The sequence below is a fragment of the Condylostylus longicornis genome, unplaced genomic scaffold, assembly GCF_029603195.1.
Source record: "Condylostylus longicornis isolate FDR11 unplaced genomic scaffold, ASM2960319v2 ptg000291l, whole genome shotgun sequence".
NCBI lineage: Eukaryota > Metazoa > Arthropoda > Insecta > Diptera > Dolichopodidae > Condylostylus > Condylostylus longicornis.
In genome coordinates this window covers 226,743-370,921 of record NW_026578255.1, presented here as the reverse complement: position 1 = coordinate 370,921, position 144,179 = coordinate 226,743, and the positions used below count along the sequence as shown (strand labels likewise).

Here is a 144,179-nt window from a genome sequence, read left to right as displayed (position 1 = left end):
TGATAATGATAATGATAATGATAATGATAATGATAATGATAATGATAATGATAATGATAATGATAATGATAATGATAATGATAATGATAATGATAATGATAATGATAATGATAATGATAATGATAATGATAATGATAATGATAATGATAATGATAATGATAATGATAATGATAATGATAATGATAATGATAATGATAATGATAATGATAATGATAATGATAATGATAATGATAATGATAATGATAATGATAATGATAATGATAATGATAATGATAATGATAATGATAATGATAATGATAATGATAATGATAATGATAATGATAATGATAATGATAATGATAATGATAATGATAATGATAATGATAATGATAATGAAAATGATAATGATAATGATAATGATAATGATAATGATAATGATAATGATAATGATAATGATAATGATAATGATAATGATAATGATAATGATAATGATAATGATAATGATAATGATAATGATAATGATAATGATAATGATAATGATAATGATAATGATAATGATAATGATAATGATAATGATAATGATAATGATAATGATAATGATAATGATAATGATAATGATAATGATAATGATAATGATAATGATAATGATAATAATGATAATGATAATGATAATGATAATGATAATGATAATGATAATGATAATGATAATGATAATGATAATGATAATGATAATGATAATGATAATGATAATGATAATGATAATGATAATGATAATGATAATGATAATGATAATGATAATGATAATGATAATGATAATGATAATGATAATGATAATGATAATGATAATGATAATGATAATGATAATGATAATGATAATGATAATGATAATGATAATGATAATGATAATGATAATGATAATGATAATGATAATGATAATGATAATGATAATGATAATGATAATGATAATGATAATGATAATGATAATGATAATGATAATGATAATGATAATGATAATGATAATGATAATGATAATGATAATGTTAATGATAATGATAATGATAATGATAATGATTAAAATACAATCAAATATTATTTTTTAAACACAAATTTTATATACATTTCTAAATTTTACCTCTATTTGTGAGAAAAATTTTTAAAACTTAATATATTACCTAAGTAAAAAAATATTTAAAAGGTTTTGGAAAAGACAATAATATATTTTTATGACCGGATTTGAATATCTTTTTTATTTCGAAATTTTACCTGCCTTATAATAAGTGTGAATTTATTTTAATATTTCTTCTCAAAAAATAGCCACTTTGATTTAAAAAAAACCCATATAAAATAAGGTTGTGCTTTCGAGTTTCTCTCTGAGAATTGGGACTTGTTAGATATAAAGACATTAATTCAACTCTTTTTTATGTAAAAAAAAAGAAAAAAATAATAAGAAATATGACACGATCAGTAGCATTTAATTCGTAATATTTCGTAAAACAAATTGAGTATTGGGACTTGTTAGATGTAAAGACATTAGATACATTATTGATTTTAAAAGTTTTTACCTGATACTAATAACAATAAAATAATCAATTATTACAAAACTACAAATGTAGTAAATATGAAAGAGGGACGAAACATAGCATAAGAATTCAAGTACTGAAAGAAATTGACGACTTCGTGTGTCCATACGGAATGAGGAAGGTCTGTATCGATTGAATTTTTATAAATTTTAGGAATTATATTTTTAATAAAATTTATTTTAAATGAAAATTTTCCTCCTTTGGCTATTTTTTCTTGCAAATAACAAAATAAAATTTTATATAAGTGTATAAAAAAATTTATTTATATTTATTTCTAAATCTTCAGATGACTTAAAGCACAAAAGGACGGTGAAAATTTTTGTTTTCTTCGTATGAACTATATACATTTTTTTAAAAATCATAAAAAAAAAATGAAAGTTATTCTTTACACAGTGGCCTTATACTTACCAGCGCAGTGCCAAAACTATAATATTTTAAACCAAAAAGAGACAAATCATTTCTGGAATTAGTAAGTTAAATATATTCAGAAGTTTTTTATAGGGTTATTATTGTTCGCGAAACGAATTTTATTGTTCCCGAATTCGTTTAAATGATGTTGTGTTTCGCGAAGCAAATAAAATTGTTTGGAGTAATATCAAAACTAGGCAAATGGAAATTGTATGCGACTAAAAGTAATTTTGGAACTATATTATAAGTTGATAGCTTATAATATTTTAAGGTTTAATGTAAAAGTAAGCGTTTATATAAATTTTTAGTTAAAAAAACAAAACTGTTCGCAAAATTAGTAGAGCTAATGGAAAGCAACCCGGATGTTGTTCATAGTGGAATAAAATTCGACCTCAATGAAAATGTATTAAAGAAAACAGTGGGTAAACTTTGCTGTGGAGTTAAACGCTCTCCTATAAATCTTTGTATCTTTCCCATGTTTCCATTTTCGTCGTTTTCACTGCTACTGATATACTTAACACAATAAAATAAATCGGCACTGAGAAAATATATTTTCATTTATTTCATAAATTAAAAATGTTTAAATAACAAAATCTTTTTGTATGAATGTATTTGTAAAGTTACATGTATTTTTGGCGAAATGACGTTTCTGAAGAATCTTTTTTTTGTAGTTTTTTGTTTCTGGGAAAATTTTGATTTTTGCCTATATTCATTTCGAGTTTTCTACACAAAAATTGACTAAAACCTAAAAATTTTATACTAAAATATCTATACAAAAATTGACTAAAACCTAAACATTTTATACTAAAATGAAATTTGGAGTTTTTTGAACAACATATCAAAAATTCAAATTTCAACTGAAAATTTTAGCTATAATTTTCATTAAATATATTTTCGAGTTTTTTGTACCGCCATGTCAGACAACATATCTGAAAAATTTAGAGTAAAAAATGATAATACAATGAATAAAAAAAAATTGGCGCTATATTTTTTTGTTTAGATACACGACTTAAAATAAAGTTTATAAAAATTTTATTAGATTTTAATTTAAGTTTGTAATTATTTAATTTTAAGTTTTATAATTATGAAAATGCTTTTAGAATTTTACAATCATTATAAAAGATGCGTCGCTTCAAGTGGTCCCCTATATAAAAACAAACATATTACAAATATTATAAAAAAAACTTGTATAAGATTCAAAGTTTCTGATGTGGTAGTTTAGGTAAATCAGTGAATTAGCCCTACTAACAATGTGAAAATATTTCCCAATAAAACTAAAATCCTTTACATACCTAAAAAGAATTACATGTTTTTTCCTTCTTTACTCCTAGGAGGAGTATAGGGCTAGTGCATGATATCTATCATGCCCTAGTTTCTTATAGTCATAGAGAGTTAGCTAGGTAGGTGACTAGCCTGCCGTAGTTTTATTTATATTAATTATTTGAGGTTATTAATATTTACTGTTTATTTTTCTTAGTTTTTAGTATCGAATATTATGAATATTTGAAAATTACTTGTTTTTTAATATTTATTAGTATTGCATATTAAGTTATATAATATTGAATATAATTTTTTATAGTGACCTGACCGGGGTTTGAACCCGAGACCCTTCGGTTAAAGGGCCGGTGCCATAACCACTGCACCAATGATCAGATAAAAAGAATTACATAGACTTTTAATATAAAAACAATTCACATATGCAATAATTTTTTATGAATTACGAAACATGTAAATTTAATTAACATAGTATAGACATTAAAAATGTATAGATATATATTTGATTATATCGGACGTATGCATTTTGAGAGACATATCTTACATAACTAGCAAACTTGTTAATACTAAACATACATTTTCTCAAATTTGAAAAAAAAAATCCAAAATCAACTAAATACTTTTAAAAAGAAAAATTGCACTATTTTTTTTCTTGTAGTGTAGCATTTATAGAAATCTAAAAAAAATGAACGCAACCTAGAGTATTTTTTTTAATTTGTTAATGTCAATTTTCTAATGTTTGTAAAACTTAAAACTCTAAGAATGTAAGCACTAGAAAAGTAATGAATTTTAACTTTTTCTTATTAAAAATTTGAAAAAATTTTATCTTGTAGACGATTTGTGATGTTAAAAAGGACCCTCTATAGATACCCATACGAATACGTGTAAATTCGTCTGTGAACTGTCTCTTAGAGTCCAGGCCCGTATTTCTACCAGCCGTGATTAAACCGTAAATTTTTAAAAGATCTTTTTTTGAAAATCTCGATAGCAACAGGTTTTTCTTAGCGTATTTTATTGTTCGCGAATCATAATATAATCTAAGTCTAAGTTATACGCTTCGAGTACTTATTTGCTTAGCGAATCATAATATGTACCATAAATTGTTCTACATTTTGTACAAAATTTTACTGCTTTTGCGTTTGACGGGTTTTCCATCTGTTCGATACTAAACATTTTTGTAGACACTTTGACTTTTTGTTTTTTCCATCAATGACACATTATCAACTTTCACAAGGGTCCAGCTTTAAAAGGTTTTACTGTACATGTATATATATAAAAGTGTATATAAAATTTCAATGAAAAAATCATGCACTAGCCCTATGCTCCTTCTAGGAGTGAACAAAGGAAAAAAAAAAAAAAAAAAAAAAAAAAAAATTTCATGAACTATACAAAAAAAAGGGCAAAGGCATTTAACACGTTTCACTTTCAAAACTATTAAAGATAGAGAAAAATGTTGTATGGGTTAACTCTTAGATTTCACTGTAGCGTATCGAAAAAGCCACAAAAAAATAACAACGCAAATTTTCAAGAAATTTTGAGTTTTATTAAACAAAAATTAAAAAAAAAATTGACGAGCTTTATCTCGAAAATTATGTCTCAAATCAAACTGATTGAAAAACCGAAAATAAAGAACAGTCAAGGGAGTTATAAGCATTTATTTATATACAGGAATAATCTGGTACTTTTTTTTTCAACAGACTGTAACTCGAAAACGAGTATATCTGCTCCCTTCCCCCCTTCTGCCACCCTTACAATTTTTTGCTGAAAATTAGTCAACGAATTGTCCCCGAAATTATTGCCACCTTTTGCGAAGCACCTTGTGGTGCTTCACATAAATTGGTGAAATTTTTGTTAACAGGATGTAAGCCACTTTATCAATATTTATAAATAGAGGGCACCCTATTTCTTTCATTCATAAATTTATTGTTGTATTTCAATAAAAGTCCTAAAATTCAGTTTTTATCAAAATAGCGGTTCCTCTTATTTTGCTACCCTTTTAAGAACTTATTGTATATACTTTCTATCTTTTTGTGAAGGGAAGCTATTAGCAAAAAAAACCTGTGCAAGTAGAAATTTCATGAAACTTTGTTAAAAGCCGTGTATCCCGGAAACCGTTGATTTGACGACTAGTTGCATGCAAGAGTTTGCGCATATAATGCAACGAAATTGAAATTTAAATTGTCAAAGTTCCATGTTTTGACATTTGCATAAGATTTTAACTTTTCACGACTTATCTTCAAACTTACCAACCTAATTACAGTTTGTGGATAAAATAATAAAAAAAAAAGTCAAAAATACTTTAATACGAGTATATAATTTTTTTTTACAAAATACTTTATGGTTGAAAAATATGAAATGAGTCAAATGCTCAATATCGAATATTATGTATACAATACAATATCGAATATTATGTATACATATAAACAATTATTTTTATATCAATATTTTATTTTATAATATTATATTTTATGTTAAACTTTATAATATTAGGTATAGTTATTATAGTGACACGCTTATTTGGGTGCCTGGCCACAGTGGACATGCGGGCAACAAAGTTGCCGATGGGTTGGCGCGAACGGTATGTGGATCCGGATTTGTACAACCGTTGCCCTTCTGTGGTCTGCCTTCTCTCGCCGTAGGTGCCAGGCTCGCCTGCCTGCTCGCGGTGGAATGGACAATGATGATTCGCGAACTCCTGTTCAACTCCCTTAGGGATGTCTTCGGTTTCATACTTGGAACGGGGCATTGTAGGTGGGGGTGTGGAGAGGCTACTACAAGTTGCTAATAGCTACGGTGGCATGGGGGATACTCCGGCCCTTTTGAAATCTACAAATTTTCAAATCTATTATAGTGACCTGACGAACATTTGAACCCGGGGCTCTTCGGTTAATCGTGCCATTCCATTGCAATAATATACATTGCATTTATTAACACTACCTGTGACCGCTTTTGCATCAACGGTTGACTTATGTTTCATTTCCGCTTGTGAAGGAATTTTTTTAAGTATAAACATTTTCAATAAAAAATATTTTTTGGCGAAACTGATTCTTTTTTCATTTTAATTTATCAAAAAATTTTTTTTAGCTTATTTTTTCTATACAAACGAAATATTATCCACGACAGGGCTTTTATTTGATTTTTCGAATGTCAAAAAAGTGGAGCCAATTTCCATATTCCAAAAACAATTTATTAACATAAAAATATAAAAAAAAAATTAGAAAACAAAACCAAAATTTTAAACAAAAATTATAAAAACAAAATAAATTTACATTAAAAAAATTACAATAAAAACTCAAACTTAAAATAATATTTTCTATATGAAACTTCACATTTTACAGTTTAGATTCTAGTTATAGTGATAAGAAAAAAAACCGTTAGAAAAATTTGCAAATAATTCTAATATAATATAAAATTTCTAAAAAACTAAATTTTTCAGAATCAGAACTTTTTTCTGAATCAGAAACTTTGAACTGTGCTTTCTTTAGAAAAGTGTTTTAAATATAGTATTATTATATATATATAGCTACTTCTCAGGTGGTAAAAAGTACGGGTACTTCTAGAAGGGCTAGCGACATGGGACAAAAGGCATTAGATAGAGTTTTGCCTCTAGGATCCCAGAAAAATCTGATATTGGAATTTTTTAGCCCCGAAATAGCTCTATTTTAAGATTTTCTAAAAAAATTTTTGTATAACAAAAGCACGTTTTTCTTTTGCACTTTTTACGTTATTTTTATTATTACGAAACATATCTATATGTATACGTTTTACGTTATTTTTATTATTAGAAACACAAACCGAGAAATAAATAATATTTGAAAATATAATGATCTCACATATTTTTGGTTCGGATAATCGAATTAATCTTAACGTAAATAAATGTCAGCTTTTATCAGACATCAGATGTTTTGTGACATCTGAATATTAATACTTCATTTGTTATTGTTTTGAACATTACGTTTCGTCAGCAAGCTTTAAAAAAATATACATACAGAATATATGTACGTATGTAGTTAGAATTTTATTTTTATTGTTCCAAACGAAAAACTGTAAGATGCTAAATTTTAATACATTCATATGTACATATATATATTTGAATAAAATTATTATTTTGTTTTTGCCTAAACATTTTCTTTATTTGAAAAATTACATTCATATGTACATATATATATTTGAATACAATTATTATTTTATTTTAACCTAAAGGTCCTAAACCTTTTCTTTATTTGAGAAATTTATTTCTATATGTTCACCCGCAGTTTTAAAAAAATAGGTATGCATTCATAATTACGTATGTTTGTATTAATAATTTTATTTCTAATTGTCCCAACAGCAAAATTTCAAAATTTTCCATTCTAATACATTCATATGTACATACGTTCATACGTTGGAACGAAAAATATTAAAATCTTCAATTCAATAACATATATATATATATACATACATATATTCATATATACATACATATGTACATATTTGAATAAAATTATTATTTTGTTTTTGACTAAACCTTTTCTTTATTTGAGAAATTAATTTTTGTATGTTTACCCCCATGATATAATAATTATGCGTTTAAAATTTATTTCTATATATTCTACAGTTTTCAATATTATTAAATTCATATAGAAAGCTTAAAAAAATTACTCAGAAAGCTTTAAAAAAAATATACAGTAAAACACGGTTAAGTGGATCACGCTTAAGTGGATTTCACGCTTAATTGCATCAAATTTTCGTGGCTTGTACTTTTTTCGATTTTTTCATATAAAAAAATTCGTTTAAGTGGAATTCGGATAAGTGCACAACACGCTGTTCTGCACACATATTTTTTCCCTCATGTAATACTCGTACTTAATATGTAAATTTATTCGGTTAACTGCACATCTCTGTTTTTATTTAACATAAATGTCAAAAATGAAAAACTACACTCTCAACTACAAAATAAGAAAAGCAACACTATGTAGCTACACAAAATATTTTAGTTTCTGTCATTGTCAAATTTTGAGTGTTGAAAAATTAAAGTTTAAAACCAGTTTTTAATAAATTCAATTCTTTGACATCGGAGGTAATTTTTTAAGTCGATTGAGTTACAAAATTTTCTTGGCTGATCGATTTCCACTTAACCGTGTTTTACTGTACATACATACATATTTATGTACTTAAAATTTTTGCGAATTTTTCCAAACTATTATAAGAATATTTTTTTGGAAATTTTCTTTAAACTTTTATAATAACATTTACATGTTATATATTAAAAAAAAATAAAACACAAAATTTAAACAAAAAAAAAAAAAATTTTTTTAAAATAATCTAAAAAAAGAAAAATACGACAACATCCAGGCAAGCATTGATCTAATAACCTTCTGGCTACCAGACTACCACGCTACCTACTAGGCTACACAGTACCTTGAATTTCCCTTAATAATTCTATATTTTATTCATATTTCGTATAACTCATCAAAAACCATCATATTTTACATTATATATATATAGCTACTTCTCAGGTGGTAAAAAGTACGGGTACTTCTAGAAGGGCTAGAGACATGGGACAAAAGGCATTAGATAGAGATTTGCCTCTAGGGTCCCAGTAAAAGCAAGAATTCCACCCGCCCTCCCCCTTCAACCCCTCCCAAGATGTTTTGTAACCGTTTTTTACAAACTGGTACTACATCCTGTAGAGGTAATTTTTTACTTACTTTTGGAAGTATTAATATTGTATATAAATTCATTTTTGGAAGTGTGAGTTATAACAAAAAGTGAAAACTTTCTTAAGAAAATTGTAATATTTTAATAAAATCTACATTGTTTTATAATAAGTGCGTACATATGCATTTAGTTATGCATTCTTTTCGCGATCTGTTGCAATATGTATTAGAAAGCAAAACATAAGTTTACATTAAACTCCTTGACAATATATTTTTAGGGTAAAATTTTATAAGAGAATGTTATTCTATTGCATTAAACTTTTTCAGGGTTCGAACCTGAGACTTTTCGCATAGAAATTGTATGCAATACGTATTACCCTATATACGTTAGTATTGGTATTAACTCATTCTACAGTCACGCGTTTTATTCGCATGTATTATAAACTCCAAATACATACGTGAATGAATTGTAGTAGCAAGTTAATTCATGCGTATACAATAATTTATGGCTTAAAGTGTTTATTGTAAAAGGTATTTTACGATTTTATTAGACATAACTCAAAGTGAAGTTTTAAAATAAATTACTCAAAAGGTATTAGATTTCAAAGGAACTAATTATTTGTTTAATTCTGTATTTTTGGGTAATTATTTTTCAGAACTTTTTTATTTTAAGTTTTATCTTATTATTTATCAGGAAAAAACATATCTATATGTATATTACGGGTGTGTTTTTGAAGAAATAAATTAAACTTAAAATATCTCAGCCACAGAATGGAACACAATTTCAAAACTACAGGCATAATACTTGCAAAGCTTGCAATGCAAGCACACACGACTAGTTAAATTAAAAATGGAATTTACTTCTATATTATATAAGTTGCTAGTTATGAAAGAATACTCGTACCTAAAAATATTAAATAAAACTCATAAAAAATTTTTATATGTCGTCGGTCTGTCGGTCTGTGTGTGCACGCGTATATCTCAAGTTCGGCTAAACCGATTTTGATGAAATTTTATATGTTAGTTTATTTCCACCATGGCACGGATTGATCAACTTTTGGTATATATCAGGCCTCGGGAACTGCACTTTTTAGCGGGCCTGTTTTACATTTTTGAACATTTTTAAGAAAATATACAACCGATTTACTTGAAATTTTATATATGTATAAGCTCAGGTCGACCGTCCGCGAAAATTCCTATGTTTTGGAAGAAATCAGGAATCGGCAACTAGACGTTTACTACGGGCCAAACATACACTTTTTTGTACATAAAGAGAAATAATCAACCAATTTCATTGAAATTTAATATATGAATTCCTCATGTTAAAGCAATGAACATATAAATTTTTTGGAAAGATCAGGGCTCGGAAACTGATCTGCGGCCCGATTTTACATTGTTCACCATATCTACGGAGCGAATTGATAGAATTTCTCGAAATTTGATATTTGAGTTCTCGGCATTTCAGGGAATTCAAGTAGCACAAAGCGAAATTCTACTAAGAGCCAAATTTACATTTTTCTAGGCATGTTAACTATAAGCTTACTAATGTCCTAAAAATTAGAAATAAGTATTCAACAGACATTTTTATAATATTCTGTAACACTTTCATTTAACAAGACAATACACAATGCGGTCGGTTATGTTTTTTTTCTTGTAGTATGAATAGCATTAATTAAAATCATAAAAAAAAAATCTGATGTGGTCAGCACATAACCGACCGCAATGTGTATTGTCTAGTTAAGTGAAAGTGTTACAGAATATTATAAAAATGTCCGTTAAATACTTCTTTCCAATTTTTAGGACATTAGTAAGCTTATAGTTAACATACCTAGAAAAATGTAAATTTGGCTCTTAGTAGAGTTTCGCTTTGTGCTACCCGAATTCCCTGAAATGCTCGCCAGTTAGTTTCGGTAACAACCAGAACTCAAATATCAAATTTCAAGAAACTCCATCAATTCGTTCCGTAGATATGGTGAAAAACGTAAAATCGGCCCGCAAATCAGTTCTCGAGCCCTGATCTTTCCAAAAAATTTATATGTTTATAGTTTTCATACGAGGAATTTATATATTAAATTTCAATGAAATCGGTTGATTATTTCTCTTTATATACACAAAAATGTATATTTGGCCCGTAGTAAACGTCCAGTTGCTGACGCCTGATTTCTTCCAAAAGTTAGGAGGTTTCATCGCCGGTAGAGCAAAACTTATATATGAAATTTCAAGTAAATCGGTTGAATATGTTCTTCAATATGCTCAAAAATGTAAAACAGGCCCGCTAAAAAGTGCAGTTCCCGAGGCCTGATATATACCAAAAGTTGATCGATCCGTGCCATGGTGGAAATAAACTTACATATAAAATTTCATCAAAATCGGTTCAGCCGAACTTGAGATACACGCGTGCACACACAGACCGACAGACGGACAGACCGACAGACCGACAGACCGACAGACCGACAGACCGACAGACCGACAGGTTGCTAAAAATAGTTTATTTACACTTCCCTACTATGGAGAAGTACGTTCCCACCGAAAACTCGATATGCAAAATTTGTTGCCATCACATAACCTACCTATTGTTTACACAATACGGTCGGTAATGAACAAAGCCTGGAAGATTCTTTTAAATCAACCTTTTAATGTTTTAATGACACAAAACTTTAGAAATGAAAGCAGTAGTAAAGTAGAAAAAAAATTAATTTTAGCTTCTAATTAAAAATTTGAAAAAAATTGATCTTGTGGGCGACTTTTGATATCAAAAAGGTCATAGAGTCCAGGTCTGTATTTCTGCCAGTCGTAAGCTTGACATAACAAAAATATCAAGCATGGACAATTCTTTTTTTTGTGAATGCAAATGTTAAAATTGCAAATGTACAATATTTTGAAGCACAATGACATTTTTGAATTATTTTTATACCCTGCACTTCATGAAGGGTATATTAACTTTAGTATGGAGTTTGTAACTACTTGAAGGAGTCATCTGCGGTATGGACATATATATATATTCTTGCTCAGCGTAAAATTCTGCGTCAATTTAGACATGTCCGTCCGTCCGTCCGTCCGATCGCACGATAACTCAAAAACGAATAATGCAATCGACACCAAACTTTCACAAGTTTTTTCTTTTGTGCCAAGGACGAACCCTACTGTTATTGGACTAATTCGGACAACGGGTTCGGGTAGCTGCCATACAACTCAAAGAGTTTATTTTAAATATTTCATAAACTAATAAAGCTATAAATATATAATTTTGTATACATGTGTCCAATTATATTCTACACATGCTCTAAAAATTATAATGGAATAGTGCAGCGGTTCGGGTGGCTGCAATACAACTCCAGAAGCTAATTTTAAATATTTGGAAAAATAATTCAGATTCATGAAACTTGGCAGTTGAGTGTCGAGTTATAGGTCAAATATATTTCTTAAGTTTTGTTGGATTTGCTTGACAGTTTCGAGTAGCTCCCATACAAGTCTTATTTTAAATATTTGGAAAAATAATAAAGTCAAATTCGTGAGACTTGGCAGTCGGGTGTCCAATTATAGGTCAGAGAATTATAGGTTTGTGCTTAAAATTTTATTTCTAATTTTTTGAACAAAAAAATTTAAAATGTTCAATTCTAATGCATTCATGTACATACATATATTTGAATAAAATAATTATTTTATTTATGCCTAAACCTTTTCTTTATTTGAAAATTTTATTTCTGTATGTTACCCCCATGATTTAATAAATATGTGTTTCTATTTGACAAGCCACAGTTTGGAATATTATTCAATTTATATAGAAAGCTTAAAAAAATTAATTAGGAAGCTTTAAAAAAAATATACATACATATTTATGCACTTAACGATTATAACAATATTTTTTTTGAAAATTTTCTTTAAACTTGTTTAATAATACTTATCTGCTATATATTAAAAACAAATAAAGCAAAAAATTTAAACAAAATAAAAAAAAAATTTTTAAAATAATCCAAAAAAAGAAAAATACGACAACATCCAGGCAAGCATTGATCCAATAACCTTCTGTCTATCAGACTACCACACTACCCACTACGCTACGCAGTACCTTGAATTTCCCTTTACAGTTCCATATTTTATTCATATTTCGTATAACTCTTCAAAAACCATCATATTTTACATTATATATATACAGCTACTTCTCAGGTGCCAAAAAGTACGGGTACTTCCAGAAGGGCTAGAGACATGGGACAAAAGGCATTTGATAGGATTTTGCCTCTAGGGTCCCAGAAAAAGCAAGAATTCCATCCACCCTCCCCCTTCACCCCTTCCCAAGATGCTTTGTAACCGTTTTTTACAAAATGGTACTACATCCTGTACGGGTAATTTTATATTTACTTTTGGTGGTATAAATATTGTATGTAAATTCATATTTGGAAGTGTGAGTTATAACAAAAAGTAATCACTTTTTTAAGAAAATTGTTATGTTTTAATAAAATCTACATTGTTTTATAACAGATATGTACGTACGCATTTAGTTATGTATTCTTTTTGCGATCTGTTGCAAAATGTATTAGTAAGCAAAACATAAGTGTACATTAAACTTCTTGACAATATATTTTTAGGGCAAAATTTTATAAGAAAATGTTATTCTATTGCATTAAATTTTCTACAAGTAGGGTATTTTTTTAAAAAAAATATTTAGAACGGAAACTCGCTGATATTAATTTGTAAGGGTGAAGCTTTTTTAATTTCATTTTAAAAAAAATCTGATGTGTATTGTCTAGTTAAGTGAAAGAGCTACAGAATATTAAAACAAGTAAAAACGTTTCAGTCGGTATGAACCGATTGAATTATACCCTGCACCTTTCATTGTTGTATAGCAATTACTCAAACCTGTGAAACCATTCTATAGAAACTTTACGGATATGTCTGACCTATAATTGAACACACAACTACCAAGTTTCATGAATCTGACTTTATTATTTTTCCAAATATTTTAAATTAGCTTTTGGAGTTGTATGGCAGGTACCCGAACCTGCCAAGCAATTCCACTAAAACTTCAGAAATATATCTGATCTATAATTGGACACACAACTGCCAAGTTGCATGAATTTGACTTTATTATTTTTCCAAATATTTAAAATTAGCTTTTGGAGTTGTATGGCAGGTCCCCGAACCTGCCAAAAAATTTCACTAAAACTTCGCTAATATATCTGATCTATAATTGGATACATAACTGCCAAGTTTCATGAATTTAACTTTATTACTTTTCCAAATATTTAAAATAAGCTTTTGGACTTGTATGGGAGCCACTCGAACCTGTCAAGTAATTCCAACAAAACTTCAGAAATATCTTTGACCTATAATTGGACACACAACTGCCAAGTTTCATGAATTTGACTTTATTATTTTTCCAAATATTTAAAATTAGCTTTTGGAGTTGTATGGCAGGTACCCGAACCTGTCAAGCAATTCCACTAAAACTTCAGAAATATATCTGATCTATAATTGGACACACAACTGCCAAGTTGCATGAATTTGACTTTATTATTTTTCCAAATATTTAAAATTAGCTTTTGGAGTTGTATGGCAGGTACCCGAACCTGTCAAACAATTTCACTAAAACTTCGCAAATATATCGGATCTATAATTGGACACCCAACTGCCAAGTTTCATGAATCTAACTTTTTTATTTTTTCAAATATTTAAAGTAAGCTTTTGGATTTGTATGGGAGCTACTCGAACCTGTCAAGCAATTCTACCAAAACTTCAGAAATATCTTTGGCCTATAATTGGACACACGACTGCCAAGTTTCATGAATCTGACTTTATTATTTTGCCTAATATAAAAAATTTGCTTTTGGAGTTGTATGGCAGCCACCCGAACCGGTGCAGCTATCTCATTAAAATTTTTAGAGCATATGTAGAATATAATTGGACACATGTATACAAAATTTTATATTTGTACCTTTATTAGTTTTTGAAATAATTAAAATAAACTCTTTGAGTTGTATGGCAGCTACCCGAACCCGTTGTCCGAATTGGTTCAATAACAATTGGGTTCGTCCTTGGCACAAAAGAAGCAACTTGTGAAAGTTTGGTGTCGATTGCATTATTCGTTTTTGAGTTATCGTGCGATCGGACGGACGGACGGACGGACGGACGGACAGACGGACGGACGGACGGACGGACGGACGGACGGACGGACATGTCTAAATCAACGCAGAATTTTACGCTGAGCAAGAATATATATATATGTCTATACCGCAGATGACTCCTTCAAGTAGTTACAAACTCCATACCAAAGTTAATATACCCTTCACGAAGTGCAGGGTATAAAAATGTCTGTTAAATACTTCTTTCCAATTTTTAGAACATTAGTAAACTAATAGTTAACATACCTAGAAAAATGTAAATTTGGCTCTTAGTACAGTTTCGTTTTGTGCTACCTGAATTCCCTGAAATGCCCACCAGTTAGTTTCGGTAATAACCAGAACTCAGATTTCTAGAAATTATATCAATTCGTTCCGTAGATATGGTGAAAAATGTAAAATCGGCCCGCAAATCAGTTTTCGAGCCCTGATCTTTCCAAAAAATTTATATGTTCATTGTTTTAATACGAGGAATTCATGTATTAAATTTCAATGAAATCGGTTGATTATTTCTCTTTTTATACACAAAAATGTATATTTGGCCCATAGTAAACGTCTAGTTGCCGATGCCTGATTTCTTCCAAAACATAGGAATTTTCGCGGACGATCGAGCAAAGCTTATATGTAAAATTTCAAGTAAATCGGTTAAATATTTTCTTCAAAATGGTCAAAACTGTAAAACAGGCCCACTAAAAAGTGCAGTTCCCGAGGCCTGATATACCCCAAAAGTTGATCAATCCGTGCCATGGTGGAAACAAACTTGCATATAAAATTTCATTAAAATCGGTTCAGCCGAACTTGAGATACACGCGTGGACATACAGACCGACAGACCGACAGACCGACAGACCGACGGACCGACAAGTTGCTAAAAATAGTTTACTTACACTTTGCATAGAAATCGTCTGTTATACGTAGTACCCTATATACGTTAGTATTAGTGTTCACTGATTACACATTCATGAGTTTTATTTGCATGTATTATAAACTCCAAATTCATACATGCATGCATTTTAGTAGCCAATTATTTTATGCGTATACAGTAATTTATCGCTTAAAGTGCAGGCCTTTTACAATTAGTAAAAGGTATTTTACGATTTTATGTGACATAACTCAAAGCGAGGTTCTAAAATAAATTACTCAAAAGGTATTAGATCTAAAAGGAACTAATTATTTGTTTAATTATACATTTTTTCATAATTATTCTTCAGAACTTTTCTTATTTTAAGTTTTATCCTATTATTTATTGAGAAAAAACATATCTATGTGCATATTACGGGTATGTTTTTGAAGAAATAAAGTAAACTTAAAATATCTCAGCCACAGAATGGAACACAATTTCAAAACTACAGGCATAATACGTGCAAGTACACATGATTAGTTTTACTAGGTTAAATATATTTTCGAGTTTTTTTCCGCATCCTTTTAAATCGTCATGTCAGGCTCTGAATGAAAAAAAATTGGTGCTGTACTTTTTAGTCCAGAATACACGAAATAAAATAAAATTAATTAAAAATGGTTTAAATTAATAACAAGTAAAAACGTTTCAGTCGGTATAAACCGATTGAATTATACCCTGCATCTTTCGTTATTGTGTAGCAATTACTCGAACCTGTGAAATCATTCTATAGAAACTTCACGGACATGTCTGACCTATAATTGGTCACATGACTGCCAAGTTTCATAAATCTGACTTTATTATTTTGCCGAATATAAACAATTTGCTGTTGGAGTTGTATGGCAGCCACCCGAACCGGTGCAGCTATTCCATTATAATTTTTAGAGCATGTGTAGAATATAATTGGACACATGTATACAAAATTTTATATTTATAGCTTTATTAGTTTTTGAAATATTTAAAATAAACTCTTTAAGTTGTATGGCAGCTACCCGAACCCGTTATCCGACTTAGTCCAATAACAATAGGGTTCGTCCTTGGCACAAAAGAAAAAACTTGTGAAAGTTTGGTGTCGATTGCATTATTCGTTTTTGAGTTATCGTGCGATCGGACGGACGGCCGGACGGACGGACATGTCTAAATCGACGCAGAATTTTACGCTGAGCAAGAATATATATATATATGTCCATACCGCAGATGACTCCTTCAAGTAGTTACAAACTCCATACCAAAGTTAATATACCCTTCACGAAGTGCAGGGTATAAAAATGGGTAGGGGAGGAATAGGTAGTATAAGGGTGTGTACTAGTTGCATCCTATAGCCTCTACTGCCTAATGCCTAAACTTACCTACACGAGGTTTCCCATGTTATGCTGAGTAACCCCTTCGAAAGATCTAGTACCAATCCAGATGGTGTAGATTGGGTTCGCAAATTAACGAATGAACCGGTTAAGTACTCTATCAGATACTTAGCTTCAGGAGCGTTTGCTTAAGAATTGATGGTTGCGGGCGAGCGACTGGCTTGGAGAAAGCGGTTTGCGATATAAATGTGCAACTACTAATCGACAGCGAACCATATGCAATGAAAAAAACAGTTGAATTTATTATCCCAGGTGGTACGCTGATAACGGAGAAAAGAAAATGAGTGATTAAAAGTAGGTCTTATATTAAGCAATGACATAGCACAAAGAAATAAGAAATATTGGACTTCTGAGTATAAAATTAGCGAACTTACGGGCCTCGAAACGGAGGGTAGCTCAAAACTTTAACACCTAAAATAACTGTGAACAACAGGAAAGCTAAAAGCTCACCTTACAGGTGTCAGCAAAGAAATCCAGAATAAAACCAAGACTCAAGCATATATTATAGAGCGAAAACCCCATAAATGTTGTTGAAATCGATAACTACAACAGAGTTAAGAGTTCTTGGAAACATAACAACAAAATACAAATTAACTCTTCTATTTTTTTTTTCTTTTTCCTTTTTCACTCCTAGGAGCATAGGGCTAGTGCATGACATCATATATAGTTATGCCCCAGTTTCATTGCGTCACTGAGTAACTAGTTAATAGTAGGTAAATGGTAGGTAATAATAAAATAAGTTCAATAATATCGAAAAAATATTAGCTAGAATTATTAAAAAACTGAACGACCAAAAAACTGCTGAAAACCACTATTATGATAAAATACACAAGATTGAAAACATTGTGATAGAATACACAAGATTGAAATCAGAGAAAAAAAAATTATAAATATAATTAGAATTCTTAATTTGAAGGTTAATGGGTTAAAGAGATTGATATTGGATAATATTACACATCTAAAACACATTTTACTAACGAGAGATAGTAAAATGTGCTTTATAAATATAAAAGGTTGCATATGTACACAATACAATTCAACCATTCTGAAGACTAGACGAAGGATGGATCCTCAATCATAGTCAAACGGAAAATTACACATTACGTGGAACAGAAAATACAAAAAGATATTATACAAATCGCATCTGTCACAGTTAAACTGAATGACAAGGAATTCAAATTATCAGCAGTTTACTACCTGTCTAAACATAATCTAAAAGAAATTGAATATAAAGTATTGCTCGAAAGTTTGAACAAAAATTATATAATAGGCGGTGATTTCAACGACAAGAACACTTTCTGGGGCTAAACTTAGTACAACAAAAGGTAGAGCTCTATTTGAAGCTGCAATAAAACTGAAGCGTAATTATTTATCAAGTGGAAAACCAAAATACTGGCCATCAGATCTGAATCGCACGAAAACTTCGACTTCTAACTCCTGACCATTCTCTAATTATTCTAACTGTAAGTGATTCAATTATTTTAAAAAATGAGCCGGTAGAACTGGCAAATAAATCAACAAACTAGGGTAATTTCGGGGAAGAATTATGTCATAGTATCAATTTAAATACGCCACTAAAATCGAACTAACTGGAGGATGAAGCTGACAACTTTATTATAAATATACATTATACAGTATAGAACAATGAAGCTCCTACTAAAGCATACAGTCAAACTGAATTGAAGGGGTTAGAAGAATAAGGAGTTAAGTGACATTTTTCTCCAAAATCGTTTTTTGGCAGCTTTAGTCTTTTCAAAACATTACGCGTCTTTTACAAAAACCCGTTTTTCGAAATATCAAGTTTTACGGTATTTAGACAATAAAAAAAAAGAGTTAAGTACACATTTTAATCTTTTGTTTATTAAATGAAGGCGTTAAGGTCACTTAACCTACTCGTACAATATAAAGTTTTCAAATAAAATGAGAAAAAAGTTTATTTCATAAAAGGGTTAAGTGCGCATTTGACACTTTCATCCACAAACAATTCAATAAAAAAAACAAAATATTAGCAAAACCGTTACCATACTCGTATGTGAGAAGTTTAAAGTGTTACTAGTGTTTGTTAAGTGTTATGAAGGCTAAAATTTTGCTATTATTGTTAAACTTTTACTATTATTGTTTAATTAAGAAAGCGTAAGTCAAATATATAATATGGGAATATGGGAACAATAGAATCAAGAGGAAAGCAAATGGTAAAACCGGTTTTGGACCAAGAAAAAGAAAAGAAGAAATCTATGGACAACGTTCATACTGAAGAAGCTCAATTTAGTATGTACATTTCACTAATCTATTAGTGAAGAAAAAAGTAAAAATTTAAAAGTATAGTTCATTTTCATTCCAAATGAACATAAATAATATCTATCAAAATATAATCGGAAGGAAACCTGAACTATAAATACTAGTGGGATATTTGATGATATTAACAAATTAACAGAAAATTATTTCACATTTTTGTTTTTGTTTATTAATTTGAGTACCTACATGCACTGGTAGATATTATATCTGAATTGAAAAAGTGCTTTATTTAGTAATTTAACAAATATTATGTATTGATATTATACATATTTAATATTTTAATACATTATTTTTTTTTTTTTTTCCTTTGTTCACTTGTAGAAGGAGCATAGGGGTAGTGCATGATTTCTCATGCACTAATTTCATAACGTCATAGGGTTTGAAACTAGGTAGGTGACTAGCCTGCCGTAGTTTTTATTTATATATTACTTATTTGAGGTTATTAATATTTACTATTTATTTTTCTTAGTTTTTTTTTTTTAATATCGAATATTAGGAATATTTGAAAATTACTTGTAATTTAATATTTTTATTTGTATTGTATATTAAGTTATAATAATATTGAATATAATTTTTATAGTGAGGTCACTATAAAAATTATATTAGACCGGGGTTTGAACCCGAGACCCTTCGGTTAAAGGACCGGTGCCATAACCACTGCACCAATGGTCAGATTTTAATACCTAATATAAATATATTACGAAACCTATATTACTTTTTTCTTTTTCAATTAATTTAAAAGAAAATTACAAGAATTTAGAAGTTATTTTCTAAATTAAATTTTGTTTTTTATTTTTTTAATATTTGAAAAAATAATACAAAAAAATAAAATAAAAATGCTGTTAAAAATAAAACAAAAATTCAATTAACGCTTTTTTAATTCTTCAACAGTTTGTTTTTTGTAAATTTTATTGGTGTAAAAAGGGGTTAATTGCATATTTTTCTAAATTCCACTTTTGACGTAACATTCACAAAAATTTGAAATACCCTATTTGAAAGTACTTTAAGAACAATATAAGATTTAAAAAATAAAAATTCTATTTTTCAAATAGGTAAAAATAGGCGTTTTTCTCGAAATATTGAAAATGTTACTTAACTCCTTCTTCTTCTAACCCCTTCAATTATATCCTATAGAAATTAGAAACATAATAAAAGAAAATATCTCGTTGGCTTTCAGACAAAACTGAGTTAAACCAACAAAGTAATAAACTTAAAAAATTATTGCGTGAAACAGAAAACGAAACTGTTAAAAATAAATTAAATAATCTGACAGCTGAAAAGAGTTCCAATTATTCTTTGTGGAAAATCACAAAAAAAAAACTAAATAATAATTCGAAAATTACAAATTCCGCCTTTACTTAAAGGAGACAATACATGAGCGTTAACCAATTTAGAAAAGGCAAACTGTTTTGCGAATCATTTAGAAAATATTTTTTAAACCTCTTCCTCAATGAACGACTAATTCGGATATTTCTAGTCAAACTATCCATATAACTCACCTGTAAGAAAAGAGCTAACAAATGAAATTGCAAAAATAAACTATAAAAAAAATTCCAGAGTTTGATTTAATAACTGGTACTGCAATAAAAGAATAACCACTAATTGCCATAAAAAAACTGCTCTTGTTTTTGTAGCAGTAACAAGATTATAATATTTTTAATTGAAATATGGGAAATGCTGATGGTACAAAAATCAGAAAAACCAGCAACACCAGCAACTGCAAGGAAATCATATAGATCGATATCACTACTACCTATAATATCTAAGGTATTAATTAGATTGACTTTAATAACCGACCATCAGTTTAGATTTAGAAGCAGCAGTCACTCAAAGCAATTCCTTAGAAAACAAGGAAATCTGTTCAACTGTATTTCTAGACGTTGCATAGGCATTTGATAAGGTCTGGTATGAAGGACAAATTTTTAAATTACAAGTTCTACCGAAGAGAATTTTTGGAATTTTAAATTTAAGTTTAAGAATTCAGAACATTCAGGGCGAAACAAAATCATGAATTTTCAAATCGAAAGGATATTAGGATAGGTGTGCTTCAAGATAGTGTTTTAAGGCCAGCCCTATTGGTGTTATACACTCAAAACATTCCACTGTCAAATTAATCTACCATTGCAACATTTGCAGACGACACAGCAATTTTAGCGCGAGGTAAAACAGTTAAAGAAAATACTGAAAAAGGTCAAAAATTTCTGAATGGATAAAAAAAATGGAGAGTATTAGTGAACGAGGAAAAATCTACCCAAGTTAACTTGACTAGTAGAAAAATAAATAATATCTCGATAACTTTAGACATGGATAAAAAATATGAATGGATAAAAAAAATGGAGAGTATTAGTGAACGAGGAAAAATCTACCCAAGTTAACTTGACTAGTAGAAAAATAAATAATATCTCGATAACTTTAGACAATCAAATAATACCTTGGACCAATAAGGAAAAATATTTGGGAATGCTATTAGATACGAAACTTCCGGTGGACGGAACAAAAGAACAGCTGAATATCAGAATTAGAAAACTGCTTGTATACAAACAAATTATAAAACCAATTTAGTCCTATGGAACCCAGCTCTGGGGATGTACGAAAAAACGAATTATCTAATTATTCAAACAATTCAGAAAAGGGTGATACGTAACATAGAAAAAGCTCCCTGGTACGTGAGAAATAGTACCATCCATAGAGACCTAAATATCAGCACAAGACAAGAGCAAATTAAAAAATACTCGTTAAAGCACGAGGAAAGGAGAAATAAGAAATATTCGACTTCTGAGTATGAAAGTGGAAGTTCAACTGCATCCAAATAATGAAATGGCTGACATGTTAAATAATGAAGTAACTCGTCGTTTGCAAAGAAGAAGACCTGCACATCACATCGCAAATCTCCCACAAGATAAACTTTTTAAAATGTTTAAATAGAAAAAGTTAAAATTCAATCGTTTTCTAATTTACTAGCATTGACATTTTTAAAATGTAGTGTAAATAAACCATTAAAAAATTGATTTAAAAAAAACCTTCCAGACCGCGTTCTTTTTTTAAGATTTAAATATACGGTACATTACAAGAAAAAGAATTGTTTTGTAAATATTTTTTTCTCAAAATAAAGTGGATTTTTATGCATTTTTTCACATTTAAGAAAATGTGCATTTAATATTAACAAGTTTGCTAGTTATGTATAATGTTTCCCAAAATGCATAGTTCCCGTGACTTCAATAATGCGCTTACGACGTAAATTTGACAAAGTATCAAATTCCAAAAAGTTTAGTAAAAGCTCTTGAGATTGTACACTTTTCCTAAACGGGTTTTATACGTAGTGGAGACGTAAAATAAAAGTAAATCGGGTATCGAAAAAATCAATTCAAACCGCTTTTCTTACACATGTCATATAAATTTTGCCAGAATTAACCAACTAAATGAAGTAGTATATATTTTCAGCAATAAAGTGCTAGTTATTAAGTTTTTTCCCAAAATGCAGCATAAAAATGGTATGTTTTTAATGAAGTGGCAACGTTTGTTAAAAATTAACACTTGCACAGAGCTTTAAATTGAAATTTTCAAGCAAGCGTCAAAGTACGTATTAATATTGTAAAAATTGTATTTCAAAATGTATCAAAAACTGTAGCAGTTTTTTGTACAACGTAAATATATTGAAAGCTCTGAGACGGTAATACAACCGTATTAATACCGTACTTAAACTTTTTATAAAGCATTATTGAAGTCACGGAATGTAAAACCATTGAAAGCTCTGAGACGGTAGTACAAACGTATCAATACCGTACTTAAACTTTTTTTAGCACTTTTCCAAAAAATTTTTTGAAAAAAGTGCTTATTAGTTTCACTCTGTCCGTCCGTCTGTCCGTGTGTCTGTTTACAAAACTTCTACACCTTTGAAGATAGAAAGCTGAAATTTAATACGTACATAGATCTTCACTAGAAACTTATTTCCGTAGAACAAAATTTTTACCTATCTCCCCCCCTCTAGAAGTTATACCCTCCCAAAACCCTAAAAATGGCCTTTTTTAAATATTTGTTGCAATGAAACCATAAGCATTTTTGAAATTTTGCAAACGCAGAAAGGCAATGGCTTGCTTCCCCTTGCGCGGTATACTATAGTTCAACTTAAGAAAAACAAAATGGCCGCTCAAATTTACCTTTATTTAAAGTCCTTTTTTTCCAAATTTTTTATGTCGTTTTTCTTCTAGACCCCAGACTGTAGAAGCTTGAAATTTTAGGAGCTTTTAGATATTAATAAATAGTTCATTTTGTTAGAAGAAAATTTTTTTCCATCTCCACCCCCTCTTAAGTTATCACCTCTTGAAATTCGTAAAATTTGAATTTTTGACACCTTATATTTCCGAAACCGCAAGCTCTTCAAACTTAAAATCAAATTAATGTCTTTATATCTAACAAGTCCCAATACTTAATTTTTTTTACGAAATATTACGAATTTTTGGCCTCGTTGTTGTTTTTTTATATTGAGTATTGGGACTTGTTAGATATAAAGACATTAACCTTATATATCTATCAGGACACCAAGCTCAAAGAGCAAATCAAGAATTAATTTCAAATGTATATGGAGTTTAAATGGAAGATATGTCGGTTATTTTTTTTTGAGAAGGAAATTGTTTAAATATATTTTTATTAAATTTAAAATTTATATTTCAAAAGATCGGTTGATGAATTCTATCTGAAAAATACATTTAAAAAAAAATCAATTTTAAGCGCAGACAACCTTTCTTGCCTTCCAAATGGAAGGACACTGAATTACAGTTTTTGAATAAGAAATTGAATTAAAAAAAATACAAAAAAATAATTATGATAATCTAGACGGCTTTCAAAACCATACTAAATGAAGTGGGAAATAATACTCAAAAATTTCACAAAAAAAAACGAAAACATAAAACATTAAGAACAGCTTGGCGGCCTGATAGATATACATATGTATGTGAATCAATGTTTGTAAGTGCAAAGATATACAAAAGTAGCAGAATTTTCAAAAAGCGTTTTTTTCATAATGCACAAGCCGTCTTAATATTTTTGCATATGACGTCTTAATATTTTTGCATAATTTCTTGTTCAGGAAGAAGACTATTCATTTCTTTAGTCTATATATAAATTTCGTACGGGAAGGCTGTGTCGTTAAGCGGTAAAATAATTCATTTGCTGTTTAAAATTTAATTTTAATTTAAATTTAGTGAAAAATTATACTTATTATTTGTGTTTTTAAATAAAATGAAGATTTATAAGTTATATTAATTCAATTTTATATTTTGTTTGTAATATTTAGTAAAAAAGAAGGTGGATTTTGAAAAAATTATACAAGTTTATTTAAAAAGAAAAAATAACTTAATAAATTAGTAAGATTTGGTGTACTTTTTAATGTTTCTATTGTAATCATATTTAAAATTATTACGTTCACATAAATAAAAATGCCCCGAAAGTGTTACGCCGAGGGATGCAGAAGTAATAGTCTACGAGAAAAAGAGAACGTAAATGCTATACCTACATTTACTTTGCCAAAGAACGAAGTCATCAGGGACAAATGGATACAAGCATTAGGAGTCTTGAGAATAAAGATGTTTGTAGCTTTTTTTACAATACGAATTTCGAAAGGACTTCTTTGCGTGATACAAATTTCACTGCCAAACGTTGCCAACAATAAAAACGGGCTAATTCTTTGTTAGAATTGTATTTATATTACAAAAACTGATATATTGATGAAGCACAAATATAACATGCTAGGTGGCTTCTGAGAATGTTTCTATTGCGAAAACTGTTACAACGATGGAGACATGCTAGGTACCTACACATCATTTAACACTGTAAACACATCATTTAACACTGTTAAGCTAAATGCACGTCGGTTTGGACAAAAACTTATTTGAAGTCAAAAACTAATTTAAGTTTGTAGGCTTATGACTTACAATTCGATTTGTACGTTTATGTACTTATGACTTACAAGTAATAAATAAAAAAAATTCTTACCTAGCACTAAGGTTTTTCTCTGCACAAGTGATAATCTATGTCTTGAAACTGGTGACAATGGGAAGATCTGGTACTTTACTAAAATTTCACTATATCTTACAATGATAGAAATACTATTAAAAGAATTACCTGGTTTATATTGTATGAAAGCTCGAAACTGACGATGTACAAAAAATGAAATGCAAGTCCAAAATCGTGAAGCAAGCGCTAAAAATGAGCGAAAATTTCGTTGTATGTGCAACAACATGTTTTTGCAATTGTTTGATTAAAAAAATATTACTACAAAATAAAACGGCACTTTGGTAATTCATTTAATACATATTATTAATGAATAATACACCTAAACCGAAATTTATTAATACTTGTTTGTTTTTGTTTTATTTTTGCATAGTGGGAGTTGGCAAAAAGAAATTCGACTTTTTTTATATTTATATCCTTGACATACCTTATAAATTTGTGATGGATTACATTCAGCGTTGGAACCTAACAACAAAAAAAACAATATCCATCGATTCATTGTACGAAATTCATTTATTCGTCTATAACTTACTAAACGATTCAGATTGAAATAATATTCAACTTTAAATTGACTTAAGTTTGACATATTAGCTAACAATCATTATACATACGAATTTGTCATTTTCAAGTCAAACCTTAACATCAGAAAAAACAAGATTAAAAATAATTTTTTTTTGCTACTTTTTTAAAAATTATGAATTTTGCCTATTTTAATTTCGAGTTTTTTATACAAAAAATTGACGAAAACTTAAAAATTTTTATACTTAAATGAAATTTGGAGTTTTTTCAACAACATATCAAAAATTCAAATATCAACTCAAAATTTTAATTTTCATTTTCGAGTTTTTTCCGCATTTTTTTTTTGTACATCCATGTCAGACAACACATCAGAGAGAATTGAGAGTAAAAAATGATAATGCAGTGAATAAAAAGAATTTGGTGCCTGTATCGCTGTCAGCCGTGAGTCAAACTAATAATTTTAATGGATCGACTTGACTTGAAAATCGTAGGTCAAGTACTGTTTACAAGTTTTGCTATTACATTTTAAGTCAATATTAAAAGTAATAATTTCTTTTTAAAGTTTTTGTTCTAAAAATTCCACCTTTTAATGTTTTTGCCTTTTTGATAAATTAAGAAAAATAAAAATTATTAATTTAAACTAAAGATTTTTCTTTATTTTATTACGAGTATTATTGAACGCAAAATGCATTTCGATTTTTAATAAACCATCTTCACTTGCATTATAACGACTAAATTTTATGTTAAAAAAAATTTTTTGCCGGTAGGAACGTATGTTCGAAGGGTATACTAAATTTGGCTTACCCTTTGTAACGTTAAGAAATAAAGGTCTTAAATGTAGACTCAAGTGTATGTTTTTGATCAGCGTCAAATTCCGAATTCTTTGTCTGTTCGTCCTTCCGTCCGCCCGGCTCAGCGATAACTCAAAAATTAATTGAACTAAGTTAACCAACTTTTCACAAATGGTTTATTATAGTAAATTCCAGAACCCTATTTAAATTGGATATGATCGGGGTGAAGATTCGGGTAGCTGCCATACAAATTAAAAATTAATTTGACTACTCGTATATCTTAGAAACTATAAAAGCTGTGGTATTGAAATTTGACACAAGTGAATATATTAGCAGGGCCAATGTGTTTGACAAATGGCGTTGAAATTGCTTGGCTCCTTCTGCTAGCTGCCATACACATTCAAAAGTCATTTGGTTATATCTCTGAAGCTATAAAAGCTCTGGTATTGAAATTTCACACAAGCGAATATGTTAGTAGGCCCAATGTGTTTGATAAAATTCGTTGACATTGCTTGGCTCTCTCTGGTAGCTGTCATACAACTTCAACAGTAGTTTGGCCATATCTAAGAAAAAGTTGAAGACACAGTACTAAAATTTTGCATTTATTAATATGGTAATGTGGCAACTTAAAATTATAGTCTGTCTCACAGTCAGTTATGGCATATTTATTCGCACATAGAATTACAAATTCGTACAGGTATCACTGAGTTGACGCGGTCAACTCTATTTTTTCTCGTTTCATTTACATTCGTCGTTTTCGCCAATTTTAATAATTTTAAGCAAAAATATTTAATAAAGAGAAACAAGAAAATTATATAATGTAAATATAAAGAGTATAAATTAAAGAAAAAAGGATTTTTTTTATACCCGTACGAACGTATGTTCGAAGGGTATACTAAATTTGCCTTACCGTTTGTAACGCTAAGAAATAACGGTGTTAGATATAGACTCAAGTGTATGTTTTTGATCAACGTCAAATTCTGACTTGATTTAGCTTTGTCTGTCCGTCCGTCCGTCCGAACGATAGCTCAAAAACTAATTGAGCTAAATTCACCAAATTTTCACAAATGATTTATTGTAGTAAGTGCCAGAACCCTATTTAAATTGGACATAATCGGGGTACCGGTTCGGGTAGCTACCATACAACTTCAAAATTTATTTGGCTATATCTCAGAAACCATAAAAGTTATGGTATTGAAATTTCACACAAACGAATATATTAGTAGGGCCAATGTGTCACATATAAGTCGTTGAAATTACTTGGCTCCTTCTGGTACCTGCCATACAACTTCAAAAGTTATTTCTCTATATCTCAGAAACTATTAAGTTGTGATATTGAAATTTCACACAAGTGAATATATTAGTAGGGCCAATATGCCACATAAAAGTCGTTGAAATTACTTGGCTGCTTCTGGTACCTGCCATACAACTTCAAAAGTTATTTGACTATATTTCAGAAACTATTAAAGCTATGGTATTGAAATTTCACACAAACGATTATATTAGTAGGGCCAATGTGTCTCATAAAAGTCGTTGAAATTACTTGGCTCCTTCTGGTACCTGCCATACAACTTCAAAAGTTATTTGACTATATTTCAGAAACTATTAAAGCTGTGATATTGAGATTTCACACAAGTGAATATTAGTAGGACCGATGTGCTTGATAAAATTCGGTAAAATTTCTTGGCTCTTTTTGGTAGCTGCCATACAACATCAATAGTAGTTTGGCACAACAAGGTCAACTCTATTTTTTTTCTCGTTTTATTTAAATTTAACATTTAGAATTTAAATTAAGTTTACATTCTGTTAACTTTACATTCATTTATTAAGTTTAAAGTTAATGAAAAAATGAGAAAACTATCAAAAAGAGAAAAAACGCAAAAATTAAATAGAGCAATTAAACAATTATATGACTTAAAAAATGAGAATAAAATGTTACTGTAAAGCTGAATAAAACAAGTAGAATTTGAAACAACTAATTAGAAATACTAAAGGAACGGCCATCTTTGTTTCTATCATGCTTACACTCCTTAAAAAAATCGTATCTTAGTAAAAAAACATAGTGAAGCGAAAAGCAAAGTAGTAAAAAAATATGGTGAAGCCAAAAACTTAAGGTAAGTCTTTTTTTTTCCCGGAGTATTGTCAAACTGAAACCTACTTTAAATGTCAAATGTTGTTTTTTTCTGAGAAAATTACACGCCGCCATATAAAAAATAATCAAAGAAGATTTTATTTTATTTATAAAATTAGTGAACTTAATACGCATACACATATGTACGATTTTCATAGGTATACAATACTAATTAACGATGTAGTTATAGGCCTCATAGTTTATGTAAATTAGGTCTATCTGATAAAAAATTTGAAAAAAGTTCAAAAATTTGAACTTTTAAAAATTTTTTAAAACACTAAATTTTACATTACAAAACTTAAAAAAAAAACGCCAATAAATTTTTCAAAAAACTTTCTTATACCAGGTAAGCAACAATATTAAAAATTAATTATATTATGTAGTCATGGCAATAATGTTCATTTCAGTTATTCGTTTTGAAAGAACTATTTTTTTTCCACTGACCGATTATAAAATCTTGCTCTTGAGAAGGGAAGTGAACATTTCGTTCACTTCCCTTCTGTATATATAATTGCATGTTTTTTGGTTATAATTATATGGCTTTTCGTATTTATGCTAAGTTTTAAAGAAAAACAAAAGTAGTGGGTTTCGTAAATTAGTAATAAGTTTTGAACCAGAAAATTACGCTACTTATATAAAAGTTTAAAACGCAGAGAAAAATTTAAAACTTTTGCGTGAAAACTTTAAAAACTGTTGAATTATGAAAAAAATAAAAATTTGAGTTTAAATTTAAATTTATTATTTCTCATAAGAAATTTGTAGAATAAAAATAATTATACTTATCTTTATTTTTAATCCTCGAAAAAAACTGAAGTCCTATCCTAATTTTTTTAAACTTTTGTTTAATTTACTGTAATGTTTTATTTTAATTCTCAATGGGTTAGCATGTTCACTTATATATTTTTTTTTTCTACTAGGTGAAAAAATCTCGAAAGACGAAGTAGGACGGCGCTACCTGCCTTTTTCATCCGACAGTGGGGTAGCGTGACTCCTATCCTAAAAAATCACCTAAACTCTGAACGAATAAAACTGGTCCTACAGACCTCTGCGCGAACTTGATTTTTCCGTACAAGAATTAAATACCTTCCATAATGAAAATGGTATTTTGTGTTACATCGAAAGGTCTTGTTAGTTTAAGTCTTTGTGTCATAACACCATTGCCTAGCAGCCAAGTTGCTTCTATATTTACATGCTGTTCTAGACGAGCCCAATGCTTTGTAGCACAACTCCTAATTTCATCTACAACCAAAGGATGTTACTGTTATGTACATACCATGGCACATTTACCACGTCCCGTAGAACATTTGCAGAAGGTTTGAATTTTGTTAATGTAAGTGTTCTTAACACAACCTCACATTTGAATGCCATACAGCCATATTGGTTTAATGATTTGGCTATATATCAATATTTTATTATCAATTGCCGAATTGGACTTACGACCCAGAAGCCAACAATTTTCTATATATTTATTTTCTGATTCTATATGTTTCTTCTTTATATGCTCTTTTCACCATAGTTTGACATCTAAAGTCATTCCTAGGTATTTTTCATAGTTATTCATTGCTACGTTCGTTCTATTTGAATTAATTTGCGGTGCATCCAAGTTTATGTCAACCGATTTTGCTTTATTTTCCAATACTTAGCCCACTGGCTTATTTTGTTCCTTGCCTCCTGTGATTTTTTTGTCGCATCGTCAATGTTCGATCCTACTGCCAATATTGCAGTATCATCAGTAAAGTGGCTACCGTAGCATTTGCTATTTGTGGTAGATCACTCGTGTAAAGCAAGTACAACGTTCGGCCCAATATACTACCTTGAGGCTCACCTGCCCTCACTTCTCTTAGCGTTGAGTATTTAGCGCTTTGTTTGATTCTAAATAATCTATCATCCAAGTAAGATTCCAAAATTGCTACAAATGGAGATGGTATCATTTGTCTCAACTTAAATATAAGGTCTATGTTCCATACTTTGTCGAATTCCTGTGCTACGTCTAGAAATATAGAAGAACAGATTTCTTTATTTTCCAAGCTTTTTTCTATAATATTCGTTATTCTATGGACCTGGTCTATTGTAGAATGGTTTCTTCTTAAACCAATTTGATGGTTTGGTATAAGGCCCTTATTTTCCATTATGGACTTTAATCTCATTAATAGCAGTTTTTCAAAAAGCTTAGACGTCATTGATAACAGTGAAATAGGCCTGTAAGGCTTGTTTTCCTCAAGGATTTCCCGGGTATGGGCACCATGATTATCCCTGCGACTTTCCACGCATAAGTAACATACTCAGAATTAATAGTTGCATTCATGATTTTTATTAAATGTTCCAATGCCTCGTCTGGTAGCTCTCTCAGTACTTCCGCAGTAATAAGATCAAAACAAGGCGATATTTTCAACTTCAGGGATCCTAACTCTTCTGCAATTTTTACTAAAGTAAGTGGAGCTATGCTGCTTGGTTTATTTGCGATAGATTCTACTAAACTCACATCTATTTGATCTCTTTTTGTTCTTTGCCGCCTTCCATAAGAAATATTTCGTTTCCTTCGTAGCTGACAAGTTCTTTATATATTTTTCATATGTTAACGATTGGATTTTTCTTTTAAGCACCTAGGAAAGCACCTTTGTCAAAGGGGGTTTATATACTGTACTAGTTATTTTTTCACTTAGTTTTAATATGACTGCAGAGTGATCTGAATTAAAATCATAATTATCTTCAAGTATTAGAAAGTTTTCTGCTATTTTTTTAGTAATAAAAAGGTCAATAACATCAGGAATCTTATTAGTGTCAGTAGTCCAATAAATAGGAGTTCCAGTGAAATGATAGCAACAACCTAGTTCTTGAGTAGCTTTTCTTAGCTCTCTTCTTCTAGTTGAGGTGTTTTTAGAGCCTAAATCTGTATGTTTGTAACGTTTATTTTTTCTTTTTTTAATATCTTAACTATGTGGGAGTTGTTTTTAATGTTGCTCAATATAACTGAAGGAGGTTTGCATTTTCACCCTTCATTTTATGGCTGGTTTCATCATTCTTTTAGCTGTCTTCTTTGAATTTATTTCAGGAGATTTTTCCATTTTTCGCTTCTTTGCATTATTCGGTTTTAGGATCCAGTCAGTTTCTCAGTTTCTCTGTTCTTTTTTGTCGGCAATCACCAATGCTGGTAATCGCATGGCCTGCAATCTCCTTCTTAATGGCTCCATCAACGCCGATTTACTATGCAATAAGTGGTCTCCCCCATAATCCATGAGACCAGCCTCCGAAGAGTGTGGATTTTCCAGCTTTACTGGATTACCGCCTGGGGTATACCATCCCTGTGTTTTGTTCATTGCATCTGTTTTGTTTTATTGGGAGTTTTCTTCTCGTAGCCTTTGAGAATAGTTCCCTCGCGCAAGGCAGCATAAATAATTTCTGCCGTCCCTCAGGGATCAGTCGCAGACAAGAGAGCCGCTCATCGTCTGTCCATCGCGTCTGGATTTCTATTGGATTTTAGTGGACTCTTAACACAGGCATACCTTACTGCGCATATTTCGTGGCCCAATCCGCTGGGTTAACTTATAATGATTAATTTTTGTTTAATTTTTTGTTTTATTTAAAATATTTAAGTAAAAAACCGACCATAATTATTATCATTTTTTAAATATTTTATGCATAAATATAAAACATATGGTAGCCTATTCAATGTTTCCTTTTTTTTATTTCATACAATTTGAATCAAATAGTCAAATCTTTCAATTTTCTTATTTAGGTAGACATTTAATTTGGTCTTTATTTATGTTGCATTTACGTTATATTAGGCAATAGACACGTCTGACGTGAATCGGTCAAATTTATTTGCGTTTGTATCACATTTTATTTACATTTGATCAGTTTTCGTTTGTTATTTTTTGTATTGCTTATAGCCATACGTTATTTAGTATATTGTTCAATTTTATTTGTTTTGCATTTCATTTATACTTCATGTCTCGTTTTATCCAATACTTTTATTTGTATTGTATATCATATTGGTAAGGCAACTGCTTCGGTCACTTTTGTGTGTATAATATTTCATTTATTTTATATCTTATTTGCTTTTATCAATATGGCATATAGGAGTATGTCGTTCGTTTTCATCAGTATTGGATTTAGTATATCGTTTAATTTTACTTGTATTGTATTTATATTGGCAACTGATTCGGTCTCTTTTGTGTGTATAGTATTTCATTTATTTTACTTCTCTTTTGCTTTTATTAATAATGCGTTTACGACGTAAACTTTACAAAGTATCACATTGCAAAAAGTTTCGTAAACGCTCTTGATATTGCACACTTTTCCTATGTGTATTCTATACGTAGTAGATACGTAACATAAAAGTAGATTGCAGATTTGTAGATTTTTCAAGGAAACCGAGTGGGGCAGTAGTATCCCCCGGGCCATCGTAGCCATTCGCCACTTATTGTAGCCCCCCCCCCCCACGCCCCTCCTACAATATCGCTGTGCCAAGTATGAAACCGGAGATATCCCTAAAGGAGTTAAACAGCAGTTCCCGAACACCTAAGAGACTTTGTCCAAAACAATTGCGCCGTTGGACAGTCTCAAAGTATGTACACAGCAGCTCATCATCGCCTCCACAAAATCTACACTCAGCAGGCCCCGAATTTCCCAGCCTATGCAGGTGATATCAAACTGGGCAATGGCCCGGCTCGGGTTCATTCCCAACAGTCCCGCAGCGAATTTCCCCGAACATGTTGGAAGAAACATCTTCGCCTGGCGGCATACTTTCGTGTTCCGCCAGTGAAGACCGGATTCCGCCGTAAGCAGGCATGCGAGCCTAGCCCGCACGGCGAAGGAGCCGTCCGCACACCACACGCTTGAACCCGACTCAAGCACCGGACCGCCCCGCACCCACGTCCATCGATTGAGAAGCAGAACCCTGTACTCGCAGTCGAAATTGTATCGTGACAGACAGGAATCTAACATGGTTATTCTCAGAATCGGATCACCCTCAGTAAACTCCCTTTGAGTCCTGTGGGCCAATTTTCACCCCATCCCGTCCTCGCCAGAGAGAAGTCGGTAAGTCATTAACCGAGCCTTCCTCACTATATGGAGATGCAGTGATGGCAACCCAATCGTTACCTCCAATGGGGCTAGCAAGGACCGCATATAGCCCCAATGCCATCCTAGAACTTATGCTTCAGGCCCCACCGATGAAGCTCCTGCACGCCCACAAGGCCGTTGTAGCCCTCCCGATGACTCTATCTATGTGGGTACTCTAGGTGAGGCGATCATCAAGGGTTACACCCATGTACCTCACCTCCATAGAGTAACCAATCCACGATTGACCATAGAATGGGCGAAAGAAACCCGCCCTGCGGACACCCTTTTACAGCGGAAATGAAGAGTGTGTTGTCAGCTATGGTTGATCTAATGATCCTATCCCGTAACATCCAACCAACCCATCTGCCCGTGGTCGCATAAATTCTACGTTTGCGCAACGACTCGCAGATAACACGATATGGGGTGTTAATCAAAAGCACCCTCAATATCAAGAAAGCACCCAACTGCCACCTCCCACACGTCCAGTGAGTTCTCGAGGACCCCCACTAGATCCTGTAGAGCAAGCCTAGTAGATTTTCCATGCAAGGGATTTCATTTCATGTAAGTGATTTGTTCCCAGTGCGTCGTCTCTTATAAACCTATCAACCACTTTTTCCATTGCTTTCAATAAAAAAGAGGTACTCGTAAAGCTAGTGGGACCTCAAGACTTTGGGTGGTTGCTTGACCTGCCTTCGTAATATATATCACCTTCACCACCCTCCATGCGTTGGGGATGTAACCCCATGCATAGCTGGTCTGAAAAATTTCTAACAACGCCCCAGCGATATAATGGAAACCTCTCTGCAAAAACACAGGATATATCCCGTTTTCACCTGGAGATTTGAAGGGCTTGAACGAAAACACAGCCCACCTAACCCTGCACATTGTGAAAACCGTACGGGACCGTTGCCATCTCTCCTGGGCCAAGATGCTCCTTGTTCAATGACCGCATTAGAGTGATTCCGAAGAGCTCCCGACTCAGGAAAGTGCGTTGAGGACAGTAGCTTCAACGTCTGCCTTCCGTTCTCAGTCATGGAGCCATAAGGCCGTTCTATCAAGCCCGGCCCGCTAGCATACTTTTTGGAAAGGACCCTGCAAAGACGCGCACTGCTGGGGAGTTCACCCATGCCCTTTTAGAACGCTCTCCATGGGCTCCTTTTCGCTTTCCTTATTTCCTTATTGTACGTCGTGAGTGGGTCTTTATACTCCGCCCAAGAACCCGACGTCTTGGCTCTATTGAACAGCTTTCTGGTCCTCTGTCTAAGCCTTGAAAGCTCTTTATTCCACTACGGGAACCTCCTATTGCAGAGCAGTTGCCATGATAGGCATCAGTGATAGCCATCGTCAGGGCCCCGACGGCTAGTTCGATACCCAACGTTAATCTGGCGGAAGCAGGAATGGACCCAACCCTTTCTCTCTCTCTAATGTGCCTATCCACTTCTGGATGTTAGCGGTCATATGTCGTTGGCGATTGCTGCTGTTGTTATATTCTTGCAACGATGTTATTGTAATCTTCACAGTTCATCGCCACATGCATTAAGTCGCCTATGTTTGAAATGCCAGTTCAGTTCCTGATGTTCCTCAACCATGACAACTGTTTTCTTCCAATACCTCTGTTGCCTTCAATTCTCCCTTGAACTATCAGTTGCAGAAGCTCGTATTTTTCGCCAAGCATTATATGTCCAAAATAATTCTCGTTGAGTATTGATGCGTTGCAGGACTTCAATTTTCATAACATGATCCATGTACGAAATTTTTAGCATTTGTCGATGTAGCCACATTTCGAAACTCTCCAATTTGTTCATTTGCGGGACTCAACGCCATATAATAAAATATACCAAATATACCATTACATGAAGCGTAAACGTAATCCTAGATTTAAATCTCTGCAGCATAAAACCTTTTCGAACTTGCAAAGTGCACTTCTTGCTATCTCGATTCGGAACCGTATTTGTTGTTCAAAGGTCCATTTTTCCGTCAACCAGCATCCGAGATACCTAAAGCTGGTAACGCGTTCCACAGGAATGTTATCTATGTTAATTGTTGCCGTTGGGTATGGTGTCCCGTCTCGGCTAATTATCATGAATTTAGTTTTGTTTACATTCATTTTTAGGCCATAATTTTTGCTGTGTTGATTTATTATATCCAGCAAATATTGAAGCTCATTTATGTTATCTGCTAATAGTTTGGTATCATCAGCGTATCAGATGTTATTAATATATACACCATTTATTTTTATTCCAACATTAACCAACTCCAATGCTTCACAAAATATGGTCTCTGCATACAAGTTGAAAAGTAACGGTGACAGTAAACAACCTTGTCGGACTCCTCGTTTAATATTTACACTATTCGTTAAACCATCGTGTGTTTGTACATTCGCCCTTTGATGCCAGTACAAATTTTCAATGCATCGTAGAGTTTTTTGTTCCACCTCAACCATGCTCAATATGATCATAAGTTTGTAAGGCAGGACCCTATCAAAAGCTTTTTCGTAGTCCAAAAAGCATATAAATACGTCTTTTCTTACATCGCAGCAATTTCGTACAAGTACCTGGGTGCAAAAAAGAGCCTCGCTAACACCCGTACCTCGCTCAAAACCGAATTGCGTCCGACCCATATGTTTTTCTGCTTCGGATACAAACGGTTATGAATCACCTTGAGGAAGATCAAAAGTGTGTGGCTCATTAAACATATTAAGCGATGTTCATCGCATGTTTTGGCTTTGGTTTTCGTTGGCAACGGAATAAATGTCGCGATAAGTCTATTCTGTAGAATGGCACCTGTGTCATACATGTTGTTGAAAAGTCTATGTAGCAAAACTACATTTTCGTCATCAATCAACTTGATTATTTCAATTTATAGCGGCTATAATTTCTTGTTTTGTAATGGAACAGCCAGTCATTGCTGCAGGCCGGTCTGAACTATTGATTGGTCTAGTTGGTTCAGCAAACAAATTTTCAATATACTTCTTCCAGATCACTTTTTTCTCCATCTTATATTATTTGACCATTATTAATTAGTGCCGAGAGACTTGACCTTTTATATATTCCAGACATTTGTTTGACCTTTCTATGGAGATTGAAATTATAATGACTACGTTGAAGTTTTTCATCCTGTATTCTTCTTCATTTTAGTTTCTAAATTTCCTTCTTTCGTCCATAATCTTCAGTATTTCATTTGTCATCCATTTTTTCTTAGCGGTGCTCTTCTTTTTTCCGAGAATACTAGAAGATGACTAATTTAAAATATGTTTAACTTCCGGCCAAGGATCTTCACGCAAATGGTTAATGTTCTTTAGCTGCCTATTTATTTCAACTGTCAACTGGTTTTTAATATTGCCATTCTTCAACCTTTCAACATCAAGTTTTTTGCTCTCAATGGATCTTCTTGGTTTTGACAGTTTGATTTTGATTTCTGACAGAAGAAGGTTGTGAGGTGTCGATACATCCGCACCAGGATATGTTTTTACCTGTTATGCAGAAGAGCTAATGCGCTTTTTCATCAAAATAAAATCTATTTGGTTGCGAATTATGTTGTTTTCATTACTTTGTGGAGATATCCAAGTGTACAGTCTTCTTTTTGGGAGATGAAACCAAATGTTTGTAACTGGCAGCTTGTTTAACTGGCAAAATTCGACAATCACGTCCATTTCTGGCTCCAAGACCAAAAGGTCCAACTATACCTTCCACCTCTCTGCAACCAACCTTAACATTAAAGTCTCTCATTATGATGTTCATTTCATGCGGCTTTGTATGTTCCAAAAAAGGTGATATTTCACTATAGAACTGTTCTATTTCGTTGTCGGGTTTTTCAGCAGTAGGAGCGTATGTTAAAAAAATATTAATAGCTATAGGTTTTGTTTCTAACTTTACTAGCAAGGTTCTGTCTGATAATGGTACATAGTTGATTACGTACGGTAATATTTGTTTACGAATAATAACTCCAACACCATTTCTGTGATTTGCTGTGTCAGTTCCAGAGTAATAAAATGTTCCTTCTTCCATCACACATTTCCTTGAGTTAGGCCACTTCATTTCTTGAACCGTATTTGCAAGTTTTCCAGCTTCGTATACGCTATTTACATTACAAGTTCCCTACTTGATTGTGTTTTTTGTTTTACTTCCGGGGATTTTTAACACTCTCTTTTTGCCGGAGACTGAGGCCGTTTTGTTATTTGCTTTAACATATGTTTCTAGAGATAGATTACTCCAGTGGTTTTCCGTTGCCTTCTGGAGGGTTTACTTTAGTTGTCCTTCTTTTCAAATCAACCGTCCTTTCAGAAGCAGACGCTGTTTGCAGCCGCCTCATATAGGACAGACGCTACATTTATTTGGTATACGCTCCTCCGCCTTCGCTGCCGTTGGAAAGATTATTCTCATCCGCCTTTAAAGCCGTTCGTAACCTTCACATTTAATCCTCGTCAGGAGCCCTTACATGGTACTATCAACCGGGCCAGTTGAACTAAGGTTTTTTAGCTAAGTTCTTACTCCTCCCTCTCCTCCTTTCGCATTCGGGCTTGTGACCGACAATGGCGGAGTTCCAACCCTCTCAATGAGGAGCATTTCGAATTGACCCCAAGCCATGGACTGAAGCACCCGACTCTTCTGCCAGGTCCCCAGATACCAGGATATCGAACCTGATCTGTCTGTGGTCAGATATGCATCAATTCTATTGCTGATAAATTCAGTGCAAAGGATGATGTCAAGAAACTCTTTCCTCATTACGTTTATGAATATCGGCTTATCACCCTCATTCATAAACGTTAATTTATTACTAAATATCAGCTATTTTATTTATATCAGTGCTTTCCCAGACGGTGTGGTGGGCATTGGCATCATTTCCTATTATCAGCTGGAAGTTTCTCCTTCCACAGAAGTCCACTAGGTCCTTTAACTGTTCTTCTGGATGGGCACAGTCACCCGGAAATAGGATGAGCATACAACAAACTCTTTCCAACGCACGGGGGATCTTACATTCACCAACGCAGCTACCTGATCCTTCGAGCAGTAATCTGGAATGAGAAAATATGTTAGTTTTTTTACTAAACAAGATGCGGGCCTCAGGCCTACTCCCAATTGTATTATCATACAATAGCTCACCTATTAGGCCCTTAACCTGATCCTTCACTACTTAAAGCTCTTGGATAATAGTGATGTTGAGGTGATCCTTCACAAATCTATGAGCCAGAACATCTGTAGATGCCCTGGCGTGCATATATGCCTCACAGCCATATAATTTCTTTCGGTTTTTGTCTATGGGTTTTAGCCCTTTAAAGAAAGGCTCTACATGGGACCCCCTTCTCCTTGTGACTTTCTTGAATTGCGCGCCGTTGAGCTTTCCCTTTTCGGCCTGCCCTCCTCTTTTGTCTTCGCAGGCCCGACACTCTCCTTTCTGGTAGAGGCCCCATCTGCTCCAGCTGCAGCCTTTGGAGTCGTTTCAGGTTCCCAATGGGCTTGGGCCCTTTGGGTTCCTCTGAACAGCTCATCATTTCTGCGCCAGGCGTTTGTCTTGTCTGCTCATTATAGCCTGCCGTGACGCCAGCACACTGTAGTGACTTTCTCCCTTTCACCCTGACAGTTATTCGGGAGAAATTAAGAAAGAGACGGAACTCCGCTTCCCGTAGATCCTCCAAACCGGAATCGTCTACGGAGAAGGTGATGGAGCACCCCCCGTTCTTTTCTCTATCCATACGGAGCACCGTCCAAGAGCTCAGCTTTAGGCTGGGAGTTTGCTTTCCTATCCTATCGATGAACTTTTCCCTGGAGAAACCGACGGTTGTTTCGTCCTTTGGGACATAGGTATCACAGATGTACTATCTGGGAACGTTGTCTCCATCTAGCACAGCTATGTTACAGCCGCCCCAAGGTTTAATCCTGCTGTAGACACTGGTAATCCAATCCCTGGGGTCCCTGTTGTCGCATGTGACGGATCTCCATCCGTCCCTTTGCGACGCTGCAGTAAACTGGGGATGCGAGTCGGGAACCTTGTCCATTTCGTCTATGATGGTTACTTTTATTTTCCCCATCTAAACGTCGGATAGCCTCTCATTGGGATGCAAACCATGAGCAATAGCTACTTTGATTTGCACCACTGCGTCCCGGTAAGAGGCCCTTTTTGGGCTTAGTGGGAAATGTTCCCAGGGACCTTTTTCTCAACATTGCTCTCCATCGACCTCTTCTTTGAAGGTCCTGCGTCAGGAGTGTTACTCTCTGACCTTTCTCTCTTCTGGGGATGGTTGGTTGTAAAAACCGTTCCGCAGGCCCTCAGCTTTGCCAACCTTTCTTTTCGTATTCGCGGCCTTCTTCTGGCGACATACCACCCCTGATCAATGCCGCCATACATCTTTTGGAGACACCAGAGAAATGATGTTTCTTTCCCCTCATCTCCAATCTCTTCATTTCCTCTTCGGCTTGCTGGATAAGAGGTCGCATAGGCTCCTGCTTATCCGTTTCCGTCGGAGCCGCTGTTGCATCTTCCACCGGCGTGAGAAAAAGCTCTTCCTCTGTGTCGGTCGAAATGAACTTCGGTTCCGAAGACCCTGGAGTATCGATCATGGCATTATCGGCCAGCTCGTTGCTTTCCTTGTTGGCCTTGCCGTTTTTGTTCTCTATTTTGTCCTAGCTGAAGTTATTGTCGTTACTGTTCCTGTTATCGTTGTTGCTGTTGTTGTTGTTGTTTTTCATTTCTTTAGTCATTGTGGTCCCACGAGTGGCGCGGGGAATACGGTCAGCCATGGCAGAGCCAGGTATACCATGGGAAGACTAATTTAAACTGGAGGGCGCCTGGTATCTTGAGTTCGCATATTAACGACTAAGCTTCCCCTTAGCGACGCAGGCATCAGCATATGCTGTTCTTTGACTTAGGACGCCTGTCGTTAGCTGACGCATAAATATCAGGCTGAAATTCACAAAGCAAGAGGTTGCCCGCGGGACACGACACGAATGTAACTTTGCTCCCTTCAATCAACTTTCTATCCTCCGACATTACCAGGACTCACCACTTGAAGGTGACAGTGCGATTTTGAACCCCAAAATAAAAGTAAATTGGGTATCGAAAAAATCGAGCACGCTTCCCTTATAAATGTCATATAAATGTTGCCAGAAATAACCAAATAAAGAAACAGCAATAAAGTGGTAGTTATTAAGTTTTTTTCCTAAAATACAGCATAAAAGTACTATGTTATTAATTATGTGGTAATGTTTGTTTAACTTTTTAAACAAATGTTAAATTAAAAATTAACATTTGCACAGAACTTTAAAATGAAATTTTAAAACAAACGTCAAAGTATATATTTATATTGTAAAAATTGTATTCCAAAATGCATCAAAAACTTGAGCAGTTTTTTTACAATGTAAAGGTATTTAAAGCTCTGAAACGGTAGTGCAATCGTATTAATACCGTACTTAAACTTTTTATAAAGCATTATTGATGTCGTTCGTATGTCGTTCGGTTTTGTGGGTATTGGATTTAGTATGTCGTTCAATTTTACTTGTACATTTATATTTTCAACTGATTCGGTCATTTTGTGTGTATAGTATTTCATTTATTTTACTTCTCCTTCGCTTTTATCAATATTCCATATTGGAGTATGTCTTCCATTTTTGTAAGTATTGCATATGCGTTATTTAGTATGTCGTTCAATTTTATTTGTATTGTGTAATATTAATACAGAAATAAGTAAGAAAAACTATAAAATGTATATCAATTACCAATTGTAAATAAATTATTTACATATATGTAATAATTTTTTTTAATAACTAAAAAATAGAATTGAAATTCTTAACGAACTAATCAGGTAAGTTCAGTGAACTGATTTGTTTTTTAAGATATGTCGTTCGCGAACGACACATGACTAATATTATGTATCTATGTAATCTAATATATGACTAATATATGTAATCGCATAATATGTGACTAATATATGTATCTATGTAATCTAATATATGACTAACATATGTAATCGCTTATGCTGCATTGTAGGCTTAAAGTACGTTTCCGCTCACTGTACGAAGAACCGAACAAAATTATTTTGCACTATAATCAACTTTTAACTACCAGAAGACCAAAATTTCAATATCAGATATTGAATATCAGCCCTTTGGTATATCCACAGGACTGGTATTCAACATCTGACATTAAAATCAATTCGTAGAAAAATATAACATAATTCACAAAGCATGTGGTAAGCACTTACAGAACAAAGCACAAAATAAAGTTAATATTATGACTTAAAATTACGAGTTTATTTCGGGTTCAGCCTTCCGTCAAAAGTTAAATATTTGTTAACGCACGAGTGAATGAACGAACTTTCAAACCATTTCAGTTTTGCACATGTCTAGTAAAATGAAATATTTTGCTTGGTTAAAAATATAGTCCGAACGTGCGGAAACGACCTTTGTTCAATTTATGAGAATATGAAAATAAAAAGCAAAGTTGGTAAATTTTTAAAAAAAATGATTTTATATTTTTTTATATGACTTTATTATTTGTATTTTTATATTTTATATTAGCGGTCCGAGGCAATGTACCGAAACCATAAATTGGCCCGTGATAATAAATGTGATTGACATACCTGTTCTATACATTGAAATATTGATGCCATTAGCTCGTTTATGTTAAAGCTCGATTAAATTCAATATTCGAAGGACAAGCTGTGTTTTAAAATTCTACCTTGAAATAGCTATTAACAAGTGTTTTCAAACGTTCATTCCAAAAAGGGAATATTCAGAATAATATTCTGAATATATGATGATAGTAGAATCAAAACCCATATATATGCAAAACTTAAAAAAATTAAACTAATGATAAGATCTTATTCCTCTTTCTCTGTATTTTACACATTTTGCTATCATAAACATGTTGGTAACCTTTGCTTTTTCACTAAAAAAAAAACGATTAAAAAGTGTTGTAAAATAAAAACCCTACATTTGAATGTAATTAAATATATCAAAAACCTTTACTTGCAACACAAAAAATTTTTTGTAACAAAATCCCATGTTTGCTTGGATTGTAGTATTAGTAGCCGTAAAATGTTATTTCAAAATACATTATTTGTAAATTTAAAACTTGACATAATATATTTTTATCATGAAACATGATGTTAATTGACAGATTTCAAAGATTATTGCAAGCCATTTTATGGCTTTAACAAATTGATAAAGTAACTTGTGTATAACTTTCAAATGTTTATACTATTTCTAGTTTTTAAACAGTTAAAATAATTAAGCAATTATTAGTAACCAGAAAATCTAGGTATTATGTGCGAGGTCAGTAGGATAAATTAAAATTTTCAAAAGCCTTAGAATTTGTGATTGATCGATTGATTGTGATTAAACGTAAATTTTTTGATAATCAAGAAAAAGTTCGATAGTTTTATGTTTATAGAATAGTGAATGGGAATAAATGTATGAATTGTGCAACATTAGAATTAACTCATAATAATTATGAAATTGAAAACTAAATAAATCGTGAATCAATGCTTAATTTCTGGGCTTATCTGATAAAAAAAGATATAGAAAGACAGCTAAAATAAACTCAGGAAAAAAACTTTGAATTTTATTTAGCAATTTAAATAACGCTAGGTAGAATAACGCAAGAATAGCTTAGATAATAAGCTATTTAATATAACATAAAGCTTAGATAATTTTGGAATCTTGGCATGAAACAAAACAAAAAAATCGATTGGTATATGCGTTTAATATTTTGAAGTCCTTGTACTAACTGTAGAAATAAATGTTAAAATGGATTCGAAATAAACGTTGTTATATTTCCATTTTATTTACGTTCAATTAGCTTCTTAGATGTGATAAGAAATGTTAAATCGACTTCCTTTTATTCGGAATAAAATACTTCTTTTTTTTTTTATTTTTCGCTTTTTAAAGCGACGAATAAAAGGAAGTTTTCTTTTCACACCAATAAAAAAATTATATTTCGGAAAAATTATCAACCATTGAAAAAAAAATTTTTTGTTAAATCGACCCCTGATTCAGTTTTCGAAGTATTTTGATTTGTTTATGAAAAAAATCTAAAATTTTTATAAAAGTTCTAAAATACGAAATGTTAGTTTCTACAGTGCCATCTTAATTTCTAATTTTATTAAACATTTTCCTTGAAGCTTTCTATTTAATTTTCTAAAATTACTCATTATTCAATGACCCTGTTGGCAAAGTAGACTTAAAAACACAAAATTATAATATTTTTCATGTAACGTTGTAGTAATTTCAAAAATTGTATATTATGTTGTAAAATAAACTACATATTACGCTCAGTTTACTACAGAAAACTTACTCATTTATAATTCTGTTACACTTAACCAAATAAGGTTATAGCGGTATTTAAAATAAATTACTTGTGCTTAAATTTCTTTCTTATAAAACAAGTTCAGGACAAATTTATAATCTCTTACAACATTAGAAAAAGTTACAATTTTTTACATTTTTTTATATAAAATAACCAAAATTTAATTTATGTTATTGTTTAATTTATATAATATTGAACAAAATTGACATTAAAAGCATTTTGGCGTTTGTTTCTGATCAAAATTATGGCAAAAAAACTTTTATTTGCAACTTTACTTTCAACAAAACCCAATACTTGAATATAATTGCAACAAAACCTCACATTTGTTTTCTTAAATTACGTTTTTTGTTCAAAATGTCTTGTTTATCTTTAATAATAATGTAATGGAATATATAAAATTTAGAAGTGCTTGTCATTTTTCAAAATTTATTATTATTTGACAAGAAGTTTGTTTGACAACAGTATTATGTCGGTTGAAACCATCGATTAGTTTCGATAGCTAAGACAAATATCATTGATATGCATTTCATCGATAGTTCCCCACCTGTATCATGTACTATCGATAACCTTATTAATGACTGATGTATTGGTTTGGTTCTTTATTAGTCATAAGCAATATCGTTCATTTTAATGATTCGTTCTGAACGAACTACTTTTTTTCACTAACCGATTATAAAATCTCGTTCAATCGTGCATTTCGTTCACTTCCCTTCTGTATATATAATTGCATGCCTTTTGGTTGTAATTATATGGCGTATTTATGGTAAATTTTAAAGAAAAGAATATGTAAGGGTTTTGTAAATTTGAACCACAAAATGATGTAAACCAATATATAAACCAAAAAGTTTAAAACGTAGAGAAAAATTTAAAACTTTTAATTAAATATTTGTTAAATTATAAGCAATTTCTTAAATTTGAAGAAATAAAAATTTTAAACTATTTGAGTTTAAATTTAATATTCCTCACAAGTAATCTATAGAACAAAAATATTTGTAACTATCTGTATTTTTAATACTCGAAGGAAACTGAAATCCTATCCTACTTTAATATTTGACTTCAATCCCTAATGGGTTATAATGTTAACTTATAATGATTAATTTTTTTTAGTTTTTTCTTTTATTTAAAATATTTAGGTATTTATATTTGATCAGTTCTCGTTCATTTTATTTGTATTGCCTGTAGCCATATGTTATTTAGCATATTGTTCAATTTTATTTGTTTTGGATTTCATTTATACTTCATGTCTCCTTTTATACAATACTTTTATTTGTACTGTATATTATATTGGTAAGGCAATTGATTCGGCCACATTTATTTGTGTAGAATAAATTTCATTTGCTTCAGGTCTCGTTCGATTTTATCAGTATTGGATTTAGTATATCGTTCAATTTTACTTATATTGTATTAATATTGGCAACTGATTCGGTCACTTTTGTGTGTATAGTATTTAATTTATTTTACTTCTCATTTGCTTTTATCGATATTCCATATAGGAGTATATCGTTAGTTTTTAGGAGTATTGGATTTAGTATATCGCTCAATATTACTTGTATTGTATTTATTATTGGCAACTGATTCGGTCACTTTTGTGTGTATAGAATTTTATTTATTTTACTTTTCATTTACTTTTATCAATATTGCATATAGAATAATATCGTCCGTTTTTATAGGTATTGGATTTGGCATATCATTCAATTTTACTTGTATTGTATTAATATTGGCAACTGATTCGGTCACTTTTGTGTGTATAGTATTTAATTTATTTTACTTCTCATTTGCTTTTATCGATATTCCATATAGGACTATATCGTTCGTTTTTAGGAGTATTGGATTTAGTATATCGCTCAATATTACTTGTATTGCATTTATATTGGCAACTGATTCGGTCATTTTTGTGTGTATAGAATTTCATTTATTTTACTTTTCATTTACTTTTATCAATATTGCATATAGAATAATATCGTCCGTTTTTATAGGTATTGGATTTGGTATATCGTTCAATTTTACTTGTATTGTATTTATATTGGCAACTGATTCGGTCTCTTTTGTGTGTATAGAATTTCATTTATTTTACTTCTTTTGTTTTTATCAATATTGCATATGGGAGTATGTCGTTTGTTTTTATAGGTATTGCATATGCGTTATTTAGTATCTTCTTCAAATTTACTTGTATTGTGTAATATTAATACAGAAAGAAATAAGGAATAATATAAAATGTATATCAATTACCATTGTATATACCGTCATATTTTTTAATAACTAAAAAGGAAAATTGGAATTCTTTGTGAAAGATGAACGATTCATTTTTGAAAAAGTGAACTAATCAGCTAAGTTCAGTGAAGTGATTCGTTCTTTAAGATTAGTTCGTTCGCGAACGACACATGGCAATTGTATTTATATTGGCAACTGATTCGGTTACTTTTGTGTGTGTATAGCCTCTCATTTATTTTCCTTCTCGTTTGCTTTTATCAACATTGCATATAGTATATCGTTCTTTTTTATGAGTATTGGATTTGGTATGTCGTTCAATTTTATTTGTATTGTGTAATATTAATATAGAAAAAAATAAGGAATAATATAAAATGTATATCAATTACCAATGTATATACAGTCATATTTTTTAATAACTAAAAAAGAAAATTGGAATTCTTAAAGAACGCTGAACGATTCATTTTTGAAAAAGTGAACTAATCAGCTAAGTTCAGTGAAGTGATTCGTTTTCCAAGTTAGTTCGTTCGCGAACGACACATGAGTATTCTGTACCAAACCACTAGGCGAAATGTCAGTTTTAAAACGACTAGAGAAACAAAATATATAAAGTGTGGGAGTTATTGACTAAAAAAAATTTTTTTAAAGGCAATCGTAATATTTCTTTTATAAGTGAACTTGCTCATATTTATTTCAATACCTATTGAAAATTTTCAGTTCTAAAAAAAAATTGTAAGTTTTAAAAAGAGTACACTTATAAGTTATGAATTTAGCCATGAAAAAAAATAACATCTGAATTTAAAATTTGCCATATAAAGTAATGTTAATTAATTTTAAAGTATAAATGCAACAATGAAAAGTGATGATTTGCAATTGCAAATTTGTATGTTGCATTTTCAAATTCTAAAAACTAATTGAAATAGGCGTTTTACACATGGGTTTAGACTGTTAGCCCACACAATGAAAATCCAGTTTTCTATTCAAAGAATTTCAATTTTTTTTTAATTTGCTTAAAATATACATACATATGTATACATATGTATATGTACGTATTGGCTTAAATTTTTCTAAATTATTTTGTCATTAAGGATGACTAATTTGAGTCTTTTCTAAAAAGTTAAGATATACGTATATACATATACATATAAAAATATTATTTCAAGGAAGGTTTGAATGAGTCATCGTATTAAAATATTTAACAATTTATTTCTTAATTTTTAAATTAAAGAGAAATTAAGTTTTCAAACTCGCGTAATGGAAATATATATCTTTTTTTAAGGTGTGAAGTTTTCTCAGATGATTTTAACATTCTTCATCTTTTGAGAGTTATGTGCATGAGCATAAGCAACAATAATCTTTATAGTAATTGGAATAAAGAGTTCAAGTCATTTGCATAGAAATTTAAATCGTTGCAAGTTCTAAAAAGCCATAGTATGAGCTCTCATATTACGTTATGTTTCGTAATTTTATTTTGTGCAGTAATACATAACACAAATGCACAGGGTTTTCTTGATAAATATACGCATAACCCTTGCATAAGCAAGTCAAGCTGTCGCGAGTGTATTCGAACGAAAAGCTGTGCTTGGTGTATGAAGGAGGATTTTGGCGATTCTCCTCGTTGCTTTGAACCTTCTGTGCCTTCATATAGACAGTGTCCTGAGGAATTTATTGTCAATCCCGACAATGAGGAAAAAATTTTATTTGGACGTAATTTAACACGCGCTAAAAAAATGATTACTGCCCAGAGTGATGAGGGCTATTTTTCTGGTGCTGGTTATCAAGAATCTTACAGTTATTCAAGTTCTTCTGGGTCATCCTCATATGGTCAAAATTCGTATTCGTACTCTCAAACAAGACGTATTGTGCAAATTAGTCCTCAGCGAGTTTCCTTAAAAATGAGAGTTAGTAAGTATCATAAGATTTAGTATTTGGGTAGAACCCAAGACCACATTTCAATTTTTTAGATGAGGCACATAAGTTACACTTTCAATATGCTCAAGCCGAGGATTATCCGGTCGATCTCTATTATTTAATGGATTTATCTAAATCAATGGAAGACGATAAGGAGAAGTTATCAATCTTAGGAGACCTATTGTCGCAAACTATGAGAAATATTACTTCAAATTTTAGACTTGGTTTCGGCAGTTTTGTAGACAAAGTTTTAATGCCATATGTTTCCACAATCCCGAAAAAGTAAGTTTTCAGGTTTAGTTTTAAATATATTCAAAAGAACGACATTCATATTTCGAAAACATATTTGGGACTGTTTTTACACTAAATGGTACCAAGAAAATGGTTATTGACAAGAAAATTTTTTTTCAAAAATATATTAATTTATTGCGATTAAGTTCTAAGAAAAGGAAAAAAAGCTAATATTTTCTACTATTTACCCGTAGTGGTAAGCACCGATTTTTTTTTATTCAAAATTTGCTAATTATTGTTTTTTTTTTATATTTTAAAAATTATGGATGTGTTAACCGACAAAAAAATTTTTTTAATATATGCTAAAATAAAAACAATAATTTTACATAAAAATAAGATTGGAGCATCCGTGTGATGGCTGTGAAGCTCCTTACGGTTACAAAAATCATATGGCTCTTAGCACTGATACACGTACATTTTCCGTAAGAAATTATTTGTACATTTTATTAGTTGCATAATTTTAATTTTTTTTCAAAATTTATGTATTTTATTCGCTATAGATTTGAGGTCGTACTAATTTTTGCTTTAAAATTATATTATTAAGTACTTATTATTATAGTATATTATATCATTTGTGTTTTAATTTTTTCTTATTTCATTATGTACTTGCATTTTTTTCTTTCATTTCTATCCGTCGCTGAATTATATGTAGTATTTGTGTTTAGATTTAAGCATTTTTAATGAATTTTCTTTTGTGTATAATATACATACATATTTTCTTTATAAAATATTTCAAAATATTTATGAAAAATGCAATATTATTTTTTTCCGATTTGCATTTTTATAAAGACAAAAAGTATAACTTACATAAACTGAATTAAAAAATAACTAGGAAATAAATGATTTTCGTTGATAAATAAGGTTGGTTCTATGCAATTATAATTTGCATGCAATATTGTAAATAAATGGGTCTATGCAATTTAATAAAACTGAGTTACTGAATAAAACAGTTGATTTTATCCAATTCATAAATGCGAGGGTTTCAAATTGTTTGCATAATTTCATGATAATGACTATCAACTTGAGGAGCAGATTTTATTGCTGAACCAGTTTGAATCGAAAACTGTAAAATGGAATACGCATTTTTATTTTAAAGTTATATTAATAGACGTACAACAAACTTTGTATAAAATGACGTGTTAGTCAATTTATTTTCCACATTCTATTGAAAATATATTCAACTGAAAATATGCCTTTAGTGTTATGTATAACTGGGTACAACTTGAGTCGATATTTTAAAACTTAAATATGTTGTTGACAAAAAATTATGAAGTCTGACTTAGAAAATTTCTGATCTTGCTGGGAATAGTAGTTCGCCATATTTTATTTTTTGATTTTTAGGATTTTCAAAAATCCTAAAAATTACCTACATTAAATTGGATGAGAATTTAATAAAATATATAGAGTAAAATTAAAACAGCTTTTTCATTCGATAGCGATCAATAAAGAGTGGCTATAATATTTAAATACACAAGGACGCTATAAATGCCATGTTATCAAAATATGCGTCACATAGTGTGAAAATTTACAAACTCTTAGGTATGAAAAAAGTAACAGTGATAAAATTCTTTCTTATCACAATATGGTTTTATAGTTTTTGTTATTAATTTGTAAATTTTATGAATTTTTCTTAGAAACATATTTGAAGTAATTAAATTTGTTTAAAAACTTTTAATTTCATATTTATATTTTATCATTGCTACGATTCAATTTAAATGTAGAAATCAAGAATTTAACGTGCACATTTTTTATAGAACTTATTGAGATATATTTTATATTTACAAATTCATTTCATTATATAGTAGAGGCTGTGCTGTTAACTATTTGCCAATTGAGTAAACGATTACTCCATACACAAGCCAACTTTTTAATTTTCACATTGCTTAATCTGCGTCTTTTTCGCACGTAAAACTTATGCAATTATACAATAAATTGCAATTATTCGCAGTAAGTTTTCCAAGATCTACGTTTCAAGCTTTTTTTTTTTGAATTAGAATCGTTATAACATTAAACATTCTGCCGTTGAAAATTTAAGTATTACAGTATTTCTATTAGTTCCTATTAGTCCTACAGTTTTCATCACATGAAAAATCGCATGTAGAAATGTCAAATATTGTGGAATAAAAAGCACTTTGTCTTTTATGAAAAAAATTTATTTACATATATGATTGTATAATGATGATCAATACAGTAACCATAAATGCATTTATAAGTTTTATGTAAAAAATAAACAAAAATATCATATCATTAATCATTTAAGCTTACAAGAACCTTGTACAGGCTGCGCTGCTCCATATGGTTATCGTCATATAATGGCTTTAAACACGGATACTGATTCATTTTCTGTAAGTTTAGTTTCTGCAAAAAAAAATTACCCTTTCATAAAATCTTATTTATTTTTTCAACCTACATATATAGATGTAAGTACATTATAAAAATTTTGTTTTCTTTTTTCCAAACTATAACGATCTAAAACTATAGAAAACAATTATTTGGAAACTAAAGGATTGAAAGTGTAACTTAGTGTAACTAAAAATAAATTATAGTTAAATGCATGGTAGCAATAAAATTAAAATAGTGTCTTAATCAAACCATTATTTGTGAAGAAAGAAAATACTTTTCACAACTCTTATTGTATTTTATAAAGAACTTGTATTCTTAAAATTCATCACCAACAACTCACAACAATCCTTCTGTGTCTTTTCCTATCTTTCTAAATTTTCATATTTAATACCTTGAATAATTTTTTGAAGTTAGGCTGGTGTCTTTATTAAAATTCAAACTTGAAATTTTAATTTCCTTCTGAATCATAAAATTTCAAAACATATAGTTTTTCTTAAAGTATTCAAAATTCCTCAAAAAAGAAACAAAAAAAATGGAGATTCACTTATCCGCATTTACTACATTTCATTAGTTTGAAATATCGTTTTTATCTATAGAATTGACTTTATTTTTACTTAAATTCGAAAAATTACCTTTTTATCTCTCTCTTTCATAGCGCGTTTTAGTATAACCCGCCTGTATTTGCAAGTGGTAAGTGTACCAAATCTTTGATAATTAAATTCATTTTTTTGCTTAAACATTCACAATTATGCTTCTCTTGTAAAGATTTTTCTCTATTATCGTTGAATTCTTTTAAATTCAAAAGACCTACTACAAATGCGTAATGAATTTGCATGATTTTCTTTTGAATTCAAGAAACCGGGTAAATATGCGGTCCGAAAATATATTAGTACTTTGAGACAAATTCGTATCGGTAAAAAAAGTCACTGCAAAAATCTATTTTTGATTTTTTTTTTCTATAAAACATTGGTTAGAACAACTCAAATGATTTTTATTTAAATAATAAAATCCTTATTTTGTATTATTTTATATAGGCTCTTTACTGGTACTTTGACGCATTGGTACTAATTTTTCAGTAAAATTTTTCTACAATCTGGCGGTTTTTTCTCAGATCAGAGCCTCTGGAAGAAGCATTAGCGTATATATATAGAAAAAAAAATAGCTGGATTTTTTAAAGAGACTAATAAAAAGTTAGCAAAAATTAAATGAAAAATCGAAAGTTCTAAAAAAGAATTTCATCGCGTATCAAACAACATAATACATACGAGTATTATGCAAATATCAGTTTAAAAATTTGTGCGGGGATCATTTTTATTGAAAAAGATGAAATATTTTAATAGCTAGAACTAAAGAAAAAAAGAATTTAATTCACTTCAAAATATTTATTTGTATAAACATTTAAAAATCACCCCTTTTCAGTACGGTAAAGTGGCTTAAGTCACTTTCAAAATAAATAGTTTAGAAAAATGACTGACTCATGTTTCGTTCGACGTATTTTACTGAAGTGACGTTTTGAAAAGGCCGTGACTTACTAAAATTGTTGAATAAATTACATATATAATAATAATTCATACCATCAACATATTTAATATAAAGGTTTGATTTAAGTATTATTTTGTTTAATATTCATTAAATACAAAAATAATTAGTTCATTTAGAAACATATTATGTAAGTATAAGTAATTTATATGAAAATATATCAGACCAATTTAATTTTCGTCATCAATAGGAGTGGTTAAGTCCTCGGAAATCGTTTTTGTTTCAAATTTTTATGTATGTTTTTCCTAATTCGCTGTCCGATAACATCATATAAAAGTAATTTTAATAGAATAATGTTAATTATGTGTACTATATTAGATGTCACTATAATATAATTTACAAAACTGCATTATTCTTTCGCACTTATGAAAATAAGTCCAATGATCACAACTTCTTTAAAGATACTGAAAATAGTTCAAAACAATACTTCACACACACATAACATGTCACACACTATTCTTTCACACTAAACCCCATAATTAATTTCCCGAGTACAGCAACTTACGCCACTTTCAAAATAAACATGTTTGTTATACCGTTAATCCAAAACTAATATCAAAACTTCTCTGGAACAAATCTCAATAGTTCTCAACATATTGAATGAAAAGATACTGTTCAATTGTATTTAGTGTTGCCATTAACTCGATTTTTTTGAAAAAGTAACTTATGCCATTTTCAAAATAAACGGCTTGTATTCAGCGCAAAAATGTAACGACAACCCACATAAATATTCACTTTTTCTATTAAATGCTTCTTGTGGGTACTCTTTATTATTCTCATATTTTTCAGGTTTAATATGCAACGTAATTTTCTTGAATTCTTTATCTGGCGAAGTATCATTCAGTATTACTTATGGCGAATGAATTTATTGGTCCATTTTTTTTTTACACTACAATGTAGACAATATTTTAAAGTAAACTGTCACAATAGAATTTTTTATACCTTTCTGAAATTGGGTTTTTTGTAGAATTCGTTACATATAACGTCAAACTGTTAGATTCACTAAACTTCTTGACGTATTCCCCATGCCTATAATTAAAGGGAAATAATGAAAAATAAAAGCTTGCTAGGAATATAACTGTAATAGGCATATTTTCTATTCCATAAAAATTGTTTTTATGCAAGGAAATTGAAAAATGTGAAGTTTTTCAAGTACAAAGTATAGAAAAAAAAAAAAAATTTATTTCGAACATTTTGGTATATTTTTGTAGTATGATTAAAATAAAATTTTCATCCTTGTGATCATTTTAAGAAACAAGGAGAAAATTATTTTTGAATAAAATTATATTTTGATTTAGGTCGTCATAGTTCGGAAAACTAGGTCTTTGTTTTTTTTTTTTTTAATAATGTTAAAATAATGTTAAGCCTTTGGTTTGTGAATTTAATAAAGAATTTAATATACATACTCACCTAGAGTGCAGATTTAGATTGCCTTTTTCTATTACACATATGTTTTTAATATACTTATCCATCTAAAATTTTTTTATATTATGAAGGTGGTGTTAAAATTTTTAAAGTATACTAAATATATCTGTGTCGTTTTAATGCTAAAAGTAGTTTTCTTGAAAATAGACTATGCAGAATTTTAAAAGAATAAATTTTTAAAAGCCTTTACTTACAGTAAAAATTTTAATAAAGTTTGATTTTTTTTTTTCAAAAATAATTATATGAGCCATTTACGCATCGATAAATTTTTAATAATACGATTTTTTTTTTTTTTGTTAAATAAATCGCTTATGAAAGCGTTTTTATCTTTCTTAAGTCTTATTATTCTGCATTCTAAATTTAAAACATTTTGAGTGTAATTCTCGTGAATTTTTAAGAAAGTTATCGTATCAAAACAAAATAGTGCAAAACCAACAGTTAGATAAAATTGGTTAATACACGTTTTTTAATTTACAATAGTTTTTTTTTTAATTTTTATCTTATAATTTATAAGATAATGCTATAAATCATTTCAATAATTGCTTGTTATTTTTTTATTCGAGAACCAAAGAATCGTCTCGGAATTCATACAAAATGTATGAAGAGTTGTTCATTGGGAGAAAACTGTAATAACCAAAGAAATGTTAATTGAATGAAAATACAGTGTTCTTCCTTAAGTATTTTTATAAATAGATCTTTTAAGTATGTTGATAATCAACTAAGTAAGATTTGACATTTTCCATTTACTTCTTAAAAGACGTGAAATAAATTTTCATGTATAAGTATATTTCAAAGATGTTGATTTTTTCAGACAAAAAGCTTTTTAATAGTGAAATATAATAAAGAGAATGCTCAGATAAATCTAATTACATAATTTTGTCACTGTAAATGTTCTTATTTAGAACAAGGCTATTGTAATTCTTAATTATATTCTCTTGAAAACTGTAAGTGTTACATTGACGTAAATAACTTTTGAATAACTACATTTAACATAATTTAAGAATTATTAACTTGGGTCTTCCGGAAATGAACGGTTAATGTTTTATATAGTGAAAAAACAATGTAAAACATCAACGCAATAAAACAAATAATAGCTTTTATTAAATAGTGTGTAATTATAGATATAACTTTAAAATTAAATTATAAACTTAATAATAGTTAAGCGTTCCACAAAAATCCTGAATAAAGAAATTATTTCTGTCTAAAAATATAAAAAATATAATATAAAAAAAATCAGATATATTTGAAAGAATAATTCAGCTTATTTTTTGTGCACTAAACGAATATTTTTCCAGAATTCGAAACTTGGGAAATACATACTCCCAAGTTTTTAAAAATAACAGTATTTTTGTATTTTGTGCTAGTAAATTTAATTGTATGAATAATAGTAAATGAATTTAAAATTGAATTATTTTGGGTTTATAGCGCAAAAAATTAGGAAATCATTGCAATTCCATATTAAAATGTATTACAAGTTGTAAGAGCTTGAACATATTTCGTTGTAAGTTTTTCAAATAAATCTGAACTTTTTATGAACAAAACATAGTTTTTTTTTATTATATTTTATTCATAACGGTATATATATGTTCCAACAAATATTCTGCTAAACGAGTGTGTAATAAAGTTTTCGTTAAAATTGGCTAAAGTTTGATTGTGCTTCAAAAACAAAATACTTATTCTGTTTTCATTTCTTTAATAATGATTGGTTTTCTAATACTAACCTATGTATATTGTTCTTTAATAAATTTGTTAATGTAATTTAAAAATCTAAATTCTAAAATTTATTTTTAAAACTTGTACATATTTTTGATTGCAAACAAAGTGTTAAGAAGATATCTACAGTGTTAATCATAATAAAAGAAGAAAAATGCTGTTTTAATAAAAAAATTAAATTACATATTGTATTTAAAAAAAATTAAAATTCGTACTTTTTGTCACCAACCTTTTGTCAAATAAGAGTTTGTTTAATATTTATTTCTTAGAAAGAGAAAAATATTTATGTCCACAATAACGTCATAGATATTCACCTTTTTGCTAATAAAATAAGAAGACACTGTGCGAGTGTTATCACTTTCTTCAAAAGTACATAAAATTCGCATTATTTTGATTAATAGCCTAATCAGCATTTCAAGAAGTTCCTTAACATTTAACAAAATTTGAAAAGTTAATTGAATATATGAGACTATCTAATTAAAAATATAGGAAATTTGGTTTCCAAAATTGAGATACAAAATTATTCTTTAGTAACGATAAACTAGCGATCAATGCAAAAAAAGAAGTTGATATAAAATTTCAACTACTATATCAATTATATTATCTATTATATTATAAAAAATGGATTTTGATTAGTATTGTAGATATATTTTCGGCAAAATACAAAAATATGTAAAAGTATATTAAAAACATCTCTTCTGTTACATCAGTTATGTTAAAATAATGTTTGAATTCGGATACAAATATGCAGGAAGAAGTTCGCAAAGCTGCAGTTTCTGGAAACTTGGATGCTCCCGAAGGCGGTTTCGATGCTATTATGCAAGCTGTTGTATGTCGTCAACAAATTGGTTGGCGCCACGAGGCTCGCCGTCTGCTAGTTTTTTCAACTGACGCTGGTTTTCACTACGCTGGTGATGGGAAGGTAAACTTACTTTGGTAATTGATTTCTTTAAAAATAATAAACTATTTCAATACAAAGCTTGGAGGTGTCATTGAACCGAACGATGGTTTATGTCATTTAGAACGCAACGCATACACACATTCAACCATACTGGATTACCCGAGCATTTCACAAATCAATGAAAAAGTAAAAGAGAACGCTATAAATATCATATTTGCGGTAACGTCCACTCAAAGAGATGTCTATGAGAAACTTTCGCAACAAATAGAAGGCTCTTCATGCGCAACTTTGTCCAATGATTCATCAAATGTTGTTGAATTAGTAAAAGAAGAATATAGCGTAAGTTATATATCGTAAAATTTTCTTTACAAGTTGATATTATGATCTAATCAATTTCAAAACTATCTATGCTATATTTTGCAAGATTTTTTCTTTTCCGGATATTTTATGCGTATAACTAATGTCTTTATATCTAACAAGTCCCAATACTCAATTTTTTTTACGAAATATTACGAATTTTTGACTTCGTTCCTGTTTTTTTCTTTCAATGCCACTGATCGTGCCATATTTCTTATTATTTTTTTTTTTTTTACGTAAAAAAGAGTTTAATATTTTGAAGTATCTCAGGATATTATACACAATTTTTAAAAACTTCCCATTTAAATTCTATTGCACGAAAAAGAAAGAAAAGTAGGAGGAAAGAAAAAATTTAAAAAAATTTCAAGTTCATATTTCAGTATGGTTTCAAATGTTAATGAGGGAGGATGTATGATTTTTTATGCACATTCTGTATTTCCCAATAAGATAAGTTGAGTAGTGTCGGCTAACAAAAATGTTAATAAAAGTAATATAGGTTGACACATTTCAACAATTTGAATTATCTCATTTCGGTTATTTATACGTTACTTATAAAATTGTTTCAAATAATTTCAGTTAGTTTTTAAGTTATTAAAAATAAATATGTGTGCATGTACCTACTTCCAATAAATTTCTTCTTAAATAATTATTTTAAAACTATTTCAAACACGTTATATTGAGAGCTTCAAAAATTTTGTTGTGCTCTTTTTTCATATTTTATTAGCAGGTAAACAAGAGCAATCCATTTATAAAATGTCCCTGCATGTGTATGTATGACCTATCTTAATTCTAAACGAAAGAATTTTAAAATACCTGTTATTTTACAGTCAGAATTTTTGAGTCATTTGGTAAAATACCATTTATTTCAAAAATAGAAAAATATTCAAATCCGGTCATAAAAATATATGATTGTTTTTTCCAAACATTTTAAATATTTTTTTCTTAGGTAATTGATATAAATGATAGTAAGTTTTAAATATTTTTTCAAATAAAAATAGAGGTAAAATTTTGAATTTTTTATAAAATTTGTATTTAAAAAATAATATTTGATTGCATTTTAGATATTATTTTCTAATTTCTCTTCAAATTTTTTCTTTACTATGTATTTATATCAATATGTAAGAATTATCTTTCATTAATTATATTTTCAACTTGACACCACAGTTACTCCCCATATCTTGAGTTAACTTACCCTATGAGAAAAAAAATCTGTTCACTTAAAAATAATTAAATGCTTTCAGTAACATATAAAACGTTGAAGGCGAAGGTTGTGCTTGTTCTTTTATCAATGAAAATATTAATATATTTTTCAAATATATTTTCTAAATTTTACCTGCTTTATAATAAGTGTGAATTTATTTTAATATTTCTTCTCAAAAAATAGCCACTTCGATTTAAAAAAAACCCATATAAAATAAGGTCGTGCTTTCAAGTTTCTCTCTGAGCATTGGGACTTCTTAGATATAAAGGCATTAGTATAACAAACAGAAATACAAACACAAAAAAGAAAATGAAAAACATAAAAGAATAAAAAAAGAATTATAGCAGGGGTGGTCAGACTTGGTCATGGTAAGAGCCAAAACTCAAAATTTTGAATTTTTTGCGAGCCGCAATGATATAAATTATAAATTATGTAATATCTGGTTAAAAATGTCTTAGTCCTACAAATGAAAAAGAGTTAGAATTAAAGAAAAAAATATGATATTTTTATACTTTACTGGTTGACACATGTGGCTTGGTGTGTATTACAAATTTATGAAAATCTGGCTTATAATTTGTGAATGCCGTACGTATAAGCTCAGTCAAATGTTCATTAGTTAGCTGCAACCGGTGCTTGGACTTAATAAATTTGATTGTAGAATATAATGATTCGCAGCAATATGTTATGCCGAACATTGAAATTAACTTACTCAGTAAATATTGTGGAAATATGAAGTCTTCACCAATAATATCAATTTCAAATGGATTTACAAGAAAATTTATACAAATTTTAAATTTTTTTAAATCTTGAAATCGTAAATTGAAATTCACCAACAACTCCTGCAATCTATCCACATATTCTTTAAGCTTTTCATTTTCTATTTCCGACTTTTTCTTTCAATCTCGGAAAATGATTGAAATTCATTGACATTATATCATTTTTAAAAAGTAGCATTTTTTTTGAAAACTAAAGATTGTTTGCGTGAGATCAGAAATAGTTTTCTGCTGACCCTGCATATCTAAATTGAGTGATTAAGAATTTAAGCTTTGACAATATATACAAATTATTTTTCCATATGTTAAGTAAGCGTTGACAAAATTAAAAAGTGTGGGAAAAGATATACTCTACTGCGTTTTTACTTTTAGTCAAATTTCTATAAAAAAACCTTTTTTGGGAATATTTTTTTTCGACTTGAGCTGCATTAAAAATATTTGTTAATTTTTTCTTCGAGAGCCGCATGAAATTGGTTGAAGAGCTACATGCGGCTCGCGAGCCGCAGTTTGGCCATGTTTGAATTATAGCTTTTTTGTGTGTACTCAATAATTGGTAAATAAATTAAACAAAAAAAAAAGAATAAAAAGTAAACTTTCCCGTTCCGTTAAAAAAATTTTTTTAAGGCAATACAATAATGCGAATGCATTCTCTTCGAAAGTTAAAATTAAAAATATTTAAGTATGGTCCATACTGTTCAGAAATTCAAATCGAAGCTAATCTATAACTTAATTCTGTTCAAAATTTTTTTCAATTTCTTGGTTAGTAATGCTACTAAGAAATCTATCAGTAAATGAAGGATTGTGCAATGGAACTAGAATGATTGTAAATTAGATTTTCGTCAAAACATTATTACGTCAACTAGAAATTATTAATCGTGCATTTTTTGGACGCGCTAATTTTATCCCTGCAATATCTGTGGATATATCAAACGACCCGGTTATTCCTATTAATTTTGTTCGGTATCGTCGTATAATATATAAGTGCGAAGGAAAGACTTTTGATAATGTCGGCTTATATCTTCCCAGCTATGCTTTTCATATGCGCAATTATATACACCATGTTCAAAGACAATAATATTTCAATTCTTTAAAATTCATGTAAAAGATACAGTTCGTCAAGAGAAAACTGATGATGGAAAAATTTTTATAGATAATGTTGTTTGCATGGAAATTTTTCGTTCTTAATTTTTAACTAATGATAATAAAGTAGCTGTTAAATATTCCTATGTTAATAGTTCTTAAATTAAAATTTAACCATATCTATGTAATTAACAGTGGCACATATTTCATTTTAAAATTTGTTAAAATCGAAGTCTTTTTTAATTAAAGTAAAAAAAATATATTTCCATTAGAATTCGAACGAATTTGGTATATAGATATGCCATAATATATATAACTAATCATTTTCTGATCATATTTTAAAATTGATTGAAAGTAGATTCTGCATTAATTTGATTTTTTTATTGCCATTTTTGAAAAGGACGTTCAAAGGATTCGTACACAACCCTTTCGAAACACGCCAAGAACTTTGTCAACTCTTTTTGCTCAATTTATCACCCCTAGTTGAAAGATTCCAATTTTTTCAATTTTCAAATCCTATTTTTTCTCATATAATTTTTTAAGAAACTTTTTATTTATTCACATACATCTAACATTGTATTTAATAATTTAACAAACCAAAAATATTGCATTTATTCAATTGTATAACTTAATTAATAATTTTAACTTAAACAGGTACTTTCAAATTGTAATATACAAAATACTATATCAGCTTAAGGGCTTCAAAATATATAATAGAACTTTTTATTTTTGAAAGAGTGTCAAAATCATGCATTTTGTAAACATAAAAAAAAGATATATTTTTTTTTATTTCATTACATTTCTCAAAAGGAGCCTAGTTATATGTTTGCTCATACAGAGGGTATATGTATTATATTAACACACGAGTATAATTGTTCAAAATTTCTTTACTCTTTTTTTTTGCTCTTAACCTTGGTTTTTTGAAAATCTACGCCCCAAAAAAACATATAATTCAAATGTAGAAAAGAAAAAAAAGTATTTGTTACATAAAAATAAAAACAATAAAAGCAAAAAAATCAAGATAATATATATGTAACACACAATGGGACGGTGAAAATAATGAATATGAGTTAAACAATTAGGTTTAAAAGAAGTAACAAGTTAAGTAGATAATGCAAAAAACAAATCATACGATATAAATAAATAAGAAAGTAAATATAAATAAATACAAATAAATAAGAAAGCGTTTATATTTACAAGGTAAGATATTTCTAAATTATTGTCAAAAGAATCTATCATAAAAGAATCTTTTTTAGCACTTTTCCAAAAATTTTTTGAAAAAAAGTGCTTATTAGTTTCACTCTGTCCGTCCGTCCGTCCGTCCGTCCGTCCGTCTGTCCGTGTGTCTGTTTACAAAACTTCTACACCCTTGAAGATAGAAAGCTGAAATTTTATATGTACATAGATCTTTACTAGAAACTTATTTGTGTAGAACAAAATTTTTACCTATCTCCTCCCCTCTAGAAGTTATACCCCCCCAAAACCCTAAAAATGGCCTTTTTTAACTATTTGTTGCAATGAAACCATAAGCATTTTTGAAATTTTGCAAACACAGAAAAGCAGCGGCTTGCTTCCCCTAGCGCGGCATACTATATTTGAACTTTAGAAAAACAAAATGGCCGTTCAAATTTACCGTTATCTAAAGTCCTTTTTTTGCAAATTTTTGATGTCGTTTTTTTTCCAAACTACAAGAAGCTTGAAATTTTAGGAGCTTCTAGACATTATCAAATAGTTCATTTCGCTAGAAGAAAATTTTTTTCCATCTCCACCCCCTCTCAAGTTATCGCCTCTTGAAATTTGTAAAATTTGAATTTTTGACACCTTATATTTCCGAAACCGCAAGCTTTTTCAAATTTCTTACCTTAAAATGGAGCATTATGTTAACCCCACTTTATACTAATTTTTGCTTTATTTCAAAGACTGCATAAATCATTCATCCTAAATATATGCAACCCTAGAAATAGTTTTGTATATGAATGAAAATAATTTTAATAGTGTGATAGGTACATAGACTACATAGACTGTATTTAAAAGCAAAATTTTCATTTGTTGAAGGGAAAAGTGCTACAATACAAACCATTGGTTTGACCCAACTTTATTTATTATACCCGTACGAACGTATGTTCGAAGGGTATACTAAATTTGCCTTACCGTTTGTAACGCTTAGAAATAACGGTGTTAGATATAGACTCAAGTGTATGTTTTTGATCAGCGTCAAATTCTGAGTTGATTTAGCTTTATCTGTCCGTCCGTCCGTCCGAACGATAACTCAAAAACTAATTGAGCTAAGTTCACCAAATTTTCTCAAATGATTTATTGTAGTAAGTGCCAGAACCCTATTTAAATTGGACATGATCGGGGTACCGGTTCGGGTAGCTGCCATACAACTTCAAAATTTATTTGGCTATATCTCAGGAACTATAAAAGTTGTGGTATTGAAATTTCACACAAACGAATATATTAGTAGGGCCAATGTGTCTTATAAAAATCGTTGAAATTACTTGGCTCCTTCTGGTACCTGCCATACAACTTCAAAAGTTATTTGACTATATTTCAGAAACTATTAAAGCTGTGATATTGAGATTTCACACAAGTGAATACATTAGTAGGGCCGATGTGCTTGATAAAATTCGCTAAAATTTCTTGGCTCTTTCTGGTAGCTGCCATACAACTTCAATAGTAGTTTGGCACACACAGTATTTTGAATAACACATAGTACTGAAATTTTGCATAAATTAATATGGTAATACGGCAACTTAAAGTCATAGTCTGCCCCTTAGTTAGTTATGGCACATTAGTTATTCGCACATAGGATAACAAATTCGTAAAGGTATCACAGAGTTGACAAGGTCAACTCTATTTTTTTTTCTCGTTTTTTTGTAATTGCATCCGTCTTTGTGAAATATTATTTTATTGTATGATCGCTTCATTAAATATGTTGCTCATCCCTTGCCCTGAGTTCCTAAACATATTCGCATTTCTTGTAGTACCATGTTTGAATGCAAAATCCCATATGTTATTTGATATATGTGCTCTATTTATATTGCTTTTAACTGCTATTTAATCAATTTTATGTTATATATACTTTCAGCTGGCGTTCTCATTTTAAGTTTGTATAAATTCTTTATAGCCTTATTTTGTAGCGTTTGTACCTTTTTTACATTCTGCTTTGAACTCATTCCCCTAAACAAAGTTTGTATGCTATACAAAGTTTGTATGCTTTGGAATAAACTGAAGTATTAGGCTCGTATAATTCTGCGGCATCTTTTCGTTATTTCATCAATATGTCGACTTCAATTCTTTCTTTGTACAGAAAATAATACAAAAATTTTTTTTGTCCTTTAAGTTTTTTCAATTACGACCATCATGTCAAATTGCCTGTTGCTGAACAAATTCCAATTATTTAAATATTCATTAATTTGTTTATTAACTATCGCTTCTATAACTTTGCTTGTAATAATTGATGTTGAAATTGGGCGATTATTTTCTGTATTTTATCCTTGTCCAATTTTATAAGTGCATAGTATTTTTGTTGATTTTTAGGTCATCAGGAAAAGCATGTGTTTTTAAGGATGTACTAGTTCAATCAAACATTCGTTAATAACCTTCATTTATATATCAGCTCCCACAGAATTCGTGTTTTTCAGTTTGTGGATGCAGTTAATATTAAAATAAGTAAATTAAAGAAAATAGAAATAATAATAAAAATAGCTGAAATATTAATGAAAAGTTTCAACGGAAATCCCCACGGTTTTTGGCCCCTTTGCCTTTTCCCTTCAAGGGTTAAAAATTCCTTCAAATGGAAAATTTCCCACGATTTTGCAACACTGCTCGTGAACAAAACTAGAAGAGTGACATCGATTTTTATTCAAGTTACAAAACCAAAATCTATAAAAATCAAGTTTTACAACTTTATTCATATGACAATGTTTGTGTTTTTGCATTTAGTTTGCATTATCTTTCTGACATAATTTTTTCAGAAACGAAATTTGATTTTGTGTTTTTAGTTTGTTTAGTATATGAAAAGTCATGTACTAAATTTCTTCAAAAAAGACATTTTTATTACTTTTGTAATTTTAAACTGAGTTTTTGAAGTGAATTTTAAATTGAATTGTTGGAATCGCTTTTTTTGTCGATATACCCTTACATCGATTCTTGTTTTGTGTTCTTTTTTAAGATTTCTAACATTTTCTAACATTGCCACCTAATTTGTTTTTGGTTGTCATTAATTATCATTAACCAAAAACAAATTAGGTGGCAATGTTATAGAATTGAATAAATGCAATATTTTTGGTTTGTTAAATTATTAAATACGTATATAACCAAAAACAAATTAGGTGACAATAATTGATGACATCTAAATCTAATATCCAAATTATGATCCAAAAACAAATTTTAAACAATTTTTTTTTCTCATTTTTTTTAGGTGTCAATAATTATCGAAAGACAACCAAACTGTCATATAGGTGGACCCAAACTGTCATCGAACCTATTAATAATTAGGTCGTATACTCCTAAAATTAGTCAAACTGACTAACCATTAGTTTTCCGTTACCTTATCGAACGCCTAGGTCAAGCCCAGAATTATTGTAGAATATATTTGTTCCTCCTAACGCCTTTTTCACAATATTGGTCAATGTTTTGTTTTAAAACCAAACTAATAGTTTAGAATCAATTTCTTATTTTTTCTTTCTGTATCAATTTGATAAAACCTTTCACTTCAGAATCTAGTTGATCTCTAGTTTTCAGTTCAGCATAAAGACTTATATTTCTAATAATATCATGTCTGAAGTCTACACAATCCGTGGTTTTTTTTGGCTAAAGTGGGTACACTTCGTTTGTTAGTAGTTTTCTTACTAAGGGTTAATATAGCAACAGAGTGACCGGAATTCAAATTAAAATCATCTTACAAGTTCCAAAAATTTACTGAAATTTAATTCAAATGGTGTGTAGTTATGTTTTTGGTGTGGAATTGTAACAAAATGTATAAAGTTTTATTCATTGGTCCCAATTGTCCATCATCTTTCAAATATACATCCTAAAATAATTATTTAACTCCTTGTGATTTCTTTCAATTGTTTCCATGGTTTGATGGTGATAAGAAGTAGAAAATTTTTTTCGATTTTAAATACTTTAATCGATTCTCCGATCTAACTATTAACATATTTTGTACATTTATCAGTTTCAAATACTTTCGTTGAAAATGGCTATTGTTTTCGCCTCCTTATTTTGCAGTAGTACACCAATCATATATTTAGTCAATTGGCGCTGCATTGTTGCAACGTACCTATTTCTTGTTCAATTACAAGAAAGGGTCTTACCGTATTTATTCTACAATTTGAAAACTAGAGTCTGGCGTAGGTATTAGAATCATTGGATGTTTCAAATTAATACAAAGTTTATTTAATTTACATTTCTCACAATTTTTGATATATGTATTTAAAAACGTCATTTTTCATATTTTTCCATTAAAATTGGTATTTAAACTTACCCAGCGTCTTGCGTAAGCCTGAATGCCCTCCCTGAAAGTATTGGACCTTTGTGATATCTAACTTTTTTTTTTTTTCCTTCTTCACTCCTAGGAGGAGTATAGGGCTAATGCATGGTATCTATCATGCCCTAGTTTCTATAGTCATAGAGAGTTAGCTAGGTAGGTGACTAGCCTACTGTAGTTTTTTTTTTTTTATTTATATTAAATATTTCAGTTTATTAATATTTACTGTTTATTTTTGCTAGTCTTTGGAATCGAATATTATGAATATTTGAAAATTACTTGTATAGTATTTATTAGTATTGCATATTAAGTGATATCTAACTAATTGTGATAAAATTTTAACTTTTCCTCTATTTGAATTTATTATTTTTGGCAGTTTAAAGATTGTAAAATTAATGTTTTTTATGAATTAACCTAGAGAGGCTAATACTTGTCCCAAAACGAGCAAACTATTTTCATTAAATACATTCTTAAACATTTTGCTAGCACATTTTCTGTTATGTAAATTTATTTTTATAATTTTTTTTCTTTTATTGATATCAAACACCATTTGTGGGGTTTCCATGGCTTACAGAAATACGGGCCTGGATCCTAAGAGAGAGTTACAGTTTACAGCTGACGAATTTACACGTATTCTTATGGGATCTATAGAGGGCCCTTTTTAACATCATAAATCTCCCACAAGATAAATTTTTTTCAAGTTTTCGATTAGAAAAAGTGAAAATTCTATCTTTTTCTTATTTACTAGTGCTTACATTTTTAAAGTTTTGTGTTAGTAAAACATTAAAAAATTGATTTAAAAAAAACCTTCCAGAGGTTACTTTCTACTTTTTTTATTATTAACTTATTATTACCTTACTTTTTTTATTATTATTGCTATAGAAAATACATTTTTATATATATATTTTTTTTTTTTTAGAAAATTACATCAGCTATTGAAATGAAAGATAACGCCACTGGATCAATAAAAATTAAATATTATTCAGCATGTCTAGATAACTCGAAACCAACAGAAACAAATAAATGCGATAAACTCAAAGTAGGGGATATAGTTAGTTTTACTGCTGAAATTGTTGTCACATCTTGTCCAGAAAATCCAGCTGAGTGGCATCAAACTTTCCAAATATATCCCGTAGGTATAAATGAAAGTTTGATTGTTGATTTGGAAATGCTATGTAGTTGCGATTGCGAACGTCAAGGGCATAAGATGTTTGAGCTTAAGTCACCAAAGTGTAATTCGCAAGGAACATATAAATGCGGTGTATGCGAATGCTATGATAAGTATTACGGAAGAAGATGCGAATGTTCATCGTAAGTATAAAATCATAAATTTTAAATACACGTTATATATACAAAATAGTTAAAACCAGTCAACAAACAGAGTTTGATTAGGCTGTCTCTGGATTTTCTTAGATTGCCTAAAAATTTTCTCTTCGCTCAATCTACAGATCTAGAGAAGAGTTGTATCGAATTTCAACTTTATGTTTGATTTAGTAGTTTTCGCTTCAGTAGTCTCTTTTAAGCAAGAAGTATTTTACCTGTACTACAACTGAATCTTTTCTAATTCATTATTTCTTTTAAAGAATATCTGGCCGTATACTACAAATGTGTACTGCACTTGTATAGAGGGGTCTTTTCTTATTAATAAATGATGCTTTCTATTTCTTTATGACGCGGTACAAAAAGCACGATTATGTCTACTCAACCAGAACTATCTATACACCGCATGATAGTATTCTGGCAGTCCACAGGCTTAGCGCTAAAATTTCTTTCATTGTTTGGCATCCTCGACTTCGGGGAGCTTTTCTGTTACGTTAATTCCTTACTTCATCTACAACCACGAGTATTACTGGTACGCAAAGCCTTTAATGGTCACATAGTTTCCTTTTATTGTTTCTGCCAACGCAATTTTCATGCTGCGGTAAACAGTATATCCGATCAGTTATTTATTCGCAGTGAGTCGTATATTATTTTTACCGAGCGTATTGTGTATATAATAGGTAGGTTATGTGATGGCAACAAATTTTGCATATCGAGTTTTCGATGGGAATACACTTCTCCATAGTAGGGAAGTGTAAATAAACTATTTTTAGCAACCTGTCGGTCTGCCGGTCTGTGGGTGCACGCGTGTATCTCAAGTTCGGCTGAACCGATTTTGATGAAATTTTATATGTAAGTTTATTTCGACCATGGCACGGATTGATCAACTTTTGGGATATATCAGGCATCGGGAATTGCACTTTTTAGCGGGCCTGTTTTACATTTTTGACCATTTTGAAGAAAATACTCAATCGATTTGTTTGAAATTCCATATATAAGCTTCGCTCGACCGTCCGCGAAACCTCCTAATTTTATAAGAAATCAGGTGTCAGCAACTGGACGTTTACTACGGGCCGAATATACATTTTTGCGTATATAAAGAGAAATAATCAACCGATTTCATTGAAATTTAATATTTAAATTTTTCGTATTAGAGTAATGCACATTTAAATTTTTTGGAAAGATAAGGCTCGAAAACTGATCTGCGGGCCGATTTTACATTTTTTTCCATACCTACGGAACGAATTGATTCAATTGAATTGAAACTAACTGGTGACTAAAGTACGTCGCTTTGCAACGATAATTGGTTCCCAAAAAATTTGTCGCAATCAAAACGTATTCGAGAAAATGGAATTACACTGAAATGGTTAAGATACGTTCCAGTTCTAAATTAAAGCATTTTTAAGTTTTTTGCAAATTTATTTATTAACACAAAAAATCAAAGGAACCGTTAAAGTTAAAATAAAACTGAACATATTTCAGTCCTACTTCCTCGAATTTAAACAAATTTTTAATAACTAATAAATTTAACATAATTAAATGTTTTTGAATTTAAAAAATTGATACAAATTAAAAAAAACGCAACAATTTATTAATTTTTGAAATTAAAAAAAAAATCATCAAAATTAAAAACAAAAAAAAGTTGATCAATCCATGCCACAGATTGAAAAACAAAAAAAAGGTGATCAATGCAAGGGGATTCTGCGTCGGATAATGTTGTTGGATGTATAGACGTAGCTGCTAATGGCTGCAAATATTTTATATCGGGTAAATATTTTATATTGTGTCGCAATCTGAAGTTTTTTGCGTCGCAAAGTAAAACTATGCAAAATTTTTTTGCGACGCAATATTAAATGTCGCAAAGTGAAATGTCACAAAGCAAGGAATTAATGTAGTATTAAAAAAAAACAAAATTGTACCAAAATTTGTTCATTTTTAAATTATTTAATTTTAATTGCTTAAAAATAATTTTCATCATGACATTGGATTCTACTTTTTTTTAAATTGTTTTTTATAATTATAATATAAATATATTTTTGCTCCTGTATGTTTCACATTGAATACTGAAGTATTGGATTCACAACAATAATATTAAAAAATCTAAATATTTTTGTGTCACATTCCATGAAGGAAGGCACGCAAGTGCTAACACAGCACTTAAGGTAAATCGGTAGGCCTTGTTCGCTTCAGTCTTTTTGTTCTAAATCTTTTCTATAAGTCAAAAGGCATCGATATTCACTTGTTGTTTCAAACGCATTCTATGTTTCATGTCACGGTTTCTCATTTTCTTCACTTTTCTATATCGGTGGGCGCTAACCTTATTATGAAGGTCCTTGTTCCGGGAAGTTTGTATTTGTTTGATTTGTGTTTTCTTGGCACAACTATGCAAGCTATGGGGTTATGTCATAGGCTTTATTATTTACTTATATATATGTTATGTTGCCAAGTTAGACCTAAGATCTATAGCCAGTGGTTTTTTCTATATTTGTTGTCTAATTCTGTTGTTTTCAACTTTACATGTTCTTTCCATCTGAGCTTGTCATCAAAAGTCATGCCAAGTATTTCGCTGTGTGTTAGATTGATACCCTAGCACCATTCTAATTCCATTGTGGTGCGTTTATTAAATTTTTGTTTTTAAAATTTACATGTAAAGATTTACTTATATCATTAATTGCTTCCTGTAACTTTTTTGTCGATCCAACATTAGTGGGGCGACTCGCTTTATCGGTTTCTTACTAATCCTCGTTGCTTTCCAGCACGAGTAATTCGTTTCATTAGTTGCTAATAATCCCTCATCTATTCTGTTCTTCTTTTGCGTGATGGAAAAAGTCTATTCACAATTGTTAGGCGTCTCTTACAATTTTGACGCGACTATTTACGTCTAGCTCTTCTTTTTACTACTACCAAATCATTTATATCCTTAGGATAATTACTTGATGCAGGTTTGAGTTCAGATTATTTGCATTTTTCCAGTATTGTATTAATTTGATAAAATCTTTTACTTCAGAATCTATTAGATCTCTTTTGTAGCTCAGCAGTAAGATTTATATTTCTAAGAACATAATGTTTCCAGCCTATCCAATCCTTGGTTCTGTTGACTAAAGTTTCTAGAGCTATTTTCTCAATAAAGGTTTTCGGTATTCAAATTAAAGTCATGTTCCAAGTTAAAATAATTTGTCGAAATCCTTTAAGATATGAAAAACTTAGTAGGATCTGGGACTTTTGTTTGTTATTAGTGATCTTGAATTTTTGCTGACGTTAGTAAAGAAATAAGTCGGACTGCCAGTAGAATGATAGTAACATGCCAATTTTCGAATAGTTTTTCTTAATTCCCTGTCCTTAGTTGAGGTCATTCTAGGACTCCAACCCACATGTTTGGCGTTATAGTCACCTCCCACTAAGAATCTATTTCCATCTGCGCATAGGAGATGCCTAAAACTATCTTTCTTTGTGTTACATCTTGGTAGACAATATACTGAATCAACAATGAAATTCTGCTTGGTAGACTCAATTTTAACAATAACAAGTTATACTTTCCCCATCTGCATTTTGGATCCTTCATTATGCTTTATGGTTTGCTTAATAGCACTGCCTCCTCTTGACTGATTACCAGAGTGAGTTTCCCTATAGCATCTATAACCCAACACGTTCAAATCCTTCTACAATGTCTTTCTAACAACATACACAGATAATTTTAACTCTAAGAAAAATCCCCAACTCGTGCTCTAACGCCATTAGCGTTGCACGTACCAGGGTTGCTAGATATACGTTGGTATTCTATGCTATTCTGCATAGTGGTTAATCTTATTTAGATTTGGTCAATTCTTTCTAGCATGTCTTGCCTCATTTACATTACGCTATTGTCAATTTCTTTAGGTTTTTGCGTCATTTTATTATCAATTTCTTAAGTTTTCATGCCTTTCTTAGGTCCCTTGTCTACATAATCTTCTGCAATTTGGGAAGCCACTTGTGAGTATATAAAATCTTTTTTTACTTTATTTGATGTAAAAGCATCAATCGTTCTTGGGGTCCTTTACGTCGTTTTCTCTTATTCTCCTTTTTTGTAATTCTTTAGCCACTAAGCAGTCACGGTAACCAGTAGGGTGTGCCTCATTGCTGTTTTACATTAGGCCTGAAAATTATCTTTCTTATTACACTCAGCTATTGTATGATTACCAGCAATTTTAATACATTTAGCCCCTCTTTGACAAAATCTATAAATGCCCGAAACTTATTATCTCGAAGAGGCTTAACTTTACTCTCATGTGCTGTAGATATTCTATTTTATATATTTTATTTATGTTTTCGGTATAATTGAAGGACAACATGAAAAAGGGCAACTTTTTAAAATGTGTTGACATTTTTCTTTTATTTTTTTAATTTTATTTATGACATCTACGCATTTGAATCCCCTTTGACAAGTTCACACATAATATTATAGCTCACAATTATCGGTGGAGGTTTATGTTTAAGTCTATCATTTTTTGTTGGTGGAGATTTCTCTATTTTAGTGAGAGATTTTTAGATTAATCACTAAAATCGAGTTTTCTCTAGTCTAGTGTCGGCTTTTTACATAACCTTCAGGGGCTTTACTATCGTTTTCTTCTTCAGACTTTCTTTATAAGGTCCAATGATTTTCTTTTTAACTTCGTCAAATAACTTCGTCGAATGGGTGAATTCGTTTCGCTCAGTTTTTTTTCCACTGGCGACTTTTGACGTCTTGAATGTTATGTCAAACCACGTGGCTATCCGTGGCCTCTGCAACATTTTGGTAGATATTCCTACCACATTTGTATTCTTAATATTACACAATTCATTTTTAATTTTAAAGTAAATATATAAGAATATTTCATATTTAATTATAATGTACAGAGAAATTTTTATAGCTGACCTAATTTATGAAACAATTAGGTACATGTAATAAAACATTGTAACCGACCAAACACTTTTATAAAACAACCAACCATGTTTCGTAAAGCGGTTTTATAAATAAAACATTTTTCATTATTCAAAAACAACCACTCTTGTACCTGATTGGCTAGTTGAAAAACGACACAATCAGTTTAGACCCAGTTTTCTTGGATATTTGGTAATTGCGTGATTCCACTTCTCAGAATATCAATACTTTCTATGAATTGAACTAGGTAATGATTCTTAAGAATTTTAACGCCTTTTATAGTAATTATTATATTAATAAGCCTTTTAAAAGCTTGTAATACGAAAGGTTTTCTTGCTACAACAGGTATCTTCGGAATTGCATCTACCACGTACCAGACACATTGTATCATCTTCTGAAATTTCAACAAAAAAATTTGACAATGTGTTATGTTCAGAATTTATTTGATGTTGTGCTCAAAATTTTTTCGCAACACGTGAGTTATTTCAGTTATTTTTAGTTTTTCAAAGTGGGTAAAACTAAATATACTAAATTATTTTTTGTTAAATAAGTAAAAATTTTTGAATTGTAATAAATCAAAACAATTTTCTTGCGGAAGTAAACAATGGAAGTACATAATGTAATACATCAAAATTCTTTAGCTCTCAAATGCCAAATAATACAATATGTTCGAAAAAAATAAATGCGATGTATCAATGCGATATTAAATTGAAATTTCATTTTTTCCGATTTTGACAGAATCAAACAACTTTTATTTAATTATTTCGAAGAAACCATTTTTCTATACCATATTTTAATCTTTGATGAATTAAATTAAAGCTTAACAAACTGGGTGAAATTCTACCCATTCAACTTTAAAATACGGTCCATCATTCTGCTTGCAAGAAAAAAATATGTTTGATGGCGACTATTGAAATTTTTCAAAAAAATTTTAAGAACTCAGTCATAGATAACAGATATAGGTACATACAGGCGTAAAATTCCATACAAATTTATTATTTGTCAACTAAAAACTATCAATTAAGTCGGTTAAAACGTCATTTCCTCTTGTACGAGTAAGTAATGTAAAAAATTCGAGTGGAACATACTCGTACTCACATTGTATTTATTTGCTCCAAACGATTAAAAAATATAATGGCTCATTACTGCATCACCCAGTATACATATGTATGCTATTGCATAAGTTTAAGTTTTTATTGCGATATTTTTTAATTCGAAATTGTTTATAATTTTTGTTAAAAGTTTTTGTTTTGTTTTTTCGATTTTTTTTTTTATCCGTACAATAATAAATTGTTTTTATGAAATGTACGAATTAGCTATTTTATTTGAAAATGGCTTCCTTTTTTGAATATTTCTGCTCCTCATCCAAAAAATCAAACGACAGCTCTAATTTTAATCTATAAACAGCCAATACATAGTTACCCAAAAACCGATTGCTTTTTTGCACTATTTGTTCATAGATTTTTTTTTAAATAAAGAAGTTTGAGTTATGTACATAATATATCTAAATAATTAATTTGAAATATGAATTAAAAAAAAAAAAAAAAAATTACACGTATGAATAGTTTTTGATCTATACACATTTGTGTTAAATCAAAATTAGTTTATATGGGCGCTATAAGATAAATAAAAAGTAGGACTAGAAATTTTGTAAAATTCGTGTCTTTTGGTTCAATATTCAGACCGACTGCGGATCCTCGCGGACATCTCAATGACATGCATCTCAGCACAGTACATGCTCAGATAGTCCGTACGGGTTTGAAGAATTTGGTTCTTTGCCAAAACACCCCGTTTTATAATGTTAAACGCGAATTCCCTCTCCCGATCTCTTTTGCTACTCAGTAACGAGACAGTTTTTTTCAAAGCGGTCTTTCGCTACCGAGTCGTATGTAAGAAGTGGCATCTCCCCCATAAAATGATCCCGATTCCTTAATTCAATTATTCCAGATTCAAAAAGCCACAGAGTCGAATAACATTTTGAAGTGTCTCTGAGGTTCAAAGAACACAATACACTTTTTATTCTATTGTCTTTTCTAGTGTGTTAGTCCATTGAAGCAGGGCAACCGTTGCCGGTTTTCCGGCCTGATACGCATGTTTCAGCGTTTAGCCCTGTCGATCCTTTGCAATAAATAGTTAATTTCTTAAATTAACTGCTATTTCACAAATACGAAATGAAGTAGTGCTCAATATTTTGATTAGTTCTTGAGTGTTGATTAGATCAGTTAGGGTGTCAAGCGGTAAGAATATCTTGAATATAAAAATTTTTCATAACCTTTGCAACTTAAAGCCTTATCGATTTAACTTGCTGCTTTAGGCAACTTTGCTTAACGAACTAATGTTAGGGGTTCCCTCTCCATACTAACAGTACATTTTCTATGGGAAGTAGCTAAACCATAGTAATAGATTGTCTCTGGAATGTACTAAATTTTTGCTCGGACTTCGGTTACTTTTATGTGTTTTCTTAAGAAAAACATAATGAATAATTGGATCTTTCATACAATTTTATTATTCAAAGATTTAATGCCGTCTTAGACGATGTTAAAAATAACTCGCATTTATATTATGCTTTCTGATTTTATATGTATACAAGTTCATGTATTTTTTTCTTTCCTCTCATATGTTTCAAACCGAAATATCTTTTTTTTATTTTTAGATTCTGTTGTAATTTTTTTCTTAATTTATCTCTTTAATGCAATACACTAAGATTCTACTACTAAAATCTTTGCTGATCCTGAAGCTTAAAAATTTTAAAAAACTTACTATTGCTTCCTTTTTTGGGATGTAGTTTAAAAATATTCTTTACATTTTAGTTCAACTTTCCTCATTATCCTCGTTTTGTTAATTTCTTCTAAATTCCAATATTTATTACATCTACAAAAAGGAGCTTTTTTGATTTACTTTACTGAATATTTAAGATAATTTGAATTTTTCTAGATTCAGTAAAATACGTGAAAACATACGAAGTATATATGCAAAACATTAACATGCACTTTTTATTTCTTCAACTCTTTGATTGCTTTTATATCAATTTGCCAAGCAAAGTTTTGTACGTAAAACAAATATGTGATTTAAATTTGATGTTAAAGTACCTTTCCAATACTAATTTTCGTACTTCTATCAAATGACTGATTTAAAGTTATATTTCTTGGTACAGAACAATTAAACAAAATAAAGATTTCTAAGTTTACACATGGTTTACTAATGGTACACTTTTTATCGACTGTATTGTGTATACAATAGGTAGGTTATGTGATGGCAACAAATTTTGCATATCGAGTTTTCGGTGGGAATGCACTTCTCCATGGTAGGGAAGTGTAAATAAAATATTTTTAGCAACCTGTCGGTTTGTGTGTGCACACGAGTAGCTCAAGTTCGGCTGAACCGATTTTGATGAAATTTTATATGTAAGTTTATTTCCACCATGGCACGGATTGATCAACTTTTGGAATATATCAGGCCTCGAGAACTGCACTTTTTAGCGGGCCTGTTTTACATTTTTCAACATTTGGAAGAAAATATTCAACCGATTTACTTGAAATTTCATATATAAGCTTCGTTCGACCGTCTGCGAAACCTCCTAACTTTTGGAAGAAATCAGGTGTCAGCAACTTGACGTTTGCTACGGCCCAAATATACATTTTTGCGTATATAAAGAGAAATAATCAACCGATTTTATTTAAATTTAATAAAAAGATCAGGGCTCGAAAACTGATCTGCGGGCCGATTTTACATTTTTCACCATATCTACCAAACAAATTGATTGAATCTCTTGAAATTTGATATTTGAGTTCTGGTTATTACCGAAACTAACTGGCGTATTTCAGGGAATTCGGGTAGCATAAACGAAACTCTACTAAGAGCCAAATTTACATTTTTCACGGTATGTTAACTATAAGCTTACTAATGCCCTAAAAATTGGAAAGAAGTATTTAACAGACATTTTTATAATATTCTGTAACACTTTCACTTATGTAACTAGACAATACACATTACGGTCAGTTATGTGCTGAGCACATCAGATTTTTTTATTTGTATACCAGTTATAACGAAAAAATTTGTTATAACGTTTGTTTTTGTTGGTTTCTTGAGAGTACGGTATAACCGATTTTCTAACTATATTTCTTTTACTTTATTAAGGCTACAAAAAGTTTTATAAAAAGTTGATACAATCAGAATCAATACTAGGGTCCCATTGCTCAAACCAAAATTCAAAGTTTCTGTTGCAACTTCGGTTCAAGAGTCAAAACTCTGATGAACTATACTAATAAAGGATGTACTTTTTTCTTTGATATGGCATAACTATTTGACAATAAATCTTTACAATGCAATGAAACAAAATTAGAATAGTTAATAATAATATGTATGAAATAGACATACATATATGTGTAATAAATTTTGCATCATATAAATTAACTAAAAAAAAGAACAGTTTTGTCCTATACAGGGTGATAAAAATTAATTTTGAAATTTCTTTACAGAGAAGACACATTTACTAAGGATTTTGCAAAAGGATGCCGCTCAGACAATACAACCAAAATTGATTGCAGCGGACGAGGTATTTGCCAATGTGGAGTTTGTGAATGCAACAAACGTGAGCGCCCTGACGAAGTTATATCGGGAAGGTTTTGCGAGTGCGACAACTTTTCTTGCGATCGTCATAATCAACTTTTATGTTCTGGGGAAGAGCATGGAACTTGCGAATGTGGTGTATGTATTTGCAAGCCTGGTTGGATGGGTCCCGCTTGTGAATGCAGAAATTCGACAGACACATGTATGGCACCTGGGGGCAAAGAAATCTGCTCGGGACATGGTGAATGCGAATGTGGATCGTGCAAGTAGGCTTGTTATTAATAAAATAATATTATTGTTAATAACAAAATAATATTACATTTCCCTAGATGCGAAGTAACAACTGAAGGTCGTTATTCAGGTCGTTTTTGTGAGAAATGCCCTACTTGTGCTAAAAGGTGTGATGAGTTTAAGAACTGTGTGCAATGTCAGGTGTATAAAACTGGACCATTAAAAGGGGAAGACTGCGCTTCTAATTGCACGCTTTTTACCCCTATAGAAGTGGAAAAAATTGTTCATGACGAAGAAAATGATGAACAATTGTGCCAATTCTACGACGAAGATGATTGCAAATTTGTTTTCAAATACAGAGAAGTCGGTTCTGAAAAAATTGAAGTTCATGCGGAAAAAGAGCGTAAATGTCCACCTAAAGTTTTTGTTCTAGGAATTGTATTAGCAGTAATTGCTGCTATTGTGCTTTTTGGCTTAGCTATTTTACTCCTGTGGAAATTATTTACAACCATTCATGACAGGCGTGAGTTTGCGAGGTTTGAAAAAGAAAGAATGATGGCAAAGTGGGACACGGTGATATAAAAATGAATTTTGAAACATTTAGAGATTATTTTTTTTTTTTAATTCTTTTCAGGGCGAAAATCCTATTTACAAGCAAGCAACTTCCACATTTAAAAATCCAACATACGCTGGAAAATAATATAAATGTTACTGTCAAAATTTTAACTTTAACTCTTAATGTTGATAACATTTTACAAACTTTTTAACAAACCATGTGAAAGGAATTCAAATATTCTTTCATTATATAACATTAAAATGCCATAAAATTAATTTGTTTTTATTTATTATGATAATATAAGGATGTAACTTAAAAATGTGTTCGATTGTAATTTTACAATAACAAAAAATAAACACTCTGTTGAATAAATAGATATATTATTTCATAAAGTTTTGTTTTAAGGATTTTGTTGTTCAAATTATTCGTGACTGCAATAATGCCTTATAAAAAGTTTTAAGTACGGTATTAATACGATTGTAGCACTAATGTCTTTATATCTAACAAGTCCCAATGCTAAGAGAGAAACTTGAAATCACGACCGTATTTTATATGGGTTTCTTTAAATCGACTGTATCAGTATACTACTCGGTGGATACGCACGTTCTAATCCTTTGTTATAAACTAAATTGATAAATAAAACCATATAATATATACTTGTACATAATAATTATTATTAAAATTTTCATCTCTAATTTATACTTAAATAAATAAAATAAACAAAAGAAGAATTAGGTCATATAATAGCGATGAGTGTCTACTCATTGCAAATAATAATTTTATTATGCCAAAAAAGTAAAAAAAAAAAGTAAAAACGTGGTCAACATAGTCGACACACAACTAACAAAACATTCACTGAAATTAAAAAACCTGTTTAACATCTTGCCATTACAAACACAAAGTGCAATTGATAATAATAACATTGACGAAATGAATCATAATTCAGACAATCAAAAAACAATTAAAATGCCGCCATTAACACTGGTGAGAAATAATTCAGAATTTATTCATAAATTATTAGGTGAAAATAAAATCAACGATTATTATATTAAGATTATATCAATAGGAATAAAAATTTTCTTTAAATCTATAGAATCTTTTGAAAAAACAATAACTTTATTGAAATCTAAAAATTGTGAATATTTTTACCACGATTTAAAAAATAAAAAGCCATTTAAAATTAATAGAAAAAATGGCCGACGCCGGCATAAAATACTTCTTTTTCATTGTTTATTTTGAAAGAAATACAGTAAACGTCCAAGAATTAAGCACAAAACATTGCTATATAAATCACACTAAAGGTGGACAAAAAAATTTGATCATCCTGGCAAAATCACGCAGCGTCATAACTGCCAAATTTATGGACATGGTGCGAAAAACTGCAACATAAGTTCTTACTGCGCCTATTGTTCTGGTAATAACAAAACCACCGATTGTCCAGACAAAACTAAAATTTCATGCATCAACTGCAAAGGTAAGCATACAGCAAATGACCCACAATGTTCAAACAGATCGCAATACATCCGTCTGAAAAATAAACCACAAAATTCAAAAGTAATTTTCAATAAAAATTCATTTAATATTAACGACAACATGAACATAAATTTTCCTTCATTATCAAAATCTTCAAGGCAAGAAATAAAATAATAAATATATTCCTAATTTATACACAACTTCAAAGTTATTTTGGTGTAGCCACTTCGCAAGCACAACATGCAACGATTAATAACCTAAATAACAATAACAAAAATACTTATAAGTTATAGTACAAATAACAATAAAGGCGGATTTCCACTCAATGTCCAGACGTCCGGAAAATAATATTTTTACATTGTTAAGAAGATACTAGCCCATGCAAATATCATGAACGTAAAAAGGTTGATTTCCACTACTCCCGAAGAACTGACATTTCTGATGGACTGACGTTTGCTATTGAGTGTGTATTTTTGCTTCAGCCTTCAGCCAGAAGTTAAATATTTTTTAACTCAAAAAATTGGATGAACGAACTGTCAAGTTATTTTAGTATTGCCTATGTGTTAGTAAAATGAAGTTTTCTGATTGGTTGAAAATTTTGTCCGGACGTCCGGACATTGAGTGGAAATCCGCCTTAAGAATACAATAAAAATGATTTTCTGTCAATTGAAGAAATTAATAATTTACTAACAGAACTTTTCTCAAACTTAAATTCTTGTACAGGTAGAGAACAGCAGATTACTATGGTCATTCAGTTGGCAACAAAATATTATTATAAAAATTATCATGGTTAATACAACAAATGTATTTTCAAATATTATCATATGGAATGTTCGTTCTATTATCAACAAAATTGATGAATTTAGGCATTTTTAAAAAACATATAATGTTGGTATTTGTTTAGTAAGTGAAACTTGGCTTAATAATAATATAAAAATTTCTATTCCCCAATATAAGATAGTATATAGAAGTGATCGCGTTCTAGATTCTGGTGGTGGTGTAGCTATCATAATAAAAAACACAATAAAACACGCTCCATTATCTAAATTAAAAACTAAGGCTATTGAAAATATCGGTGTTGAGATTACTTATAATGACGAAAATACATTAAAAATTTATTCAATATATTTTTCTGGTAAAATTAAAAACAAGGATGAAAAAAACATTTTACATACTTACTACAGGGAGGATTTGCAATTATTTTCAAGAATACGAGGTAAGTTCATTCAGGCTGGTGACTTCAACTCCAGAAATCGTAGTTGGGGATGTTTGATAGCAAACTGCTGGGGTAACCTATGGGAACTAGTTCAATTAAACAAATTTTCGCTGCTATTTCCTCCTGATCATACTTACATTCCTGCTAGCAAAAAAAGCTGTCCTTCTACAATAGATATCTATATCACTAATGTCCCTAAATGATTTTCACAACCAAAAGTTTTAAACCAACTTTCTTCGGATCATCTTCCAATAAATATTGACTCCTACGGGGGGATCGTGGGCCTCCAATCCACTTTTCTTGATTATAAAAGTGCCGATTGGAGTTTATACAGAAAATATTTGATTGATAGCGCTGCTGATATACCAAATATTGATTCTATTATCTATACACAGCAGGTAGATAATATGATATCGGAACAGTAAAATCAAAAACGCTGTAGAACTTGCTATTCCCAAGAAGCCTGTAACTCCCCATTTTAAAAAGCTACCTGATTTTATTGTTCAATTATTTAAAAAAAGAAATGATGTCAGGAGGAAGTGGTGCAGAACTCATGAACTAATATATTATGTGCAAATGAAATTTCTTAATACAAAAATTAAATTTAAAATTAGAAAATTTAAAAATAATGGCTGGTCTAAAATGCTTCATGGTTTTGATAAGGCTTCAAAATCATTCTGGAAGGTAACAAAAATTATTAAAAGTAAATCTAAACCTATTCCAGCTCTTAAGTCTGGCGGTAAATATTTTTACACTGCAGAGAAGAAGGCTAAAGTATTGGCCAGCCACTTTGCTAGTAAGTTTGGGGCTTCTGATTCTGAATCCGATCAGATAACAGAACAGGAAGTAACAAATTCTGTTGGATTTATTAACAATCAAAATATTTTAAATTTATTGGACCAGAAAATGTTGTTGATCAAATCGCGATTAAAAATTAAAAAAGCTCCTGGCTTGGATAACATAAGTAATAACTTTATTAAACATTTTCCTTACAGTTTTGTACTTTATATCACCTTTATTTTCAATTGTTGTTTTAAATTGGGTTATTTCCCTGAGATTTCGAAAGAATCAGGTGTGATTGCAATTTTAAAGCCAAATAAACCTTATGATGATCTAAATAGCTACATACCCATAAGTTTATTAAGTAATATATCTAAACTATTTGGAAAAATTATAAAAATTAGATTAAGTAAACATATTTCGAATATAAATCTTTTCCCAGATGAGCAATTTGGATTTAGATGCAATCACAATGCAATCCACCCTTTGTTAAGAATTAAAAATTCGTCAAAGATAGTTTAAAAAATAAAAAATCAGTTGGCATGATTGCACTAGACATAAACTCTGCTTTCGATACTGTGTGGCACGATGGATTGTTGCACAAAATAAAACAGGCTAATTTTCCCGTATATATCCTAAAAATAATTCAAAGTTTTTTAACTGGAAGGAGCTTTAGAGTAAGGTTAAATGAGACTCAATAAGATAGGCTGCCTATTCTGGCAGGTGTTCCGCAGGGTTCAGTCCTTGGCCCTATTCTTAACAACATTTTTACGTCCGATATTCCTAAATTTCAAAATACATCACTATCTATATCCGCTGATGATTGTAGATTGTAGATTCTAAGGGAACCGAGTGGGACAGGAGCATCGTCCCAAGCCACCGCAGCCATTTTTGACTTATTGTAGCCCCCCCACTCTCCCGTCTATAATATCCCCGTCCCAATCACAAAGCCGGAGATATCGCTAAGGGAGTTGGACAACAGTTCCCGAACACTTAGGGACCCATGTCCAAGACAATTGCGGCGCCGAACAGCTAGTGCCAGACAGTCGCAGAGAATGTGCACGGCGGTCTCATCGCCACCCCCAAAAAACCTGCACAGGGGGGAGCCCGACTTCCCCAGCCTATGCAGGTGGTACTTCACCGGGCAGTGCCCCGTGAAGAAATTCGCAATAGTGCGAACCCGGCTCCTGCTCATCCCCAGCAACTCCGCGGCGAATCCGCCGGAGCACGCCGGAAGAAACACCTTCGCATGGCGGCACCCTTTCGTGTCCCGCCAGTGACGGCCGCATTCCGCCGCGAGTAGGCAGGCAAGCCTGGCCCCCACAACGGAAGAAGGCAGACCGCAGAAAGGCAGCGGCTGCACAAAGGCAGCCCCAGATCCCCTCCGCGCCAACTCATCGGCAACTTCGTTGCCCGCATGACCACTATGGCCCGGCACCCAAATGAGCATCACTCTGTTGTCCGATGCCAATTCCCTAAGTGCAACAAGGCAGCTCCAGACCAGGTCGGATGTAACCTGAGCTGAACGGAGTGCCAGCAGCGCAGCCCTGCTGTCTGAGAACACATAGATGGTGCGGTTTCTATACCCCCTTTCCAAATTGATTCTCAGACAGATCTCTATTGCATGTATTTCGGCCTGGAACACTGTGCAATACGGGTCAAGGGTTGCATATATACGCGTGTCCGGGCGGACACCGTATACGCCCGAACCCACACCCGACTCCGTTTTGGACCCGTCCGCATACCACACGCTCGAACCCGACCTAAGTACCGGACCACCCCTATCCCACGTCCATCGATCGGGAAACAGAACCCTGTACCTGTGGTCGAAGTTGTACCGCGGCAGGCAGGTATCTGACATGGTTATTCTTAGAATCGGATCGCCCTCAATGAAGTCTCTGTGAGTTCTGTGGGCCAACTTTAGCCCTGCCCCGTCCTCGCCAGAGAGCAGTCGGTAAGTCACCAGCCGAGCTTCCTTGAATATATGGAGGTGCAGTGGCGGCATTCCGATCATCACCTCCAATGCAGCGGTGGGAGCCGTCCGCATTGCCCCGGTCACTCCCAGGCAGGCCAGCCTCTGTAGCTTTTCCAGCTTGGCCCGCACACCCGCCTGCTGAGCCTTACGGCACCATACAATGGACGCATAGGTGACGATGGGCCTAGCAAGGGCCGTATATAGCCACAGTGCTGTTCTGGGACCAATTCCCCAGGTCCCCCCGATGAAGCTCCTACACGTCCACAGGGCCGCCGTAGCTCTCCCGATAACTCTATCGATATGGGTATTCCAAGAGAGACGATCATCCAGGGTTACCCCCAGATACTTCACCTCCCTCGAGTAACTAATACGTTCACCAAACAGAATTGGGCTCGTTAATCTGTCCCTGCTTCTGTGTCTGGTGAAGGCGACCAAAGTGCTCTTGCTTGGATTTATATTCAACTCAACGCCTTTGCACCACCTTTCCACAACACGTAAATTTTGCTGTAGAAGATCAGAAATAGTGCTCTCAAATTTTCCCCGCACGACGAAGGCCACATCGTCAGCGTATCCCCAGACACGCGCCCCGGAGCCCCTGAGAGCAGCGATTAGATCATCCACTACAATGGACCACAGCTGCTATTTCCTCCTGAATTCGCTGCTATTTCCTCCTGATCATACTTACATTCCTGCTAGCAAAAAAAGCTGTCCTTCTACAATAGATATCTATATCACTAATGTCCCTAAATGATTTTCACAACCAAAAGTTTTAAACCAACTTTCTTCGGATCATCTTCCAATAAATATTGACTCCTACGGGGGGATCGTGGGCCTCCAATCCACTTTTCTTGATTATAAAAGTGCCGATTGGAGTTTATACAGAAAATATTTGATTGATAGCGCTGCTGATATACCAAATATTGATTCTATTATCTATACACAGCAGGTAGATAATATGATATCGGAACAGTAAAATCAAAAACGCTGTAGAACTTGCTATTCCCAAGAAGCCTGTAACTCCCCATTTTAAAAAGCTACCTGATTTTATTGTTCAATTATTTAAAAAAAGAAATGATGTCAGGAGGAAGTGGTGCAGAACTCATGAACTAATATATTATGTGCAAATGAAATTTCTTAATACAAAAATTAAATTTAAAATTAGAAAATTTAAAAATAATGGCTGGTCTAAAATGCTTCATGGTTTTGATAAGGCTTCAAAATCATTCTGGAAGGTAACAAAAATTATTAAAAGTAAATCTAAACCTATTCCAGCTCTTAAGTCTGGCGGTAAATATTTTTACACTGCAGAGAAGAAGGCTAAAGTATTGGCCAGCCACTTTGCTAGTAAGTTTGGGGCTTCTGATTCTGAATCCGATCAGATAACAGAACAGGAAGTAACAAATTCTGTTGGATTTATTAACAATCAAAATATTTTAAATTTATTGGACCAGAAAATGTTGTTGATCAAATCGCGATTAAAAATTAAAAAAGCTCCTGGCTTGGATAACATAAGTAATAACTTTATTAAACATTTTCCTTACAGTTTTGTACTTTATATCACCTTTATTTTCAATTGTTGTTTTAAATTGGGTTATTTCCCTGAGATTTCGAAAGAATCAGGTGTGATTGCAATTTTAAAGCCAAATAAACCTTATGATGATCTAAATAGCTACATACCCATAAGTTTATTAAGTAATATATCTAAACTATTTGGAAAAATTATAAAAATTAGATTAAGTAAACATATTTCGAATATAAATCTTTTCCCAGATGAGCAATTTGGATTTAGATGCAATCACAATGCAATCCACCCTTTGTTAAGAATTAAAAATTCGTCAAAGATAGTTTAAAAAATAAAAAATCAGTTGGCATGATTGCACTAGACATAAACTCTGCTTTCGATACTGTGTGGCACGATGGATTGTTGCACAAAATAAAACAGGCTAATTTTCCCGTATATATCCTAAAAATAATTCAAAGTTTTTTAACTGGAAGGAGCTTTAGAGTAAGGTTAAATGAGACTCAATAAGATAGGCTGCCTATTCTGGCAGGTGTTCCGCAGGGTTCAGTCCTTGGCCCTATTCTTAACAACATTTTTACGTCCGATATTCCTAAATTTCAAAATACATCACTATCTATATCCGCTGATGATTGTAGATTGTAGATTCTAAGGGAACCGAGTGGGACAGGAGCATCCCCCCAAGCCACCGCAGCCATTTTTGACTTATTGTAGCCCCCCCACTCTCCCGTCTATAATATCCCCGTCCCAATCACAAAGCCGGAGATATCGCTAAGGGAGTTGGACAACAGTTCCCGAACACTTAGGGACCCATGTCCAAGACAATTGCGGCGCCGAACAGCTAGTGCCAGACAGTCGCAGAGAATGTGCACGGCGGTCTCATCGCCACCCCCAAAAAACCTGCACAGGGGGGAGCCCGACTTCCCCAGCCTATGCAGGTGGTACTTCACCGGGCAGTGCCCCGTGAAGAAATTCGCAATAGTGCGAACCCGGCTCCTGCTCATCCCCAGCAACTCCGCGGCGAATCCGCCGGAGCACGCCGGAAGAAACACCTTCGCATGGCGGCACCCTTTCGTGTCCCGCCAGTGACGGCCGCATTCCGCCGCGAGTAGGCAGGCAAGCCTGGCCCCCACAACGGAAGAAGGCAGACCGCAGAAAGGCAGCGGCTGCACAAAGGCAGCCCCAGATCCCCTCCGCGCCAACTCATCGGCAACTTCGTTGCCCGCATGACCACTATGGCCCGGCACCCAAATGAGCATCACTCTGTTGTCCGATGCCAATTCCCTAAGTGCAACAAGGCAGCTCCAGACCAGGTCGGATGTAACCTGAGCTGAACGGAGTGCCAGCAGCGCAGCCCTGCTGTCTGAGAACACATAGATGGTGCGGTTTCTATACCCCCTTTCCAAATTGATTCTCAGACAGATCTCTATTGCATGTATTTCGGCCTGGAACACTGTGCAATACGGGTCAAGGGTTGCATATATACGCGTGTCCGGGCGGACACCGTATACGCCCGAACCCACACCCGACTCCGTTTTGGACCCGTCCGCATACCACACGCTCGAACCCGACCTAAGTACCGGACCACCCCTATCCCACGTCCATCGATCGGGAAACAGAACCCTGTACCTGTGGTCGAAGTTGTACCGCGGCAGGCAGGTATCTGACATGGTTATTCTTAGAATCGGATCGCCCTCAATGAAGTCTCTGTGAGTTCTGTGGGCCAACTTTAGCCCTGCCCCGTCCTCGCCAGAGAGCAGTCGGTAAGTCACCAGCCGAGCTTCCTTCAATATATGGAAGTGCAGTGGCGGCATTCCGATCATCACCTCCAATGCAGCGGTGGGAGCCGTCCGCATTGCCCCGGTCACTCCCAGGCAGGCCAGCCTCTGTAGCTTTTCCAGCTTGGCCCGCACACCCGCCTGCTGAGCCTTACGGCACCATACAATGGACGCATAGGTGACGATGGGCCTAGCAAGGGCCGTATATAGCCACAGTGCTGTTCTGGGACCAATTCCCCAGGTCCCCCCGATGAAGCTCCTACACGTCCACAGGGCCGCCGTAGCTCTCCCGATAACTCTATCGATATGGGTATTCCAAGAGAGACGATCATCCAGGGTTACCCCCAGATACTTCACCTCCCTCGAGTAACTAATACGTTCACCAAACAGAATTGGGCTCGTTAATCTGTCCCTGCTTCTGTGTCTGGTGAAGGCGACCAAAGTGCTCTTGCTTGGATTTATATTCAACTCAACGCCTTTGCACCACCTTTCCACAACACGTAAATTTTGCTGTAGAAGATCAGAAATAGTGCTCTCAAATTTTCCCCGCACGACGAAGGCCACATCGTCAGCGTATCCCCAGACACGCGCCCCGGAGCCACTGAGAGCAGCGATTAGATCATCCACTACAATGGACCACAGGAGGGGCGAAAGAACCCCGCCCTGCGGACATCCTTTTGCAGCGGAGATGAAGAGTATATCGTCAGCTATGGTGGACTTAATAATCCTATCCTGTAGCATCCGATTGACCCATCTGCTAGTCGTCGCATCAATCCCTCGTTTGTGCAACGACTCACAGATGACATGATATGGGGTGTTGTCAAAAGCTCCCTCCATATCAAGGAAGCAGCCAACTGCTACCTCCCGCACTTCCAGTGAGTTTTCAAGGACCCCCACCAGACTCTGCAGAGCGAGTACAGTAGACCTTCCCGACTGATAGGCGTACTGAGATTCATGCAAGGGATTGCTTCCCAGTGCACCGTCCCGTATAAATCTATCAATCACTTTTTCCATTGCTTTCAATAGAAAAGAAGTAAGGCTGATTGGACGGAAAGACCTTGGGTGGTTGCTTGGTCGCTTACCCACCTTCGGAATATACGTCACTTTAGCCACCCTCCATGCCTGAGGGATGTAACCCCACGCATAGCTGGCACGAAAAATTCCCAACAGTGCTCTAGCGATATGTTGGAAACCCCTCTGGAAAAATGCAGGATATATCCCGTCATCACCTGGAGATTTGAAGGGCCTGAAAGAGAAAACAGGTGAAAACAATGCAAATGAAACTGCATTTGAGTGATTCCGAAGAATCTCCGAGTCAGGAAAGTGCGTTGACGCCATGAGCTCCAACGTCTGCTTTCCGTTCTCAGTCATGGAGCCATCAGGACGTTCCATTAGGCCCAACCTGCTAGCATACTTTTTGGAAAGCACCCTGTGAAGACGCGCACTGCTGGGGAGTTCATCAATGCCCTTGCAGAACGCCCTCCACGAGATTCTCTTCGCTTTCCTAATTTCTTTATTGTACTTTGTGAGTGAGTCCTTATACTCTTCCCACGAACCTGACGCTTTGGCCTTATTGAATAGCTTTCTGGTCTTTAGTCTAAGCCTTGAAAGCTCCTCATTCCACCACGGGTACTTCCTATTGCTCCGCCTCGGCTTAGCACGGCAGCTCCCGTGATAGGCATTAGTAATAGCCGCCGTCAGGGCCTCGCTGACCAGTTCGATATCCATCACCGTTCTGACAGAAGCAGGAACGGATCTAATCCCATCCATGAGGAGCGTTTCGAATTGACTCCAGTCTGTGGATTGGGGCACCCGATAAATTTCTTCTGCCAGGCCCCCGGAGACCATGATATCAAACCTAATCTGCCTATGATCGGACATGGATGTCTCATTTGAGACATGCCATCCACCAACCCTACTGCCGATAAATTCAGTGCAAAGGGTGATGTCAAGGACCTCTTCCCTAATTGCATTTATGAATGTCGGCCTATTGCCTTCATTCATAATCATTAATTTATTGCTATATATAAATTCAAGTAGGCACTCACCTCTTTTGTCTATATTGCTGCTTCCCCAGACGGTGTGGTGGGCATTGGCATCACTTCCTATTATAAGTTGGAAGTTCCTCCTTCCACAAAAGTCCACTAGATCCTTCAGTTGCTCGTCCGTGAGCAAGACTTCACCTTCACCAACGCAGCTACCTGATCCTTAGAACAGTAATCTGGAATGGGAAAATACGTTAGCTTTTTACTAAACAAGATGCAAGCCCTAGGCCCGCCCCCAGTTGTATTATCATACAATAGCTCACCTGTTAGGCCCTTAACCTGATCCTTCACTATGTAAGGCTCTTGGATAAGGGCGATATCGAGGTGATCCTTCATAAATCTATGAGCCAGAACATCAGTAGATGCCCTAGCATGCTGTAGATTTATTTGGATGCACCTCACAGCCATATTATTTCCTCCGGCTCTTGTCTATGGGCTTTGGCCCTTTAGACAAAGGCTTTACATGAGCCTTACCTCCCATTGTCGCCTTTTTACACATCTTGGTGGGCGCCTGCCCTGCCACAGCCTCTTTTGCCGTCCCAGGTGCTACGCTAGCCCCTCCAACAGCAAATAGCGAAGCAGTTCCGGGCTTCCCAATGGGCTTGAGCCCTTTTGGTTCCCCCGGAACGCTTGTATTTGGCGTGCTGGTCGATGGTCCTTCCGTTTCCCTTGCCGCCATTTTCGGAGCGACTTCAGACTTTCCAATGAGTTTTGGCTCTTTTGGTTGGCCTGAAGTGCTCGTCGTTGTCGCGGTGGGCACTGGTTTTTTATTTTGTCCTGCCCTGCCGCCAGCACCTTGAGAGGATTTTCTTCCTTTAACCCGAACGGTAACACGGAAGAAATTCAGGAAAAGTCGGAACTCCGCTTTCCGTAGATCTTCCAATCCGGAATCATCCACGGAAAAGGTGATGGAGCAGCCCCCGTCCTTTTCCTTGTCCATCCTCAGCACCCTCCAGGAACTTATCTTGAGGCTGGGATTTTGCTTCCCTATCCTACTTAGAAATTTGTCCCTGGAGAGACTGACGGTTGTCTCGTCCTTTGGTACGTAGGTGACGCAGACATGCTGTTTGAGCATGTCGTCGCCATCCAGTACCACGACATCGCAACCGTCCCAAGGCTTTATCTTCCTGCAGACACTGGTTATCCACTCCCTGGTGTTTTGATTGTTGCATGTTACGGATATCCATCCGTCCCTTTGCAACGCTGCAGTGAATTGTGGATGAGAGTCCACAACCCTATCCATTTCATCCATGATGACTACTTTGATTTTCCTCATCTAGACTTCGGATAGCCTTTCCTCTGGATGCAGTCTATGAGTGATGGCCACCTTGACCTGTGCTACTGCATCCCGATAAGAAGTCATTTTCGGGTTTTGTTGAGGAATGTTCCCAGGGACCTTCCCCTCAACATTGCCCTTCATCGACCTCTTCTTTGAGGGCCCTGCATCAGGGGTGTTGCTTTCCGATCTTTCCCTCTTCCGGGGATGGTCGGTCACAACACCCGATCCGCAGGCCTTCAGCTTTTCCAGCCTTTCCTTCTCATATCTGCGAGCTTCCTCTGGGGACATGCCATCCCTGATATAAGCCGCGATACGCCGAGAAATATTGGATGCGCCAGAGAAATATTGTTTTTTTCCCCTGATGTCCAGCCCTCTCAGGTCCTCCTCAGTGTTTTGGATAATAGGTCCGAGAGGATCCTGATTATCCGTCTCCATCGGAGGCGCCGCCTTTTCCTCTACTGGCGTGAGAAGGAGTTCCTCCTCTGCGTCAGTCAAGAGAAGCTCTGGTTCCGAAGACCCTTGAGCACTAAGTGGTTGTATGTTGTCCTTAGTATTGTTGTTGTTGTTGTCACTGTTGTTATTGTTGTTGTCATTTTCCATTTCTGGTCCCACGAGTAGCGCGGGAAAGTAAAGTCACCCATGGCAGAGCCCGGCATACCATGGGAATTCTCGTTTAAACTGGAGGGCGCTTGGTATCCAGAGTCCGCATACTAACGACTAAGCTCCCCCTTAGCCACGCAGTCATCGGCATATGCTGTTCCACCTTGACTTGGGACGCCTGTCGTCAGCTGACGTATAGATATAGGGCTGAAACTCACAAAGCAAGAGGCTCGCCGCGAGACATGACCACGACACGAACGTAACTTTGATCGTTTCAATCACCCCTTTATCCTCCGCCATTACCGGGGCCCACCACTAGGAGGTGACAGTGCGGTTTTGGGCCCCATCCGTTGATGATACTGATATATATACGGCTCATAAATTATCAATTAATATTGAAATACATTTGCAATCTGCGCTTATTTCGTTCGAAAAATATATTAAAAAATGAAAAATTAGTATAAATGTAGGAAAACGAATTGAAAAATTGTACGATAAACATATACCATGGTGTCATTCCATAAAATATTTGGCAATCATATTTGACGAGAAAAAAACATTCAAAAATCATATAAGTGCAACTGTAGATAAAACAAATAAATTAATTCGATTACTTTATCCATTCATAAATAGAAAATCAAAGCTAAGTGTTAGCAATAAAATATTATTATTCAAAGCAATATTTCGGCCTGTGATGCTTTATGGTGCCCCCGTGTGGCTAGATTGTGCTAGGAGCCATGTACAAAAATTGCAGGTATTACAAAACAAAATATTAAAAAAGATGCTAGGTCTTCCTTTTTATTATTCAACGACTAAGTTACATGAAAAAACTAATACTGATCTTATAGCTAATAAAGCAATCAAACTATATAATAACTTTTGTGAGAAGAATATGCATTCCAAAAACCCCATTATAAGAAATTTAACGGCAACAGACGACCAAACCACTTGAATCGTTGTTCTCTACCTAACTTTTCATATTATCAAATTAAAGTAATTTTATATTCTGGTAAGTAAATTTTCATTGATTGTAAATACTCCAATTATTTATTCTTATTTAGAAATTTAAAGGTATAGTTATAACTAGTCTTAAGTTTTATATAAACATAATATTTATATGAGGATTTTTCCCATTTTTGCCTTAAAAAGTATAATTAAACAAAAAGAAACTTAATATTAAAAATTATATAGTAAATAATTGTAAATAATTTTGGGATAAATAAATAAACTACAAAAAAAATATTTTTTAAATCAAAGTGGCTATTTTTTGAGGAGAAATTTTAAATTAATTCACACTTATTATAAAGCAGGTAAAATTTCGAAAATATATTTGAAAAATCAAAAAAAATATATTAATATTTTCATTCATAATTATATTAAAATTCTTGAAATACGTATAAAACAGCGGAAAAACAACAAGCACAACCTTCGCCTTCAATGTTTTATATGTTACTGAAAGCCTTTCATTATTTTTCAATGAACAGCTTTTTTCTCTCATAAGGTAAGTTAACTCAAGATATGGGAAATAACTGTGATGTCAAGTTGAAAATATATTTGAAAGATAATTATTATATATAAGTAATGAAAGATAATTATCAAATATTGATATGAATACATAGTAAAGAAAAAATTTGAAGAGGGAATAAGAAAATAATATCTAAAATACAATTAAATATTATTTTGCCAATACAAATTTTGAATGCACTTTAAAATTTTACCTCTATTTTTATTTGAGAAAAATTTTTAAAAATTATGACCGGATTCGAATATCTATTTTATTTAAATAAATAGTATGTTAGCAAATAACTCAAAAACTCCGATTGTAAAATGACAGGTAGTAGGTACTGATAAAAATTTTTGTCCGTTTGCGTTTACTATTAAGATTCATACACAGGCATGGAGGGCCATTTTATAAATAGATTGCTCTTGTTTACCTGCTAATAAAATATGAAAGAAGAGCACAACAAAATTTTTGAAGCTCTCAATATAACATGTTTAAAATAGTTTTAAAATAATTATTTAAGAAAAATTTGATTGGAAGTAGGTACATGCACACATATTTATTTTTAATAACTTAAAAACTAACTGAAATTATTTGAAACAATTTTATAAGTAACGTATAAATAACCGAAATGAGATAATTCAAATTGTTGAAATGTGTCAACCTATATTACTTTTATTAACATTTTTGTTAGCCGACACTACTCAACTTACCTTATTGGGAAATACAAAATGTGCATGAAAAATCACACATACATCCTTCCTCATTAACATTTGAAACCATACTGAAATATGAATTTGAAATTTTTTTTAATTTTTTCTTTCCTCCTACTTTTCTTTCTTTTTCGTGCAATAGAATTTAAATGGGAAGCTTTTTAAAAAATGTGTATAATATCCTGAGATATTTCAAAATATTAAACTCTTTTTTACGTAAAAAAAAAGAAAAAAATAATAAGAAATATGACACGATCAGTAGCATTTAAAGAAAAAAACAGGAACGAAGCCAAAAATTCGTAATATTTCGTAAAAAAATTGAGTATTGGGTTGGGACCTGTTAAATGCAAAGACATTAGTAACACCGTCCCAAAGCTTTCAATGCCTTTACATTGTAAAACAAACTGCTAAAGCTTTTAATACATTTTGGAATACAATTTTTACAATTTTTATACATATTTTGACGTTTGTTTGAAAATTTCAATTTAAAGTTCTGTGCAAATGTTAATTTTTAACAAATATTACTACATAATTAAAAACATTACACTTTCATGCTGCATTTTAGGAAAAAAACTTAATAACTGCTACTTTATTGCTGAAAATATATGCTAGTTTATTTAATTGATTATTTCTGGCAACGTTTATATGACATGTAAAAGAAAAGCGTTCTCGATTTTTTCGATATACGATTTACTTTTATTTTACGTCTCCACTACGTATAGTCAAGAGATTTTAATAGACTTTTTGGAACGTGATACTTTGTAATGTTTACGCTGTAAGCGCATTATTATATAACTTAAATATTTTTCATTTTTAACAGTGTATATAATAACTCGATAAAAAATTCGTTTGATTATAATAACTTTAGAAATTTAAAATTAAAGCCTTACGAAAATCTTTATGAATCTGGATGTCTTTGGCGAAAAAAGTGTGTTTTTATAATTGAAAAATATTGTATTAAAGGTAACTAAAATAAAACTTCTTATACCTATCTTCCAAATATTTCCAGATCTTGGGTGGAAACTGACTAACAAACAACAATCTTTAGAACGGGCAGTCCATTAACCCTTTTTGAAAAACCAACTAAATATCAAATTTTTTTGAAATCGGATACTCGTTTTTTTTTCGAAAACTCCCCTATACATTTTGGAATACTTTTTCTATGTAGTTGTGAATTGTTTTTCATTTTAATGTAAGCGTCCCTTTTATGGTTCATAATTACGCTTTACTACATTAAAGCATACATTTGTAAATGTGGTAAAAATATAGATGCAAGTAGAAGTTTTGAAAGTTTTTTCCGATATAGTTTTAACAAAAATTTTAAATAAAATATGTATGGAATTTTATGTTTTCTGGGGCTACAGTATGTAATTTTAATATCGTGTTCGCAAAAGTGGAAATGTAGTAGAAATACTATACAAATTGATTTCTTCGAGGATACCCTATGTGACTTAGAAGCCGGGATCGCGGCCCGGCTGCCGGTCAATCTTTCGACATTACTATCCACAATAGGGAGACCCCAAGATCTCGCATGCTTTAAATATAGCGAAAACTTCAACCAGAAAGAAACTCAGGAATCCGATGAAATTCAGACATCCCCGTTTGAAGGAAAAAGCTGCAGAACCGATATCATTCCCATCCTTGGAGTCGTCGGTGAATAAAGCTACCTCAAAACCTCTGAAAGCAGTCAGCTCCCTCCATTAGAGGGAAGTTCGGCACAAAAATTCTGGTCGAAGCCCAATCTTGGAAAACAATATTCTGTGATCACATCAGTCATTCCCGCAGAAAACTTTCAGTCAATTCTATCGTGACCGTAGGGCCTTGCACCCCATTACCCTGAGTCGGCGGCAGCCATGTTAGCTTCATGTATTCAAGGCATCCGTGCGCGTCAAATTCAAAGCCACAGTAATACTGATTATATTGGGCTTTGAGCCCCATATATTCATCTGATTCTTACCGATCTTAGTACGGTTATATGCCTTTTCAAGAGCCGGCTACACACAAGCGCTTCATATGTGAGGAATGGTTTTACAACCGCTGTGAACAACCACATAATCATGCTAAGTTTCAATACCCACCGCCTTCCATCTATTTTCTTGTAGATCCGTGAGTAGGTATTGGGTGTCTAGATGACCTGTTAAAGTGTGTCATGACCTGTATAACGGGTCGTTTATTTCCTGGTATAGGTAGATGACTTGTTTAAGTGTGTTATGACCCATGTACATATGAATGTACGAAGCTGAGGTGGCCGCCAGGTCAATTAACTATAAAGTAGGTCAAAGGTTGCAAAGCAAGTTGTTTACTTGTCCGAGTTCAGCGTACTTGAGACTTTGCATGATTTGTTTACATGTGAGTTTCCTTTGCCGGAGTTGTCCAGCAGATAATGAAATTTAAATTAAATATTTTAAAAATAGTATTAGGTAATCAGAAATATCAGAAAGTACGTATTTTTAATTTTACCTTGATAGTAAGAAAGGAAAAAACTTGTTATATTTACATTGAGGTACCTCTAATTTTTATTTTCCTTCTACCTTAGTTCTTGTTATTGTATCTAGTTGCTTGCGCACCGCATTGTTTTTGTTTTTACTATGCATAATTAAGAAATAGCAGGAATGTCTTATTGCTTACTTTTGCATAAGAAAAACAAGATGCATGAAATTCTTGTTTTCATTTTCTTTGATTGTACTTAAATACAAAAAAAAAAACTGGTTAATCAAAAAAAGTCTAGTTGTTAATACATTACGCATTTGTATTTTTCTTAAAGTAGAATGTTCTATAGAACGTATATACCTATAAATTGCAAAACACATTTTTTTTTTCACTTTTTCTTTAATATAATTATATATAGTACATATTTGTTCTTGGAATCTTTCTTTACATATTTTTTTTCGATGACTACAGGTTAGAATTGCAGATATCACTGGTTCAAATATTTGTATATGTCTTTGAAACCGGTTCCTATCTCGTGCAAGTTTTTCGTATATTCCTTTTCGAGCAATTCTGTATGCAAAATCCCATGCATACATATAATGAATTTTTAATTTCAAGTTAAAGTGAACTTTTGTTTTCATATTTTTATTATGTAGTTAATTCAGTATTTTTTCCTTTATCAAATGTATGTAAATGTTTATTGCGTCTATTATGTGCAGCAATAGGGCATAAAGACTTATAGTTTTCAATTTGTAATAATGATGGCATACTTTCAGTTAAATCCTCTATTTTGGAGTTGTCAATGAACTGTTGTAAGAATACCTTTTTTTGAATGCCCTTTACATAAATCTTTTCAGCTGATTGTAAAATTTGCTTAATAATATGTGGTACTTATGAATATTCTATATTTCCGCTATTCCACTTTAATCCATTTATATTATCTTCACAATATTGAACATTATATTTTGATTTTTGGGTAAGTTCGTGTTCAGAGTATGGAGATTTAAAATAATACGCCATGGGGATCATGCTTCCTTTTTCAAGTAAAGCTAATTCTTTTACAAAATAGTGTTTTTCATTTCCTTGTACAAATTGAAGGTCGACAATAAAAATCTGTCCGCTCATATTGAAAACAAGTGCTTGTCCTCAATGAAAGTTTAAATGAAAATAAAAGTACTGAAGAGGTTACTAGGTTTATATAATATTTTGACCAATTGACATGTTTTATGTTATAAATATATGTAGGTTACAAGATCAATTTTTATTTTCATTATGTTTTTTCACCCATTTACAATGATGGTGGCCGGTCCATCGTGCTGTGGGAAAACCCCTTTTATACATAATCTCTTAAAAAATAATAAAGACAACATAAAACCTTGTGTTGAAAAAATAATTTGGTGTAATCCTGATAAAAATGCTGTTCCCAAAAATATAGAACGGCTTGAGCATTATGTTACTGTTCCAGACATAAATGATAATCATGAACCTATATTAATAGTACGAGACGTATTAGACGATATGATGTTAAGTACACAAGACAAACGAATATGTGAGTTATTTACTAGAGGTTCACATCACAGAAATTTGTCTGTAATTTTTGTAACACAAAATCTATTTCATCAAGGAAAATTTTCAAGAGATATTTCATTAAATTGTAAATATTTAGTACTTTTCAAAAACCCTAGAGATAAATCACAAATATTACCTTTGGCCAGACAAATATAACCGAATCAGGTTAAAGAATTCGAAAAAGTATATAATGAGGTAACATTACAACCATATGGATATATATTATTAGATCTCACTCAAGAATTCAACGATCTTTTTAGATTAAGAAGTGATTTGTTTGGTCTAAATTCATGTTTTTGTACAAAAGATCAGTTAGAGCAATTAGCACAAGAATATGAGAAGTTTGAAAACCAACCGACATATATTGCACCTATTAAAAAATTCTAAACCAAGGTTTCAAAAAATAATAATTAAGCATTGTGAACCAGAAGTAATAAAAACATTTTGTGAAATAGCTTTGAATATATTAAAAGGAAATTGCAATCTTAATAAAAAAATAACGAATCAACTAAGGAAGTATAAAAAAGAGTTACGGCCGTTAGCCTCCAATAAAAAATCTATAAACAATAAACGAAAAATAATTATTCAAAAAGGGGGATTTTTACCAAGCCTTCTCGGAGCCATATTGTCTGGAATAATAGGAAGTTTCTTAAAATGAATAGCGCAACATTTAATAAAATGGTAATAATAAAACCTGAAATTTATGAAAAACTAAAACAAAATTCTGATGTCGAGCTAAATGAGTTAAATAAAAAGATGAAAAATATTCTACTGAATAAAAATTTGACTGATATCCAAAAGTGGTATTTATATCGTCAAAACCTGTTTAAAATAAGGAACAAAAGTAGAACTGTTCCCCAAAACATTACAGCACAAACTTACAGAAACAAATAGTACTCAAACTCGTCCGAAAAATTACTTCTAAAAACACAGACACCCAAACGAATTTTGTGGAATTTAAGGATGCTAAAATACAGTTCCCCGAGGAGGAAATATTCGAAAAAGAACCAGACGATGTATGTGATAATGAATTGCATGAAAATGTGTTTACGACAGCGCTTTCTGCTGCATCAGCTGGTGAACGTCTTAGAAAACGTAAGTCTATCAGAAATCAAAATTTTCAGATGTATGAAACAGAAAATGGAGATATTATAACAATTCCTTTAGGCAGCCCTAGTCCCCCTCTAAAAAAAGAAAAAACTATAAATACCGAAAACTTAAGGAATTCTCAAAGACGTGTTTTACGATCTGCTAAAACAGGTGACACACAAACACAGCTTGATTTTCCCATACGTAAAAGTAAATCAACAAGCACATGGACAACTTACAGGTAAATGATGAATTTTATGTAACTTTACTAAGTGACTCGTCCATTAACTACTATCCTGAAAACACATTGGCAGCTTTTACTAATAAATTAAATAAACAATTTGCCCTTGATGAAAAATGGAAAGTTGGAATTTCACAAGTATATGTAAATGATTATGTATCACCCATTTACGGAGAAAACGACGAAAAAAGAATTGCAATTACGATTGGAAGTACAGAAAAAAAATATGAAAACATAGGTACAACTTATATTCCATATAGGAAAGAACAAATCAATTGTGATTGGAAAACTTTTGTTTTACCTATACTCATACAAAATATAGAACCGGATGCAGGATATACAAAAAAGGAATGTGAGTGTCAACTTATATGGCAAATTTTTGATTATATTTCAAGGAACTCAAGTTACATAAAATCTGGAGAACCAACTGAATACACTGGTGAAGTGGTTAAAATATGTGTCAGCGATCCAGAAGTTGACATAAAAATAGGTGTAAAAACCAATTGGTCAATTGATGTTTTTATCAAAGAATGTTTTAATCAAATTTTAATAAAATACCCCGATTTTAAAAAATATAAAGACAGAATTGTGCAATTGCACAAGTCTTATTTAGAAACCTTATATTTTATACCAGTAAATAAATCAGATATTATGTTTGTATACAGTGACATTATAGAACCACAAATTGTCGGTGACAATACTTTGAGGTGTTTACGAACAATAATAATAAAGAATACATACGAAAATAATTTTTTTGAATTTAAAAATATTCATTATTTTCCAGTTGAAAATAAATTTTTTGATAATATTTCTATTACTCGTATGTTATGTGATAAATATGGTAAACAAATAAATTTTTCCAATAGTAATATTCGTACAAAAATTGTATTACATTTCAAAAAAGTATAAATAAAAGGTATTAAGCAGAAATTATATTATTTTTCTATTATATTATGGAACGATTGTATTATAAGTATTATTTAGTTCAATCTGGTAAAGGGCTTGATGATATCGACCCCTTACTTCATTCTGCCCTTGCCTATCAAAGAGGTCGAGGATTGGGAAGCTTTTTTGGGGGGCTTTTTAAATATTTGAAACCTTTGTTTGTCTCCGGAGCTAATATATTGAAAAATGAAGCAATTAATTCCATTATGAATGCTCTATTTGATATTGCAACTGGAGCAAATATAAGAGAAGTAGTTCAGGATCGGGGTAAAGAAATTTTAAAAAATGTGAGACGTGGAGCAGTTCGTAAATTAAACGAAATGTATGGATCTGGAAAAAGAAAAAGAATAACTATAAAAAGGCGCCTAATTAAAAAAATCGACTATTTTGCTTCAAAGCGACGAAAAGTTAATAGCAAAAGAAAAAAAGTTGATATTTTTGATTAATTATGATTGAATGTATGAAATCAGAGTTGGATATTTTTAGAACAAAGCCAATTCAATCTAGTATTTTAAGATCTGAAGAAGTTTCATACAATCCTATTGCTTCTTTAGATAATCCATCAACTATTGAATTTGTCTCATTAGCTCATGGTGATACATACAGAGATTTATCTTCTACATATCTTAGATTAAAGGTACAAATTGTTAAAAAAGATGGAAACCATTGGAATAACGACAAAGGTGTCGACGGAAAAACATTGCCCCAACCAAGTGTAGTGAATAATCTTCTACACTCAATAATAAAACAGTGTAATGTTCAATTTAACGGAAAAAGTATTACCCCGTCAGATGGAAATTATCATTACAGAGCATACATTGAATCATTATTAAATTATGGTACGGATGCCGCTACTACTCATTTAGAGTGTGCTGGATGGTGTTTAGGTAAACCAAACATAGCAAAACCAGATAATAATGGATCAAAAGAACGTCAAAAACTTTATCACAACAGCAATATCGTAGAGCTAATGGGTAAACTACATTTGGATATGTTTAACCAACCGACTCTTTTAATAAACAACGTTGATGTGAGAATTACTTTAACACTTGAAAAACCAGATTTTTATATTTTTGCAGACGACGCTGATGAATCTCAGTTAAAAATTTTGGAAGCTACATTATTTATGAAGCACGTAACAATAAACCCAAGTGTGCTACTAGCCCATAATGCTGTTCTAGAAAAATCGAATGCCAAGTACAATTACAAGCGTGTTGAAGTAAAAAGTTTTACAATTCCTTCTAATACATCAGCTATTTCACTTGATAATGTCTTCATTGGGCAATTACCCAACACCATAATTTTTTGCCTTACAGAAAATGTTGGCTACTCTGGAAAAAGATCAAAAAATCCATATAATTTTCGACATTTTGATATGTCCCAATTTGTATTGTATGTAAATGGTGTACAAGTACCAAACACAGCAATTGAAACAAGTTTTTCAGATGAAAATAATTGTCATACTCGTGCATACCATACACTTTTTTCTGGTACAGGAATTTATCATAATGACAAAGGACATCAAATATCAAAATCTATGTTTAGTAGTGGATTTTTCATCTTGGCTTTCGATTTGACACCAGATGCATCAGGAAATGAGATATGTCAGGGTCTATTTAATCAAGGTACAATTAGAATTGAGGCAAGGTTATCTAAAGCGCAATCATCTGTATTGACTGTTATTGTCTATGGAGAATTTGATGCAAGTGTTGAAATTGACAAAAATAGAAATATTTTCACAAACCTATAAATAGAACATTTACATAAATGGTTTTAATATTCAAGATGATGTCATTGTCTTATGCACTTGTTGATATAACGTTTTGTTGTGACGACAAGAATACCTTATTTGTAAAAGATATTTGCTTAGTTGGGATTCAAGAAAAATGCAAAAAAATTGTAAAGGAGTTTTCTTACAAATTTCCAACTAAGGAACTAATATATGAAAATTTTGAAAACTATTCGTTTGGAACTTTGATTAATGACAATATAAGCTATGAACTTAAAGAAATATTAAAAATATTCAATGTGATATTGACTAACGGAAAAATCAAAAAAGATTTCATTTCGCATTACATTAAAGAAAACAGTACAGTTTATGATTTAAGTGAATTAAATTTATGAATACTTTAGATATTATAAAATATTTAAATTGCAATAAATATACAAGAAAAAAATTTAGAGGTGTATTTGCTTTAGATCAAATACCAAAAAACCTTGAAAGATCTTCCTTTATAATTATAAATACTGATAAAGCAAAAGATCCTGGCGAACATTGGTTAGCCATATATATTCCAAAATATGGTTGTGTTGAATACTTTGATTCTTATGGAGGTTTACCAAATAAAAAGGAAATTTTAAGTTTTTTAAAAGATAAATGTATTGTTTTTAATGACAAACAATTACAAAGCACCTTTTCAGAAGTTTGTGGAGAATACTGTTGCGTATATGCATGGTATAGATGTTTTGGTATAAGTATGAATAATTTTTTACGTGAATTTAAGAAACGCAACCATATTAAAAATGATCAAATAGTTTTAAGAAAATTTCACAAAATATTTGGAAAGCAGAATATTCAGACATGTGTTTCTAGAAATCATGTTATATAAAAGATGAAATGTCTCAATTAAAATGCAGTTTAAAAACAGATAGCTAGATCAGCACTACTTAATCAGTGTTTCTTAAAACATGTTGTTGGCGTATACTTATTTTTTAAACAAAACACATACTGTAAAAGTAGTAATAGGATTCCACGTAGAATTATTAGAAGCAACCATTTCAATACACCGTATTGGAAAAAAGGAAATTTTTATAAATTATGAAGATTGGGTAGAATTTTATCAGCAATTTCAAACAAAGTATAAAAAAAAATTTATAAATAACAAGGTCTCTTGTCTACAATTTGGAATAAAAACAAAAAATTTACAAACTTTCGTGTTAAGGAGCGAAGAGATGGATGAATTCCATATCCTAATTGATTTTATTCATTTGGTAATGGAGTACAACCACAAGGCTGAAGAAGGTGTAAAAGACTATGTAAGGAAATATATAAAACAATGTGTAGAAAACAATGAAATCATACTGAAAAGTGAATTTTATATACCATTAGATCGATTTAACTTTCAATGTTATTATTCTAGATTGTTTTATGAAATTCCGTTTTTACTTAAAAATAAGATAAAAAAATATTTAGAAATAAATAAAAGCACTATGCTATTAGACTAATATGTTACTTGTATTTTATTTTATTTTTTCTTTTATTTACATTATTTTTGTGTTATTTAAAACATGAGTAATTGTAAAAATAATAAAAAGCAAACATAAAAATACTATATACAACATAAGACATTTATAGCAATTCCAGCAAAATGAATTTGGTATCTGAATTGGTTCTTCTTCATTATTGAACATAATTGAAACCCCATCCCTTCTTGGTGATTGAGTATCCATTTTATTTCTTTAGTTAAACTGGAAAATTCGTTACAGTTATGCTGCTACGATTATAAATTGATGTATACTAAAGTTTTTTATTTGAATCATGCTTAAATATAAAAATACTGACTTTGTTCATTTTGTTGAGCTGCAACGGCTTATATAAATAATCGAATCCTTTTTATTTTTCTTATTTTAAAAATGGATGTCAACGAGTTTTTAAATGTATGTATATGATTCTGTTATTTTGGAAGAACATAAGAATCAAATTTGATATTTAAACAATTACTTAAAAACATTTAAACATAAATTACAATTAACTAGTTCGATACACGGAAGCCATTTTACCATTTTAATGCTATACAATAAAAAAATACAAAATTAAAGTTGCAAAATTAATTGACTGGTATAAAAAAAATGTCAAAATCTCAAATAGTATCAGAGATACATAGACCAGCTAGAAAACGATATCTCAGAAGAAAATTCAAGCAAAAGGGAATAAATGATACGTGGCAAATAGATTTAGTTGAAATGATACCCTACGCTAAATTCAATAGAGGATATAAATACATGTTAACAGCTATAGATATATTTTCAAAATACGCTTACGCAGAACCTGTAAAAACAAAAAATGCTGAAAATGTTTTAAACTCTTTAAAATTAATAATTAAAAGATCAAAATCAATTCCCAAAAATATTCAATCTGACGAAGGCAAGCAGTTTTTTAATTCAAAATTCAAAAATTATATGAAAGAAAAAGCAATTAATCATTATCACACATTCAGCGAAATGAAAGCATCAATTGTCGAAAGATTTAATAGAACATTAAAAAATATGATGTGGAAAACCTTTAGTTTAAATGGAAATTATAAATGGTTACATATTTTATTATCATTAATACAGAAGTATAATTCAACAAAACATAAGAAAATAAAAATTTCGCCTGAAGAAGTTACAAAGAAAAATGAACAATATTTATTAAGAAATATCTATATAGAACCTAAAATTTTTCAAAAAAGTAAATATAAAATTGGTGATTATGTAAGGATAAATAAATACAAAAAGCATTTTGAAAAAGGTTATCAACCTAACTGGTCTACTGAGATTTTTAAAATCGCTAAAGTAAATAAAACATATCCCATTACATATCAATTAGTTGACTATATAGACAATACTATTTCTGGTGGTTTCTATAAGGAAGAACTTACTCCTGTTAAATATCCTGATGCTTACCTAGTAGAAAAAATTATTAAAAAACAGGGAAATAAAGTTTTCGTAAAATGGTTGGGGTTTAGCGACGATCATAATACATGGATCAATAAAGATAGTATTATTTAAAACATAGTACATATTATATACATAGTTTTATTTTTCGACCTTTGTACAATAATAAAAATGGGAGAAAGTAATTCTTTTGTTTGTTTTTTTTATTTTTTAGTTTATTTTTATATTTTTATTTTTTTACAAATTTAGTTTTGTTTTAACCTCTTATATCCGTAAGGAAGGGAGCTACCATCTACAGCAAAGTTGCGTTTTTCTGATTTCGATTGATATACTTTTATTTGCGGAACCGTTAGTACTTTGTGTTCTTTGTTGCGCCCAATATTTTGTGATAATATATAAATTTCGTTGTCTGCTTTCGGGTTTAACACAGATTCTTTGATTGTGTTAAAATTAATTTTTTGGGAAGCTTCATAATTTAAACAAAAACCCTTAACTTTACATATAATTTTTTCTTCTTTATCTTTTGTACTATACATTTTAAATGAGTAATTTTTGGGGCCACCGCTTACAAATTCTGTTATGTAGCTATCTTTAGCATAACATTCTAACTCATCTGTCATGTCACCAATAAAATTTCCTACTGAAGGTTCATAGTCCCCTTTACGACTGATATACACTACGGAATCAGTATCGTAATATAAGACTCTTTCTTGAAGTTTTTCTAAGTAACTGTACAGTTTTAATCGCGCCTGAGTTGTTGTGTAAGCAGCAATACACACATTAACTGTTGGTAAGGAATACATTACTTCTTCCTTGTACTGCCAATTAACTATAATGTTTTCTTCATTTACCGGAAAAATATAACAAACTTCTATAGATGGGTTTGTTAACAGGTTGTACAATTCTCTAGGCTGGTTAATGATTGATGTTTTTTGTAAATTTTCTCTTTGACCAAATTTGCCCCAAAATGAATTTAACATTAATTTGGCAAATGATCTTAAGCCAGGATTGTTGGAAACCTTTTCATGCTCCAATTGAATATCTTCTTTATCAAAAAAATCTTTAACATAGTTTTCTTTTTCGTTATTAGTGACACATTTAGATGGCCAGCCTGAAGCTTCTTGTTTAATTTTAATAAATTTGTTCATCATATTTGTAAACAAGCCCTGTGTATCCATGTTTTTATCATATTTTATAGTTTGGTATTCCCAAACTTCATAAATTTCTAACATTTTATAACCTTTTTGAATAGCTTTTACAACTTCGTCAATTACCCATGTTCCTATTAAAGCTCTTTCCTCATCTGAATGTGGACAACATTCTTCAAGCCATTTTTCTTCACTACAACTTCGACATAATGAAAACATTAACTTGTTGTTTTGTTTTAGTGGGAGAACGGGATGTAGTAAGTTCGTTGGTGGTAAAATTTTACATTTAAGAATTCCGTCCATGTTATTTAGTTTTAGAGTAGAACAAATACTTTCCCCGACATAAATTTGCGGGTGACCAATAGGAAATTGTCCGTACTTGCAAACCCAAGGGTATAACGAGCAAATGTCTATGTATTTTGTTTTTTCTTCCTCTTTACATTTATAATAGTTGTAGACATTTCCTGTTCGTCCTCCATAAAAAGTATCTCGAGGATTCAATGGTGCATGTTGCACTAACGGATGATTTTTTAAATAACTTGCTTCTTCTTTACTAATTAATGAATTAAATTCACATTGCCACATTTCAATAACATCGTAACCTAATTTTCGTAATCTTTCAGCTTTTTTAAGAGTTCTTTCATACCTCGTGTTCATTGTATCATTTGAATCGTCTTGCAAACTGTTATTTCGGTTATGTGGTATACAAGTAGGGTGTCCATGATAATAACAACTGTAAAATTCAAAAACTTGATTAGTTTCTGAACAAAAACCGTCCACTTTTATACCGTTAACAAATGATTCTTTCTGTTTTGCTGTATGTCTGATGTTAATATTTCTTTTTTCTTCTTCCCATACTAACCATTGAATAGCCACTTTTGATTGATTGTCTGAGTTTCTGTATCCATGTTTAGGAATTAAACTAATTGTGTCCTCTTTTAAAAAATTTCTTCTAAATGCAAGATTGCATGCAGATGCAATTGTTGTTGCTTCTAGAAATGGTTCAACATTACACTGCTTCAAGAACATTTCTCTGAATTTTAAACAAGATTGTGTTAAAATGGTAATGTCATTGACACAGTATTCAATAATTTCTTTTTTAATGTTAAACATTTTATTTTTATTTTCTTCATACCATTTTAAGATGGTTTCACGTTCATCTACTTTCATGTCGTTTGGATTGTAATATTCTACAGAGGGTAATTGCCCAATATAATTTTCATTTTTCGCTGTGTTAAAAAGATGCGGAAATACCCTTTCTTCATATTAAATTGTAGATCAAAAGCTTTTGGTAATTTCGACAAAGCCATTGGAAAATAATTTAACGAATCTATAAATTTTATATTTCCCAATAGAATCATTATTACTTTTGTATCCCTCATTATCAGTTTAGTTTTTAAGGATGCTTTTTCTAAAATAAAATTCAAAATAAACTGATGATCGAAAGCTTGTCCATTGTGTGCAATTACTATAATATTTTTAAATTTTTTTCTCATTTCCAATATGTAGTTAAGAAAAGTTTCTATAATATTTCCTTTTTCAATTATTTTTCTTCTAATTTTGCAATTTGCGCATAAATATAAAGATACAATATCAATACACTGATCGCACCTTTGTTCAAAAACACATAATGTTGTTTCATGTTGTTTAATGACTGTTTTATTATTTTTTACAAGTTTTTCTTCAAAAATCTTTTCTTGTTTTGTTTCTAAATTATAAAAAATGAACAAGAAATTTTTTAAATTGGGTTGATTTTTATTTGGTTGGATATAACATAAATGGTTACTTTCCACGTACTTATTGAATATTTTACAAAAATATTCACCACAAATGTGTTGTCTATCTTTATTGTAGACCTTTAAACATTTGAAACATTTATGTATTAGTTCGAAAATACTTATTATAGTTGAACTAGAACTTTTGTGGTTATCAAAACATTCTTGACCATTAAATTTTCTGTTACAATCATTACACATAATATTTTTCAAATTTTTATCACATGGTGGTGATTTTTGACAACACGGGCATGATCCAGTACATCTATGTCCATTTTTGTTATTATACGCTACATGACAATCTTCACAATAATATATACAACTGAATGCTGATGTAAGTGACGTAATCACGTTGTAATGGTTTTTGTGAAATAAAAGATTTAATTTTTTCTCTGTTCCTAATCCTTCAAATATTACATTTTTTCCTTTTGTACCATATTTATATACTATTATTTTATAATTAGATAGGTGTTTTTGAAATTTGCTTAGTTCGATGACCCCGCAGCCTTTGCTAGGAATTGTAAGACCTGCATTTTTAGTAAGTTCTGTGGCTTTTTTCGTTTGCAGTTTTGAATTTCTTTTTATTATTTTTTTATAATCTACAGATTTTTCGACTTGATGAATCGCTACAATTAAAGGTCGAGGCAAGCATAAATTATCTCTGTTTGAAATTGTAATAACTCCTCTACGGTGTTTGCATTCGTCATCAAAATTTGTGTATTTTAAAGTTTTACCACATGTTGCTGTTATACAAAATTTATCAGAGCTTAAACCTTCAGAGTTACTCTGAAAAATATTTGATATGATGTTCCACACGTCTTCAAATTTAAGCTCTCTCGCCTCCTGGAATTTCACCCATCCCGGTCCTCTGTGTTCAAAACTTTCATCGCAAAATGTCAATCCTATTTGATCTGTGGGGTCAACTCCTTCAAGAATGTATTTCAAAACTTGTTCAATTCCGTTTTTGAACCAATCAATTGGCTCTAGCTGTGATGGTGCTGCTTTAACTTTAAATTTTATTACGCGACCTTGAATATTGAACCGTTTTAAGACGATGCCATTTTCGATGGTATACGCCTTTGAATTTTCTCGAAAAGATTGTAGAAATTTTTTTAAAACAAATTTGCGCGCCATGTTTTTATTCAAAAATACGAAAGTAGACTGGCTGTAAACGGTTTCAAATTTATTATATTAGTAATAAAAAAAAACTAATTGTTACATTGTAGCAAAATCATATTTCAGTTAATTAAACCTTAGGCTTAGAATCCATTAAAAATAGAAATATTAAGGTTTAATCATCTGAAATGTATAAAAATAAATGATGATTTCTAATTGAAAAGATAAACACCAAATGCGGTGCAATCAATTGCATTGTACACTTCAAAATTATAGTTTAATCGTGATACATAAATTATGGTTTAAGAATTTTTTTTTCGGTTTTAGATCCTATTTAAAGAAAAAATCCTTCAACAACTTTGTATTGAAACTATTTTAAAAATAGGAAAACTTGCAGCATTGTGGTTTTAATCATCTTAAAAAAATTATCCTGTCATTTTGTAATAAAATTAATTATGATTTCTAATTGAAAAAACTGTAATGCATATAATTGTATTTGATTATGGAAGATTTTATATGCTCAGTTTTTGTATAAATACTCTTAGAAATTTCTAAATATTCAACAGTCGCATTTCTATTATCCAGAAAAAATATATATCAATACCTAATAGAAATGGAATCGCTTGACTTGACCTATGAAGAAAGCCAAATTTTGATGACTATCCCAAAACGGAAAAGGATGAGACATCAAAAGGCAGAGCTGAATCAACAACAACAACAACAACAACCGCAACAACAACCGCAACAACAACAGCAACAATATCATCAACAACAACAACCGCAACAACAACATCAACAGCAAAAATATCATCAACAACAACAACAACAAGACAGCATCCAAATTTTGGATTGTTTTTCAATTGGGTTTGATGTATCTCAGGCCCAAAAAGAAAAGGAGGATCCGGATATGGATCTCATACGTATTTTTAACAGTCAAACAGTTGTTAAAAAATACTTAACGGTTCAACAAATGGACCGAAATGAAAACTATGCCTTAGAAGGCATAGAAGAAAAAATAAGTAGAAATACAAAAAAACCATATTGGGTGTTTGTCACCCAAAATAATTATATTTTCATGCCTGACAATTACGTCAGGATTTTCAAAGTAAATAAAAATTACCTTCAGTTGGTGAATTCAGGGAAATTCATCATAAAAACAACAGATAATATAAATTTAAAATTGTCAAAAATATAAATAATTTTAATTATTTAAGTATTTAAGGAACTTAATTTTTTTTGTTTAAAAATGAAAATAAAAATAAGTAAAATGAAAGATTTGTATTTTATTTCAACTTTCAGGTATTTTTTTTATTTTCCTAGGTTTTTTAAATTTTTTCAGATATGAGTTATGGTCGAAATAAATTCCAATTACAATAAAAATAATTATGTGTTTTTAAATGTTTCATAATTTTCCTTTTTTCTATAGGTTTAAATTTTATGTTATGAAATCTGTTGCTTCCATAAGAAAAAAGAACAACATTTAAATCTATTTTTTTGTTGTTTTTCAACATACAAATAACACCAATATACTTAGTACCAGGCTCTCAGAAAATTTAAGAAATACGACATTTTTAATATATGAGTTAAAAAGATGCTTTATTTTTTTTCTTCATTCTGTTTTCATAAAAACCACAATCAAAACCAGATCATTCTTTACATATCACTTTTAAGCCTTCAACATTTTTTTTCTTGTTTCACGAAGAATCGAACAAGAATTTCATTCCTTCTATTTCCTAAACTTAACCTTAAGTAACTACAAATATATAAATAGATATGTATGTTATGCATCATAAAATGCATTGAAATATTTTCATATTTCTTTTTACCATTTAATGCGAAAAATTAAACAACAGAAGCAAAACAAAACAAGAAAAGCAATATAAGATGTAATTAATCATAAGATATAAATAAAACTATCTTATTGCATTTTTCTACACTCTTCTTCAAAATAATAAAAAAGTTGTAGTAGTAGTATTCTTACACATGGTACCTATATAAAAATAATACTACTTTTTTCATGATATCCCGTTAACATTATTTATAAAAACATTTTCTTTATTCCCAACTTCCTGAACTCTTTACTTCAAAGCTAGGTCTACGACCTTAAAAACAACTTCCGCCATTAACTAAAACTTGCTCGACGATACCAAGGCCATACAACTCCTCGAATCAACAACAATCAAAGGGTTATGACATACTTGCACATCAATCATGTAAAGTCTCAACTACACTGAACTCGGACAAGTAAACAACTTGCTTTGCAACCTTTCACCTACTTTATAGTTCATTGACCTGGCGGCCACCTCAGCTTCGTACATTCATATGTACATGGGTCATGACACACTTAAACAAGTCATCTACCTATACCAGGAAATAAGAAAGTGAAAGTGGGGCGTGCGATATGGGCTGATTTTTTCCCAGCACAAAGACACCCAATACCTACTTCCGTGCAAGCCATCCTCACCCTTTAGTCAAGCTTTGAGTCCAGCAAAATACGCAAATACTTTCGTTGCTTAGCGAATAATCAGAATAATTGCGGTTTTTTTGCATTACTAAAACCTTTTTTTGCATTATTACAGATCTGTAGGAACTCCGCAGTTTACATTTTCATGTTTTTAATATTTAACATTCTTCTATGGCGCTTTTACCAAACTTGAAATATTCTTGCAAAAACAATTTTTATCGCCTGTACAAACATAATCAAAAGAGGTATTTTGAGGTGACGTCGCGCGATACTTTTTCATATCACTTTTTACCGTATTGTGTAAACAATAGGTAGGTTATGTGATGGCAACAAATTTTGCATATCGAGTTTTCGGTGGGAATGCACTTCTCCATAGTAGGGAAGTGTAAGTAAACTATTTTTAGCAACCTGTCGGTCCGTCGGCCTGTCGGTCTGTCGGTCTGTCGGTCTGTGTGTGCACGCGCGTATCTCAAGTTCTGCTGAACCGATTTTGATGAAATTTTATATATAAGTTTATTTCCACCATGGCACGGATTGATCAACTTTTGGGATATATCAGGCCTCGAGAACTGCACTTTTTAGCGGGCCTGTTTTACATTTTTGAACATTTTGAAGAAAGTATTCAATCGATTTAGTTGAAATTTCATATATAAGCTTTTCTCGACCGTCCGCAAAAATTCCTAACTTCTGGAAGAAATTAGGCATCAGCAACTGGACGTTTACTACGGGCCAAATATACATTTTTGCGTATATAAAGGGAAATAATTGACCGATTTCATTGAAATTTAATACTTGAATTCCTCGTATTAAAACAATGAACATATAAATTTTTTGGAAAGATCAGGGCTTGATAACTCATTTGCGGTCCGATTTTACATTTTTCACTATTTTGAAGAAAATATTCAACCGATTTCCTTGAAATTTCATATATGAGCTTTGCTCGACCGTCCGCAAAAATTCCTAACTTTTGAAAGAAATCAAGCATCAGTAACTGGACGTTAACTACGGGCCTAAAAAAACATTTTTGCGTATAAAAAGAGAAATAATTGACCGATTTCATTGAAATTTAATACTTGAATTCCTCGTATTAAAACAATGAACATATAAATTTTTTGGAAAGATTAGGGCTCGAAAACTGATTTGCGGGCCGATTTTACATTTTTCACCATATCTAAGGAACGAATTGATGGAATTTTTTGAAATTTAATATTTGAGTTCTGGTTAACTGGCGAGCATTTCTGGGAATTCGGGTAGCACAAAGCGAAACTCTACTAAGAGCCAAATTTACATTTTTCTAGGTATGTTAACTATAAGCTTACTAATGTCCTAAAAATTGGAAAGAAGTACTTAACAGACATTTTTATAATATTCTGTAACCCTTTCACTTAACTAGACAATATACAATAAGGTCGGTTATGTGCTGACAACATCAGATTTTTTGATTTATCATGTATGTACGCACTATCATGTATGCTGTTTTCGAACATATATACATACATGTTAAGAAAACTTAGCAATTTAATAAATTGTAATATAATAAAGAGAAATATAATAACTAATATTATTCAAAACAACCTAAATTAAAAACGTATTAATTATGAAAATGTTGTTTTTACTTGTATTTAATTTTTTCCAGGGTCATTTACTTTTTTTTTTGTTTTCTAAATAAAAAATGCCAAAGGATTTTTTCAAAAAATAAATAAATAAAGGTATGACATACGCAAAATAACAATATTTATCCAATATCGCCATAACCTTCACATTACTGAATAACGATAAAATATAAGTTTTTCTTGGCGCTGTCGCAGTAATTTTGACATAAATATGCTAAAAAAATATGTACTGATTCTATTCCAAAAGATTTATTAATTGTCACAAATTTTCAATAAGAAAAATATCAAATAGTGTGTACCACGGCTGACAGAAATACAGGCCTGGACCCTAAGACAGAGTAATAGTTCCAACTGACGAATTTACATGTATTCTTATGGAAGCTATAGCCGGCGCTTTTTAACATTATCAATTTCTCGCAAGATCAACTTTTTTTAAATTTTTAATTAGAAAAAGTTAAATTTCATCTCTTTCTACTTTACTAGTGCTTACATTTTTAATGTGTTAATAAATCATTAAAAAATTGATTTAAAAAAAACCATCCAGACTTTGTTTTCTGCTTTAAGATTTCAATATACACTGCACTACGAGACAAAAAAATATTGTAAATATTTTTTTTCCTGAAGCAAAGTTGTTTTTTATGCATTTTTTCCCATTTGAGAAAATGTGGTTTTGGTATTAACAAGTTTGCTAATTATGTACATATATGTCTCCCACGATGCATACTTTGTAGGGTTTAATTATCAAGATGACCTTTTAATAAAAATGCTCTTTAATCTTTTTTATTTTAGTTCATTCAGCTTTTGGTTTACTCCGCTTATTAGCACACAGCTTATTTCTTACATTTTCTTATATGTATGTACTACTTTATTTTTAGAAAAAATTTGAAGAGGGAATAAGAAAATAATATCTAAAATACTATTAAATATTATTTTGCCAATACAAATTTTGTATGCACTTTAAAATTTTACCTCTATTTTTATTTGAGAAAAATTTTTAAAACTTATGACCGGATTCGAATATCTATTTTATTTAAATAAATAGTATGTTAGCAAATGACTCAAAAACTCCGATTGTAAAATGACAGGTAGTAGGTACTGATAAAAATTTTTGTCCGTTTGCGTTTACTATTAAGATTCATACACAGGCATGGAGGGCCATTTTATAAATAGATTGCTCTTGTTTACCTGCTAATAAAATATGAAAGAAGAGCACAACAAAATTTTTCAAGCTCTCAATATAACATGTTTAAAATAGTTTTAAAATAATTATTTAAGAAAAATTTGATTGGAAGTAGGTACATGCACACATATTTATTTTTAATAACTTAAAAACTAACTGAAATTATTTGAAACAATTTTATAAGTAACGTATAAATAACCGAAATGAGATAATTCAAATTGTTGAAATGTGTCAACCTATATTACTTTTATTAACATTTTTGTTAGCCGACACTACTAAACTTACCTTATTGGGAAATACAAAATGTGCATGAAAAATCATACATACATTCTTCCTTATTAACATTTGAAACCATACTGAAATATGAATTTGAAATTTTTTTTAATTTTTTCTTTCCTCCTACTTTTCTTTCTTTTTCGTGCAATAGAATTTAAATGGGAAGCTTTTGAAAAAATGTGTATAATATCCTGAGATATTTCAAAATATTAAACTATTTTTTACGTAAAAAAAAAGAAAAAAATAATAAGAAATATGACACGATCAGTAGCATTTAAAGAAAAAAACAGGAACGAAGCCAAAAATTCGTAATATTTCGTAAAATAATTGAGTATTGGGTTGGGACTTGTTAAATGCAAAGACATTAGTAACACCGTCCCAGAGCTCTCAATGCCTTTACATTGTAAAACAAACTGCTAAAGCTTTTAATACATTTTGGAATAAAATTTTTGCAGTTTTTATACATATTTTGAGGTTTGTTTGAAAATTTCAATTTAAAGTTCTGTGCAAATGTTAATTTTTAACAAATATTACCACATAATTAAAAACATTACACTTTCATGCTGCATTTTAGGAAAACAACTTAATAACTGCTACTTTATTGTTGAAAATATATGCTAGTTTATTTAATTGGTTATTTCTGGCAACGTTTATATGACATGTGAAAGAAAAGCGTTCTCGATTTTTTCGATATACGATTTACTTTTATTTTACGTCTCCACTACGTATAGTCAAGAGATTTTAATAGACTTTTTGGAACGTGATACTTTGTAATGTTTACGCTGTAAGCGCATTATTGAAGTCACGGTATTATTATATAACTTAAATATTTTTTATTTTTAACAGTGTATATAATAACTCAATAAAAAATTAGTTTGGTTATAATAACTTTAGAAATTTAAAATTAAAGCCTTACGAAAATCTTTATGAATGTGGATGTCTTTGACGAAAAAAGTGTGTTTTTATAATTGGAAAATATTGTATTAAAGGTAACTAAAATAAAACTTCTTATACCTATCTTCCAAATATTTCCAGATCTTGGGTGGAAACTGACTAACAAACAACAACCTTTAGAACGGGCAGTCAATTAACCCTTTTTGAAAAACCAACTAAATATCAAGTTTTTTTGAAATCGGACACTCGTTTTTTATTCGAAAACTCCCCTATACATTTTGGAATACTTTTTCTATGTAGTTGTGAATTGTTTTTCATTTTAATGTAAGCGTCCCTTTTATGGTTCATAATTACGCTTTACTACATTAAAGCATACATTTGTAAATGTGGTAAAAATATAGATGCAAGTAGAAGTTTTGAAAGTTTTTTCCGATATAGTTTTAACAAAAATTTTAAATAAAATATGTATGGAATTTTATGTTTTCTGGGGCTACAGTATGTAATTTTAATATCATGTTCGCAAAACTGGAAATGTAGTAGAAATACTATACAAATTGATTTCTTCGAGGATACCCTATGTGACTTAGAAGTCGGGATCGCGGCCCGGCTGCCGGTCAATCTTTCGACATTACTATCCACAATAGGGAGACCCCAAGATCTCGCATGCTTTAAATATAGCGAAAACTTCAACCAGAAAGAAACTCAGGAATCCGATGAAATTCAGACACCCCCGTTTGAAGGAAAAAGCTGCAGAACCGATATCATTCCCATCCATGGAGTCGTTGGTGAATAAAGCTACCTCAAAACCTCTGAAAGCAGTCAGCTCCCTCCATTAGAGGGAAGTTCGGCACAAAAATTCTGGTCGAAGCCCAATCTTGGAAAACAATATTCTGTGATCACATCAGTCATTCCCGCAGAAAACTTTCAGTCAATTCTATCGTGACCGTAGGGCCTTGCACCCCATTGCCCTGAGTCGGCGGCAGCCATGTTAGCTTCATGTATTCAAGGCATCCGTGCGCGTCAAATTCAAAGCCACAGTAATACTGATTATATTGGGCTTTGAGCCCCATGTATTCATCTGATTCTTACCGATCTTAGTACGGTTATATGCCTTTTCAAGAGCCGGCTACACACAAGCGCTTCATATGTGAGGAATGGTTTTACAACCGCTGTGAACAACCACATAATCATGCTAAGTTTCAATACCCACCGCCTTCCATCTATTTTCTTGTAGATCCGTGAGTAGGTATTGGGTGTCTTTGTGCTAAGAAAAAATCAGCCCATATCGCACGCCCTATTTTCACTTTCTTATTTCCTGGTATAGGTAGATGACCTGTTAAAGTGTGTCATGACCTGTATAACGGGTCGTTTATTTCCTGGTATAGGTAGATGACTTGTTTAAGTGTGTTATGACCCATGTACATATGAATGTACGAAGCTGAGGTGGCCGCCAGGTCAATTAAATATAAAGTAGGTCAAAGGTTGCAAAGCAAGTTGTTTACTTGTCCGAGTTCAGCGTACTTGAGACTTTGCATGATTTGTTTATATGTGAGTTTCCTTTGCCGGAGTAGTCCAGCAGATAAGGAAATTTAAATTAAATATTTTAAAAATAGTAATCAGAAATATCAGAAAGTACGTATTTTTAATTTTACCTTGATAGTAAGAAAGGAAAAAACTTGTAATATTTACATTGAGGTACCTATAATTTTTATTTTCCTTCTACCTTAGTTCTTGTTATTGTATCTAGTTGCTTGCGCACCGCATTGTTTTTGTTTTTACTATGCATAATTAAGAAATAGCAGGAATGTCTTATTGCTTACTTTTGCATAAGAAAAACAAGATGCATGAAATTCTTGTTTTCATTTTCTTTGATTGTACTTAAATACAAAAAAAAAACTGGTTAATCAAAAAAAGTCTAGTTGTTAATACATTACGCATTTGTATTTTTCTTAAAGTAGAATGTTCTATAGAACGTATATACCTATAAATTGCAAAACACATTTTTTTTTTCACTTTTTCTTTAATATAATTATATATAGTACATATTTGTTCTTGGAATCTTTCTTTAAATATTTTTTTTCGATGACTACAGGTTAGAATTGCAGATATCACTGGTTCAAATATTTGTATACGTCTTTGAAACCGGTTCCTATCTCGTGCAAGTTTTTCGTATATTCCTTTTCGAGCAATTCTGTAAGCAAAATCCCATGTATACATATAATGAATTTTTAATTTCAAGTTAAAGTGAACTTTTGTTTTCATATTTTTATTATGTAGTTAATTCAGTATTTTTTCCTTTATCAAATGTATGTAAATGTTTATTGCGTTTTTTACAGCACATCTTAATTTTTTAATTCTATTATGTGCAGCAATAGGGCATAAAGACTTATAGTTTTCAATTTGTAATAATGATGGCATACTTTCAGTTAAATCCTCTATTTTGGAGTTGTCAATGAACTGTTGTAAGAATACCTTTTTTTGAATGCCCTTTACATAAATCTTTTCAGCTGATTGTAAAATTTGCTTAATAATATGTGGTACTTGTGAATATTCTTTATTTCCGCTATTCCACTTTAATCCATTTATATTATCTTCACAATATTAAACATTATATTTTGATTTTTGGGTAAGTTCGTGTTCAGAGTATGGAGATTTAAAATAATACGCCATGGGGATCATGCTTCCTTTTTCAAGTAAAGCTAATTCTTTTACAAAATAATGTTTTTCATTTCCTTGTACAAATTGAAGGTCGACAATAAAAATCTGTCCGCTCATATTGAAAACAAGTGCTTGTCCTCAATGAAAGTATAAATGAAAATAAAAGTACTGAAGAGGTTACTAGGTTTATATAATATTTTGACCAATTGACATGTTTTATGTTATAAATATATGTAGGTTACAAGATCAATTTTTATTTTCATTATGTTTTTTCACCCATTTACAATGATGGTGGCCGGTCCATCGTGCTGTGGGAAAACCCCTTTTATACATAATCTCTTAAAAAATAATAAAGACAACATAAAACCTTGTGTTGAAAAAATAATTTGGTGTAATCCTGATAAAAATGCTGTTCCCAAAAATATAGAACGGCTTGAGCATTATGTTACTGTTCCAGACATAAATGATAATCATGAACCTATATTAACAGTACGAGACGTATTAGACGATATGATGTTAAGTACACAAGACAAACGAATATGTGAGTTATTTACTAGAGGTTCACATCACAGAAATTTGTCTGTAATTTTTGTAACACAAAATCTATTTCATCAAGGAAAATTTTCAAGAGATATTTCATTAAATTGTAAATATTTAGTACTTTTCAAAAACCCTAGAGATAAATCACAAATATTACCTTTGGCCAGACAAATATATCCGAATCAGGTTAAAGAATTCGAAAAAGTATATAATGAGGTAACATCACAACCATATGGATATATATTATTAGATCTCACTCAAGAAGTCAACGATCTTTTTAGATTAAGAAGTGATTTGTTTGGTCTAAATTCATGTTTTTGTACAAAAGATCAGTTAGAGCAATTAGCACAAGAATATGAGAAGTTTGAAAACCAACCGACATATATTGCACCTATTAAAAAATTCTAAACCAAGGTTTCAAAAAATAATAATTAAGCATTGTGAACCAGAAGTAATAAAAACATTTTGTGAAATAGCTTTGAATATATTAAAAGGAAATTGCAATCTTAATAAAAAAATAACGAATCAACTAAGGAAGTATAAAAAAGAGTTACGGCCGTTAGCCTCCAATAAAAAATCTATAAATAATAAACGAAAAATAATTATTCAAAAAGGGGGATTTTTACCAAGCCTTCTCGGAGCCATATTGTCTGGAATAATAGGAAGTTTCTTAAAATGAATAGCGCAATGTTTAATAAAATGGTAATAATAAAACCTGAAATTTATGAAAAACTAAAACAAAATTCTGATGTCGAGCTAAATGAGTTAAATAAAAAGATGAAAAATATTCTACTGAATAAAAATTTGACTGATATCCAAAAGTGGTATTTATATCGTTAAAACCTGTTTAAAATAAGGAACAAAAGTAGAACTGTTCCCCAAAACATTACAGCACAAACTTACAGAAACAAAGAGTACTCAAACTCGTCCAAAAACTACTTTTAAAAACACAGACACCCAAACGAATTTTGTGGAATTTAAGGATGCTAAAATACAGTTCCCCGAGGAGGAAATATTCGAAAAAGAACCAGACGATGTATTTGATAATGAATTGCATGAAAATGTTTTTACGACAGCGCTTTCTGCTGCATCAGCTGGTGAACGTCTTAGAAAACGTAAGTCTATCAGAAATCAAAATTTTCAGATGTATGAAACAGAAAATGGAGATATTATAACAGTTCCTTTAGGCAGTCCTAGTCCCCCTCTAAAAAAAGAAAAAACTATAAATACCGAAAACTTAAGGAATTCTCAAAGACGTGTTTTACGATCTGCTAAAACAGGTGACACACAAACACAGCTTGATTTTCCCATACGTAAAAGTAAATCAACAAGCACATGGACAACTTACAGGTAAATGATGAATTTTATGTAACTTTACTAAGTGACTCGTCCATTAACTACTATCCTGAAAACACATTGGCAGCTTTTACTAATAAATTAAATAAACAATTTGCCCTTGATGAAAAATGGAAAGTTGGAATTTCACAAGTGTATGTAAATGATTATGTATCACCCATTTACGGAGAAAACGACGAAAAAAGAATTGCAATTACGATTGGAAGTACAGAAAAAAAATATGAAAACATAGGTACAACTTATATTCCATATAGGAAAGAACAAATCAATTGTGATTGGAAAACTTTTGTTTTACCTACCCTCATACAAAATATAGAACCGGATGCAGGATATACAAAAAAGGAATGTGAGTGTCAACTTATATGGCAAATTTTTGATTATATTTCAAGGAACTCAAGTTACATAAAATCTGGAGAACCAACTGAATACACTGGTGAAGTGGTTAAAATATGTGTCAGCGATCCAGAAGTTGACATAAAAATAGGTGCAAAAACCAATTGGTCAATTGATGTTTTTATCAAAGAATGTTTTAATCAAATTTTAATAAAATACCCCGATTTTAAAAAATATAAATACAGAATTGTGCAATTGTACAAGTCTTATTTAGAAACCTTATATTTTATACCAGTAAATAAATCAGATATTATGTTTGTATACAGTGACATCATAGAACCACAAATTGTCGGTGACAATACTTTGAGGTGTTTACGAACAATAATAATAAAGAATACATACGAAAATAATTTTTTTGAATTTAAAAATATTCATTATTTTCCAGTTGAAAATAAATTTTTTGATAATATTTCTATTACTCGTATGTTATGTGATAAATATGGTAAACAAATAAATTTTTCCAATAGTAATATTCGTACAAAAATTGTATTACATTTCAAAAAAGTATAAATAAAAGGTATTAAGCAGAAATTATATTATTTTTCTATTATATTATGGAACGATTGTATTATAAGTATTATTTAGTTCAATCTGGTAAAGGGCTTGATGATATCGACCCCTTACTTCATTCTGCCCTTGCCTATCAAAGAGGTCGAGGATTGGGAAGCTTTTTTGGGGGGCTTTTTAAATATTTGAAACCTTTGTTTGTCTCCGGAGCTAATATATTGAAAAATGAAGCACTTAATTCCATTATGAATGCTCTATTTGATATTGCAACTGGAGCAAATATAAGAGAAGTAGTTCAGGATCGGGGTAAAGAAATTTTAAAAAATGTGAGACGTGGAGCAGTTCGTAAATTAAACGAAATGTATGGATCTGGAAAAAGAAAAAGAATAACTATAAAAAGGCGCCTAATTAAAAAAATCGACTATTTTGCTTCAAAGCGACGAAAAGTTAATAGCAAAAGAAAAAAAGTTGATATTTTTGATTAATTATGATTGAATGTATGAAATCAGAGTTGGATATTTTTAGAACAAAGCCAATTCAATCTAGTATTTTAAGATCTGAAGAAGTTTCATACAATCCTATTGCTTCTTTAGATAATCCATCAACTATTGAATTTGTCTCATTAGCTCATGGTGATACATACAGAGATTTATCTTCTACATATCTTAGATTAAAGGTACAAATTGTTAAAAAAGATGGAAACCATTGGAATAACGACAAAGGTGTCGACGGAAAAACATTGCCCCAACCAAGTGTAGTGAATAATCTTCTACACTCAATAATAAAATAATGTAATGTTCAATTTAACGGAAAAAGTATTACCCCGTCAGATGGAAATTATCATTACAGAGCATACATTGAATCATTATTAAATTATGGTACGGATGCCGCTACTACTCATTTAGAGTGTGCTGGATGGTGTTTAGATAAACCAAACATAGCAAAACCAGATAATAATGGATCAAAAGAACGTCAAAAACTTTATCACAACAGCAATATCGTAGAGCTAATGGGTAAACTACATTGGGATATGTTTAACCAACCGACTCTTTTAATAAACAACGTTGATGTGAGAATTACTTTAACACTTGAAAAACCAGATTTTTATATTTTTGCAGACGACGCTGATGAATCTCAGTTAAAAATTTTGGAAGCTACATTATTTATGAAGCACGTAACAATAAACCCAAGTGTGCTACTAGCCCATAATGCTGTTCTAGAAAAATCGAATGCCAAGTACAATTACAAGCGTGTTGAAGTAAAAAGTTTTACAATTCCTTCTAATACATCAGCTATTTCACTTGATAATGTCTTCATTGGGCAATTACCCAACACCATAATTTTTTGCCTTACAGAAAATGTTGGCTACTCTGGAAAAAGATCAAAAAATCCATATAATTTTCGACATTTTGATATGTCCCAATTTGTATTGTATGTAAATGGTGTACAAGTACCAAATACAGCAATTGAAACAAGTTTTTCAGATGAAAATAATTGTCATACTCGTGCATACCATACACTTTTTTCTGGTACAGGAATTTATCATAATGACAAAGGACATCAAATATCAAAATCTATGTTTAGTAGTGGATTTTTCATCTTGGCTTTCGATTTGACACCAGATGCATCAGGAAATGAGATATGTCAGGGTCTATTTAATCAAGGTACAATTAGAATTGAGGCAAGGTTATCTAAAGCGCAATCATCTGTATTGACTGTTATTGTCTATGGAGAATTTGATGCAAGTGTTGAAATTGACAAAAATAGAAATATTTTCACAAACCTATAAATAGAACATTTACATAAATGGTTTTAATATTCAAGATGATGTCATTGTCTTATGCACTTGTTGATATAACGTTTTGTTGTGACGACAAGAATACCTTATTTGTAAAAGATATTTGCTTAGTTGGGATTCAAGAAAAATGCAAAAAAATTGTAAAGGAGTTTTCTTACAAATTTCCAACTAAGGAACTAATATATGAAAATTTTGAAAACTATTCGTTTGGAACTTTGATTAATGACAATATAAGCTATGAACTTAAAGAAATATTAAAAATATTCAATGTGATATTGACTAACGGAAAAATCAAAAAAGATTTCATTTCGCATTACATTAAAGAAAACAGTACAGTTTATGATTTAAGTGAATTAAATTTATGAATACTTTAGATATTATAAAATATTTAAATTGCAATAAATATACAAGAAAAAAATTTAGAGGTGTATTTGCTTTAGATCAAATACCAAAAAACCTTGAAAGATCTTCCTTTATAATTATAAATACTGATAAAGCAAAAGATCCTGGCGAACATTGGTTAGCCATATATATTCCAAAATATGGTTGTGTTGAATACTTTGATTCTTATGGAGGTTTACCAAATAAAAAGGAAATTTTAAGTTTTTTAAAAGATAAATGTATTGTTTTTAATGACAAACAATTACAAAGCACCTTTTCAGAAGTTTGTGGAGAATACTGTTGCGTATATGCATGGTATAGATGTTTTGGTATAAGTATGAATAATTTTTTACGTGAATTTAAGAAACGCAACCATATTAAAAATGATCAAATAGTTTTAAGAAAATTTCACAAAATATTTGGAAAGCAGAATATTCAGACATGTGTTTCTAGAAATCATGTTATATAAAAGATGAAATGTCTCAATTAAAATGCAGTTTAAAAACAGATAGCTAGATCAGCACTACTTAATCAGTGTTTCTTAAAACATGTTGTTGGCGTATACTTATTTTTTAAACAAAACACATACTGTAAAAGTAGTAATAGGATTCCACGTAGAATTATTAGAAGCAACCATTTCAATACACCGTATTGGAAAAAAGGAAATTTTTATAAATTATAAAGATTGGGTAGAATTTTATCAGCAATTTCAAACAAAGTATAAAAAAAAATTTATAAATAACAAGGTCTCTTGTCTACAATTTGGAATAAAAACAAAAAATTTACAAACTTTCGTGTTAAGGAGCGAAGAGATGGATGAATTCCATATCCTAATTGATTTTATTCATTTGGTAATGGAGTACAACCACAAGGCTGAAGAAGGTGTAAAAGACTATGTAAGGAAATATATAAAACAATGTGTAGAAAACAATGAAATCATACTGAAAAGTGAATTTTATATACCATTAGATCGATTTAACTTTCAATGTTATTATTCTAGATTGTTTTATGAAATTCCGTTTTTACTTAAAAATAAGATAAAAAAATATTTAGAAATAAATAAAAGCACTATGCTACTAGACTAATATGTTACTTGTATTTTATTTTATTTTTTCTTTTATTTACATTATTTTTATGTTATTTAAAACATGAGTAATTGTAAAAATAATAAAAAGCAAACATAAAAATACCATATACAGCATAAGACATTTATAGCAATTCCAGCAAAATGAATTTGGTATCTGAATTGGTTCTTCTTCATTATTGAACATAATTGAAACCCCATCCCTTCTTGGTGATTGAGTATCCATTTTATTTCTTTAGTTAAACTGGAAAATTCGTTACAGTTATGCTGCTACGATTATAAATTGATGTATACTAAAGTTTTTTATTTGAATCATGCTTAAATATAAAAATACTGACATTGTTCATTTTATTGAGCTGCAACGGCTTATATAAATAATCGAATCCTTTTTATTTTTCTTATTTTAAAAATGGATGTCAACGAGTTTTTAAATGTATGTATATGATTCTGTTATTTTGGAAGAACATAAGAATCAAATTTGATATTTAAACAATTACTTAAAAACATTTAAACATAAATTACAATTAACTAGTTCGATACACGGAAGCCATTTTACCATTTTAATGCTATACAATAAAAAAATACAAAATTAAAGTTGCAAAATTGATTGACTGGTATAAAAAAATGTCAAAATCTCAAATAGTATCAGAGATACATAGACCAGCTAGAAAACGATATCTCAGAAGAAAATTCAAGCAAAAGGGAATAAATGATACGTGGCAAATAGATTTAGTTGAAATGATACCCTACGCTAAATTCAATAGAGGATATAAATACATGTTAACAGCTATAGATATATTTTCAAAATACGCTTACGCAGAACCTGTAAAAACAAAAAATGCTGAAAATGTTTTAAACTCTTTAAAATTAATAATTAAAAGATCAAAATCAATTCCCAAAAATATTCAATCTGACGAAGGCAAGCAGTTTTTTAATTCAAAATTCCAAAATTATATGAAAGAAAAAGCAATTAATCATTATCACACATTCAGCGAAATGAAAGCATCAATTGTCGAAAGATTTAATAGAACATTAAAAAATATGATGTGGAAAACCTTTAGTTTAAATGGAAATTATAAATGGTTACATATTTTATTATCATTAATACAGAAGTATAATTCAACAAAACATAAGAAAATAAAAATTTCGCCTGAAGAAGTTACAAAGAAAAATGAACAATATTTATTAAGAAATATCTATATAGAACCTAAAATTTTTCAAAAAAGTAAATATAAAATTGGTGATTATGTAAGGATAAATAAATACAAAAAGCATTTTGAAAAAGGTTATCAACCTAACTGGTCTACTGAGATTTTTAAAATCGCTAAAGTAAATAAAACATATCCCATTACATATCAATTAGTTGACTATATAGACAATACTATTTCTGGTGGTTTCTATAAGGAAGAACTTACTCCTGTTAAATATCCTGATGCTTACCTAGTAGAAAAAATTATTAAAAAACAGGGAAATAAAGTTTTCGTAAAATGGTTGGGGTTTAGCGACGATCATAATACATGGATCAATAAAGATAGTATTATTTAAAACATAGTACATATTATATACATAGTTTTATTTTTCGACCTTTGTACAATAATAAAAATGGGAGAAAGTAATTCTTTTGTTTGTTTTTTTTATTTTTTAGTTTATTTTTATATTTTTATTTTTTTACAAATTTAGTTTTGTTTTAACCTCTTATATCCGTAAGGAAGGGAGCTACCATCTACAGCAAAGTTGCGTTTTTCTGATTTCGATTGATATACTTTTATTTGCGGAACCGTTAGTACTTTGTGTTCTTTGTTGCGCCCAATATTTTGTGATAATATATAAATTTCGTTGTCTGCTTTCGGGTTTAACACAGATTCTTTGATTGTGTTAAAATTAATTTTTTGGGAAGCTTCATAATTTAAACAAAAACCCTTAACTTTAATTTTTTCTTCTTTATCTTTTGTACTATACACTTTAAATGAGTAATTTTTGGGGCCACCGCTTACAAATTCTGTTATGTAGCTATCTTTAGCATAACATTCTAACTCATCTGTCATGTCACCAATAAAATTTCCTACTGAAGGTTCATAGTCCCCTTTACGACTGATATACACTACGGAATCAGTATCGTAATATAAGACTCTTTCTTGAAGTTTTTCTAAGTAACTGTACAGTTTTAATCGCGCCTGAGTTGTTGTGTAAGCAGCAATACACACATTAACTGTTGGTAAGGAATCCATTACTTCTTCCTTGTACTGCCAATTAACTATAATGTTTTCTTCATTTACCGGAAAAATATAACAAACTTCTATAGATGGGTTTGTTAACAGGTTGTACAATTCTCTAGGCTGGTTAATGATTGATGTTTTTTGTAAATTTTCTCTTTGACCAAATTTGCCCCAAAATGAATTTAACATTAATTTGGCAAATGATCTTAAGCCAGGATTGTTGGAAACCTTTTCATGCTCCAATTGAATATCTTCTTTATCAAAAAAATCTTTAACATAGTTTTCTTTTTCGTTATTAGTGACACATTTAGATGGCCAGCCTGAAGCTTCTTGTTTAATTTTAATAAATTTGTTCATCATATTTGTAAATAAGCCCTGTGTATCCATGTTTTTATCATATTTTATAGTTTGGTATTCCCAAACTTCATAAATTTCTAACATTTTATAACCTTTTTGAATAGCTTTTACAACTTCGTCAATTACCCATGTTCCTATTAAAGCTCTTTCCTCATCTGAATGTGGACAACATTCTTCAAGCCATTTTTCTTCACTACAACTTCGACATAATGAAAACATTAACTTGTTGTTTTGTTTTAGTGGGAGAACGGGATGTAGTAAGTTCGTTGGTGGTAAAATTTTACATTTAAGAATTCCGTCCATGTTATTTAGTTTTAGAGTAGAACAAATACTTTCCCCGACATAAATTTGCGGGTGACCAATAGGAAATTGTCCGTACTTGCAAACCCAAGGGTATAACGAGCAAATGTCTATGTATTTTGTTTTTTCTTCCTCTTTACATTTATAATAGTTGTAGACATTTCCTGTTCGTCCTCCATAAAAAGTATCTCGAGGATTCAATGGTGCATGTTGCACTAACGGATGATTTTTTAAATAACTTGCTTCTTCTTTACTAATTAATGAATTAAATTCACATTGCCACATTTCAATAACATCGTAACCTAATTTTCGTAATCTTTCAGCTTTTTTAAGAGTTCTTTCATACCTCGTGTTCATTGTATCATTTGAATCGTCTTGCAAACTGTTATTTCGGTTATGTGGTATACAAGTAGGGTGTCCATGATAATAACAACTGTAAAATTCAAAAACTTGATTAGTTTCTGAACAAAAACCGTCCACTTTTATACCGTTAACAAATGATTCTTTCTGTTTTGCTGTATGTCTGATGTTAATATTTCTTTTTTCTTCTTCCCATACTAACCATTGAATAGCCACTTTTGATTGATTGTCTGAGTTTCTGTATCCATGTTTAGGAATTAAACTAATTGTGTCCTCTTTTAAAAAATTTCTTCTAAATGCAAGATTGCATGCAGATGCAATTGTTGTTGCTTCTAGAAATGGTTCAACATTACACTGCTTCAAGAACATTTCTCTGAATTTTAAACAAGATTGTGTTAAAATGGTAACGTCATTGACACAGTATTCAATAATTTCTTTTTTAATGTTAAACATTTTATTTTTATTTTCTTCATACCATTTTAAGAAGGTTTCACGTTCATCTACTTTCATGTCGTTTGGATTGTAATATTCTACAGAGGGTAATTGCCCAATATAATTTTCATTTTTCGCTGTGTTAAAAAGATGCGGAAATACCCTTTCTTCATATTAAATTGTAGATCAAAAGCTTTTGGTAATTTCGACAAAGCCATTGGAAAATAATTTAACGAATCTATAAATTTTATATTTCCCAATAGAATCATTATTACTTTTGTATCCCTCATTATCAGTTTAGTTTTTAAGGATGCTTTTTCTAAAATAAAATTCAAAATAAACTGATGATCGAAAGCTTGTCCATTGTGTGCAATTACTATAATATTTTTAAATTTTTTTCTCATTTCCAATATGTAGTTAAGAAAAGTTTCTATAATATTTCCTTTTTCAATTATTTTTCTTCTAATTTTGCAATTTGCGCATAAATATAAAGATACAATATCAATACACTGATCGCACCTTTGTTCAAAAACACATAATGTTGTTTCATGTTGTTTAATGACTGTTTTATTATTTTTTACAAGTTTTTCTTCAAAAATCTTTTCTTGTTTTGTTTCTAAATTATAAGAAATGAACAAGAAATTTTTTAAATTGGGTTGATTTTTATTTGGTTTGATATAACATAAATGGTTACTTTCCACGTACTTACTGCATATTTTACAAAAATATTCACCACAAATGTGTTGTCTATCTTTATTGTAGACCTTTAAACATTTGAAACATTTATGTATTAGTTCGAAAATACTTATTATAGTTGAACTAGATATTTTGTGGTTATCAAAACATTCTTGACCATTAAATTTTCTGTTACAATCATTACACATAATATTTTTCAAATTTTTATCACATGGTGGTGATTTTTGACAACACGGGCATGATCCAGTACATCTATGTCCATTTTTGTTATTATACGCTACATGACAATCTTCACAATAATATATACAACTGAATGCTGATGTAAGTAACGTAATCACGTTGTAATGGTTTTTGTGAAATAAAAGATTTAATTTTTTCTCTGTTCCTAATCCTTCAAATATTACATTTTTTCCTTTTGTACCATATTTATATACTATTATTTTATAATTAGATAGGTGTTTTTGAAATTTGCTTAGTTCGATGACCCCGCAGCCTTTGCTAGGAATTGTAAGACCTGCATTTTTAGTAAGTTCTGTGGCTTTTTTCGTTTGCAATTTTGAATTTCTTTTTATTATTTTTTTATAATCTACAGATTTTTCGACTTGATGAATCGCTACAATTAAAGGTCGAGGCAAGCATAAATTATCTCTGTTTGAAATTGTAATAACTCCTCTACGGTGTTTGCATTCGTCATCAAAATTTGTGTATTTTAAAGTTTTACCACATGTTGCTGTTATACAAAATTTATCAGAGCTTAAACCTTCAGAGTTACTCTGAAAAATATTTGATATGATGTTCCACACGTCTTCAAATTTAAGCTCTCTCGCCTCCTGGAATTTCACCCATCCCGGTCCTCTGTGTTCAAAACTTTCATCGCAAAATGTCAATCCTATTTGATCTGTGGGGTCAACTCCTTCAAGAATGTATTTCAAAACTTGTTCAATTCCGTTTTTGAACCAATCAATTGGCTCTAGCTGTGATGGTGCTGCTTTAACTTTAAATTTTATTACGCGACCTTGAATATTGAACCGTTTTAAGACGATGCCATTTTCGATGGTATACGCCTTTGAATTTTCTCGAAAAGATTGTAGAAATTTTTTTAAAACAAATTTGCGCGCCATGTTTTTATTCGAAAATACGAAAGTAGACTGGCTGTAAACGGTTTCAAATTTATTATATTAGTAATAAAAAAAAACTAATTGTTACATTGTAGCAAAATCATATTTCAGTTAATTAAACCTTAGACTTAGAATCCATTAAAAATAGAAATATTAAGGTTTAATCATCTGAAATGTATAAAAATAAATGATGATTTCTAATTGAAAAGATAAACACCAAATGCGGTGCAATCAATTGCATTGTACACTTCAAAATTATAGTTTAATCGTGATACATAAATTATGGTTTAAGAATTTTTTTTTCGGTTTTAGATCCTATTTAAAGAAAAAATCCTTCAACAACTTTGTATTGAAACTATTTTAAAAATAGGAAAACTTGCAGTATTGTGGTTTTAATCATCTTAAAAAAATTATCCTGTCATTTTGTAATAAAATTAATTATGATTTCTAATTGAAAAAACTGTAATGCATATAATTGTATTTGATTATGGAAGATTTTATATGCTCAGTTTTTGTATAAATACTCTTAGAAATTTCTAAATATTCAACAGTCGCATTTCTATTATCAAGAAAAAATATATATCAATACCTAATAGAAATGGAATCGCTTGACTTGACCTATGAAGAAAGCCAAATTTTGATGACTATCCCAAAACGGAAAAGGATGAGTCATCAAAAAGCAGAGCTGAATCAACAACAACAACAACAGCAACAATGTCATCAACAACAACAACAACCGCAACAACAACATCAACAGCAAAAATATCATCAACAACAACAACAAGACAGCATCCAAATTTTGGATTGTTTTTCAATTGGGTTTGATGTATCTCAGGCCCAAAAAGAAAAGGAGGATCCGGATATGGATCTCATACGTATTTTTAACAGTCAAACAGTTGTTAAAAAATACTTAACGGTTCAACAATTGGCTTGAAATGAAAACTATGCCTTATAAGGCATAGAAGAAAAAATAAGTAGAAATACAAAAAAACCATATTGGGTGTTTGTCACCCAAAATAATTATATTTTCATGCCTGACAATTACGTCAGGATTTTCAAAGTAAATAAAAATTACCTTCAGTTGGTGAATTCAGGGAAATTCATCATAAAAACAACAGATAATAAAAATTTAAAATTGTCAAAAATATAAATAATTTTAATTATTTAAGTATTTAAGGAACTTAATTTTTTTTTGTTTAAAAATGAAAATAAAAATAAGTAAAATGAAAGATTTGTATTTTATTTCAACTTTCAGGTATTTTTTTTATTTTCCTAGGTTTTTTTTAATTTTTTCAGATATGAGTTATGGTCGAAATAAATTCCAATTACAATAAAAATAATTATGTGTTTTTAAATGTTTCATAATTTTCCTTTTTTCTATAGGTTTAAATTTTATGTTATGAAATCTGTTGCTTCCATAAGAAAAAAGAACAACATTTAAATCTATTTTTTTGTTGTTTTTCAACATACAAATAACACCAATATACTTAGTACCAGGCTCTCAGAAAATTTAAAAAATACGACATTTTTAATATATGAGTTAAAAAGATGCTTTATTTTTTTTCTTCATTCTGTTTTCATAAAAACCACAATCAAAACCAGATCATTCTTTACATATCACTTTTAAGCCTTCAACATTTTTTTTCTTGTTTCACGAAGAATCGAACAAGAATTTCATTCCTTCTATTTCCTAAACTTAATCTTAAGTAACTACAAATATATGAATAGATATGTATGTTATGCATCATAAAATGCATTGAAATATTTTCATATTTCTTTTTACCATTTAATGCGAAAAATTAAACACCAGAAGCAAAACAAAACAAGAAAAGCAATACAAGATGTAATTAATCATAAGATATAAATAAAACTATCTTATTGCATTTTTCTACACTCTTCTTCAAAATAATAAAAAAGTTGTAGTAGTAGTATTCTTACACATGGTACCTATATAAAAATAATACTACTTTTTTCATGATATCCCGTTAACATTATTTATAAAAACATTCTCTTTATTCCCAACTTCCTGAACTCTTTTATTCAAAGCTAGGTCTACGACCTTAAAAACAACTTCCGCCATTAACTAAAACTTGCTCGACGATACAAAGGCCATACAACTCCTCGAATCAACAACAATCAAAGGGTTATGACATACTTGCACATCAATCATGCAAAGTCTCAAGTACGCTGAACTCGGACAAGTAAACAACTTGCTTTGCAACCTTTCACCTACTTTATAGTTCATTGACCTGGCGGCCACCTCAGCTTCGTACATTCATATGTACATGGGTCATGACACACTTAAACAAGTCATCTACCTATGCCAGGAAATAAACGACCCGTTATGCAGGTCATGACACACTTTAACAGGTCATCTACCTATACCAGGAAATAAGAAAGTGAAAGTGGGGCGTGCGATATGGGCTGATTTTTTCCCAGCACAAAGACACCCAATACCTACTTCCGTGCAAGCCATCCTCACATACTTTCGTTGCTTAGCGAATAATCAGAATAATTGCAGTTTTTTTGCATTACTAAAACCTCTTTCTGCATTATTACAGATCTGTAGGAACTCCCCAGTTTACATTTTCATGTTTTTAATATTTAACATTCTTCTATGGCGCTTTTACCAAACTTGAAATATTCTTGCAAAAACAATTTTTATCGCCTGTACGAACATAATCAAAAGAGGTATTTTGAGGTGACGTCGCGCGATACTTTTTCATATCACTTTTTACCGTATTGTGTAAACAATAGGTAGGTTATGTGATGGCAACAAATTTTGCATATCGAGTTTTCGGTGGGAATGCACTTCTCCATAGTAGGGAAGTGTAAGTAAACTATTTTTAGCAACCTGTCGGTCCGTCGGCCTGTCGGTCTGTCGGTCTGTCGGTCTGTGTGTGCACGCGCGTATCTCAAGTTCTGCTGAACCGATTTTGATGAAATTTTATATATAAGTTTATTTCCACCATGGCACGGATTGATCAACTTTTGGGATATATCAGGCCTCGAGAACTGCACTTTTTAGCGGGCCTGTTTTACATTTTTGAACATTTTGAAGAAAGTATTCAATCGATTTAGTTGAAATTTCATATATAAGCTTTTCTCGACCGTCCGCAAAAATTCCTAACTTTTGGAAGAAATTAGGCATCAGCAACTGGACGTTTACTACGGGCCAAATATACATTTTTGCGTATATAAAGGGAAATAATTGACCGATTTCATTAAAATTTAATACTTGAATTCCTCGTATTAAAACAATGAACATATAAATTTTTTGGAAAGATCAGGGCTTGATAACTCATTTGCGGTCCGATTTTACATTTTTCACCATTTTGAAGAAAATATTCAACCGATTTCCTTGAAATTTCATATATGAGCTTTGCTCGACCGGCCGCGAAAATTCCTAACTTTTGAAAGAAATCAGGCATCAGTAACTGGACGTTAACTACGGGCCAAATATACATTTTTGCGTATAAAAAGAGAAATAATTGACCGATTTCATTGAAATTTAATACTTGAATTCCTCGTATTAAAACAATGAACATATAAATTTTTTGGAAAGATTAGGGCTCGAAAACTGATTTGCGGGCCGATTTTACATTTTTCACCATATCTACGGAACGAATTGATGGAATTTTTTGAAATTTAATATTTGAGTTCTGGTTAACTGGCGAGCATTTCTGGGAATTCGGGTAGCACAAAGCGAAACTCTACTAAGAACCAAATTTACATTTTTCTAGGTGTGTTAACTATAAGCTTACTAATGTCCTAAAAATTGGAAAGAAGTACTTAACAGACATTTTTATAATATTCTGTAACCCTTTCACTTAACTAGACAATATACAATACGGTCGGTTATGTGCTGACAACATCAGATTTTTTGATTTATCATGTATGTACGCACTATCATGTATGCTGTTTTCGAACATATATACATACATGTTAAGAAAACTTAGCAATTTAATAAATTGTAATATAATAAAGAGAAATATAATAACTAATATTATTCAAAACAACCTAAATTAAAAACGTATTAATTATGAAAATGTTGTTTTTACTTGTATTTAATTTTTTCCAGGGTCATTTACTTTTTTTTTTGTTTTCTAAATAAAAAATGCCAAAGAATTTTTTCAAAAAAAAAATAAATAAATAAAGGTATGACATACGCAAAATAACAATATTTATCCAATATCGCCATAACCTTCACATTACTGAATAACGATAAAATATAAGTTTTTCTTGGCGCTGTCGCAGTAATTTTGACATAAATATGCTAAAAAAATATGTACTGATTCTATTCCAAAAGATTTATTAATTGTCACAAATTTTTAATAAGAAAAATATCAAATAGTGTGTACCACGGCTGACAGAAATACAGGCCTGGACCCTAAGACAGAGTAATAGTTCCAACTGACGAATTTACATGTATTCTTATGGAAGCTATAGCCGGCGCTTTTTAACATTATCAATTTCTCGCAAGATCAACTTCTTTTAAATTTTTAATTAGAAAAAGTTAAATTTCATCTCTTTCTACTTTACTAGTGCTTACATTTTTAATGTGTTAATAAATCATTAAAAAATTGATTGAAAAAAAACCATCCAGACTTTGTTTTCTGCTTTAAGATTTCAATATACACTGCACTACGAGACAAAAAAATATTGTAAATATTTTTTTTCCTGAAGCAAAGTTGTTTTTTATGCATTTTTTCCCATTTGAGAAAATGTGGTTTTGGTATTAACAAGTTTGCTAATTATGTACATATATGTCTCCCACGATGCATACTTTGTAGGGTTTAATTATCAAGATGACCTTTAATAAAAATGATCTTTAATCTTTTTTATTTTAGTTCACTCAGATTTTGGTTTACTCCGCTTATTAGCACACAGCTTATTTCTTACATTTTCTTATATGTATGTACTACTTTATTTTTAGAAAAAATTTGAAGAGGGAATAAGAAAATAATATCTAAAATACAATTAAATATTATTTTGCCCGATTGTAAAATGACAGGTAGTAGGTACTGATAAAAATTTTTGTCCGTTTGCTTTACTATTAAGATTCATACACAGGCAGGGAGGGCCATTTTATAAATAGATTGCTCTTGTTTACCTGCTAATAAAATATGAAAGAAGAGCACAACAAAATTTTTGAAGCTCTCAATATAACATGTTTGAAATAGTTGTAAAATAATTATTTAAGAAGAAATTGATTGGAAGTAGGTACATGCACACATATTTATTTTTAATAACTTAAAAATTAACTGAAATTATTTGAAACAATTTTATAAGTAACGTATAAATAACCGAAATGAGATAATTCAAATTGTTGAAATGTGTCAACCTATATTACTTTTATTTAGTAATTTTCAAATATTCCTAATATTCGATATTAAAAAAAAAAACTAAGAAAAATAAATAGTAAATATTAATAACCTCAAATAATTAATATATAAATAAAAACTACGGCAGGCTAGTCACCTACCTAGTTAAACCCTATGACTCTATGAAACTAGTGCATGAGAAATCATGCACTAGCCCTATGCTCCTTCTAGGAGTGAACAAAGGAAAAAAAAAAAAAAAATATTACTTTTATTAACATTTTTGTTAGCCGACACTACTCAACTTACCTTATTGGGAAATACAAAATGTGCATGAAAAATCATACATACATCCTTCCTCATTAACATTTGAAACCATACTGAAATATGAATTTGAAAGTTTTTTTAATTTTTTCTTTCCTCCTACTTTTCTTTCTTTTTCGTGCAATAGAATTTAAATGGGAAGCTTTTTAAAAAATGTGTATAATATCCTGAGATATTTCAAAATATTAAACTCTTTCTTACGTAAAAAAAAGAAAAAAATAATAAGAAATATGACACGATCAGTAGCATTTAAAGAAAAAAACAGGAACGAAGCCAAAAATTCGTAATATTTCGTAAAAAAATTGAGTATTGGGTTGGGACCTGTTAGATGTAAAGACATTAGTAACACCGTCCCAGAGCTTTCAATGCCTTTACATTGTAAAAAAAACTGCTAAAGCTTTTAATACATTTTGGAATACAATTTTTACAATTTTTTTTACAAATTTTGATGTTTGTTTGAAAATTTCAATTTAAAGTTCTGTGCAAATGTTAATTTTTAACAAACATTACTACATAATTAAAAACATTACACTTTCATGCTGCATTTTAGGAAAAAAATCAATAACTGCTACTTAGTTGCTGAAAATATATGCTAGTTTATTTAATTGATTATTTCTGGCAACGTTTATGACATGTAAAAGAAAAGCGTTCTCGATTTTTTCGATATACAATTTACTTTTATTTTACGTCTCCACTACGTATAAAATGCATTTAGGAAAAATGTACAAATTCAAAAGATTTCAATAAACTTTTTGGAACGTGATACTTTGTAATGTTTACGCTGTAAGCGCATTATTGAAGTCACGGTATTATTATATAACTTAAATATTTTTCATTTTTAACAGTGTATATAATAACTCGATAAAAAATTCGTTTGATTATAATAACTTTAGAAATTTAAAATTAAAGAATCTGGATGTCTTTGGCGAAAAAAGTGTGTTTTCATAATTGGAAAATATTGTATTAAAGGTAACTAAAATAAAACTTCTTATACCTATCTTCCAAATATTTCCAGATCTTGGGTGGAAACTGACTAACAAACAACAACCTTTAGAACGGCCAGTCCATTAACCCTTTTTGAAAAACAAACTAAATATCAAATTTTTTTGAAATCGGACACCAGAGAACTAGTTTTTTTTCGAAAACTCCCCTATACATTATGAAATACTTTTTCTATGTAGTTGTGAATTGTTTTTCATTTTAATGTAAGCGTCCCTTTTATGGTTCATAATTACGCTTTACTACATTAAAGCATACATAAGTAAATGTGGTAAAAAATATAGATGCAAGTAGAAGTTTTGAAAGTTTTTTCCAATATAGTTTTAACAAAAATTTTAAATAAAATACTCGTATGTATGGAATTTTATGTTTTCTGGGGCTACAGTATGTAATTTTATTTTCGTATTCGCAAAAGTGGAAATGTAGCAGAAATACTATACAAATTGGTTTCTTCGAGGATACCCTATGTCACTTAGAAGCCGGTATCGCGGCCCGGCTGCCGGTCACTCTTTCGACATTACTAGCCACAATAGGGAGACCCTCAAGATCTCGCATGCTTTAAATATAGCAAAAACTTCAACCAGAAAGACACTCAGGAATCCGATGAAATTCAGACACCCCCGTTTGAAGGAAAAAGCTGCAGAACCGATATCATTCCCATCCATGGAGTCGTCGATGAACAAAGCTACCTCAAAACCTCTGAAAGGAGTCAGCTTCCTTCACTAGAGGGAAGTTCGGCACAAAAATTCTGGTCGAAGCCCAATCTTGGAAAACAATATTCTGTGATCACATCAGCCGTTCCCGCAGAAAACTTTCAGTCAATTCTATCGTGACCGTAGGGCCTTGCACCCCATTGCCCTGAGTCAGCGGCAGCCATGTTAGCAGTAATACTGATTGTATTGGGCTTTGAGCCCCGTGTATTCATCTAATTCTTACCGATCTTAGTACGGTTATATGCCTTTTCCAGAGCCGGCTACACACAAGCGCTTCATATGTGAGGAATGGTTTTACAACCGCTGTGAACAACCACATAATCATGCTAAGTTTCAATACCCACCGCCTTCCATCTATTTTCTTGTAGATCCTTGCAAGCCATCCTCACCCTCTAGTCAAGCTTTGAGTCCAGCAAAATACGCAAATACTTTCGTTGCTTAGCGAATAATCAGAATAATTGCGTTTTTTTTGCATTACAAAAAACTTTTTTTGCATTATTACAGATCTGTAGGAACTCCGCAGTTTACATTTTCATGTTTTTAATATTTAACATTCTTCTATGGCGCTTTGACCAAACTTGAAATATTCTTGCAAAAACAATTTTTTCCGCCTGTACAAACATAATCAAAAGAGGTATTTTGAGGTGACGTCGCGCGATACTTTTTCATATCACTTTTTACCGTATTGTGTAAACAATAGGTAGGTTATGTGATGGCAACAAATTTTGCATATCGAGTTTTCGGTGGGAATGCACTTCTCCATAGTATGGAAAAGTAAGTAAACTATTTTTAGCAACCTGTCGGTCCGTCGGCCTGTCGGTCTGTCGGTCTGTGTGTGCACGCGCGTATCTCAAGTTCTGCTGAACCGATTTTGATGAAATTTTATATATAAGTTTATTTCCACCATGGCACGGATTGATCAACTTTTGGGATATATCAGGCCTCGGGAACTGCACTTTTTAGCGGGACTGTTTTACATTTTTGAACATTTTGAAGAAAGTATTCAATCGATTTAGTTGAAATTTCATATATAAGCTTTTCTCGACCGTTCGCAAAAATTCCTAACTTTTGGAAGAAATTAGGCATCAGCAACTGGACGTTTACTACGGGCCAAATATACATTTTTGCGTATATAAAGGGAAATAATTGACCGATTTCATTGAAATCTAATACTTGAATTCCTCGTATTAAAACAATGAACATATAAATTTTTTGGAAAGATCAGGGCTTGATAACTGATTTGCGGACCGATTTTACATTTTTCACCATTTTGAAGAAAATATTCAACCGATTTCATTGAAACTTTATATATGAGCTTTGCTCGACCGTCCGCGAAAATTCCTAACTTTTGAAAGAAATTAAGCATCAGTAACTGGACGTTAACTACGGGCCAAATATACATTTTTGCGTATAAAAAGAGAAATAATTGACCGATTTCATTGAAATTTAATACTTGAATTCCTCGTATTAAAACAATGAACATATAAATTTTTTGGAAGGATTAGGGCTCGAAAACTGATTTGCGGGCCGATTTTACATTTTTCACCATATCTACGGAACGAATTGATGGAATTTTTTGAAATTTAATATTTGAGTTCTGGTTAACTGGCGAGCATTTCTGGGAATTCGGGTAGCACAAAGCGAAACTCTACTAAGAGCCAAATTTACATTTTTCTAGGTATGTTAACTATAAGCTTACTAATGTCCTAAAAATTGGAAAGAAGTACTTAACAGACATTTTTATAATATTCTGTAACCCTTTCACTTAACTAGACAATATACAATACGGTCGGTTATGTGCTGACAACATCAGATTTTTTGATTTATCATGTATGTACGCACTATCATGTATGCTGTTTTCGAACATATATACATACATGTTAAGAAAACTTAGCAATTTAATAAATTGTAATATAATAAAGAGAAATATAATAACTAATATTATTCAAAACAACCTAAATTAAAAACGTATTAATTATGAAAATGTTGTTTTTACTTGTATTTAATTTTTTCCAGGGTCATTTACTTTTTTTTTTGTTTTCTAAATAAAAAATGCCAAAGAATTTTTTCAAAAAAAAATAAATAAATAAAGGTATGACATACGCAAAATAACAATATTTATCCAATATCGCCATAACCTTCACATTACTGAATAACGATAAAATATAAGTTTTTCTTGGCGCTGTCGCAGTAATTTTGACATAAATATGCTAAAAAAATATGTACTGATTCTATTCCAAAAGATTTATTAATTGTCACAAATTTTTAATAAGAAAAATATCAAATAGTGTGTACCACGGCTGACAGAAATACAGGCCTGGACCCTAAGACAGAGTAATAGTTCCAACTGACGAATTTACATGTATTCTTATGGAAGCTATAGCCGGCGCTTTTTAACATTATCAATTTCTCGCAAGATCAACTTTTTTTAAATTTTTAATTAGAAAAAGTTAAATTTCATCTCTTTCTACTTTACTAGTGCTTACATTTTTAATGTGTTAATAAATCATTAAAAAATTGATTTAAAAAAACCATCCAGACTTTGTTTTCTGCTTTAAGATTTCAATATACACTGCACTACGAGACAAAAAAATATTGTAAATATTTTTTTTCCTGAAGCAAAGTTGTTTTTTATGCATTTTTTCCCATTTGAGAAAATGTGGTTTTGGTATTAACAAGTTTGCTAATTATGTACATATATGTCTCCCACGTTGCATACTTTGTAGGGTTTAATTATCAAGATGACCTTTTAATAAAAATGATCTTTAATCTTTTGTATTTTAGTTCACTCAGCTTTTGGTTTACTCCGCTTATTAGCACACAGCTTATTTCTTACATTTTCTTATATGTATGTACTATTTTATTTTTAGAAAAAATTTGAAGAGGGAATAAGAAAATAATATCTAAAATACAATTAAATATTATTTTGCCCGATTGTAAAATGACAGGTAGTAGGTACTGATAAAAATTTTTGTCCGTTTGCTTTACTATTAAGATTCATACACAGGCAGGGAGGGCCATTTTATAAATAGATTGCTCTTGTTTACCTGCTAATAAAATATGAAAGAAGAGCACAACAAAATTTTTGAAGCTCTCAATATAACATGTTTGAAATAGTTTTAAAATAATTATTTAAGAAGAAATTGATTGGAAGTAGGTACATGCACACATATTTATTTTTAATAACTTAAAAATTAACTGAAATTATTTGAAACAATTTTATAAGTAACGTATAAATAACCGAAATGAGATAATTCAAATTGTTGAAATGTGTCAACCTATATTACTTTTATTAACATTTTTGTTAGCCGACACTACTCAACTTACCTTATTGGGAAATACAAAATGTGCATGAAAAATCATACATACATCCTTCCTCATTAACATTTGAAACCATACTGAAATATGAATTTGAAATTTTTTTTAATTTTTTCTTTCCTCCTACTTTTCTTTCTTTTTCGTGCAATAGAATTTAAATGGGAAGCTTTTTAAAAAATGTGTATAATATCCTGAGATATTTCAAAATATTAAACTCTTTCTTACGTAAAAAAAAGAAAAAAATAATAAGAAATATGACACGATCAGTAGCATTTAAAGAAAAAAACAGGAACGAAGCCAAAAATTCGTAATATTTCGTAAAAAAATTGAGTATTGGGTTGGGACCTGTTAGATGTAAAGACATTAGTAACACCGTCTCAGAGCTTTCAATGCCTTTACATTGTAAAAAAAACTGCTAAAGCTTTTAATACATTTTGGAATACAATTTTTACAATTTTTTTTACAAATTTTGATGTTTGTTTGAAAATTTCAATTTAAAGTTCTGTGCAAATGTTAATTTTTAACAAACATTACCACATAATTAAAAACATTACACTTTCATGCTGCATTTTAGGAAAAAAATCAATAACTGCTACTTAATTGCTGAAAATATATGCTAGTTTATTTAATTTATTATTTCTGGCAACGTTTATGACATGTAAAAGAAAAGCGTTCTCGATTTTTTCGATATACGATTTACTTTTATTTTACGTCTCCACTACGTATAAAATGCATTTAGGAAAAATGTACAAATTCAAAAGATTTCAATAAACTTTTTGGAACGTGATACTTTGTAATGTTTACGCTGTAAGCGCATTATTGAAGTCACGGTATTATTATATAACTTAAATATTTTTCATTTTTAACAGTGTATATAATAACTCGATAAAAAATTCGTTTGATTATAATAACTTTAGAAATTTAAAATTAAAGAATCTGGATGTCTTTGGCGAAAAAAGTGTGTTTTTATAATTGGAAAATATTGTATTAAAGGTAACTAAAATAAAACTTCTTATACCTATCTTCCAAATATTTCCAGATCTTGGGTGGAAACTGACTAACAAACAACAACCTTTAGAACGGGCAGTCCATTAACCCTTTTTGAAAAACAAACTAAATATCAAATTTTTTTGAAATCGGACACCAGAGAACTAGTTTTTTTTCGAAAACTCCCCTATACATTATGAAATACTTTTTCTATGTAGTTGTGAATTGTTTTTCATTTTAATGTAAGCGTCCCTTTTATGGTTCATAATTACGCTTTACTACATTAAAGCATACATAAGTAAATGTGGTAAAAAATATAGATGCAAGTAGAAGTTTTGAAAGTTTTTTTCAATATAGTTTTAACAAAAATTTTAAATAAAATACTCGTATGTATGGAATTTTATGTTTTCTGGGGCTACAGTATGTAATTTTATTTTCGTATTCGCAAAAGTGGAAATGTAGCAGAAATACTATACAAATTGGTTTCTTCGAGGATACCCTATGTCACTTAGAAGCCGGTATCGCGGCCCGGCTGCCGGTCACTCTTTCGACATTACTAGCCACAATAGGGAGACCCTCAAGATCTCGCATGCTTTAAATATAGCAAAAACTTCAACCAGAAAGACACTCAGGAATCCGATGAAATTCAGACACCCCCGTTTGAAGGAAAAAGCTGCAGAACCGATATCATTCCCATCCATGGAGTCGTCGATGAACAAAGCTACCTCAAAACCTCTGAAAGGAGTCAGCTTCCTTCACTAGAGGGAAGTTCGGCACAAAAATTCTGGTCGAAGCCCAATCTTGGAAAACAATATTCTGTGATCACATCAGCCGTTCCCGCAGAAAACTTTCAGTCAATTCTATCGTGACCGTAGGGCCTTGCACCCCATTGCCCTGAGTCAGCGGCAGCCATGTTAGCAGTAATACTGATTGTATTGGGCTTTGAGCCCCGTGTATTCATCTAATTCTTACCGATCTTAGTACGGTTATATGCCTTTTCCAGAGCCGGCTACACACAAGCGCTTCATATGTGAGGAATGGTTTTACAACCGCTGTGAACAACCACATAATCATGCTAAGTTTCAATACCCACCGCCTTCCATCTATTTTCTTGTAGATCCTTGCAAGCCATCCTCACCCTCTAGTCAAGCTTTGAGTCCAGCAAAATACGCAAATACTTTCGTTGCTTAGCGAATAATCAGAATAATTGCGGTTTTTTTGCATTACAAAAAACTTTTTTTGCATTATTACAGATCTGTAGGAACTCCGCAGTTTACATTTTCATGTTTTTAATATTTAACATTCTTCTATGGCGCTTTTACCAAACTTGAAATATTCTTGCAAAAACAATTTTTTCCGCCTGTACAAACATAATCAAAAGAGGTATTTTGAGGTGACGTCGCGCGATACTTTTTCATATCACTTTTTACCGTATTGTGTAAACAATAGGTAGGTTATGTGATGGCAACAAATTTTGCATATCGAGTTTTCGGTGGGAATGCACTTCTCCATAGTATGGAAAAGTAAGTAAACTATTTTTAGCAACCTGTCGGTCCGTCGGCCTGTCGGTCTGTCGGTCTGTGTGTGCACGCGCGTATCTCAAGTTCTGCTGAACCGATTTTGATGAAATTTTATATATAAGTTTATTTCCACCATGGCACGGATTGATCAACTTTTGGGATATATCAGGCCTCGGGAACTGCACTTTTTAGCGGGCCTGTTTTACATTTTTGAACATTTTGAAGAAAGTATTCAATCGATTTAGTTGAAATTTCATATATAAGCTTTTCTCGACCGCCCGCAAAAATTCCTAACTTTTGAAAGAAATTAAGCATCAGTAACTGGACGTTAACTACGGGCCAAATATACATTTTTGCGTATAAAAAGAGAAATAATTGACCGATTTCATTGAAATTTAATACTTGAATTCCTCGTATTAAAACAATGAACATATAAATTTTTTGGAAAGATTAGGGCTCGAAAACTGATTTGCGGGCCGATTTTACATTTTTCACCATATCTACGGAACGAATTGATGGAATTTTTTGAAATTTAATATTTGAGTTCTGGTTAACTGGCGAGCATTTCTGGGAATTCGGGTAGCACAAAGCGAAACTCTTCTAAGAGCCAAATTTACATTTTTCTAGGTATGTTAACTATAAGCTTACTAATGTCCTAAAAATTGGAAAGAAGTACTTAACAGACATTTTTATAATATTCTGTAACCCTTTCACTTAACTAGACAATATACAATACGGTCGGTTATGTGCTGACAACATCAGATTTTTTGATTTATCATGTATGTACGCACTATCATGTATGCTGTTTTCGAACATATATACATACATGTTAAGAAAACTTAGCAATTTAATAAATTGTAATATAATAAAGAGAAATATAATAACTAATATTATTCAAAACAACCTAAATTAAAAACGTATTAATTATGAAAATGTTGTTTTTACTTGTATTTAATTTTTTCCAGGGTCATTTACTTTTTTTTTTGTTTTCTAAATAAAAAATGCCAAAGAATTTTTTCAAAAAAAAATAAATAAATAAAGGTATGACATACGCAAAATAACAATATTTATCCAATATCGCCATAACCTTCACATTACTGAATAACGATAAAATATAAGTTTTTCTTGGCGCTGTCGCAGTAATTTTGACATAAATATGCTAAAAAAATATGTACTGATTCTATTCCAAAAGATTTATTAATTGTCACAAATTTTTAATAAGAAAAATATCAAATAGTGTGTACCACGGCTGACAGAAATACAGGCCTGGACCCTAAGACAGAGTAATAGTTCCAACTGACGAATTTACATGTATTCTTATGGAAGCTATAGCCGGCGCTTTTTAACATTATCAATTTCTCGCAAGATCAACTTTTTTTAAATTTTTAATTAGAAAAAGTTAAATTTCATCTCTTTCTACTTTACTAGTGCTTACATTTTTAATGTGTTAATAAATCATTAAAAAATTGATTTAAAAAAAACCATCCAGACTTTGTTTTCTGCTTTAAGATTTCAATATACACTGCACTACGAGACAAAAAAATATTGTAAATATTTTTTTTCCTGAAGCAAAGTTGTTTTTTATGCATTTTTTCACATTTGAGAAAATGTGCTTTTGGTAATACCTCCCATGTTGGCATAATATGACTATCAACTTTTTCCCTTTTTAACTTTTTGCCAATGCTTATAAATTTCAAGTTAATGACGCTTTAATATAATTTCAAGTTAATAAACTTTTAATATTTACAGCTATCGAATTACTTCATTTTTCATAATATACTTACTTCAAACTACTACTGCAATCATTCCAAGAATCTATTCCTGCTTTCCTCAATAATAAGCATTTTCTTTAATAACGATTTTCATAAAAAAACCTTAGAAAGTAATAGCCAGTCGATCAATCGTTTAGTGATTCTGATACAGTAAAATATAAATCCAATTTAGTGATCGAAAAAAAGCCGTAACTAAATAAAATTATAATAAAAAAAATCTAATGTGAGCAGCACATAACCGACGGTAATGTGTATTGCCTAGTTAAGTGAAAATGTTACGGAATATTATAAAAATTACTGTTAAATACTTCTTTCCAATTTTTAGGGCATTAGTAAGCTTATAGTTAACATACCTAGAAAAATGTAAATTTGGCTCTTAGTAGAGTTTCGCTTTGTGCTACCCGAATTCCCTGAAATGCTCGCCAGTTAGTTTTTGTAATAACCAGAACTCAAATTTCAAGAAATTCCATCAATCCGTTCCGTAGATATGCTAAAAAATGTAAAATCGGCCCGCAGATCAGTTTTCGAGCCTTATCTTTCCAAAAAATTCATATGTGCATTGCTTTACTACGAAAAATTTAAATATTAAATTTCAATAAAATCGGTTGATTATTTCTCTTTATATACGCAAAAATGTATATTCGGTCCGTAGTAAACGTCCAGTTGCTAACACCAGATTTCTTCCAAAAGTTAGGAAGTTTAACGGGCGGTCGAGCGAAGCTTATATATGAAATTTCAAGTAAATCTAGCACGCTAAAAAGTGCAGTTCTCGGGGCTTGATATATCCCAAAAGTTGATCAATCCGTGCCATGGTGGAAATAAACTTATATATAAAATTTCATCAAAATCGTTTCAGCCGAACTTGAGATACACGCGTGCACAACAGACCGGCAGACCAACAGACCGACAGTTTGCTAAAAATAGTTTATTTACACTTCCCTATTATGGAGAAGTGCATTCTCATCGAAAGCTCCATATGCAAAATTTGTTGCCATCACATAACCTACCTTTTGTATACACAATACGGTCGGTAATTATTTAATAAATAATATTTAGTAATTAAAATTCTATTTTTATTTTTATTTTTTACCATCTACCTTCTACTGTTTTTGATTCTACTGAACTCTTGAAACGAGCTTTCATTAATTTAATTGACACAGATCCCCCAATATTCCACATTAATGACAAGTCGTTACAACTTCTATTTTCCAACATTATTAAAAGTAGAATTAATGGCAAAGCAAGCGAAGTGATTGAAATTAGCTTTCAACCTGTATCTAGGGCAGAAATTAAAAATATATTAGAAAATAATTTCGGAGAAAAAAAAGGCTGCGAAGAACTAAATGACGAGTAAAGGTCAGTTACATTTTAAACAAGCAGCATGGGCTTTTGTACCGAAATAACGGTTAAACTAAGAAGTTTAAAGAATAAAACTACAGCTGTACCTTAAATAATAAAAGTTATAACGCAACAACAGACGGACAGCTCGTAATATATCTAAAGGGAAAATTCCCGAACCGATGAATATTTGCTTGTGGGAATCCAAACTATTTAAAAAAGACGCCGCGTATCTTATTTC

General features: G+C 31.1%; 1 protein-coding gene across 3 annotated transcripts; it reads left to right on the top strand.

Annotated features, from left to right (window-relative positions):
* Positions 1–46,745: 46,745 nt before the first annotated feature.
* Positions 46,746–77,567, top strand: LOC129616793 (integrin beta-PS). 3 transcript variants are annotated; one of them, XM_055532366.1, is made up of 10 exons: positions 46,746–46,882; positions 47,854–48,479; positions 48,539–48,767; positions 49,114–49,198; positions 56,548–56,718; positions 56,776–57,036; positions 66,522–66,913; positions 76,298–76,654; positions 76,718–77,192; positions 77,254–77,567. In XM_055532366.1, exons 2-10 carry the CDS (start codon positions 48,008–48,010, stop codon positions 77,317–77,319), a joined length of 2,508 nt encoding a protein of 835 aa, XP_055388341.1. In that variant the 5' UTR covers positions 46,746–46,882; positions 47,854–48,007; the 3' UTR covers positions 77,320–77,567. The 3 variants fall into 3 exon arrangements, with proteins under 3 accessions (XP_055388341.1, XP_055388340.1, XP_055388339.1); XM_055532365.1 differs by lacking the exons at positions 46,746–46,882; positions 49,114–49,198 and adding exons at positions 47,062–47,306; positions 51,037–51,121; XM_055532364.1 differs by lacking the exon at positions 46,746–46,882 and adding an exon at positions 47,062–47,306.
* The last annotated feature ends 66,612 nt before the right edge of the window (positions 77,568–144,179 follow it).

Excerpts from the sequence above, each read along its gene's own strand:
- LOC129616793 (XM_055532366.1), top strand. The coding sequence starts at position 48,008 with ATGAGCTCTCATATTACGTTATGTTTCGTAATTTTATTTTGTGCAGTA. Across the intron at positions 56,719-56,775 it reads ACTACGCTGGTGATGGGAAG|CTTGGAGGTGTCATTGAACC; the intron begins GTAAACTTACTT and ends TTCAATACAAAG. Across the intron at positions 76,655-76,717 it reads TGCGAATGTGGATCGTGCAA|ATGCGAAGTAACAACTGAAG; the intron begins GTAGGCTTGTTA and ends ACATTTCCCTAG.